The 126,091-nt window shown below is 42.4% G+C and overlaps 2 protein-coding genes and 1 non-coding gene across 8 annotated transcripts; 1 reads left to right on the top strand and 2 right to left on the bottom strand.

Moving 5' to 3' along the window:
* Window positions 1–24,106: 24,106 nt before the first annotated feature.
* Window positions 24,107–66,692, bottom strand: LOC116548369 (putative uncharacterized protein FLJ13197). Of its 2 annotated transcripts, none has more exons than XM_032273869.1 (2): window positions 65,299–66,692; window positions 24,107–24,487 (listed from the first exon to the last, which is right to left on the bottom strand). In XM_032273869.1, exons 1-2 carry the CDS (start codon window positions 65,648–65,650, stop codon window positions 24,402–24,404), a joined length of 438 nt encoding a protein of 145 aa, XP_032129760.1. In that variant the 5' UTR covers window positions 65,651–66,692; the 3' UTR covers window positions 24,107–24,401. The 2 variants fall into 2 exon arrangements, with proteins under 2 accessions (XP_032129760.1, XP_032129758.1); XM_032273867.1 differs by lacking the exon at window positions 24,107–24,487 and adding an exon at window positions 64,030–64,394.
* Window positions 65,319–102,580, top strand: KLF3 (Kruppel like factor 3). Of its 5 annotated transcripts, none has more exons than XM_032273851.1 (6): window positions 65,319–65,575; window positions 81,660–81,755; window positions 89,975–90,464; window positions 91,128–91,278; window positions 96,140–96,300; window positions 98,732–100,405. In XM_032273851.1, exons 2-6 carry the CDS (start codon window positions 81,699–81,701, stop codon window positions 98,911–98,913), a joined length of 1,041 nt encoding a protein of 346 aa, XP_032129742.1. In that variant the 5' UTR covers window positions 65,319–65,575; window positions 81,660–81,698; the 3' UTR covers window positions 98,914–100,405. The 5 variants fall into 5 exon arrangements, with proteins under 5 accessions (XP_032129742.1, XP_032129748.1, XP_032129755.1 ...); XM_032273857.1 differs by lacking the exon at window positions 65,319–65,575 and adding an exon at window positions 67,366–73,137 and having other exon boundaries at window positions 98,732–99,226; XM_032273864.1 differs by lacking the exon at window positions 65,319–65,575 and adding an exon at window positions 67,366–69,771 and having other exon boundaries at window positions 98,732–99,226.
* A 16,972-nt stretch (window positions 102,581–119,552) lies between these two features.
* On the bottom strand, window positions 119,553–119,691 carry LOC116548863. The gene has a single exon (XR_004267577.1). It is a non-coding gene; the product is annotated as a U4 spliceosomal RNA (small nuclear RNA).
* Between the last annotated feature and the right edge of the window lie 6,400 nt (window positions 119,692–126,091).

Genomic DNA, 126,091 nt, shown 5'->3' on the forward strand with positions numbered 1-126,091 from the left:
TAATAATTAGGTAAATGCAATTAGTATCTCAATGATATTTTATTACAAACTCACCAGAATGGCTAAAATTCAAAAGACTGGCAATACCAAATGTTGACAAAGATAATTACTGCCTATGCTGCTGGTGGAAATGTAAGTTGATACAATTACTTTAGAAGATTGTTTGGTGATATCTACTAAGCAGAAATGTGTGCGTGTGTGTGTGTCTGTATGTGTGTGCATGCGCACATGCGCACTTTTTCTGTCAAAGGTCCTGTGCCCCGTGCACCTCCAGGCTCACAAGGCAGAGATGTAAGTGACTTGTGAGCCTCTAGGTGCATGGGGCAGACAGGACCTTTGATAGAAAAAGTGAAGGAATTCTATTACAAGGCAATCTTTGTAGTGCTTTCCCTTTTCCACTGGAGACTTTGAATAGAAAAACGTTGGAACTGAGTGTTTTCGAGGTGATCATCTGGGAGCCTTCAAGGTTTCGGTAAATGTCTTCGTCCATTCCTGTGGCTATTAAAATATTTTAGACTTTGTCACTTGTAAACAACAGAAATTTATTTCTGACAGTTCTGGAGGCTGAGAATTCCAAGGTCAAGGTGCCAGAAGGTGTTTGGTGAGGGCTACTTCCTTATAGACAGGGCTATCTCACTGTGCCCTCACATGGTAAAAAGGAGCTGGCTAGCTCTCTGCAGTCTCTCCTGTTTGACGGGGCACTAATCCCAGTCATGATGGCTGCACTCTCACCATCAGTCACATCTGAAAAGGTCCCGCCTCCTAATATATCAACGTGGGGGTTCAGATTTCAACACATGAATTTGGAGGGAACACATTCAGACCATAGCAGTTGGTCCTTTGAATACTGGACCTAAAATCAGGTATTCTGGCCGGGCATGTGGTGGCTGATGCCTGTAATCCCAGCACTTTGAGAGGCTGAGGCAGGTGGATCCTGAGGTCAGGAGATTGAGATCATCCTGGCCAACATGGTGAAACCCCATCTTTACTAAAATACACACAAAAAAATACCGAGGTGTGGTGGTGCGTGCCTGTAGTTCCAGCTACCCAGGAGGCTGAGGCAGGGGAATTGCTTGAACCCAGGAGGCAGAGGTTGCAGTGAGCCAAGATCGTGCCGCTGCCCTCTAGCCTTGATGACAGAGCAAGACTCTGTCTCAAAAAAACAAAAAAATCAGGTACTCTGAATATTGGCTCTACATTCAATGTCCTGCTTTTTTCTTTTTTCTTTTCTAGTTGTGTGAATTTTGACAAATTACTTAACTTCCCCCGGGGCTCATTTACGAAAGGAAACAATGTAAGCCTGACATTAGATCATGAAGGGGCCTAATTAGTGCATATATTAAGACACTTTCCCCTTCTCCCAAAGCAGGTATAGAGAAAAGAAGGTAGCATTTACCTCAAAGAGGGTTAGGCAAGAGAGATTCAAGGGATCTTTGAAGTTGCAACAGATATGAAAGTAGAAAAGATGTCTAGGGTACAAGAGGAGATGGGTCCCAAAAGCAGGAGACGGACGGAAGGGAAGGTTGACTGGGCAGTCCTCTGAGCTGCCAAATGAAGATTCTTTACATTATCCCTGACCAGCCATTGTGGTCAAGTGGCTCTAGAAATGAGGAATGGGAATGTGCCAGGACAGAAAACCAGACAAGGCATTACATACCTCCTCCTGTGTGCACACACACCAGTAAGAGTGGGTTCTTCACTTCATCTGGACTCCCATGGCATCCTGTATATTCCTCTATTTTAGCGTGTGTCAGTGCCAGGCAGTCAATACTCAATGGCACTTCTGTCCAGCTCCCACTACACTATGAATTTCTGAAAAAAAAGGAAACAGTGTTTTATTCATCGTTGAGCCCTAGCACCTAGCAGAGTGAGTAGCATAAGAGTCTCTCAACAAATGTTGACCTAATAAATCGATGAATAAAACAATGAATGACATCATTCTGCTTACAGAAATCAGAGCCCTGGACTGCACAGGCACCATGAAAATCCTGCCAAATGGAGCGCCCTGAACCTCCCTTCCACAGTTCTCACCCACTCGACCCATAACGTCTCTTCCAACTGACTTGCTCTTACTTTGCCTCCCCCAGATTTCTTCCCAGCCTTTCAGGGAGAAGCCCAGAGCCCGAGCGTACCCTCCTTGGCTTCTCTTACTTCATCCAAAATATTCAACCATCGGTTGACTGGTGTTAATTTGAATGTTGCTTCTGTTTTCTTCTCCAAATCTAGGTGAAACTAGATTTTTTTTTTTTTTTGAGACAGCATCTTGCTCTGTCACCCAGGCTAGAGTGCAGTGGCATGATCACAGCTCACTGCAGCCTTGACCTCCCAGGCCCAAACAATCCTCCCATCTCAGCCTCCAGAGTAGTTGAGACCACAGGCATGTACCAACATACTCTGCTAATTTTTGTAGAAACAGGGTTTCACCATGTTGCCCAGGCTGGTCTTGCGCTCCTGGGCTCCGGTAGATCCATCCCCCTTAGCTCCCAAAGTGCAGGGATTACAGATGTGAGCCACAGCACCCCACCTACAACTAGATTCTTGATAGTGACTGACAAAATGATGCCCTGCTCAGGCTCTGCCCCAGCCTTCATTCATTGCTTCCAGACCAATAACTGGGGTTAGCTCTGAGGGTAGTCCAGGTAGAGAAATACAGACCTGGATACAGAAGAAAACATCTTATGTTCAGAAAGAGCTGCAGGGCTTGGCTTGGTATCAGCATGAACTAGGGGGATGCAGAGGGGACGGTTTGGAAGGATGATAAATAGGAGAGGGAGGGACCACTGACTCAGGAACTGTCTTGGAGGTACTATTAATTTGTTTCTGAATTGTTCCTTGAGGCTTGGACATGACAATGCCTTACATTAAATTACAGGAAGAGGCTGCAGTGCCTTGGCAGAGGAAGGGGTCAGAATGCTCAGGGAGATAGGGCTGTTGGAACAAACTTATTAGGTGATACCTAGACTCCCTGGGAGGGTTCAGGGACATTCCCTTCAAATATGTCAGTGAGTGCCAACCACATTTATCGGTGTGGGGATGACAACATCTTTGGGAAGCTTAGTAATGATTGTCCACTCTAGGCCAGGGTAAAAATAGGTGATTCTGCCATGTACCTGGGCTACCTAGTGTCAACGAAGATGCTAGGATTTCGAAAAAACAAAGACCCGGTGTCTGCTCTTAACCATCAGAGTCAAGATGAATATAAACCATAACAGCCAGTAAGGCCAGAGTGCTTGAGTCCATAGAGTATTTGATGATGGCTAATAGACCATGATGTTCCTACGAGTGAGCTAGTTGAGCAGCTAATGAGGGTACTGCATGATTTGTAGAACAATTTAAAATATCAAGAGCTGTCAAGAAAGTTGATGTACCCACAGTTTCCAGACCTGAGCCAGTTCTCAGACCCCACAGGCTGCATCCTCTTGTGAAAGGATCCTGCAATGCCTCCCACGCTAGTGAAGTGTTTAGGGGTTCAGTGGTCTAAGGCATGTTGGGACATGCCCTGTAAGATAAAGAACAAGTCATTACACCCTGTACTTACTAGGACTCAGAAGGAGATACAGTGCTTAGTGAGCCTCTTTGGATTTTGGAGAATGGTAAGTTGTATTGAGGAATACTTCTCCCACCAATGTGTTGAGTGACTTAAGAGGCTGTCAGTTTTGCGTGGGGCCCAGAACAAGGAGAGCTCTGGAGCAGATCCAAGCTGCCATGCCAGGTGCCCTTAGCTCATATGATCTGCCGATCCAATGATGCTAGAGGATCTGTGACAGATAGGGATGCTGTGTATAGTGTTTAGCAAGCCCCATCATAGAGTCATAGGCAAGGCTCCTAGGGTTCTTCTGGAGCTACCTGCTTCAAAATAGAACAACCCACTGTTTGAAAACCAGCTCCCAGTATTGCTATTGAGCCATTTAAGAGACTGGGCATTTCTCCCTCCTGCAAACACCTCCATTTATTTCTTCCCTTTATACAAAATTCCTTAAAAGAATTTCCATATTCACTATCTCCACCTGTTCTTTTTCCATTCTGTTTTGAAACGACTTCGTCTTTTATCCTCACAATTCCACTAGTACCACTGTTAGAAATTCACCAGTGACTTCCATGTTGTACATGCAGTGACCAATTTAAAGTCTTCTTCCTACTTGATCTGTCAGCAGCATCTGAGCTAATTGGACACTCCCTCATTGAAACAGCTTCTCCCCATGTTCCCCAAGACATCACTCTCTCCCAGTCCTCTTCCTGTCTCACTGGTTATCCTCATCCCTGTGGCTGGTTTCCTCTCATACCCCAAACCACCCAAGGCCAGTCACTGATTTTTTTTTCTTTTTTTTTTTTTTTTTTTTTGCCTTTTCTCTCTATCTATACTCTCTCTTCTGAGGTGATTCTGTCCCATCCATAGCTTTAATTTTTCATGGACTGCCCACTTCCAAGTTTATATCTACGGCCCCCCATCTTCTCTCCTGAACTGCAGATTCCTGTATCCAACAGCCCATTAGACATCTCCCCTCTGTGAGGCATCTCAGAGTTAACAATTCCAAAACCAAATCCTGAATCTCCTACCTCCCAACCTGTTCCTCCACCAGCCTTCCCCATCTTAGTAAACGACAGCTTCATCCCTCTGGCTGTTCAGACTGAAGAAGTTGACTTCTTTCCTTCCAATCCCATCCATCAGAAAATCTTGCCAGCTCTTCCTTCAAAATATTTAGAATCTGGTAAATCCTTAGTCTAAGGCACCATCATCTCTTGCTTAGATTATTGTATCCTGTTTCCATGCTTCCAGCCCTGCCCTCTTCAATTTGTTTAAAACAGCAGCCAGCATAATCCTGTCTTGCTTCTGAAAACCCTCCACAGGCTCCCCATCTCATCAAGAGAAATATCCAAGTCCTCAGAGTGACCCCTGAGGCCCACAGAGCCTGCACGGCCTCTGCCTCTGATTCCCCTCTGATCTCACCTCCTGCCATGTTTCCTCCACCCTTTCCAGAACACTTCCTCTGCTTCAGACCTGGCTCCCTCACTTCGGCTCCAGTTTCCCTTCCCCAGAGATACTACACTCTTCTATCTCTTGTATCCTCTTCTTCTTCTTCTTTTTTTTTTTTTTGTAGCATGTCTTGCCACCTAACATATTACATGCCAGTTTCATTGTTTGCCTCCCCCTAGCCCGGTAGATTAAGCTCTGGAGACAGAAAGAGCTGATTTGTTCTGTATTTGTCTATGGCCCCAGGACTTAACACAGTGGCTGGAAGAAGAGATATGCCAAATTGGTAATGGAGAGTGCACGCGTGAATGTCAGATCCTTTGCTAAGCTGAAGGCAGAGGAGGGGAAATGCAGATCAAAAATGATCAAGACCCAGCCCCAACATTTAGGACCTCCCATCTTGGTACCCTTCCCCAGAGCACAGGGTTTGGTCTTTCATAAGGCCACAACACACAGTTACAACCAGAAAAGTGTGGTCAAGCCTACCGAGTAAGTGATTGTTTTGCTTTTGCCCCCTTTCAACTTAGGATGTTACTTCATGTCAGAGACTTGCCAGAGACCCGTTTGCTACAGCAAATTCAGATGTTAACACCCCAAACCACATATATTTTCTGCTCTCCTGTGAATGTAAGGATTTCATGTGGCTAGCCTGGTCTTTAAAGATAGACCAGGTCAAGAGTTTCCCAGATGTCTGAGTGACACCACCCACGCCTCTCCAGCCAACCCCCTCAAAAGTCTCCTGACCCTGCAAAGGCAGATCCTGAAATCACACAATTTACAATTCACTGACCTCTGAAAGAGCAAGTCACCTCCAAGAAGGGCTCTGGACCAAAGCATTCCTGAGCCAGATTCCTTGTTGACACTGGTCTCTGGTTACATCCCAGGCATAAAAAGGCAGGAAATTCTTCAAAGCTAGTGAGTGTTTCCCCACCTTTGTCCCCAGCAGAACTCCTTCCCCTACTCCACCCTCCACAGAGGGACTCACTGTAAGTTCAACAGCATAAATGCTGCGAGGGGAGGCATTTTGAGGTTACACACTAGATATACTATATATAGCTAAAGTAACTTATAGGTCTTGTCTCGTGTTATTCACCTTGGCAAGGGTTGAAAGCCTTAAACAATTCCTCCCAAGCATGCCCTGTTGTGAGTCCCTTTTCCTGTCCAAAACCCTTCCCTGACCCAGACCCTGGGAGTCACCTTTCTTCCTCCGGCCACTCCCCACTCATCCTCTTTCAGCCTCCTGACAAAGCAGGGACTTTCCCACATGAGCTAGGTCTGCCCTGGAGTAGCAGAACCACGCCACGGCCCTGGAGTTGTGGGACCACGCTACGGCCAAATGAGGCATCTGCTCTGACCCTTGGCAGTTTCCTGAACTGTGAGTGTCCTGTTCTCCCAGGCCGGGGTCAGAGGGAACAAATGCAAGACCCAGATGAAGCACCTCCCTGACTACATGCCAACAGCCAATTCCACTCTTCCATCCTGACACCTGCTCTGTTAGCCTTGCCACCCTCTCAACACAACCTTCTGAAAGGGGAAAAGTTCTCTCATCCCCCTCAAAGGGCGTGCGATGGGAGTATGGCCCACTTCTTTGCTGCCTGCTGCTCAAACCCCTAGTGGAAGTGGGCAGATGGACAGGTCATGGGAAATGTGAGCTCCAACCCCATGGCAGCATCTGGGGCTGAGCGTGTACAGCTCCTGAGGCCCCAGTGGGTGTGTGTTACAGTGCACTCTTTCAGCTTTACCTCTCCAGGCAGCTTGTGCTAATCAGCTCAGTTAGACCCTCTGCCTTATCACAAGGACAGAGGGCTTTCTGTATCCCAGGTTCTCGCCCTGCTGCACCGGAAAAATCAGATCCTGTGTGGGCTTAGAGAATGAGTGCAAGGTTTTATTAAATGGTGGAGGTAGCTCTCAGCAGATAGATGGGGAGTGACAAGGGGGATGGAGTGGGAAGGTGGTCTTCCCCGGGAGTCGGGCCGCTCAGCAGCTGGGCTCTCCTCCAACCACCCTCTGGGTCGTTCTGCTGTTGATGGCCTGTTGGCGTCTGCGTGTTCTTCTGCCTGTGTGTTCCTGTCGATGTCCAGCCACGGGTGTGTGTTTCTGCCGATGTGTTCCTTTTGACATCCAGCTGTTTGTGTATGTGCCTGCTAAGGTCTTGGGGTGTTTATAGGCACAGGATCGGGGAGTGACAGGCCAGGGTGGTCTTGGAAAATGCAACATTTGGGAGAGAAAACAGGAGTGCCTGTCCTCACCTAGGTCCGTGGGCATAGGCCCAAGGGTGGAGCCCTTGCCAGGAACCCTACCTTTCTCTACCCAGCACTTCCCTGCACCCCTCCCATATCACTTCCACACAGCCCTGGACCTGGGCTAAGACGTAGCAGTATTTGCCATTCCCAGTTGGCACTGTGGGGTTCATCTACGCCAACTTTATCATTTTCTCAGAGGAGAAGACCGAGGCGCAGAAAGTGGAAGCCATGTGTTCAAGGTCAAAGAACCTGTTAGGGTCAGAGCTGGGGCAGGAATCCCTGACTTACAGACCCCTACCAGGCTCCTCTGTGGCACCAAACTCTTCACTTATGTTATTTGGAGTTTTTCCATTCCTGGTTCTTGCTCTTCTTGTACCACATTTTGAATCTTCCTTAGGGAGTTATTGCTTCCAGAGTTTCCATCTGGGCCCAACCAGGAGCAGCTCAACAGCTTCCCCCTGTTAGAATTCAGCCCCCATCCCTGTTCCCCTGGCATCCTCAGCCCATGTGCTGGGTTCAGCCTCCTCCATTGCTCCCTGCTTGCCTTCCTACACATCCTAATGTGAAGAACTTTCAGTCCTTACAGCACATCTATGTACAGTACCTCACTGATGAGTGCAAAAAAGCTCATGAAGTCATCCAGGGGGTGGATTATTTTCTTCATTTTTACAGATACAGAGATTGAGATGCCAGGTGAGAGTGAATAAGTGGTGGGGCCCAGGCTGGGGTCTTCATGCCCCTCAGGACACTTTCAAAGATCTTTTATTCTCAGTGTCCTCCCTTCCGTGGAGAGGCCCCCAGGACACCAGCATCACCCAACTTCTTCCTCTACACATTCATTTCCTAGAGACCATTATTGAATGTCAGTTTCCAAGTTTCCAAATGTATACATTTATAATAATTTTTCCCAGACATCTCTATGCTCTCCCGGCACCTCAGGCACCGTAAGACCTCTCTGGGTATGCCTGCCTCCCTCACTGGGGTATGCTGTCAGAGTTTAAGGGTTAAGATTCTGAAATCAGGCCAGGCCACATGACTCACGCTTGTAATCCAAGCACTTTGGGAGGCCAAGGCGGGTGGATCACTTGAGGTCAGGAATTCGAGACCAGCCTGGCCATCATGGTGAAACTCTGTCTCTACTAAAAATACAAAAATTAACCAGGTGTGGTGGCTCATAGCTATAATCCCAGCTACTTAGGAGGCTGAGGCAGGAGAATTGTTTGAACCCAGGAGGTGGAGGTGGCAGTGAGCCAAAACTGTGCCACTGCGCCCCAGCCTGGGCGACAGAGGCTGGGATGACTCCATCTCAAAAAAAAAAAAAAAAAAAGATTCTCAAATCAGACAGACCCATATGCTATCTCTGCCTCTTACCAGCAGTGTGACCTTGTACAAGTTATTCCACCTCTGAGAACCTCAGTCTCTTCATTTGAAAATTGAATATTACTATCTATCTCTTCAGGCCATTGAGAGGATTAAATAAGAAGAGAGTAGCACATAAGTTCCACTGTACATAAGTGCTCACTTAAATATTCGCTGTCATCATCAACATCATCAATATCTCTTGCCTTCTAACTGTGCCCCCGTCCCCAAGCATGCCATCCCACACACACAACTAATTTCCCAGGCCACCTACAAGTTACTTTTCACACATATGCCTAGAAGAAAAATTAAGGACATTTTAGGAAAAATGTTACTCCCATATATAAATAAGCAAAAGAATTTTTTATATCACTAAAGTCTCACTTACACCCTCCCATCCCTCACTGACCCCAACTCCAAAAATCCCAGTTGCAAATTCTGATCAGGTTTGTACTTCCCAAGTAAAAATTCAACAATCTCCCACCTAGAAAGCAGGCAAAGCTCTAGGTTTATCAAGCTCCTTAATAGAGTCCAAACAGAGCAGATCCTTTCTGGAAACAGGTTAAGATACCGGACTCTGAGATTCAAATCCTGATTCTACCACTTACTAGCTGTGAAACTGAAGATAAGTAGCACAGCCTTGCTCTGCCTCGATTTTCTCTGAATTAAAATGGGGACGAAATCGGCCCCAAAGGTTTTTTGTGTGTGTGAGAACTAAATGAGATCATCCATGTAAAATAGTTAGCAGGGCAGCTGCCTGTAATAAACTCTCAACAAGGGCTAGGCACTCGTATTATTATTAGTTTTCATATGCTTTTTGCCTTTGCCCAAGCTAGTTCCACAGGATCCCACCACCAGCACTTCCTCCTCGCTTCCTGTTTATCTAGTTATTTGCAAGACACCACCTCAATGGAGCCCTTCTGGATTGGCTGCTCTGAATGTGGCAGGTACACACCCCTTCTACAGCCCTTTCCACTCTGGGCTATCTGCATTTGTTTGTTTGGAGTCCTCCTTTACTCATTTACAAGCAACTCAAAGACCTGTCTCAAACCACCGTAAAGGAGAAGAGGGAACAAGAGGAGGGTGAAAAGAAATTCGGATGCCAGTGCTGAAAACTCCCTAGACCTTAACTCGAGCCTCAGCGTGACCAAGAAGCATCATATTGACCCATCCATCCTCAGTACTATCTTTCCAAGAATTATTTTAGAATATTTAAGAACCCCTACTGACATATGATGTCTGCCTCCAGCTCCACCCCTCAATCAAGAATCCGTTTCAGGGAGGGTGTGGTTTGGCCACATCTTTTTCGGACATTCTCTTTTGAAGCATTTTTAAAATAAATTAAATTGTGGCTGGGTGCAGCAGCTCATGCCTGTAATCCACACACTCTGGGAAGCTGAGGCCAGAGGATTGCTTGAGCTCAGGAGTTTGAGACCAGCCTGGGCAACATAGGGAGATGCTGTTTCTACAAAAAGTTTTAAAACTTAGCCAGGTATGGTGGTGTGCACCTGTAGTCCCAACTACTATGGGGGCTGGGTATGGGGTCCTGAGGTGTAAGGATCACTTGAGCCCAGAGGTCAAGGCTGCAATGAGCCATGCTCATGCCGCTGTACTCCTGCCTCGGCAACAGAACAAAGCCCCACCTCAAAAAAAAAATAAAAATCAAACTGTTAACTCCTATGAATTTGTTAATCTGCTCTATTCTGCTTTAGCCTGGTCTCTCAATGAGCCACAGTCGCCTTTGAAGAACTTACTGTCCAGGCAGAAGAACCACAAAAGCTAAGTCTAAGGACAGCCATATAAACACAAACCTGCATCTAACAGCAACAGGCTTATAAAGCACACTCACACAACACAAAGTCTTGGCCCCAAAGACCAGGAAATTTTATTTGCCATTAACCGTGCTCTTTCCAGGAATCAAATGCCTCATGGCAAAGGAGAGAGAAGTTGTCTTCCCACACCACCTCCTCCTCCCCCTGTCATTCCCACCAAATTTGTACTTTCTCCCTGTCTATTACCAACGGGGCCATAGTTCACATAAACAACTCAAGGCAAAGATGAGGGAAATGCAGCTTCTCCTGGAATTGATACTTCTGCATTTTACCAAACAATAAATATATGTCATTTCCTCTTTTGTTTGTCATGGCACTAAAAAGGGAAGAAAAATCTCAATTCTGTTAGTTTCTATCTGGAATACAAACAACAGGCACCAGGCTTCCCATCTCACAATGAGTGCCTTGGAGAGATGGTGGTGTGCCAGGGGTGGGGGAAGAGCTGTTTTTAAAGAACCCAAACAAAAATGGCAGGAACTGCAAAACACAAATGTTTGCAGCATCTAAACTGGCGGAGCAACTGTGGGGTAGAAACCTACAGTCTGCACTTACAAGTACCTGAGTGGCCCAGAAGTACAGAGCTCTCTGAGCTGAATCTGTGAACTGCAGGTGCAGCTTACAGATGGAGGGTTCGGGTGTGGGAACGTGCCAAGGACGTAACAACACTCAGTTGAAGGGAACCAAGTTTACCGTCACAGCCGGAACCTGAATACAGGAGGTGACAAATTCCATAGGATTTAGGCATAAAAGAAGCATTGTCATGTTTTTCCATATGAGTCCATTCAAATACCCTGTAGGGAAAGGGCATCATGTTTACTTTTCACTGAGTGCATTTTCATTACAGAGTTAACTCTTCAGGGACAAAATTCTGCGTAAATTTTAGTTCTCCAAACATTATATCAGAATCAGTCCGATCTTCATCAAAATAAAAACAGATTTGTTTTAAGAACATTTGCAAAAAACTTGTATATTTAAAATACAAGTATAAAAAGCAGCCAGAAATCACCAGCCACTCAAACAACCCCATCGTAATGCAGATCACCGTTTCGCCTGTTTTAATCTCTAGATTGGCGTGTGGTGGTGGAACGAATTGAGGAAGATGAGAAAGGTACTAATATATGCATAAGCCTTCACAATACGTAGGCACTACTGAGATACTTTACAAACACCTCTAATCCTCACAGCAGCCCTATGAGCTAGGTATTATTATTCCTGTTTTACAGATGACAATGAAGCTCAGAGAAGCCAGGTAACGTACCCAAGATCACACACCTAGTGAATGGCGAAGGGAAGATTCAAATCCTTATATTTGGAATTTTTCCTCCCCATGTTTAGAGAGAACCCTTGTACATACATCACGGGGTATGCCACAGAATAGGATGAGAATCTTGGTACTAACTGAACCCTTGTTAAAGTGACATGATTTGTAGTCATGCAGCTTTTACTATTCATTACATAATAATTTCTGGGGAGGTATTCATATACTGTATTTTTGATGCATCCAATTTTAACCTTAGAATTTATAATTGAATTTGCAATACTTTAAAAATATCTACTCTAATATAAAGACATTTTTACATTTTCCTTTTTTATTTTTTATGGCATAGTTCTGGAATTGAAAGTGAAAAATTATATTTCAGCATGTTCTCTGCACCTCCAAATTTTCTTGGCTATTACCAGTAGTTTCTTATACACAAATATATGAGAAATCCCTGAAGAACAAATTCAGTTTGGAAAACAGCTAATGATACCAAAAAAAAAAAAGTAGGTACTGAAGTTTACTTTCTGTAAGACAGTATTAATATAGTAATACTTTAGGGAAAACGATGAATCTGTTTAAAGGCAAAAGATCACTAACCTACTCAGATCACTTAGAGAAATAAGTGCTTTTCTTTGCCTTATCCTAAGATCAGATTGCCATTTAACCTATTTTTAAACAAACAAAAATTTTTAAACATTTTCTATCCTTTAAGCAAATGTTCCTTGCTTGGCTACATGACAACGTTCAAGAAATGCCTACCACAGAAGCATAAAAAATCCTTGGCAACATTCCAGAAGAAATCCACCCTGCATAATGTGTTCCAGCAAGCATTCAATAGCTTTCTGGTGAACCTGCTGGCTCAGTGTATACTTGAACAAGATCTGGAAAGGACAAAAGAAAAACTGATGGACATTTTCCTTTTTGCCAGTCTGGCGAAGTAGCCCTCAGCTCATTTTAGCAAACTACCCCAGCTTGGAAAAATGAGCATGTGTATGGCTAACTTACAAACTCTGCCCTGAAGTCTGGTGCACATGCTGTTTCATTACCTTTGATTCCCTGAAATTCAAGTATAATTGTGTTGTTTGTCTTTTCATCCAATAAACTGTGCATTCGAATTTGGTTCACTTTGGAGATATTTGGGGAGATGAATCTATTCTTTCAAATGACAAGTCAGTGCTTTCATAATGAGAACACTTTAGATGATATAAAACTCAATATGATATTAAAAAGAGGTAGACTGAAAGGACAGGCTCCTTTAAAACATCTCAAAAGTGTGTTCATAATTGGCTGAAGCTATTAATTCTCTAGGTATTTATGCAAAAAATTTACCAAGTGCAGACTTAAAGTCTTTAGACTTTAAAACGAGATCCATTTCCCTTTTATAAAGGGAAATAGATGCATATTTTTAATATTTATATCTCTTTGCAACTTTTTCTCAGGATGAACATATCCTACTTCAAAAATAAAATGGTTGGACATTGTACAGGTCTATTAAACTGTAGTGACACATTTCGCCCAAATTCTCTCCTTGGGCACGGGGGGAGGGAGAGTTGGGCTGGGCGGGCACAGCGTGTGTATTAAACGCCTGTTTGACCTTAAATGCCCTGAATGGAGGAAGGGGAAGGTGGTTAGGAAGGTAAAATTTTTTCCATTCTTTGTTGTAGAACAGCACATAGTTCTGAAATAAACCCATTTTGCAGGAGAGAAGCTCTAGATTCAACGGTCAGGCCTAGGAGAGAACTTATACCCTGGGGAAAAGGCTGAAGGCACTAGAACTTCCTCCACCACCCTCCCATCACCAGTCAGCCAGCCTGTTTTATACAAGGCCTTTTTCTGACTCCTTGGGGCCAGCAGCAGGGCCACTTGGAGGAGTGAGGGGGCGGGCCACTGGCTCAAGGCTTAAAATGTAGCCTTTGGATGGTCTCATAGAGACATACCAACAAGAGTCAAGGGGAAGGATTCATCACACAACTTTAACAGCTAAATATAAACATTAAAAACATACTGTGCCTGTGCTGGCTATAACATTCTTTTGGCTTTCTTCATTTTTTACTATGCTGGAAACCTCAAAAAAGGAAAGACCCAGCTCTCTGGACCTCTGAGAGGTTCTGACTACCAGGAAGTCATGTGGTCTATTAAAAGAAGGCAGGATATTTACAAAATCCTCAACTGCTTTCTGCAGAAGAAAGCTGGGCCTCCAGACTCCCAGTCACCAGAGTAAAACACCAAATACAAGATGAGCACAAAACACATCAAACCAAAGATATCTTTGAATGGCTCCTTTATCCTGGTCTCTCCCTCTCCAAAGGTTAACCATGATCATGAATTCAATGTGTTTTCTTCCAGAACTTGAAAAAGAAACACACGCACACACATATTAAAAATAATGAACTAAATCTATTACTTCCAGATGCTGAATATTCCATAGTTTGAAACTACCACCTTCATCTAGCCATTCCTCTTGTGGATGGACATCGGGGTTTTTCTGTTGATGATCTGATATATTCTTCCGACTCCCCATTCTCTGATTGTACCAGATTACTCCTTAGTTGTTTCATGTATGTGAGGTCTGTCTCCCAGTCCAGAAGATAAACTTCCAGACCTCCACGTCCAGCATGCATTACAGAATGATTTTTTGAATGAATGAACTTTACACTTTTGACTCCCTCAAAGATTAATAGTAGCTTTGGACTCAACAGAGGCTCAGAAACTTCTATTTATTTATTTATCTGTTTCCCTTTTTAAAAGAGAAGTTTTGTATTTTCAGATCAGGTTCATCTAAAATCCACTTCCTTTCCCAATCTAGATTTATGGCAGTCAACATCTCCTTAAGTTGTTCCACATCCTGACGCTAGGGATCTAATAAAGGTTGTGCCTTTTATTATTATTTATTATTTATTTATTTGAGACAGTGTCTCGTTCTATCACCCAGGCTGGAGTGCAGTGGCACAATCTCAGCTCACCACAATCTCCGCCTCCAGGTTCAGTGATTCTCCTACCTCAGGCTCCCAAGTAGCTGGGACTTCAGGCACGTGCCACCACACCCAGCTAATTTTTATATTTTTACTAGAGACAAGGTTTCACCATGTTGACCAGGCTGGTCTTGAACTCCTGACCTCAAGTGATCCACCTGCCTTGACCTCCCAAAGTGCTGGGATTACAGGCATGAGCTACCATGGCCAGCCCTTGTTGTGCCTTTTAAAGGTGTGTGTGTGTGTGTGTGTGTGTGTGTGTCTGTGTGTGTGTGTGTCTGTGTGTGTGTCTGTGTGTGTGTGTGAGACAGAGAGAGAGAGAAGAGGAGAAGGGAGCAGGAAGAGAGTGGAGCCAAAACCACCTTAGGGTGTGGCCCTGGGGCCCCTGCTGGCCTTCGGGCAAAGCCAGACACAAAGGACTTATTCTCTTTTCAAACAAAACCTGGAAAACAAGCACTTTTCCTTCTTTTTTTTTTTTTTTTAATCTCATCCTGCTACTTTTACTTTACACTTTTAGGTTGCTGTTGTCAAAATCAATTTTCATTTATTTCCCTGGAAACTATTCTGACACTTTAGGTTTCCTGTAAAACAGCAAAAGTACCCTTTCTAGGGACAAAGGGAAATGCGCAAAGTCTCCACATCCACTCACCAGTGATCCTCCGGACCATTCAACCAGTCCTTGGATTATGTCATAAAGAGCTGATCTGAAACCGTGAAAACCTTGCCAAAGAGACTCAACCATTACATTGCGTGTTAGAGGGAGCAGAATATGTGGAAGTTGTATGAAAGCTGCAGAAGCAGATGAGTACTTGGGGACCTCTCTGTGCCTGTGTTATGCCATCTTTCCATCTTGTGACATTATTTTAATTCTTCCCTAGTCTGAGACACTCCTAGCAGCAGTTCTTTGCTTTTTTGTGTTTTGTTGTTGTTGTTATTTTGAGTCTGATCCCTTTTCTCTGGCCAGCACTCCCTCAAAATACAAATATGCTCATATACATGCAATTCTGCAAAGAACTTCAAGGATATGAAAAATCTCCTAAGAGAGAGCTCAGGTAAAGAAGATCTAAACGAAGGTAAGAGTCCAGATGTTTGCAGAAACAATAAACCTGACGGGTGTAATAAACATTGACAGTAGCTGCAAAATAAAGCCCCTCTTTGTATTTGAGTATTGGAGAAAGAACTGCTTATCCTGGGTTGGACTTTTCAGATATATTTATCGCTATTACGGATAAACAAAAGTAACCATATGTGATATAGTTTGGACATTTGTTCCCTTTGAATCTCATGTTGAAATCTGATCCTAAGTGTTTGGAGGTGGAGACCGGTGGGAGGTGTTTGGGTCATGGGGGCCAAACAGGAAGCTTGGCTTGGTGCCTTTCTCATGGTAATGAGTGACTTCTTTCTTTGTTAGTTCCCACCAGATCCGATCATTAAAAAAAGAGTTTGGGCCTGGCTCGGTGGCTCATGCCTGTAATCCCAGCACTCTGGGAGGCCAAGGTGGGCAGATCATGAGGTCAGGAGATGGAGACCAACCTGGCTAACACAGTGAAACCCCATCTCCACTAACAATACAAAAAATTAGCTGGGCGTGGTGGCACACGCCTGTACTTCCAACTGCTCGGGAGGCTGAGGCAGGAGAATCGCTTCAACCCAGGAGGGGGAGGTTGCAGTGAGCCAAGATTGAGCCACTGCACTCCAGCCTGGGCGACAGAGCAAGATTCTGTCTCAAAAAAAAAGAATCTGGCAACTCCCTTCCCTCTCACTTGCTCCTCCTCTTGCCATGTGATCTGCACACTCCAGCTCCTCTTCACCTTCTGCCATGAGTGGAAGCTTCCTGAAGCCCTCATCAGAGCAGATACTGGGGCCATGCTTCTGGTATAGCCTACAGAACCATCAGCCAAATAACCCTCTTTTTTTTTTTAATACATTATACAGCCTCAGATATTGAGTAGCAACACAAAATAGACTGAGACAATATGTCATCCATATACCATCTTTCAAAAAAAACAGAGTCTCACTCTGTCACCCAAGCTGGAGTGTAGTGGCACAATCATAGCTCACTGCAGCCTCTAACTTCTGGGCTCAAGTGATCCTCTTGCCTCTCTGCCTCCCAAGTAGTTGAGGGGATACAGGGGCAGGCACATCCAGCTAATTTTTTTTTTTTTTTTGAGACAAGGTCTCAATATGTTGCCCAAATTGGTCTCCAACTCCTGGGCACTAGTGGTCCCCCCATTTCAGCCTCTTAAAGTACTGGAATTACAGGCATGATCCACCATGCCTGGCCTATCAACATCTTTGAATGCAAAGAAGGACTGTGTCCATTAGATAAATCCTGGACAAGGCACAATAATTAGATTTTCTCATCAAAATATTGACACTGTTAACAAGTATATACACAGGTAATAAATGAATAAATTATCTTGCCTATCAGAGCCCCTCATCTGAAATTTTTTTTTTGAGACAGAGTCTCACTCTGCCACCCAGCTGGAATGCAATGGCACAACCTTGGTTCACTGCAACCTCTGCCTCCCAGGTTCAAGTGATTCTCCCGCCTCAACCTCCCAATTATCTGGGATTACAGGCACCCACCCTCATGCCCAGCTAATTTTTGTATTTTTGTAGAGATGGGGTTTCACCATGTTGGCCAAGCTGTTCTTGAAGTTCTGACCTCAGGTGATCCGCCACCTCGGCCTCCCAAAGTGCTGATATTACAGGCGTGAGCCACCATGCCCAACCCCTCATCTGAACTTTTAAAATCACAACCTTTGCATCATTTATTTCAGTAGCTGCTATATCCTCAAAGTGATTCTTAGCCCCTCTTTAACTTAAAAGACTTCTGCATATGTCGTCTTCCTTAGATCAACTCTATTTCAAACCCTTAGCTAGTCCAAAAACCACGGAGTCACAAGATTACTATTATCCTAGTAACTTACCATTTACAGAATGACTGCTATGTGCCAGCTATGTTTGTAACACCTCAAATGTACCATCAACATGTACTAAATATTTACAACCATGCTGCTATGTAGATAGCAGTATTTTCATTTTAAAGAGAGAATCCCAGCCAGGCGCTGTGTCTCATACCCCCAGCTCTCTGGGAGGCCGAGGAGGACGGATCGCTTCAGGTCAGGAGTTCAAGACCAGCCTAGCCAACATGGCAAAAACCCATCTCTACTAAAAATACAAAAGAGTAGCCAGACATGGTGGTGCATACCTGTAATCCCAGCTACTAGGGAGGCTGAAGCATGAGAATCACTTCAACCCAGGAGGCAGAAGTTGCAGTAAGACCAGATCGCGTCTCAAAAAATAAATCAATAAATAAGAGAGGGAGAATCCCAAGGCTCAGAAAGATGTAATTTTCCAGGGGTTACGGAGCAAGGAACTGGCAAAACTGGATTCAACCTTAATTTCATTTGACTGCAAACTCTCCATCTTAGTCCTGATGGCTGGTGCCAAGGCACCATTTTTCCAGATGAATCTCAAAATTACAGAATTCTCAATTTATATGTGTTCTTAACCTTCTTTGGCTCATTGAATATTTGAGCAGGAAAGGATCTTGGGGGTAATTCTGCCTGACTCTCACACTTTACAGATGAGGAAACTGAGGCTTGGCTGCAGCAGGTTACTGCTCCAGTTACGGCCTCCCCTTTCCTGGTTCTGAGGAGGCAGGACCCACATCCTTTGGGAGGCGATTTCATGCTTCCACTAGCATAGCTTTAAGTGCACCAAAAGTCTTTATGCAGACATTTAATGACCTTCTAGAAGGAGCATAGAAAGTCCAGAACACCTGAATGACCCAAGCAAAGAAGACCTACACTCAGGTGGCATCTACTTCAAAGGGGATAGAGCAAGTTTGTTCAACCCATAGCCCTCGGGCCACATGTGGCCCAGGACAGCTTTTAATGTGGCCCAAGAGAACTTCATCAACTTTCTTAAAACATTATGAGATCTTTTTGCAATTTTTCTTTTTTAGCTCATCAGCTATTTTAGTGATAGTGTATTTTATGTGTACCCCAAGACAATTCCTCTTCTTGGTCCAGGGAAGCCAAAAGATGGGACACCCCGGGAACAGAGCAATCCACGATGTGTCCTGCCCCACTTCCCCCAGGGCAAGCAAAGATGTTGCCTGCTCCACAGAGCTGGTACAACAACAAAACGAGACATGTAAAAATTCCAGCAAAGGAGATCCAAGAAACCAACACCTGCATCCCGGAGCCACTTCTAAGGCAGCAATGACATGCAGCCCAATTAAGTAGATAATTTTAAAGCCCTCCACTTTAGGTCCACAGTAGCTGGAATGAGAAAAGGACAAATCAGTGCTCAATAGCTTGCCCTTAGATTTGTTATCAAGCTAGAATAACAAGCAATTATCATATTTCAAGTGTGTTTGAAAAGTCCTGAATCAGATAACTATCATGCCTTGCATTGTTCTTGAATATACAAAAATAGAAAAGGAAGAAATTATCTAAGAGCAATAAACCAAGGAAACAGAGAACAGGCAGGGGTGGGGCTCCAGATCATGACTACTGATGCTTATGAACATTTACTACATGACAATATCTCACAAACGCTATTAAAAACACTGGGTTAGACACAGTTCCGATCTCTCTGTCCAAGAGAAAGAAATAATAATGGAATAAGAGAATAAAAATGTAGCTATTTAAAAGAATGTAACGAATTAATTATAATAGAATAAGAGAATAATATAACTAATAAAAGAATGTCAGATTTGTATTTTTTAAAGAAGGGAGTTTAGGGTGACCCTAATGCTTTTCAACATTAATTTCTTTCACTTTATTATGTTGTTAGGGAACATCAACACAAAGTACTGGCCGGGTGTAGTGGCTCAGGCCTGTAATCCCAGCACTTTGGGAGGCTCAGGTGGGTGGATCATGAGGTCAAGAGATCAAGACCATCCTGGCCAACATGGTGAAACCCCGTCTCTACTAAAATACAAAAATTGGCTGGGCATGGTGGTGCACACCTGTAGTCCCAGCCACTTGGGAGGCTAAGGCAGGAGAATTGCTTGAGCCCGGGAGGCAGAGGTTGTGGTGAGTCGAGATCACACCACTGCACTCTAGCCTGGCGCCTGGTGACACAGTGAGACTCTGTCTCAAAAAAAAAAAAAAAAAAAAAAAAAGAAAGAAAAAAAGAAAAAATACTATATTAAATATATCACATATCACAAAGACAGTACACATTGGGTGGGCCAATGACTGAGTCTTGCCTGAATTAGCTTTGATTGATTCACTTAACATCTCCAAGCTTTCCAGGGCTGTTCTGTAAGTAAGTATAATTATATACAAGGTGATACATAAATATTTAACATAAGCATATGTATATATCTCTACTTACACTTGCATATGTATATATCTATACATACACACACATATACATATATATGTATGTAGATAGATATGTATGTGTGTGTATTATATGTAATATATTGAGACCATTTCACACAGTCAGGTATGAGCCTACCATCCCACTGCATAAGTTAATTTACTGGGCTCTCAAAGTATAGGTCCTTAGCCTTCTCAGAGCACATGCACTGTTTGCTCAGTCTGAAAACACGTAATTATTTAACTTGCCTTCTAAAGTAACACCACACCCTGGATATGATGCAACACCCAGCATTACAAGATAAGCTCTGTCTCAAGTTTCTGCTCGTTATAGTGCCTGAAGTATTTGCTCATATGCTCAGGGACTGAAGCAGAAGTAAACAGTCAGGCCAGTATTATAGGGACACCTGTGTTACAAAATCGACTTTCTTATGTTGTGAAAGCAATGAATGAAGTTCAACAGGCCTCCTGTAAGAATGCCGATTCAGCTCCCATCACCTTGGTCAAACAGGACTTCAGCCTTATTGCCGCCCTCCCTAACGCACCCAGGCCAGTCTACTTACCTCAGGTATCTGATCTGAGCTACAAGTCGTGGGTCTTCGCTGCAGCAGCTCCCCTCCTGCTTATCTTCTGTCTGCACCCGTCTTCAGTGAAGTTAACCTTGCTTTCTCTGTTTGTGCTACTCCCAGATCCCCAAAGAGGCCTTTGCATGGTGCGTTTAACAGGCCTAGACTTTTTATCTTTAAAATTCTACAAAATTGGCCAGGCACAGTGGCTCATGCCTGTAATCCCAACACTTTGGGAGGCCGAGGCGGGTGGATCACCTGAGCTCAAGAGTTCAAGACCAGCCTGGCCAACACGGTGAAACGCTACCTCTACTTTAAAATATAAAAATTAACCATGCGTGGTGGCAGGCGCCTGTGGTTCCAGCTACTCGGGAGGCTGAGGCAGGAGAATCACTTGAGCCAGGAGGTGGAGGTTGCAGTGAGCCAAGATCGTGCCATTGGACTCCAGCCTGGGTGACAGAGCAAGACTCCATCTCAAAAAAATAAAAATAAGTTCTACAAAATCACTACTTTTATGAGTCCTTCTCTAATTCAACAGAACACGGTGTCCTGGAAAAGAGTCTTAGGTACAAGTTTACACTTCTATTAGGCTTGATGCCTGATATCTTTCCCACAACAGGAGTACTGAGATTCGAATAGCTGAGTGGTTAAGAGGAAGAACTTGGAGGACCAGATAGCCAGGGTGTGAATCCTGGACCACCACACACTAACTGTGCCTCACTTTCTTTACCTTTATTTATTATTTATTTATTTAGACAGAGTCTTACTCTATCACCCAGGCTGGAGTGCAGTGGTACAATCCTGGCTCACTGCAACCTCCACCTCCCAAGTTCAAGTAATTCTCGTGCCTCAGCCTCCCGAGTAGCTGGAATCACAGATGTGCGCCACCATGCCCAGCTAATTTTTGTATTTTTAGTAGAGATGGGGTTTCACCATGTTGGCCAGGCTGCTCTCAAACTCCCGACCTCAGGTGATCCACCCAGTTTGGCCTCCTACAGTGCTGAGATTACAGGCATGAGCCACCCACTCGGCCTTTTTTTTTTTAAATGAGGTCTTGCTCTGTTGGTCAGGCTGGTGTGCACTGGCCTGATTATGGCTCACTGAAGCCTTGACCTCCTAGACACAAGTAATAGTCCCACTTCAGCCTCCCAAGTAGCTGGGATTACAAGCACGTGCCACCACACCTGGTTAATTTTTTGTGTTTTTTGTAGAGACGTGGTTTTGCCATGTTGGCCAGGCTGCTCGAACTCCTGGACTCAAGTAATCCATCCACCTGGCCTTCCAAAGTGCTGAGATTACAGGCATGAGCCACCACACCCAGCCTTCCTTACCTTTAAGATAGACAGGTAGGTAGGTAGGTAGGTAGGCAGGCGGGCGGGCAGGCGGGTGGGCGGGTGGATGGATAGATAGACAGATAGACAGAGACGGATGGACAATAGTTAACCAAAGTGCTCAGACTACTGCCTGGTATGCAATAAATGATACCTAAGTGCAAGCACAAGTGCGATGGTAATGGCGGTTCCTGTGTGCCTTGGTGTTCGACAGATGATGAGGAGTGATGGGGCCACCTCCATGGTAAGCAAGTGAGGGCATGCCTGAAGAGGCTGCAGCCGTGCTACACTATTCCATTGTCTCCATGGAGGGCCTGACTTGGTGTGAGCAGCTCTTCATATTTTCAAGAGAAAGCAAAATCCAAACTTTCAGATTTTAAATTGTTGGTTTACATTTTTAAAAATTAGTGTTTGAACCAAAGAGAGCATATCTAGAAGCAGATTTTTCCCTTAAGTCACCATTTTCTCACTTCAGACACATATGAATCTATAATGTGTGTGTTTCCATTTTTCTGTGTTCATCATCCATACTTCTTCCTCAGCTGAACACCCTAGGGGCAAGAGAACGCACACAGAGGCACTCAACTGACCAATAATCTGGTTTGTTAATAAAACCCAGCTGACCAATGATCTGGTTTGTTAATAAACACCAGTAGGCTTTTCTGCAAGAAAACAAAGAATCACATAGTGTCAGCTACATTTAGGACCTTCCCTAATTTTTTTTTTTTTTTTTTTTTTTTTGAGATGGAGTCTCACTTTGTTGCCCAAGCTGGTGTGCAGTGGCATGATCTTAGCTCAATGCAACCTCTCGGCTCACTGCAACCTCCGCCTCCTCTCCTGCCTCAGTCTCCTGAGTAACTGGGATTACAGGCATGTGCCACCATGCCCAGCTAATTTTTATCTTTTTAGTAGAGACAGGGTTTCAACCGTGTTGGCCAGGCTGGTCTCAAATTCTTGACCTCGTGATCCACTTGTCTTAGCCTCCCAAAGTGCTGAGATTACAGGCATAAGCCACCGCGCCCGGCCAGGACCTTCTCTAAAAGTGCATCTTTAAGTCAACCAAAACTAGGCCCTGGGAGCACGCATCTGAACAAGATGCAGTCTCTGATGCTGAGAAACTTACAGACTTGTGGGGGACACAAAAGTGCAGACAACTGCAAAGTTTACAAAACACACTGGCATGCATTATGTCATTTCACATCATGAGAACCCACTGCAGTAGGTACCACACGTGATTTATACCCAATAGAAGAGAACTGAGGCATAGAGAGGTTAATAACTTGTCCAAAGAGGCTAAGTAACTTCCTCCGCTAGGAAGAGGAGTTGTAACAAGAACCAGTTCCGCACACTCCAAGCCCAGGGCTCTTTCTGTTGCATTCTAATGCTCCAGCATAATGTGCATATTTTCCAGTTCCTGTGATACTAACAACATCAGGCTCATTAAGAGGGCTGATATCCTATGAGCTGAAAGAAGGCATTGATAGCATCATGAAATGCAGCCCTTAAATGCACCTGAGAATAGTTAGGAAAATGTTCTTCTCTCAAATTACAATTTCCCTTCTACCAAAAAGAATTTGAGGCCACTTTCAACAAAATGTAATGCTGTTGTTAAATGGTTAAAAGAAAAAGGTGATGAGGGGAAATGGAGACGAAATCGCTGCTTCAGGAAATCAAAGTTAAGAACAGGCAGCACAAGTGGGCACAGATCGTAGCTCTGAGCCTTCTGAATGACAAGACAAACTGGGAAGTGACAAAGTTCTTGTTGTCTATAAAAGGAGGCATACTAATTTTAAGTTTAGCATATATTATCACGATTTGTTCTCTAATTTCTAAAGCACATAGCAAAAATCCATATTATAGAAAACACTGATTAAAAAGTAGAGCATTGGGCTGGGTGTGGCGGCTCACGCCTGTAATCCCAGCAACTTGGGAAGCCAAGGAGGTAGATCACTTGAGGTCAGGAGTTTGAGACCAGCCTGGCCAACATGGTGAAACTCTATCTCTACTAAAAATACAAAATTAGCCAGGCATGGTGGCATATGCCTGTAATCCCAGTTACTTGGGAGGCTGAGGCCAGAGAATCGCTTGAACCCAGGAGGTGGAAGTTACAGTGAGCCAAGTTCGCACCATTGCACTCCAGCCTGCGCGACAGAGCAAGACCAAACCACACACATATATATAGCATTTTATAAAAAAAAAATTGATTTGTTATATTTGTAAAGTCTATGGTTGATCAGAAGATTTGTAAATTTATTAAGATCATACTCCCTAGCCCGTGGTCACCAATGTTAATATTTTGGTACATTTCGAAAAGGAAAATGGGCAAGTTGCCATCCAATTTAGAAGGAGTGTATAGAAAATTTTGGAACTGTAATTTTGGGGGAAGGATGAGCAAAGTGTCACCTTTGTCATAAATAGCACTCATTTCCAATTCTTAACTGGACGAATGATAGCTGAAACAGCACCTCAAACACAGGGTGACAGACAGCAGCGCTGAGGACATTGCAGCCTTCACTCATTCATTCAGCCAGTAGATTCTGAGGGCCCACAGAGCTGGCATTCATGCACGGTCCTCCAGGGTAGAAACCCTCTGCTTTCACCATGCTCTCCTATGATAAAACACAGTACATTGCACAAATTAAAGATGGTTGTTCTCATCCTAATCAGTTTTCCTAATAAGGCAACTGTGTTTAGGACAGCCCTATGTTACTGCAGACCTTGAGACAGATTCTTGGCTTTTGCCACAGAACTACCTAGAGCATAGGAACAGCTAAAAGCAAACCTCAATCCATAAACAAGGCAGAGGCCTAGATCCCCGATTCTGAGATAGCTACAGATGGAGGGTGGGCCTACGTTCTGCTGCAGAAGCAGCCCAGTACCTTCTCCAGGCTAATGGTGTAGTTCTCTTCTAGAAACGGCTTGAAGAAGAAGAAGAAAAACTACAAAGGCCATAGAAGCTGTTAGCCAAGGTTAAAAAAAAAAAGGAAAGGGAGAAAGATAGGTTTTTAAGACCCATACTGGCATTTACTCAACAAATATTTATGAAATCTTCACTGCATATACAAAAAGGCCCTGAGAAATAGTGGGGAAGGCAAAAAGACATGGTTCTGCCCTTGCATCTTTTCCAATCTAGAGAATCAGATGTACAACAAGTAATTTTTTTTTTTTTTGAGACATAGTCTCACTCTGCCACCCAGGCTGGAGTGCAGTGGTGTGATCTCAACTCACTGCAACCTCCACCTCCTGAGTTCAAGTGATTCTCCTGCCTCAGTCTCTCAAGTAGCTGGGATTATAGGCGTCCACCACATGCCTGGCTAATTTTTGGGGGGTTTTGGTTTGTTTTGTTTGTTTGTTTTTTGAGATGGAGTCTCACTCTTGCCCAGGTTGGAGTACAGTGGCGAGATCTTGGCCCACTGCAACCTCTGCCTCCCAGGTTCAAGCGAGTCTCCTGCCTCAGCCTCTTACGTAGCTGAGATTACAGGTATGTGCCACTACACCTAGCTAATTTTTTTTTTCATAGAGACGGGGTATCACCATGTTGGCCAGGCTGGTCTTGAACTCCTGACCTCAGGTGATCTGCCCACCTTGGCCTCCCAAAATGCTGGAATTACAGGCATGAGCCACCACATCCGGCCTAATTTTTGTATTTTTAGTAGAGATGAGGTTTTGCCATGTTGTCCAGGCTGGTCTCGAACTTTTGACCTCAGGTGATCTGTCCACCTCAGCCTCCCAAAGTGCTGGGATTACAGGCATAATTCTTTATTTAAAAGTAGGATAGCTATTAGGAAGACTGGAGATTGTGAGCTATAAAAGGGCAAACTAACCTAGTGCCAAAGGCACCAGAAACCCCTCCACCCATTCCAACTCACCTTCCCTCCCTCTCTGGCACACACACAAGTGGGCACATACACAGGCATACATAGCCATGATATGCTCAGGCTCCTACTATCTTCCCTTTTCAAGGAAACTACTCTGGGGCTAGAAACACTAAGGATGCTATTCTTTCTCATTTTTAGGCCAAGGGGCTGCAAGCCTAGAAAATGCCATGGCCAATACTCCTACACTGAGCTAAGATGCTATTGGGTCTAGAGAAAAAAAAGAACTATTTAGACAATTACTTCTCTGAATGTCTTCTAGATCTTTGAGTTTATGCTGCTTGTCCCTATTGATACTTAATTAGAACCTCCAATAAGAACCTGCATGAGAGCATAGGGCTGGAAGTGAAAATGACAGCTTCCCATTGGACTATGTGCTGATTTACAGTAGTTCAGTCTCAGGTGTTAAAAAGAAAAACTGCATAAAAATGGAAGATGTAAAAGGTGAAACTGAAAAATTAAAACTGAAGAGTCTGCATATACTGAACTTTGGCTGTCAAATTATATTAATCAACAATGTCAAGTTGAAAAAAAGCAAATGAAAAACAAGGAACATTATTCTGTACAAAGCATTGAGCTAGTCAAATTTTATCACTTTTTGGTTGTATAAGTACAACATAATTGCGGTAGATAAAATCAGAAAATTCAGACAAGAACATAAAAGATGAAAATGCAGTTGACCCTTGAACAGCACAGGGGTTAAGGGTGCCTATTTCCCACAAATCCCACAGTTAAAATTCTGCAGATAACTTTCAATTTCCCAAAAACTTAAGTAATGCCAGCCTACTGCTGACCAGAAGCCTTACAGATAACATAAACCATCAATTAATACATATTTAGTATGTTAAAAGTATTACATGCTGTATTCTTACAATAAAGTAAGCTAGGGAAAAGAAAATGTAACTAAGAAAATCATAAGGAACAGAATATATATTTACCATTCGTTATGTAGCAATGAATCAACATAAAAGTCTTCATCTTCAGCCAGGTGCAGTGGCTCATGCCTGTAATACCAGCACTTTGGGAGTTACACTTTGGGAGGCTGAGGCAGATGGATCACAAGGTCAGGAGTTCAAGACCAGCCTGGCCAACATGGCAAAATCCCATCTCTACTAAAAATACAAAAATTAGTCAGGCGTGGTGGCACGCATCTGTAATCTCAGCTACTTGAGAATCTGAGGCAGGAGAATCACTTGAACCTAGGAGGCAGAGGTCGCAGTGAGCCAAGACCATGCCATTGCACTCCAGCCTGGGTGACAGAGTGAGACTTTGTCTCAAGAAAAAAAAAAAGTCTTCATCTTCATAGTCTTAACATTGAACAGGCGGAGGAAAAGGAAGAGGTGGCGTTGGCCTTGCTGCCTCAAGGGTAACAGAGGTGGAAGGGCCTGCAGAGTTCAAACCCATGTTGTTCAAGGGGCCACTACAGTAACCAAAGTACTTTTATTAGTAACCAAAGTACTTTTCATTGAATGACTACAACAAAATGTGTTTAATCAATTTCCTATTATTGGGCATTTATGATATTTCTGATCTTTAACAGAAATGCTTTAAGGAACATCTTTATGCATACATCTCTGCACAATGTATCTCTCATTATTTTCGTATGATAAGCTCTTAGAAGCGGAATTTCTCAGATGAACAGTATTCAGATGTTAAAAAGCAGAATTGCCTGTAATCCCAGCACTTTGGGAGGCCGAGGCGGGTGGATCACGAGGTCAAGAGATCGAGACCATCCTGGTCAACATGGTGAAACCCCGTCTCTACTAAAAATACAAAAAAATCAGCTGGGCATGGTGGCGCGTGCCTGTAATCCCAGCTACTCAGGAGGCTGAGGCAGGAGAATTGCCTGAACCCAGGAGGCGGAGGTTGCGGTGAGCCGATATCGTGCCATTGCACTCCAGCCTGGGTAACAAGAGCGAAACTCCGTCTCAAAAAAAAAAAAAGCAGAATTACAGCAATAGCCAAATTCAATCATTTAAATTCTTTTTTTTTAAGGTGCTTACAGCATATTCAAACTTAGCATTCAAAAATTAAAAGAGAACAGTCTTTATTTTCATATCAAAGTCAATAATAACATTACATATATTTAATATATAACTTCAGGACTCTCACGTCTTAAAACCTCACCAAATACTGACAGACAGTAATACCATATGGTTATAGACGCTTCTGAGAGAGAAAGCCTGTTTCCAATTGCAGTACAACAAATATGTTAACTGACTGGTTCATTTCTGAATTTAAAATGCTGAACAGAAAACCAATCACACTAAATATAGACAATATTGTTTAAAGTACACAACTGCACTACATACCATAGCAGAAGGACCCAGGACTGAAACATGTATTTCTTTGTTTGGTTTATGGGCAAAGTCATCATCTCTCTCGATCTCAGTTCTGAGGGGAAAGACACAAGAGCTAGGGTTTCCAGACTTTTAGATTTAATAGACCAATTAAACTAAAAAGAAAAATCAAGAAGGAAATAACAACTAATGCAAGGTTACCAAGGAAATAAAAACAAAGCAGCACCACCTACTAGCATACCATTCATAAATAACCTTTCAATGGGAGGAGGGCAACATAACCTCTGAATAAGAAAGCATCACTAAACCTAATGCATTTAACCTGATTTTTTGGTCTGCTCCATTGCTCATGTTTTTCTCATTTTGCCCTAGGGTGTGAAAACTGTCTCGGACTTGTACTAGTCCACCAACCGTTGATTGAAAAGAACTTCCCTCCTAGATAACTCCTAAATCCTTTCCAGGTCCTAAAATGCGGTGTTTTGTGATTCTAAATTTTAATTTAGGCTCTATGTAAATAAGTCATTTGCAAGGACTGTTTTTTGTTTTTTTGTTTTTTTGTTTCTTTTGAAAAGGAGTCTTGCTCTCACCCAGGCTGGAGTGCAGTAACACGATCTCAGTTCACTGCAACCTCTGCTCCTGCGTTCGAGTGATTCTCCTGCCTCAGCCTCCCGAGTAGCTGAGACTACAGGTGCATGCCACCACGCCCGGCTAATTTTTTGTATTTTTAGTAGAGACAGGGTTTCACAGTGTTAGCCAGGATGGTCTTGATCTCCTGACCTCGTGATCCACCCACCTAAGCCTCCCAAAGTGCTGAGATTACAGGCGTGAGCCACCGTGCTCGGCCTTTGCAAGGACTTTTAAAATTCAGTCTCTCTTACTTATTTGAGGCTGCCAATCAGTGGATCCCATGAAGGATATTTCGAGAGTGGATGCTTTCTGAGGGAGGGCCTCCTGGGGCCAGAAAGTGAGCCATGCATGCAATAAAGACACAGCTACACAAAGCACAGCCTCTGCCTTCAGGGTGCTGTCACCTAAGGAGCAACAGGAGACGAAAACCCAGGAGGGCACAAGTGATATAACACAGGAGGTATACCTGGGGTACCTGGGAGCATTTAGGAGCAGCTCGGTACCCAGACGGGTAGAAAAGGCGACTGGGCCAGATCTTCTGGATAAGGTGACACTTACACTGAACCTTGGCAGCTGAGGATGCTACCACAGGCCATGAGCAGCCTGTGTAAAGCTAAACCATGTCAGAAGTCAGGGAGAATCCTGGCCGGGTGCGGCGGCTCACACCTGTAATCCCAGCATTTTGGGAGGCTGAGGTGGGTGGATAACTTAAGGCTAGGAGATTGAGACTAGCCTGGCCAACACGGCAAAACCCTGTCTCACTAAAAAATTAGCTCGGTCTAGTAGCACACACCTGTAGTCCCAGCTACTCAGGAGCCCGAGGCACGAGAATCACTTGAACCCAGGAGGAGGAGGTGGCAGTGAGGCAATATCGTGCTACTGTACTCCAGCCTGGGCGACAGAGCACCTGGGGAAGCCCACATCCTAGTGAGTTCCAGTGAGAACACAGTCTATGGGTTGGAGAGTTGCTGAAGATACTGGAGAGGTAGACACATTGCCAGATCAAGAAAACCTGCAGGGCCACATTCAGGAGTTTGGACTTGATCCCCAAGACGCTGGGATGTCACTGAACTATTTTAATCAGGGGAGGAGACTGAGGCATATCACACAGTTTGCCTCTTCCCCCAGCTCAAATTTTAAAACAGTGTTATTTCAGAAAAGAATCTCAAAGTCAGAAACTCCTATGTTATCTTTATTTTTTAAGAAAAAAGGTTATGCAGTAAAGCCTGTTAAAATCAGTTCAAACTGTATAGAAGTACATAAAATTAAAAGGAAAATATTTCAATCCCCTCAACCAAATCTTACTCCCCAGAGTTAATCCCTATTATGAGTTTCAGGGAAATCTATGTATATCTTAACTAAGCATATACAAATATTTGTAAAAGCATTTATGTCCAACACAAATAATGTTTTGTGAGTTCCCTAATAGAAGATGAATTGTGTCGGCCAGACGCGGTGGCTCACACCTGTAATCCCAGCACTTTGGGAGGCTGAGGTGGGTGGATCACCTGAGGTCAGGAGTTCGAGACCAAACTGACCAACATAGAGAAACCCCATCTCTACCAAAAATACAAAAATTAGCCGGGCATGGTGGCATATGCCTGTAATCCCAGCTACTCAGGAAGCTGAGGCAGGACTGCTTGAACCTGGGAGGCGGAGGTTGCCGTGAGCTGAGATCTCACCACTGCCCTCCAGCTTGGGCAACAAGAGCAAAATTCCCTCTCAAAAAAAAAAAAAGAAAATACATTGTGCCACATATATTGGTCTGCAACTTGCCTTTTTCATTTAATTATCAGTACAGACAGATCTCATTATTTTTGACTACACAGCATTCCACTGTATGAGATGGGTACGTTTAAAAATTAATTGAACCATTTCTTTGTTGGTGGTCATTCAATCAGTTCCTAATTTTCCAGTTGTTACTGCAATGAACATCCTTGACTATTTCATATGTATGTTTGTGTTCCTAAAGGGCAGTCTCTTAGACTTTGAATTAGTAGGTTAAAGAACCTATGCATTTAAAACTTTGAAAGCTACTGCCTAACTGCTCTCTAAAAAGTTGTTCCATTTTATGTTCACCCAGGGTTACACAAGACTGCACAATCCACCCACAATGGCCAAAGGTGGGTAGTATCAAGCCTTTGAGACTTTGCCCATCTGAGAGATGAAAAATGTTATCTCATGATTGGTTCTGTTGGCTTTTTTGTTGTTGTTAATGCACTTGACCAGCTTTTCACACATTTATTGACCAAATGCATTTTTGTCTATGAATTGCTTTTTTATAAACTCTGCTCTCCCGAGATTCTCAATCTGTGTTCCCAAGGCCCCTGATACATGATGTAAAATGTTCTATGCTTATTGGCTGTGCGTTATTCTCAGGATATGGACCAAGGAACATTATGAATCACTGATTTTTGACTTCCTGCTGGCAAGGATAAATAAAAATGAAAATAAACCAAACAAATAAATTAAAAAAACACAAAAATAAAGAAACACTGATTTTACATGCATAGACTGAAATGTATATGTGGAAAGAAAGAAGCAGGTCTAGAAGAAAGGGTGTAAAAGAGGTGAGGCAGCGTTCTGTTTCCATACAAGAGTGTGCACGCACACACACCCCTTTTATTACCTCTCTCCTCCCTCAATTATACCAGGTCTTCCCAATAGTATTTTCTCATTTTCCTTCCCAGAAGGCCCACCAGCCAGAAGCAGGCTACTAGATCTACTGCAGATTGGGCTTATTTCTTTACTAATATGTTTGTACATATCACAGAGAATAAGGACAAACAATTCAAGATGCTGCTTTATTTACATTCTGGTTTATAGACACATTCAAAACCTTGTACAGACAAGCCGTCACCCTTTTTTTTTGGAAATCAGGACAGCCATTAACTTCAATTCCATCTCCTAAATATTTCTCTAATCTGCTCATTTCTCTTCATTTCCACTCCAACTATCACACTAAATACTTTGACCATGGCTTCCCTATATCCTACCCTGCTTCCCTATATTCTCTGCCGTCCTGTCCAATTCACTGTCCGTGCTTTAACCAAAACTATCTCTTCACTCACCAGCTCACAACCTGCCCATGGCTCCTCTTTGCTCTCTGGCTAAAGGGCCAACCCCTTGATGCATATGCCCCCGCTGTGCTGTCTGCCTGACCTACCTCCTTTACGATGCTGGGCCCCTCCTCCCTCACCCTGGCTCACACCACACCTGGGACACTCAGCCATTCTCTCTCCCACGCCATGACCTTTGTCATTCTATTTCTTCTGCCTGAATGCTCTCTCTCCCACTCCTTTCTTTCATTGAGCTGACTTCCACTCAGCTTAAGAATAACTTCCCTGACTTCCCGGGCCAAGTCATGTGCTGCTATTTCATGCTTTCATAACAAAGGCATAAAGTACTCCACTTGTTTTTCTTAGCAGTTATCCCAAATTTTCAATAATATAGTTCATTAACATCTGCTTCCACTCTGGCAGGAGACTTCCATGAAAATAGGATGGGATCTGTTTTGCTCTTCTCGAAATCCCAGAGCAAGGCTAACCCAGAGCAGATGATCAGTAAGTACTGTTGAAGCAGGGAGAGGAAAAGGATGCTTTCATAAATGATCCTTTGTAGGCCTTTATTTTTCTGCACACTTTCCTTCCAACATAAAAGGATAGTAACTATGTCCTGGATACAGAAATTTGCTAACCCTTTCAAAGCATTCCCAGTATTTATCAGGAACCTACTATATATGTACTAGGCACCCTTCCAGGAGCCAGGAGACACCACAGTAGAAAAAGAAAAAACAAAAACAAACAAAAAATAGACCAGTCATCTCCTTGAGCTTACATTCTAGGAAGAAACACATAGCCGACATCATAGATAAGTAAATTATATAGTATACTTAGAAAATGAAAAGCGCTGTGAAGAAAAAGAAAGCTGGGTAAGTTGGATGAAAGAAGAAAGTAGAAGAGGGAACTTGCACCCATTTGTTGTAGGTTAAAAAACTACGTTGCGGAGACAGACATAGCAGGGGTGTCATGAGGTGACAAAAGTGTGTGCTCATGAAGTTTAAACTAAGTTTGAGAAAAACAACAGAAACAGATACACATACATACTAACTCTGATAGTAAAACATCATGCACACCCGCATGTAAGCTGCCTTGAGCAGCGTGGTGGCCGGTTTGAGTCGCTCCTCTGACTCCCTGAGCGCATCCACATCTTGCTCAAGAACTTCGTCAATTTCAGTGTTAACTCTATTTCTCAGAACCCACTCCCTCTCCCTGCCACAGCTGGTGGATCTTTCCTCCATGTCCCTAGGGCCTTTTGTTCACCTCTAAGATGTCACTCATCTCCCTATCGTGATTATTTTTGTGTCAGCTCCACTAGAACACAGGAACTCCTCCAGGACAGAAACCATGTCCCAGCACCCAGTGTCTGACAACTCCCAGCACTCAGTAATACAGAATGTGCTCAAAGCATTTGACAAATGAGTGAATGAAAGAATGGCTACAGAATGAATGAAAGGAGTTAGAACGAGTGTCCTTCTGGCAATTGGAATATGCACCTTGTTCTGAGAAGCTGAATTCTCCAGAAATTCTCCACATGTGTGTGTGTTCATCTCCAGCATGTCTGAATATTCCAAGAATATTGGAGTAGTCCGACAAGTTATTCTCTAGAGGTAATCAGAAATGCTTGGTTTAAACTCATTAGTGGGTTACAAAATTAATGTAATAGGCCCTGAAAAGCATCTTTTAGATTAGCTAGAATACAAGATAAGAGAGTGCATCCAAATACATAAGGTCAAGTGATTTGGGGACATGTGGCCCAATCGACCAGAATAGCCTGCTTTATTCTTATTAGCCCAGCATAGTTACACTTTCAAAATAATAATTTTTCCAATGTGTACCGTAAATTGGTTGATTATATTCATTACACAAACATTTGTGTATTATGTATGTACTGGTTTATGATGTAAAGCATATTTCTTACAGTGGACAATGGTCATAAAAAGTTTGCAATTATGTAAGATAAGGTGAATATAGAAAAAGAAAATTAAAATTTGATAAACACTTCTCTTGAGAGATTCAAACTTCTGAGACTTTGGCGAAACAGCATTGAAGAGGAAAAGCCAGGCAAATGCAGAAGGAAGAAAAGAATACTGGAGGTATGCCCAGGTAGCTTTCTAATCCTCACACTATCCTATGTGGAAGGCAGAACCATTCCATCTTACAAATGGGGAATGAGGCTCACAGGACTGAAAGAACTTGCCCAGGTCTATGTGCCATCAAGCCACAGTGCCAGCATTGAAATCTAGGTCTACACATAGTGGAAAGGAAAAGTATTTTGTTCTATACATAGCAGGGGAAAGGATCTTTTTCCCTCTTCTTGGACACTACAATGTTTGTAACCACATCAAAATTGAGGAGCGGATAACAGAACACATCTCCCACTGTGGTATTACGACTTTTGCAATTTAAGAAACATACTTTTATTTTGGAAATATTCTACATTTGAAAGTAGCTAGTATTTTAACTCAGAGGTCAGTTCTTAATTATGGACCCAAAAAGTGGATAAGTGTTTCAGATTGATGAAATAAGCCTTGTTAAGGCAGGCCAATATTCAAGTCCAGGAAATACAGAGAACACCACAAAGATATTCCTCAAGAAAAGCAACCCCAAGGCACACAATCGTCAGATTTACCAGGGTTGAAATTAAGGAAAAAATGCTAAGCACATCCAGAGAGAAAGGTCAGGTTACCCACAAAGGGAAGCCCATCAGACTCACAGCGGATCTCTCAGCAGGAACCCTACAAGCTAGAAGAGAGTGGGGGCCATTACTCAACATCCTTAAAGAAAAGAACTTTCAACCCAGAATTTCATATCCAGCCAAACTAAGCTTCACAAGTGAAGGAAAAATAAAATCCTTTATGAATAAGCGAGTACTTAGAGATTTCATCACCACCAGGCCTGCTTTACAAGAACTCCTGAAAGAGGCACTAAACATAGAAAGGAACAATCAATACCAGCCACTCCAAAAACATACCAAATGTAAAAAGCATCAACACAATGAAGAAACTGCATCAACTAATGGGCAAAACAGCCAGCTAGCATCAAAATGGCAGGATCAAATTCACACATAACAATATTAACCCTAAATGTAAATGGGCTAAATGCCCCAATCAAAAGACACAGACTGGCAAACTGGGTAAAAAGCCAAAACCTATTGGTGTGCTGTATCCAGGAAACCCATCTCACATGCAAGGATACACAAAGGCTCAAAATATGGAGGAAGATTTATCAAGCAAATGGAGAGCAAAAAAAAGCAGGAGTTGCAATTTTCATCTCTGATAAAATAGACTTTAAAGCAACAAAGATCAAAAGAGACAAAGAAGGACATTACATAATGGTAAAAGGATCAATGCAACAAGAAGAGCTAATGATCCTAAATATATATGCACCCAATATAGAAGCACCCAGATACATAAGGCAAGTTCTTAATGACTTACAAAGAGACTTAGACTCCCACACAATAATAGTGGGAGACTGTAACACCCCATTGTCAATCTTAGACAGATCAACGAGACAGAAAATTAACAAGGATATCCAGGACTTGAACTCAGACCTGGACTAAGCAAACCTAATAGACATTTACAGAACTCTCCACCCCAAATCCACAGAATATACATTCTTCTCAGCACCACATCACACCTACTCTAACACTGACCACATAATTGGAAGTAAATCACTCCTCAGCAAATGCAAAAGAAAAAAATCATAACAAACAGTCTCTCAGACCACAGTGCAATCAAATTAGAACTCAGAATTCAGAAACTCACTCAGAACTGCACAGCTTCATGGAAACTGAACAACTGGCTCTTGTATATTGACTGGATAAACCATGAAATGAAGGCAGAAATAAAGATGTTCTTCGAAACCAACGAGAATGAAGACACAACATACCAGCATCTCTGGGATACATTTAAAGCAGTCTTTGGAAGAAAATGTATAGCAATAAATGCCCACATGAGAAGCAAGGAGAGATCTAAAATCGACACCCTATTGTCAGAATTGAAAGAGCTAAAGGAGCAAGATCAAAAAAACTCAAAACCTAGCAGAAGACAAGAAATAACTAAGATCAGAGCAGAACTGAAGGAGACAGAGACACAAAGAACCCTTCAAAAAAATCAATAAATCCAGGAGCTGGTTTTTTGAAAAGATCAACAAAATAGACCACTAGCCAGATTAATAAAAAAGAAAAGAGAGAATAATCAAATAGATGCAATAAAAAATGATAAAGGGGATATCACCACAGATTCCACAGAAACACAAAACATCATCAGAGATTATTACAAACAACTCCATGCACATAAAGTAGTAAACCTGTAAGAAATGGATAAATTCCTGGACACTTGCATCCTCCCAAGCCTAAACCAGGAAGAAGTTGAAACCCTGAACAGACCAAAAACAAGGTCTGAAGTTGAGGCAGCAATTAAGAGCCTACCACCCAAAAAAAGCCCACGTCCAGATGGGTTCACAGCCTAATTCTACCAGACATACAAAGAGGAGCTGGTACTATTCCTTCTGAAACTATTCCAAACAATCCAAAAAGATGGAATCCTTCCCAAATCATTTTATGAGACCAACATCATCCTGATACCAAAACCTGGCAGAGACTCAGCAAGGAAAGAAAACTTCAGGCCAATATCCATGTTGAACATTGATGCAAAAATCTTCAATAAAATACTGGCAAACAAATTGTAACAGCACATCAAAAAGCTTATTCGCCATGATCAAGTAGGCTTCATCCCAAGGATGCAAGGCTGGTTCAACATACTCAAGTCTATAAACATAATTCACCACATAAACCGAACCAAAGACAAAAACCACGATTATCTCAATTGATGCAGAGAATGCTTTGACAAAACTCAACAGCTTTTTTTGCTAAAAACCCTCAGTAAACTAGGTATTGATGGAATATATCTCAAAATAATAAAAGCTATTTATGACAAACCAACAGCCAATATCATACTGAATGGACAAAAACTGGAAGCATTCCCTTTGAAATCTGGCACTAAACAAGGATGCCATCTCTCACCACTCCTATTCAATATAGTACTGGAAGTTCTAGCCAGAGCAATCAGGCAAGAAAAAGAAATAAAGGGTATTCAAATAGGAAGGGAGGAAGTCAAATTGTCTCTATTTGCAGACAACATGATTGTATACCTAGAAGACCCCATCGTTTCAGCCCAAAATCTCCTGAAGCAACTTCAGCAAAGTCTCAGGATAAAAAATCAATCTGCAAAAATTACAAGCATTCCTATACACCAATAACAGACTTAAAGAGAGCCAAATCAAGAATGAACTGCCATTCACAATTACTACAAAGAGAATAAAATACCTAGGAATACAACTAACAAGGAACTTAAAGGACCTCTTCAAGGAGAACTACAAACCACTGCTCAATGAAATAAGAGAGGACACAAACAGGTGGGGAAATATTCCATGTTCATGGTTAGGAAGAATTAATATCGTGAAAATGGCCATGCTGCCCAAAGTAATTTATAGATTTAACGCTATCCCCATCAAGTTACCAATGACCTTCTTCACTGAACTGGAAAAAAACACCTTAAACTTCATATGGAACCAAAAGAGAGCCCACATAGCCAAGTCAATTCTAAGCAAAAAGAACAAAGTGGGCGGCATCACACTACCGGACTTCAGACTATACTGCAAGGCTACAGTAATCAAAACAGCATGGTACTCGTACCAAAACAGAGATAGAGACCAATGGAACAGAACAGAGGCCTCGAAGGCAACACAACACATCTACAACTATCTGATCTTTGACAAACCTGACAAAAACAAGCAATGGGGGAAGGAGTCCCTGCTTAATAAAGGGTGTTGGGAAAACTGGCTAGCCATGTGCAGAAAGCAGAAACAGAACCCCTTCCTGACACCTTACACTAAAATTAACTCCAGATGGATTAAAGACTTAAACATAAGACCTAACACCATAAAAACTCTAGAAGAAAATCTAGGCAAAACCATTCAGGACATAGGTGTAGGCAAGGACTTCATGACCAAAACACTAAAAGCATTGGCAACAAAAGCCAAAATAGACAAATGGGACCTAATCAAACTCCACAGCTTCTGCACAGCAAAAGAAACAGTCATTAAAGTGAATCGGCAACCAACAGAACGGGAAAAAATTTTTGCAGTCTACCCATCTGACAAAGGGCTGATATCCAAAATCTACAAAGAACTAAAACAGACTTACAAGAAAAAAACAAGCCCATTCAAAAGTGGGCGAAGGATATGAACAGACACTTTACAAAAGAAGACATACATGAGGCCAACAAACATATGAAAAAATGCTCATTATCACTGGTCATTAGAGAAATGCCAATCAAAACTACATTGAGATACTATCTCACGCCAGTTAGAATGGCGATCATTAAAAAATCTGGAGACAACAGATGCTGGAGAGGATGTGGAGAAATAGGAACACTTTTACACTGTTGATGGGAGTGTAAATTAGTTCAACCATTGTGGAAGACAGTGTGGCGATTCCTCAAGGACCTAGAAATAGAAATTCCATTTGACCCAGCAATCCTGTTACTGGGTATATATCCAAAGGATTTATAAATCGTTCTACTATAAGGACACATGCACACGAATGTTCACTGCAGCACTGTTTACAATAGCAAAGACCTGGAACCAATCCAAATGTCCATCAATGACAGACTGGACAGGGAAAATGTGGCACATATACACCATGGAATATTATGCAGCCATCAAAAACGATGAGTTTGGGTCCTTTGTAGGGACATGGATGAACCTGGAAACCATCATTCTCAGCAAACTGACAGAAGAACAGAAAATCAAACACCACATGTTTTCACTCATAGGTGGGTGTTGAACAATGAGATCACATGGACACAGGGAGGGGAGCATCACACACTGGGGTCTGTCAGGGGAAATAGGGGAGGGACAGCAGGGGATAGGGAGTTGGGGAGAGATAGCATGGGGAGAAATGCCAGATATAGGAGATGGGGAAGAAGGCAGGAAATCACACTGCCATGCATGTACCTATGCAACAATCTGCATGTTCTTCACATGTACCCCAAAACCTAAAATGCAATAAAAAAACAAAATAAAAATAAGCCTTGCTAGGCCAAAGCAAAGAAAATGAGCAGTTCTGTACAAAGAGGTGCATTAATAAAGAGTTACAGGGTCTGAAGTCAGACTAGCATTGGTCCAAATCTTAACAGCCAGGGGACTCCAGACAGGTTTGCAAATTTATCTGTGCCTTCGTTTATTCATCTATAAAATGCCCACAACAACAGTACCTACCTTAGGGGATTCTAATAAAGACTAAACAGAAGAATCCACATAAAGCTCTGAACATGCTTCCTGGAATGTGGTAAATGCTCGGTAATGTTGGTCACAGTCAAAATAGAAATCAAGACTATTGGAGCCAAAGATACTTCTTTTTATTTTTATTTGTACTTCCCATTGTCATATACCCCCACCTTTGATGGTCTTCCTCTAGCTGCTCATACATTCCTACAGTAACCCCCTTTGGCCATGACGTATTATTTCTTTAAGAAATTGTTGCACTCAATTTGCTAGTATTTTGCTAAGACTTTTTTTTTTTTCAAATTATTTTTGTATGTGTGTGGCTAGAGTCTTGCTCTGTCGCCCAGGCTCGAGTGCAGTGGTGTGATCTCAGCTCACTGCAACCTCCTCCTCCCAGGTTGGAGCGATTCTTCTGCCTCAGCCTCCCGAGTAGCTAGGACTACAGTTGCGCACCACCACGCCCAGCTAATTTTTGTGTTTTTAGTAGAGATGGGGTTTCACCATATTGGCCAGGCTGGTCTTGAACTGCTGACCTTGTGATCTACACGCCTCGACCTCCCAAAGTGCTGGAAGGATTTTTGTATCTATGTTTATGAAGGACATGAGTTTCTAGTTGCTGTTTTTCTCTTTTTTCTCCTTGTAATATCTGACAGATTTTGTACCAAGATGATGCTGGTCTCATAAGATGAATTGGGAAGTATTTCATCCTCCTAGTTTCTAAGAGTTTGTAAAACATTGGTATATTTCTTTCTTAAATGCTTGATAGAATTCACAACTGAAGCCATCTGGGCCTCAAGATTTTTCTGTGGGAGGTTTTTAAACTACACACTTAATTTCTTCACTAAATATAGGGCTATTCTACTTCTTCAGTCACACACGGTATGTTGTATTTTCTAAAGAACTGCCCATTCATCTAAGCTGCTGAATTTATTGACATAAAGTTATTCATAACATTCATGTATTTTCCCCATGATGTCTGTAGCATCTGTCCTACTCTCATTTCTAGTATGATATTATGTGTCTTCCCCCTTTTTTCTTAACAAATCTAGCCAGAAGTTTATAAACTTTGTTGAAATTTTCCAAGAATCAGCTTTAGGTTTCATTGATTTTCTCTATTATTTTTGTTTTATATTTCATTGATTTCTGCTTTTGTCTTTGTTATTTTGTCCCTTCCATTTTCTTTGGGTTTAATTTGTCCTCCTCTGTGTTTTTATTCTTTAAAGTAGTATGTTAGATTGCTAATTTATACATTTTTTTTTTTTTTTTTAGACAGAGTCTTACCCTGTCCCCCAGTCTGGAGTGCAGTGGCGCGATCTCCGTTCAGTGCAACCTCCGCCTTCCAGGTTCAAGGTTGTCCTGCCTCAGCCTCTTGAGTAGCTGGGATTACAGGCACACGCCACCACGCCTGGCTAATTTTTGTATTTTTAGTAGAGACGGGTTTTACCATGTTGGTCATGATGGTCTCGAACTCCTAACCTCATGATCTGCCCGCCTCAGCCTCCCAAAGTGCTGGGCTTACAGGCATGAGCCACTGCATCCGGCTCTTCTTTTCTAATATAAACATCTAATATTATACATTTCTCTGGAGACACTGCTGTAGCTACATCCTACAATTTTGATATGCGTGTTTTCATTTTTATTCAGTTCAAAATATTTTCTCAGTTTTCTTGTGATTTCTTTTCTGACCCACATATTGTTTAGTCATCTATTATTTACTTCCTAAATATTTGGAGATCTCCCAAATAGCTGTTGATTTCTAATTTAATTTCATTATGCGCGGAGGACACAATCTATGATTTCAATACTTTTAAACTTGTTGGAACTTGTTTATGATTAACCTATAGTCTCTTTTGGTTAATGTTCCATGTGAACTTGAAAAGAATGTATATTCTGCTGTCATTGAGCAGAGCTCAATTAGGTCCAGTTGACTGGTGCTGTCTTCTATATCCTTGCTGATTTTCTGTCTTCTTTATTGATTACGAAGAGTGTTGAAACCTCTAACTATAATTGTGGGTTTTCTTAAAATTTCCTTTCAGTTCTGTCAGGTTTTGCTACATGTATTTTGAAGCTCTAGTACATTTAGGATTGTCATATCATCCTGATGAATTGATGCCTTTATCATTATGAAAAGTCCTTCCTTATTCCTAGTAATATTCCTTTTTATATTTTCTGCTTTGTCTGATATTAACATAGCCAGTGTAGCTTTCTTGTAATTAGCGTATGCATAGTATATTTTTCCATCCTTTTAGTTCTAACTTTCCATTCCATAAATTTAAAGTGATTTTCTTGTACAAGGCACATAATAGGACCTCACTTTTCTTAACCAGTCTGACAATCTCTGACTTTTAATTGGAGTGTTTAGACCACTTACATTTCACATAATTATCGATATGGCTGAATTTAAATCTACTATTTGCTATTGGTTTTCTATTACACTCATCCATCCTTGTTACTGTTTGTTGCTTTTCTTCTGCTTCTTTTGATTAATTCGTGCTTTTTAATATTCATTTTATCTGTATTGTTGGAGACATACACATGTATATATACACACATATTTTAATATATATGTATAAAACCTCTTTATTTTTCATAATTTTCCTACATTTTATAATCCACATTTCTAACTCATAATACATGTTCAACTAATATTATACTACTTCATATATAATGTAAAACTCTTAGAGCTATCGACTTATGATGGTTTGACTTTGTGATGGTGGGAGAGCAATACACATTCAGTAGAAATCATACTTTAGATTTTAAATTTTGATCTTTTCCTTGGCTAGCGATATGCTGTGTGATACTCTTGCAATGCTGGGCAGTGGCAGTAAGCCACAGCTCCCAGCCAGCCGTGCAGTCACGAAGGTAAACAACAGACACTCTACAGTGTACTGTGCTGCCAGTGTTTTTTGGATACTGTGTTTTGTGGTTTTGCATCCCATGATCATGTCCATAAAACACCAGTTTTGCCTTATGATATTTTCTACTTCTGATGGGTTTATCAGGATGCAACTCCATTATAAATTAAGAAGCATCTATACAGACTTCCATTTCTCCCTATCCTGTCCTTCAAGTTGTTGTCAAATATTTTACTTCTATTAATACATATTTGATATATCTCAAAAATACATTATTACTTTTGTTTCATACAGTCAATTCACTTTTCAAGAAATTTCAAAACAAAAACACAAAGTCTTTATATTTACCACTTCTGGCATAGTGTATTTCAAGTTTCCATCTGGTATCATTTTGCTTTGGCCTCAATCATTTCCTTTAAACATTTTTGGTTGTATATAACTGCCGACAACAAATTCCCTCAAGTTTTGTCTGATAAACTTTACTTCATCTTTGTTTTTGAAGATGTTTTCATTAAATACAGAATTCTAGGCTGCCTTTTTTCTTTGAGCACTCTAAAGATGTTATTTCATTGTCTTCAGGCTTGCAAAGTTGGAGGCGAAGTCTGTGATCCTTCTGATGTCTGTTCTCTACATAATGTGTATTCTTCTCTGAGTGCCTTTAAGATTTTCTGTGCAGCAGTGGTCTTCAACAACTTGATTATGTGTCTTTGTTTCTTTATTTCATTTTAGTTTTGGAGATGGGGTTTTGTTATGTTGCCCCAGCTGGTCTCAAACTTTAGGCTCAAACAATCTTCCCACCTCAGCCTCTCTAGTACCTGCGACGACAAAAGTGCATGCCACTGTGCCTAGACCTTAACTTTTTTAAATGAATGTTTTTCAGCTCCTGATTCATTATGCTTCTTAGATTTATCAAATACAGTTTTCATCCAATTTCTAAATATTTCAACCATTATTTCTTCCAATCCTTTTTGTGTCCCTTCTCCTTTTCTCTATGTATGATAGATTGCTTGACATTATCCCACAAATCACTGGGTCTCTGTTCACTAATTTTGTTTTTAGTTTTTTGTTTCTCTCTGTGATTCATCTTGCATAGATAACGTTGCTATATTTGTAGATTCACTAGTCTTTTCTTCTGCATTGCCTAATCTGCTATTAATCCCATCTAGTGAAATTTTCATTTCAGACGCTGTATTTTTTCATCACTAGAAGTTCCTCTTGGTTCTTCTTTACATCTTTCTTTTTTTTCTGATCATGAGTATAAGGTGACGTCCCCTCTACTTATCATTCGATAGATAGAACTTACTATGTAGTATACTCTGGGTCTTCAGACTTTACAAAGATGTAGATTTGACTGACTTGTATGGAGCTAGAGAAGAAAGCATAGAACTTTTCCTGAGGTTTGCCTAAATAGTTGATGATATGCTATATTACCATTGACCAGAATGTCTCATGTCCAGGTTACAATAGAGAAGACAAAGAGGACTTTATAGAAACAGGTGAAAGAAGGTTAGCTTGGAGCTGCGCATTTCTGAATCTATTTGTACATTTATATCATAGGTACAACAAGCATACTAGCAGGCCTAGAAAAGATCTACCTCTTTTTAAAGCATGTGAAAAGTTTAGGAAGCAATTATCATTACCACGAGATGCTATATTATGGGAAACAAACAGAGCTGTCTACCTCCAGGCATTTATAATGTAAAGAAAGAACTGATCCAAAATACAGATAAATGATAGAGATAAATAGATAGATATCCCCTGAAAAGTTTGTTTCACATTAGTGTCATTTATTTATTAAGAGATAGAAACTACAATCAGCCGATAAAATGGAAAAGGAAATTAAAAGTAAAAAAAATAAGTATCTATTTTCTTGAACCTGATTAGAAAAATATTTGTTTCATAAAAATGTGAAGAACCCATTTGTTGAAAATAGAATAAGTAGCTGGAGTCTTAGTCAAGATGGAGGAGATGGAAGAGAACTGGGAAGAGAATAATATCAAAGATGGGTGTCAAAAGTAGGAGATTCAAGAATCATATAAAGGGGCAGATCAAAAAGAAAAAGAAAAAAAGGAGCCAAAAAGAAAAAGGAGAAGAGAGCAGCTAAAAAGAAAAAATAAGAAGAGAAAAAAAAAATAAAGAACTTGAGGCACAACAGTGCCAGGCTCATATTAGGTGTTCAAGGAAAGTTTATTAGATAGATAATGGATAGATGGATGGATTGATGGATGGACACTAGGAACAGTATAATAGAAAAGAATAAGCGTGATACCTGAGAGTGAGCATTTGATCTTGTAAACTAGAGAAGAAGTCTAATGGAGATAGTCGTGAAGGGATTTGTAGGATGATAATTTGTATCTATTTTAAGTGCAAATAAGTTTCCCCCAGTTAATTCATGATTGAAACTTCGTATCAAAGGTCAACTTTCTCAGACAGGCCTGGAGCATCAGTCTAGAGGAATGTACCCATTTTATTCCTCTTCTGGCACCTTGTATTTTTCCTTTACAACACTTATTACAGTCTTTAAAAATGTTTTGATAACTATTTGATGAATATATGTTCTCCTACTAGAAGGTAGGCTCCATGAGGGTATGCCTTCATCACTACCCTCTTGTCATCAGGATCTGGAATAAAGTCTGGTCCAAATTTACCTCCCAATAAATACTCGTTGAGTAAAGGTATAAGTATGTGCATGAATTCCTGAACGAAGGAGGGTGATACTTGCGGAAATGCAGAGCTGCAAGACCTACTACTCAGCCCCACGAGGACTGAGCCTTTTCATCACAGGAGTGGCTGTAGTACAAGAGAAAATACCCTGGAATTAGAGCCAGAAAACTTCACATCTGCCTCTGCTATTTCCTGACTTTATTGACTAAGACAAGATAATTTATCTCAGCTTCTGTTTTCTGATCTCTTAAATGAGGATCATATACCTCACATGGTTGTTATGAAACTTGGATGAAAAAGTGTTCAAGCCGGGCATGGTGGTGCATGCCTGTAGTCCCAGCTACTCGAGAGCCTGAGGCAGGGGCATCACTTGAGCTCAGGAGATCAAGGCTGCAGTGAGCTATGATTGCACTACTGCACTACAGCCTGAACAACAGAGTTAGAATCCATCTCATAAAAAAAAAAAGAAAATGCTTAGAACTTCTCAAATGTTTTCTCCCAAGAATGCTTCTGGAAGAAGGGGATATTCACATCTGTGCTGAACTCAAGGTACACTAAAAAAAAAAAAGCAACTTCTTTGAAACAGGTTTTATCTTAAAAGTTCACGCAAAAAGTTCTTGCATATATACCTGCATTGTTTCAATATTTAAATTATGTTTTAAATTATTCACCAGTTAACTTAGCCTTCCTTTCATAAAATAATGAAATCAAATGTATGTTCATAGAACACATATCATGTTATCCTTTGCTTTTCCATATTTTTGAGAAACATGGGGATTGATGTAAAAAGGACCTGCTACATGGTGGGCAGGACCTCCGTGTTTGCTGAATCTGAATCTGTCCACCAGAAGGGCAGCAGGGTTGAATCAAAAGCAAAGCCAATGATGCAAAGAGGGTTTCTCCCATAGGAGGAGTTTCCAGGCAGGCTGCTAGTCTGGAGATAAATCAAAAGGGACAGGTCAAAAATGACCTATAAACTTATCTGAATCTAGACAATCAAAAGGAAATGATCAGTACTATATAAAATGTAGGATATATGTAAAATGATCATATATTTATTATAAATTATTTAGAATTATCATAAATTTGCATAATAATATATTATTATATATATAAATGTTATTATATAATATACTGGACTGCCTACAGAGAGAAAAAGATACTTAATTGTAAAGATTACTCCTGGCCGAGTGTGTGGCTCATGCCTGTAATCTCAGCACTTTGGGAGGCCAGGGTGGGCAGATGACTTGAGGTCAGGAGTTGAAGACCAGCCTGGTCCACATGGCAAAACCCCATCTCTACTAAAAATACAAAAAAAAATCACCCAGGCGTGGTGGTGCACACCTGTAGTCCCAGCTACTTGGGAGGCTGAGGCAGGAGAATTGCTTGAATCTGGGAGGCAGAGATTACAGTGAGCTGAGATTGTACCACTGCACTCCAGCCTGGATGACAGAGTAAGACTCTGTCTCGAAAAACAAACAAATAAAAAACAACACTCCTATCTTTGGTTTTATTCTTAGAACCTAATGTAAAACCAACCAACACACCTTCCCCACCCCCAGCTCTATTTTACCATCCAGACTTTGGTCTGTTCTGAATCAGAATTTGCTACAAATGTATACCCTACACATTTAGCTGTAGCTTAATTTCTATTTCCAAGGCTTTGACCCAATGAAGGCATTAAACATACTATCACAAAAGCAAACTTCCCTATGAATGAATGTGGGCTGCCCTCAGTTTCCTCAGTGTAAAGAGGAGATAACAACACCTACCTCATAGTTTGGTTACAAGCGTTCAATGAAATGATGCATGCAGGCATGCTGGTTACAATGCCTGCACATTGCAAACAAGACCACCCAAATTCTAGGGTTTATTCACTGCTCTATCACCAATTTCCACTTGTTACAGGTGGAATTGTGTCCCTAGCCACAATTCATGTTGAAGTCCTAACCCTTCATATCCAAGAATGTGACTGCATTTGGGTTGTGTTTGTTTGCTTGTTTCTTGAGACAAGGTCTCACTCCATCACCCAGGCTGGAGTGTAGTGGTGTGATCACAGCTCACTGCAGCCTCGACCTTCCAGTCTTAGGTGATCCTCCCACCTCAGCCTCTTGGATACCTGGCACTACAGGCACATGCCACCACACCTGGCTAATTTTTTGTAGAGACAGAGTTTCGCCACATTGCTCGAGTTGGTCTCAACCTCCAGGGCTCAAGAAATCTTCCCACCTCAGCCTCCCAAGTAGCTGGGACTACAAGCACACACTACCACGCTTGGCTAACTTTTGTATTTTTTGTAGAGACAAGGTCTTGCCATGTTGCCCAGTCTGGTCTCGAACTCCTAGACTCGAGTGATCTGCCCATCTAAGCCTCCCAAATTGCTGGGATTATAGGTATGAGCCACCACGCTGAGCCCAATGTGACTGTATTTGGAGACAGTATTTACAGAAGTAATTAAGTTCAAATGATGGCATTAGAGTAGGTCCTAATGTAATGTGACTGATTTTTTTTAACAGAAAATCTGCTCACCCCTGTAATCCCAGCACTTTGGGAGGCCGAGGCGGGCGGATCACGAGGTCAAGAGATCGAGATCATCCTGGCCAACATGGTGAAACCCCGTCTCTACTAAAAATACAAAAAAATTAGCTGGGCGTGGTGGCGCGCGCCTGTAGTACCAGCTACTCGGGAGGCTGAGACAGGAGAATTGCTTGAACCTGGGAGGCAGAGGTTGCAGTGAGCCGAGGTCACGCCACTGCACTCCAGCCTGGCGCTTGGTGACAGAGTGAGACTCTGTCTCCAAAAAAAAAACAAAAAAGAAAATCTGGATGCAGACAGAGGGAAGACAAGTGAAGACAAAGGGAGAAGAGGGCCATCAATAAGTCAACAAGAGGAAGTCTGGAACACATCCTTTCTGCAGAGCCCCCCAGAAAAAACCAACCCCGCCAACGCCATTTTGATCATAGACTTCCAACCTCCAGAGCTGTAGGAAAATAAGTATCTGTTGTTTAAGCCACCCAGCTATGGCAGCCCTAGCAAACTAATACCCCACTAAAATAAAAGCTCCATGGTGGCATGTATTTTTCTTTTTGTTCTACACTGTATACCCTAAGTGCCTAGAACAGAGCCTGGCCCCTAGTAAGCACCTAATAAACAGCTGTTGAACTATTCCATAAATGTCCAATCCTGAGCCTGGCACAGATAATTAGCAAATATTTGAGACTGGCTAAATGATTCTGTTTCCAAATACCAAATTAGAACACAGTCTGAAAATATATTTATTACCTGATTTTTAAATGTATGTATGTAAGCTTTGTTAAACTTTAAATATTGTGACACTTAAATCACTTTAATTGAAAAGGAGAAAGTGTCATGAAATCCAAGCTGGTCTTGGAAACTCCAATTTTGATAGAATAGGTCCTTAATTGTTTAACATCCAAACCCCTTGGCCTAAACTTAAAGCACTCCATAGCTTGATCTCTCTCTCTTTCTCTGTCTCTCTCTCCCCAATTCAACCTCATTTCCCCAAGTCCCCCACAGGATCCATCTGCTGAAACCACACTGGTCTCTGCATCACTTCCAGAAATACCATCCTGCTAGGCTCAGCTCAAACCCCTCTTCTCACACAAAAGCCTTTGAAACCAAAGTGATACTTACTTTAGGGACTTCTATTTTTTTAATGTATCACTTACTTCCTCATACTATTAGTTATCTTTGCGTGAGTCTTTCTGGTTTCCATTCCAGATTAAAAACTCCTTGAGGACAGGAACTTTTGAAAACACTTAATTCTACCCTATCTAGGTTGGAATCCAGCAAATATTATAAACAGATTTTAATTAAATCACTGGAAAACATACAGTCGGCATTTACACCCAACCCCAGCCTTGACAGCACAGAGAGTCAGAGAAGGCACTGGCAAATCCAAGTCTCTTAACATTAACAACTTGAGCACAAGCGTACTCAAAGTGGGAAATAGAGAAGAACTGCAATAACATGGTCCACAGTGATGCTGTGACCTCCAAAACGTATCGCTTTACCATTAACATCAGTATGATAAATATCCATCATGCCCTATTTTTGAATATTTGATTAATGCTGGGCATTTCCTTCCCAATGTTTCTTTTTTTTTTCTTTTTTCCTTCCCAGTATTTCATATTATTCCTCTTGCTGCTTGCTCTGTCTCTTGTTTTTGAGACTAGGTTTTGCTCTGTTGCCCAGGCTGGAATGCGGTAGCACAATCAGTTCACCGCAGCCTCAACCTCACCTCAGCCTCTCAGGCTCAAAGGATCCTCCCACTTCAGCCTCTCGAGTAGCTGGGACTACAAGCACACACCACCACGCCTGGCTAATTTTTCTATTTTTTGTAGAGACAGGGTTTCACTATGTTGGTCTCAACATAGTGAGCAGGCTGGTCTCAAACACCTGGGCTCAAGTCATCCTCCCACCTCAGCCTCCCAAAGTGCTGCGATTACAGGTGTGAGCCACCTTTCCTGGTCCCCCTCTTCCTGTTTTTTTTTTTATTGCCTCAGATAACCAGATCAGCAGCAGGACTGAGAAACACATTTCAGCTCTGTTTTGTGGGCTTTGGCAAACAGTTAGTGTGTGTTTGTACAATCATAAGTAGAAGAAATACCATAAAGTAATACTTTTTTTAATCCACTATCTGATTCTTCTGATTCATTTGATATAAAACATGAGCCAAGGTCAAAAAAATTATTTTCTCTTGGCCGGGCACAGTGGCTCATGCCTGTAATCTTAGCACTTTGGGAGGCTGAGGCATCTCAGGAGTTCCAAGACCAGCCTAGGCAACATGCCAAAAATACAAAAAATCGGCCAGTCATGGTGTCGTGTGCCTGTGGTCCCAGCTACTTGGAAGGCTGAGGTGGGAGGATCACTTGACTGGGTGGTCAAGCCTGCAGGGAGCTGAGATTGTGCCACTGCACTCCAGCCTGGGTGACAGAGGGAGACCCTGTCTCAAAAAAAAAAAAAATCTTTTCTCTAATTTAATGCAAACCCTTTAGGAAAAAGGAGTGTAATATTCCTCAAGTGGCTTTCTAGCCACTTGATCCCATCTTCATGTGACCTTTAAAAATCTTGTTGCTATGTTTCTTTCCATATAACTGCATCTAAGCAATATGATAAGTAAAGGTAGTTAGGGTGAGGCAGGAGAGTGGTTCCTCACACATAAGCATGAATGTCAGTCCTTGGCTATTTCAATAAGCATTCCTCCTTTAATCCCCAGTCTAATATTTTTATGTGATATAACAGTGATACAGGAGTGGGGCAGGGAAGTGCAGGGAAGGGAAGGGTGTGGTCCCTGGCGAGAGCTTCACCCCTGAGCCTGTGCCCAGGGACCTACCTGAAGACAGGCATTTCTGTTCTCCTGCCTAAATGTTGCATTTCCCGAGACCACCCTGGCCTGCCATGCCCCCATCCTGTGCCTATAAAAACCCTGAGGCCCGAACAGGCAGAGAAACAAGCAGCTGGATGTTGATAGGAATGCACTGGTGTAAGAGTACCCCGACAGACGCTGGCAGGCCATCAGCTGGGGAACAACGCAGTTTGGCCAGAGTGGTTGGAGGTGGGCCCAGGCTGCTGAGGGGCTGGACTCAAAGGGAAAACCACCTTCCCACTCTATCTCCCTTCTGACTCGCCCATCTGCCAAGAGCTACTTTCACTCAATAAAACCTTGTACTCAGGCTGGGTGTGGTGGCTCACACCTGTAATCCCCGCAATTTGGGAGGCAGGTAGCGCACTTGAGATGAGGAGTTCGAGACCAGCCTGGCCAACCTGGTAAAACCCATCTCTACCAAATTACAAAAGTTAGCTGGGTGTGGTGGCACATGCCTGTAGTCCCAACAATTTGGGAGGCTGAGGCAGGAGAATCGCTTAAACTCAGGAGGCAGAGGTTGCAGTGAGCCGAGATGGTGCCACCATACTCCAGAGCAAGACTCTGTCTCAAAACAAAAAACTGTGCACTCATTCTCCAAGCCCACGTGTGATCCAATTCTTCCAGTACACTAAGGCAAGAAACCCCAACTTACAGAAAGCCCTCTGTCCTGGCAATAAGGCAGGGGGTCTCACTGAGCTGACTGACACAAGCCGCCTACCGACTGCTAAACTAAAAGAGCACACAGTAACACACGCCCACTGGGGCTTCAAGAGCTGTAAAAGTTCACCCCTAGACGCTGCGATGGGGTTGGAGCCCACATTCCCCACAACCTACCCATCTGCCTGCTCCTACTAGGGTTTTTTTGTTTTTTTTTCTTGAGACAGTCTTGCTTTGTTGCCCAGGCTGGAGTGTAGTGGTGTGATCTCGGCTCACTGCAACCTCTACGTCCCAGGTTCAAGCAATTCTCCTTCCTCAGCCACCTGAATAGCTGGGATTACCACATCCAGCTAATTTTTGTATTTTTATTAGAGACAGGGTTTTAATGTGCCACCACACCCAGCTAATTTTTTTATTTGTAGTAGACACAGGGTTTCACCATATTGGCCAGGCTGGTCTCAAACTCCTGATCTCAATCAATCTGCCCACCTCAGCCTCCCAAAGTGCTGGGATTACAGGCGTGAACCACCGCCCAGCCACCCCTAGAGGTTTTGAGCAGCTGGGCACTGAAGAAGCGAGCCAAAGCCACACTCCGTTGCATGTCCTAAGAAGGGGACAAGGGAATTCTTTTCATTTCAATAGGACATCCATTTTTATGTTATATAATAGGACATTTTACATAAAACTCTTTATAATCCTTTAAATATAATATTCAATTATTAACATTATAATTAAATTTCCTTGGGAAATAGGCTTTAAATTTACTATTTAAATTATACTATTTTGAGTAAAGTTTATATTTTTAGGAATATAACAGAGGTACTAAAGCAAGTGATATATCATAAGGTATAAGATATAAAAATACAAATCAATACATAAATAGGCATCCTATTTATGGATAAATAAATTCATATTTAAAAAGGCATTTACATGGCCTGGTGTGGTGGCTCACCCCTGTAATCCCAGCACCTTAGGAGGCCAAGGCAGGTGGATAACAAGGTCAGGAGTTCAAGACCAGCCTGGCCAAGATGCTGAAATCCCGTCTCTACTAAAAATACAAAAATTAGCTGGGCGTGACGGCATGTGCCTGTAATCCCAGCTTCTCAAGAGGCTGAGTCAGGAGAATCGCTTGAATCTGGGTGGCAGAGGTTTCAGTCAATAGAGATTGAGCCACTGCACTCCAACCTGGGTGACAAAGCAAGACTCCACCTCAGAAAAAAAAAAAAGAGAGAGAAAGAAAGAAATTAAGACTATTATCTCAAATTAAAGTAATAACATAATCAATAGTGTTGGCCGGGCACAGTGGCTCACACCTGTAATCCCAACACTTTAGGAGGCCAAGGCAGGTGGATCACGAGGTTAGGAATTCAAGACCACCCCGTCTCTACTAAAAATACAAAAATTAGCCAGGTGTGGTGGTGAGCGCCTGTAATCCCAGCTATTCGAGAAACTGAGGCAGGAGAACTGCTTGAACTCAGGAGGCGGAGGTTGCAGTAAGCCGAGACATGCCACTGCACTCCAGCCTGGGTGACAGAGCAAGACTCCGTCTCAGAGGGGGTAGGGTGGGGGGGGGAACAGTGTAATTAGGGAGGGCCTCTTATACAATGCATCTTTGTCAGTCATCTGTACCAAATGGTCTAGATTAAATTAACTGGTTTGTTGTTGGTTTTTATTGTTTGTTTGTTTGGATCTAAGGGTACTTCTTCAGCTACAGAAAAAAGTTAAGGGAAATACAGTAAGAAATGTGACTAATTTTGTCATTACCCAGCCCATCCTACTCATGTGATAACTACCACCTAACGAAAATTTTAAAGTCCTGAGGACTGAACTTTAGACAGGTGCTGTGAAAAGCACCACAACTGGGAATACCTTGAGATACATGGTTTGAGAAAGTAAGCTAATATCCTACCAAGAATCTCTCTCCTGAGACGTGATGATACATGCTCAAGACTTCTGTTTCCTCCTGAATCCTGAGAACTCCTTTAAGATGCCCTCATCTTCATAGTACCAAATGAAAGAAAATGAATTGCATTTGAAACAATTTGCCACATAAGAAAATAAACAAACATGGAAAAGGAGACACATTGGTGTGAATCTGGGAAGGAAACTTATGTTTCAGATATTGAGGAAATGGCAAAAGAAACATAAGATATTGATATGAATTTAAAATGCCATCATCATCAATTTCTGCTTCTTTTGAATCCATTTTCATTACCTTTAGTGCAGAAAAGGAAACTGATGAGATACATTACTGTGTAGCAAAAGTGGTACTCAAATTGTGAAAGTGTTTCCCTCCTTGCTTAAAAACTAAATGTTTCTCTTTTTTAGGAAATGAATTTTCTCTTTATATACATATATTTTTTGTTTGTTTGTTTGGGTTTTTTTTTTTTTTTTTTTTTTTTAAAGATGGGGTTTCACCATGATGGCCAGGCTGGTCTTGAACTCCTGACCTCAGGTGATCCACCTACCTCAGCCTCCCAAAGTGCTAGGATTACAGGCGTGAGCCACCACGCCCAGCCTGTTTTTTGTTTTTTTGAGACGGAGTCTTGCTCTGTCACCAGACTGGAGCACAGTAGTGCAATCTCAGCTCACTGCAACCTCTGCCTCCTCGGTTCAAGCAATTCTTCCACCTCAGCCTCCCGAGTAGCTGGGACCACAGGCGCGTGCCACCATGCCCGGCTAATTTTTGTACTTTTAGTAGAGACGGGGTTTCACCATGTTGGCCAGGATGGTCGCCATCTCTTGACCTCGTGATCCGCCCGCCTCGGCCTCCAAAGTGCTGGGATTATAGGCATGAGCCACCGTGCCCGGCCCAAAATGAATTTTCTCTGTTGTGAAGATATCATGACTACTAGGCAGAATTACATATTTACTTGCACTGGGGCACTGATGACTTCTTTTATGATGGCTTTTTTTTTTAAGGTTTAAATATTTCTCATAAACCTGCAAAACTTAGTGCTAGACTCTATAATGCTTCACAGTCTATAGATCCATTTGCAACAACGAGAAAAATTAAAATGTAAGTCCAGATACTTCATATAAAATTATTGACTGGTTAAAATATTCTTGAAAATCTAATAAACTAAACATCATCTTGATGTGAGCGTGAACACACTATATGTTGTAGATTTCTTGTTCCTATCATAACCAAGTAACTTTAAGTAGGCAAAGCGCCCCCAAAAATCCTTTTACGTAATTTAAAATTGTCCATGCTTCCTTTTGTCCCCTTCCATTCTTTTAGAATTTCTGTAAATACAGTATTTTCGAGACAAGGGGAGGAAGGGAAGACACACTACAATATATATTTAGACATATTTTAAAGATATTCATGATAGAAGAAAGCACAAATCAATGAATAAAAAAGTGGATAGATGGTGTGCCTTGTTCGATGTGAGAACACTTTTTAAAAAGTTAAAATTAATAAGCTACGGGAAGAAAAGCATGGCTAAAAGTGCTGGTAGCTCTGTAAGGGTGGGGACAGGGTGGGGAACAGAGTCAGGGAGACAAACAGGATGCTGGGAGGTGAGAAATAAGGGTGGGGAGTAGTGGGCAATCTCAAGAGGAACTAACTAGGCCGTTGCTTATAGTTACCCAGAAAACCTTATGAACAATAACAGACAAACAGAAGCAGCTCAGAAAGAAACAGGGGAGCAGCTAGAAGCCCCTCCTGCTGACACAACGCACCAGAGCGTTAACGGTGCTTGGGGGCTGCGGGTCATCTCTCACATACTCACATCCACAACTGCTGACACCTCTGTTTCCCGTCGAACCAACAGATCCTGGCAAAAGACTCCCAGAGAGGATGAATGGACCTTGCTCCAGGAAGTATTAATATATTCCTGTACCTTGAGAAATAGGAACTTCAGCTCTATTCATTCTAGTTTGCTGGCTTTTCTATTTTTGTTTTTGTTTTGTTTTTTATTTGTTTTTAGCTTTTTTCTCTTGGGAAAGATTTATCAAGCAAATACTGTACCTATTATCTTGAAGAAGAAATTCCAGTTCCAAGAACCAGCACAGGTCCAACTATCCAAGCAGTCTTTAAAAACCCAGAGTCGGTTGGGCATGGTGGCTCATGCCTATAATCCCAACGCTTCGGGAGGCTGAGGCAGGTGGATCACGAGGTCAAGAATTTGAGACCAGCCTGGCTAACAAAGTGAAGCCCTGTCTCTAGTAAAATCACAAAAATTACCTGGGTGTGGTGGGAAACACCCATAATCCTAGCTACTCGGGAGGCCGATGCAGGAGAATTGCTTGAATCTGGGAGGTAGAGGTTGCAGTTAGCCGAGATTGTGCCACTGCACTCCAGCCTGGGTGACATAGCTAGACTCTGTCTCAAAAAAAAGGAAAAGAGTCGATAAAAGGAGATGTTCACCTTGTCTCACTGCCCTCAATTCCTAGAGCCTCCCTCTTCAACACCTCCTGCCCCGCTAGACTCAGCCCCCTTCAAAATCCCAAGCAAAGGACTGCACCTCTGACTCTGAGGTGTTTTCAAAGGGCCAACTTGCAAAACTGTGCTTCAGATCTGACACTTAATTATACACATCTTGCTCATTTCTTTCTTTCTTAGCTTTTTTTGGTTGTTGTTGTTGTTGTTGTTGAGACAGAGTCACTCTGTTGCCCAGGCTGGAGTGTAGTGGCACAATCTTGGCTCACTGTAAACTCAACTTCCAAGTTGAAGCAATTCTCCTGCCTCAGCACCCTAAGTAGCTGGGATTACAGGCGTGCACCACCACACCTGGCTAATTTTTGTATTTTTAGTAGAGACGGGGGTTTCACCATCTTAGCCAGGCTGGTCTCAAACCCCTGACCTCAAGTGATACACCTTCCTTGGCCTCCCCAAATGCTGGGATTACAGGCATGAGCCACTGTGCCCAGCATCTTAGCTAGTTTTTTTAAACACACTTGTTTCTTATTACAAAAGGATTACATGCTCATTAAAAAAAAACACTGAATATTGAAAGGCAAAGAAAATCCCCTCTACTCCTATCACTTAAATATAAGCATTATTATCTTTTCATATTTTTGTCCATTAGCAAATCTTTTTTAATTACCAGAGTGATGAAGAACTCTCCACTGTTCATGTGGTACAACCATGTGCATTTTTTTCTAGGACAGATCAGCGAAACTTCCAAAGCATTCGTGAGTGCAGAATGGCTTGCCAGGTTGGGAAACCAAGGAATAAAAGGCTGTTTCCCAGCCAAGAACCAGGGAAACCTGTGCAACTGAGCTTTTACACAGAGGGAAATGCTTCAAACTTCAGGGTTTTGGAAATGTGGGCATGCAATGATCTTGGAATGAGAAGAAAAGAAAAGGTGGCAAGACTACTTCCCTAGAGCACAGTGTACATACTGTCTCTTTGCTGGCTTAGTCACTAAGACAGAAAAATGCTCACATGTGCATATGTATGTGTGCATGTGTGTACAGAGTGGGAGAGAGATGGTATATGTATATAAATATGAATAGATGTATGCACCCTTTGGCTGCTGCCTCCTGCTCTGCCCTGTTGGAGCTTTATATTAACATATAACTTCATGTCATTTTGACATGCTATTATGCAACTCACCTGCTTCAAAACCTTCCGTGGCTTCCCAATGTCAATTCCAATTTTCACAACATAACTTCAGCTGACTTCTCCTGCCTTGTCTCACTCCATTCCTAAGTGACCCAGGTTCCTGTTGGGCCCTTTGCCTCCATGCCCTTTCCAGACCCTAAAATGTGATTTGTAGCCCCTTCTGCAGCCATGAAGTTCTAACACAGATGTTACATCCTCCATGAAGATTTTGAGGATTTCCTGACCAGATATAGTTTCTTTTGTGAGACTGTAAGCTCCTTGAAGACAAAAACCAAACCACACGTTACTACTCATTTTTTGAATAAATAAATTTACCTTTTTATCCATTTAGCTCTCATATCACTGTCCTTTTCTAAATTTTATTCATTATATCCTTGGCCAGGCAGAGTGGCCCACACCTATAATCCCAGCACTTTGAGAGGCCAAGGCAGGAGCATCACTTGAGGTCAGGAGTTCAAGACCAGCCTGTCCAACATGATGAAACCCTGTCTCTACTAAAAATACAGAAATTAGCTGGGTGTGGTGGCATGTGCCTGTAATCCCAGCTATTTGGGAGGCTGAGGCAGGAGAAATGCTGGAACCCAGGAGGCGGAAGTTGCAGTGAGTCGAGATCATGCCACTGCACTCCAGCCTGGGTAACAGAGTGAGACTTTGTCTCAAAAATAAAATAAAATAAATAAATTTTATTCATTATATTCTTATATTCTGCATTGTGTAATAATTCAGCAGAATAATACATATATTCTCTCTAATTCCTTGAATGCAGAGATTATATCATACATACTTCTTGCACTATCACCCCAACCCAGGCCTATGGTAAACGTTCAAGCAATACTAACTGAAGTAGATTAAATTCAAAATATAAAGGCCAACAATTCTTCCTTAACATAGAGGACAGGGCTAGAAACATAAAGAGTCCACCTTACTCCAAAATAGCTAAAAAAAAAAAAAAAAAAAAAAAAAAAACCTCATTCCAAAACAAGGGAGGTAGTTTTTCCTACTTTGTGGGTCTTCCATTCTTTCCTTACTCTGACTAGCAGCACAGGAAAAATCCAGGTGGTCTCCAACTCAGCAAGAAGTTGCAGTCTCTTTGTATGTGTAAGACATTGATTTGGAAATCATTAATTATTTCCCTTTGAAGTCATAGTATAAATAATATTCTAAGGTCTCTGACATGTCTCCAAAAGCTGACTGAAACTCTCAATGAAGCAGAAATAATATATTTTTAATAAAAAGGAGAAAATAAAACTACCGACATATTTTATTGGCAAAATAACCAATAAAATAAATGATGAAATACAAGTGATTTTTTTTGGGAGCCAGGAGATGGCTCCCACTCTGTCTCCCAGGCTGGGGTGCAGTGGCGCAATCTTGGCTTGCTGCAACCTCCACCTTCCAGGTTCAAGCTATTCTCCTGCCTCAGCCTCCCAAGTAGCTGGGATTAAGGCACATGCCACCGCGCCAGCTAATTTTTGTATTTTTAGTAGAGACGGGGTTTTACCATGTTGGCCGGGCTGTTCTCAAACTCCTGACCTCAGGTGATACACCTGCCTCAGTCTCCCAAAGTGCTGGGATTACAGGTGTGAGCCACTGCACCTGGCCCAAGTGATTATTTTTAATATGAATAGTCATGATTCAAGGAAAGCAGGTTTATCTATAGAAAAAGGAGGATCTTTTCTAACCATTCTCTCCTGGTGGCCATCATCCACATTTCTCAGAGGCTTTTTTTTTTTTTTTCATGGAATGAAGACATGACTTGAGGGCCTAAGTCTTACCCTGGCCATAGTTCTGTGTAATTTCAGGATCCACATGGAACCATGTTCAACACCCCAGTCGCTCCTTTCCCTCATCTCTTCATCTCCAGGGACCTTCTCCACTCCCTTCTAGTTCTCCCACTTCCACAGGCACTCCCTGGACCACACCAGTCCCTAGGACTACTACACTTCTAAATACTAAACTTGCAGGTAAGTCCCCATTCTCTGACAACTCACCTCCTAATCTTCCGGGTCACTCACTCCATTATTCCCAAGACATCCACTCTTCAGCCTATTTGGAATGTCCAGTTCACCAATCCCTTGGCTATTTCTCTACAGCCAGCCTTCTTCTTCTTCTTTTTTTTTTTTTTTTTTTTTTCTGAGATGGAGTCTTGTTCTGTTGCCCAGGCTGGAGTACAGTGGGATGATCTTGGCTCACTGCAACCTCCACCTCCCAGGTTCAAGCAATTCTCCTGCCTCAGTCTCCTGAGTAGGTGGGATTACAGGCATACGCCACCACGCCCGGCTAATTTTTGTATTTTTAGTAGAGACGGGGTTTCACCATGTTGGTCAGGCTGGTCTTGAATTCATAACCCTGTGATCTGCCTGCTTTGGACTCCCAAAGTGCTGGGATTACAGGCGTGAGCCACAGGACCCCAACTTCTCTACAGCCTTCTCCTGTTTTACTTCTCTGACTTCGATTCCAAGAACCAACATTTCCGCCGTGCCACAGTCCTTGGATTGCACTGGCTTGCCAAACACAATCCAAGACAAGTGTCCACCTGCTGTAGAAATGCTAAGAGCTTCTGGAGGTGGGGGTGGATCATACATCCAGTCTGATCTTTACCAGGACTCATGGTCACCTAACTCCACGTCAGTATTTCCTGGCAATAATACACTGGATGGATGGATAGATAATACGAGTGGAAACTTGTAGAGATGATGCAGAGAATCTACAGACCTTTTATAATGCTTTAGAGAAGGATAATCCTTAGCCTACCATTTCTGATTTTACTTCAAAACATACAGCTTTGTTTTCCTTTAAGGTAAATGCATCTGTGCTGCTCATAAATTCACAAGCTCATGACACTTTTCTGCCTTGGTAGCTTTGTCTGTCATCAAATGAGGAGGAGAAATTCCCTGGGAAGGAATAGAAAAGCTCTAAAGTCTTCTTTTGTAAAGTGTCTGTTCATATCCTTTGCCCACTTTTGAATGGGCTTGTTAGTTTTTTTCTTGTAAATCTGTTTTAGTTCTTTGTAAATTCTGGATATCAGCCCTTTGTCAGATGGGTAAACTGCAAATATTTTTTCCCATTCTGTTGGTTGCCGATTCACTCTAATGACTGTTTCTTTTGCTGTGCAGAAGCTGTGGAGTTTGATTAGGTCCCATTTGTCTATTTTGGCTTTTGTTGTCAATGCTTTTGGTGTTTTGGTCATAAAGTCCTTGCCTACACCTATGTCCTGAATGGTTTTGCCTAGATTTTCTTCTAGGGTTTTTATGGTGTTAGGTCTTATGCTTAAGTCTTTAATCCATCTGAAGTTAATTTTAGTGTAAGGTGTCAGGAAGGGGTCCAGAACCCAAATGCCCATCGACGATAGACTAGATAGGGAAAATGTGGCACATATACACCATGGAATATTATGCAGCCATCAAAAACGATGAGTTTGGGTCCTTTGTAGGCACATGGATGAACCTGGAAACCATCATTCTCAGCAAACTGACAGAACAGCAGAAGATCAAACACTGCATGTTCTCACTCATAGGCTGGTGTTGAACAATGAGAACACATGGACACAGGGAGGGGAGCACTACACACTGGGGTCAGTTGGGGGGAAATAGGGGAGGGACGGTGGAGGTGGGGAGCTGGGGATAGCAAGGGGAGAAATGCCAGATGTAGGTGATGGGGAGGAAGGCAGCAAATCACACTGCCACGTGTGTACCTATGCAACAATTTTGCATGTTCTTCACATGTACCCCAAAACCTAAAATGCAATAAAATAAATAAATGGGGGAAAAAAAAAGAAAAGCTCTAAAGTAGAGTGGAGAAGAAAGAAGGAATCTCAAGAAAATGTATTTGTGTAGCAAGAAGAGACTGCCTGAGATGGAACGGACTGTGATATAAGTCGCAAAAGAGAAAGTGCAGTGCCTTGTGTCCACTGGCCCCTGAATCCATTTCAACATGGTGTTATTGTCCTGGGGTAGCTTAGTTGTTATACGTTAATCAACAAATTCTTATGGACATCTACTTCTATTTGTCAGACACTATTCTAGAAGCTTGAGGAAAAAGTGAATAAAACAATGTCCCTGCTTTCACAGAGCTCATATCCTAATAAGAAAAAAATGTAGCAAATAAACAACAACAAAAAAATAGAAAACAGTAATTTTAGTTAATTATGTGAAAAAAAAAAGAAAGTAAAATGGGACAAAGACTAGACAATGAATGGGCATCTTAGCCCATTTCACGTTGCTGTAAAGGAAACGCCTGAGGCTGGGTAACCTACAAAGAAAAAGCATTTATTTGGCTCACAGTTCTGCTAGTTGGAAGATCGGGCATCCAGTGAAGGAAGGCCTCAGGCTCCTTCCACACATGGTGGAAGGTGAAGGGGAGCCAGCATGTGCAGAGATCACAGGGCAAGAGAGGAAACAAGAGAGCCGGGAGGGAGGCTCTTTATTTTATTATTATTATTATTTTTGAAATGGAGTTCTGTTCTTGTTGCCCAGACTGGAGTGAAATGGCATGGTCTTGGCTCACTACAACCTCCACCTCCCAGGTTCAAGCAATACTCCTGTAATCCCAAGTAGTTGGGATTACCTGGCTAATTAGATGGGGGTTTCACCATTTGGCCAGGTTGGTCTTGAACTCCTGACCTCAGGTGATCTGCCCGCTGCCAAAGTGCTGGGATTACAGCTCTGAGTCACTGCGCTGGACCCAGGCTCTTTTTAACAATCAGCTTTCTTGGAAACTAACAAAGGAAGTACTCATTTATTCCCCATTCTCAGGGAGATTATTCATCTGTCCATGAAGGACACACTCCCATGACCTGAACACCTCCCATCAGGCCCCACCTCCAACAATAAGGATCATATTTCAACATGAGATTTGGAGAGGACAAATATCAGAATCACAGCAAAGAGGAAGGGGGGTATATTTTAAATTGTGTGGTCAAATAAGTCATTACTGAGGGGCTAACATTTGAGCTGAAAACTAAATGGTTTAAAAAAAAAAAAGAACTATCCACATGAAAATCGAAACTTTGGCTTTCTTTCAAGAATACAAGATGGCTGCCATAGCTTCAAGCATCACATCTTCACATAACAACTTCCAAAGCAGGTCTGGGGATTTCCCTGTATCAGGAAGAAAAAGATTTCCCACAAACCCCCAGCACACTTCCCTGCATGTCCCACTTGCTAGAACTAGGTCGCACACCTACCCTCCAACCAGTCACTGGCAAAAGAGACTGGGATTGGCTGGGAGTAACCAGGGCTCCTCTGCTGGGATGAGGCAGGGGTATCCTTCCTCCTGCACCTCAACCAGACTGGCCTGCCATGAGCGAGGAAAAAGGGCAAAGCAGCTACTACAAAGATCATACTTGAGATTGTCATGCAGGATTTACTGAACACCTGACCATGTTCCAGGTACTGTGCTAGGAATTTTAAAAAGACCTAGGCACCACTTTCACTATCTCACTCTGCTGCTGAAAAGCACTCAGTGGGGAGGCCAGGTGCGGTGGTTCGCGCTGGTAATCCCAGCACTTTGGGAGGCTGAGGCAGGTGAATCACGAGGTCAGGAGTTCGAGACTAGCCTCACCAAGATGGTGAAACCCTGTCTCTACTAAAAATACAAAAATTAGCCAGACATGGTGGCAGGTGCCTGTAATCCCAGCTACTCGGGAAGCTGAGGCAGGAGAATCACCTGAACCTGGGAGGTGGAGGTTGCAGTGAGCCGAGATCACGCCACTGCACTCTAGCCTGGGCGATAGAGCAACACTCCATCTCAAAAAAAAAAAAAGAAAAAAAAGAGCACTCAGTGGGGGTAACGCCCTTTTCCCTCCTCTTCACCATTTCAAAGTCCCTGGACTGATGGAGATATAGTTCACAGCCACTTGCCTCCCTGTAGCCTCTGCTCATCTCTTCAGCTCAGAATGACTCCTCCTTCCTCTCAACTCATAAACCACATTGCTTCCTTTGACAAATACTCATTAGACATCTGGGCCCTGGGAATACAATTCTGCTGAAAAGACAAGGTGCCTGCCCTAATAGAGTTTCCAGTCTAGTGCTACAGAGAGATCATTCAATGCCCAATCACAAAAATGAAAAGTGTTACACGAGGGGAAATAGGAGGACCCACTCCAATGACCCAAACAGCAGCCCCCACCAGATGTTACCAGAGCACCTCAACTTATCCAAAGGTGTGGTGAGAGAATACATATTTGGAGAAAATGTCATTTAAGTCAAGGCTGAAAGGGTGGATAGAATTTAGGGAAATGGGAGTAGAGGTCACGAGTTCAGGGAGAAGGCAAGGCTTTCTTACCTAGAAAAATGAGCATGTGCAAAGGGCCAGAGGTGGGAACAGAGAGTTGGAAGCAAGGAGCAGAAAGAAGTTCAGCATTGCTGGAAAAGAGTAGGAAGAGAGAGAGGGAGAAGTGTCTGTAATGACAGTCGGAGGCCAGGCCAATAGCAGTGGAAAGCTTAGGACTTCATCCCAAGGGAAGCCATTGAGAGACTGACATGATTAGGCTTGCATTTTGGAAAGGGCACTCTTACTCCCATACTCTATTGCCTTTCCCACGCTTTGGCCATACTGCAAACAGGATAACCAACGAGATGCCATGGCAACAGGCTGGACCAGTGTAGTGTCCGGACAGTGGGTAGTAACCAAAGAGATCCAGGACTCAGTGAACGACGCGCTATGCCTCGAGAAGGAGGACTTAAGGAAAATTTCAGGTACTTCTGTTGGGCTTTTTTTTTTTTTTTTTTTAAGAAGGGTCCCCTTTCCCCCGGGGGAGGTTAGTGGCATGATCTCGGCTCACTACAACCTCCACCTCCTGGGTTCAGGCAATTCCCTTGCCTCAGCCTCCCTCCTAGCTGCGATCACATGCGTGCGCTGCCATGCCTGGCTAATTTTTGTAATTTCCATAGAGATGGGGTTTCGCCAGGTTGGTCTCAAATTTCTGGCCTCAAGCGATCTACCCAACTCGGCCTCCCAAAGTGCTGGGATTACAGGCGTGAGCGACCGCGCCCCGCCCTGTTGGGCATTTTGAAGAATGATGGTGTCCTTCGCTTAGCTACCCAGCACTGGATGGTATCATTTTTGTACAAGTTGCGTTTGAGCAGCTTCCCACAGGGCACCGAACACGCTGTGTTTACTAATTAACTTTTTAAAATAGCCTTTCTTCTCCTTTGCCGCCTGCCCCTTTCATATCAAAACCACTCCCTTATCTTGGGTCACACTTTTCTCCGACAGGCCTATTTCGCTCTTCCCCTTTGCGTCCACAAGCACATGAACAATGTAAAAAAACGCGGTTTATGTGCTTCTAGTTTTCATCACTGTGTCCCTAGAGAAAAATCCATACTTTTTTGCGAACCTACTAGGAGTCAGTTCCACCAGCCATCCCTAACACTGTGTTCCGCTAACGCAAACCTTAAGGCAGCGGATCAGACATTTAATGATGTCAGTGATCAATAAATTGCAATTAGTAATTGACACCAATCCAACATTTTTTTCTTGAAGGTCTTTTATTCACTATGAAAAAAAAAAAAAAAACAAAAACCACACCCTTTAAAGACGAAGCTCACGGGACCAACACGACGGGCCCAGGAGCGGTGTCAGTTCTGGGTATCCTCCCCCTGGCCTTTCCTGGACTCGCGTTATTTACAATATGCAATTTCACTACTTGAGGTTATCAGGTACTAATTTTACAATACTGTGTAGCTACATGAAGCGGCTCAGAATATACTATACCACTCCGTTTTAAGCAGTACCATGTCTGGATGAAGCATCAAAGTGAGAAGGGTGAACTTAAAGGGCCTTTAAAACATCTTGAAGCAATAACAAGCCATACACTGAAGCAGCGGCGGTTTTAAACATTACACAGGACTGAAACAATTGAACCAATTTGTCCTTTGTTCCTTTTATTGCATTCGTGATTACATTAATACTGTTTAAAAAGAAACTCAAAAGGCATTAAACTTCAGTACGAATCTACACAAAGTCCCCGAAGGGGCCTGGCTTGGACGAAACGCCCTACTCTGCCGCCCGCGCGCAGCGCCCAGAAAGCCACTGAGCTTGAGGCGCTCCGTCCCTAGGAAGCGACCTGAAATGAGGAATTGCTGGGCCGGGCCCTCGCTCTGCAGGGGAGGATCCGACCAAAGTTTGCCAAGTTTCTAGGCAAGCCCGGCTGCGCAAATGCCGCTTTTTCGCTCCAGCTGCAGGCCTGGCCCGAGGAAGCTTTGCCCCGGGGGTCTCCGGGCCTTCAGAGAAAAGTCCCGTGAGGCGGGGGGCGCCGCGTGGGCCGTCGGCCAGAGGGACCTGGCGCCCCGGGGCACAAAGAAACAGCGCGCCCACAGGGTGTCCCCTGACCCCGCTGACTCGGGGCCAGGGAGGCTCGGCGCGCCCCAGCGGCCGCTCTTCCCCTCCCGAACCCGCCCGGCCCACCCGCTCCTGCAACGCGGCCGCCTCGGCTCCGCTTTTCTCTTGCAGGGAGCTGAGTGCGCTCGACCGAGGAGGGGCCGCGCCGGCCGCGGGGCCCAGCCCTTCCCGCCGCGCCCGGGACCGCCCTTCTCTCCCGAGCCGGCTGATTGATGGCCCCGGCCACTCGCGCCCCCCGCCCCGGCTCGCCAGAGAGCTCGGCTGTGTGTTTTGGAAGCGGCGCAGCGGGCCGCGGCCGTGTGACGCCCGGAGCGGGCAGCGCCGCCCTTCCTTCCCCCCGGGCTCGGGCGGCGGCGCGGCGGCGGGGCCGAGCGGGCGGGGCGCGGGCTCCGGGGCGGAGGGCGCAGGGAGGGGACGCGGGCGGGGACGCGGGGCCGGGCGGGCTGGAGGGGGGGCGGAGGCCGCGCCGCGCACGCCCAGCCCCACGGCCCCGCCGCGCCTCGCGGGACAGGTTGGGCCGGCGGGGCGGCGCCCGGCTCCGGGGAATAATGAGTGTCTGTCAGGCCGTCCCCGGGTGACTGGGCGGGGCGGGGCGGAGGCGGCGCGGGAGGCGGGGGTGGCGGGGGAAGGGCGCAGGGCGGGGTGCGTGTTTGCGCGAGTGACTCGGCCGACCCCTCCGGCGGCTGCCTCCACCCAAGTGGGTGGGGACCCGCCCAGCCCGGGCGGCCGCGGCGGCTCCCTCTCCCCTCCCTGACCCTCCCACCCCGGGTCCCAGCCTCTACTTACCCCGCCAGCCCCGGGAGGCTCGCAGAGCGAGCGGCGCCGGCGTCATGTGACTGCCCGGAGTTGGTGCCAGGAGCCAGAGGGGAGCCAGGAGCGGAGCCGCGCGGAGCCGGGGCCCGAGCCGGAGCGCAGCGAGAGCGCCCGCCGCACGCGCGCCCGTCCCCGTCCCCTGCGGCCGCCGCCGCCAACGCCGCCCTGACTGGAGCCCTGACATTACTGCGCTCGAGGGGCTCCGGGCCTTTATTTCTCGTCGGCGGCGCCCCGCACCGCGCCTCGCAAAGTAAGTCCTCTCTCCCTCACCTCTGCTCCGCGTCCCGGCCCCTGCCGCCCGCCTCCTCGGCCGCTCTGGTTTCATTTTTTTCCCCCGGAGGGGGCCGCAGGGAATGAGTTGGGGGGTGCAGCGCTGCGCGGGGTGGGGGTGCGCCTGCGGGCTTGGGAAAGTGTGGCAGCCCCTCGCAGCCGGGGTGGGGGCGGAGGGCGAGCACGGGGGAGGGGGCCACAGGTTGGCGGTGGAAAGTGAGGGGTTGAGGCGATGCACCGTGTGGACGCTGGGTGCGGAGGAGCGGGGGCCGGCAGCGCCCGCCGCGGTCCAGGGCAGGGCGCGGGCGGGGGCTCACCTGTGTGGTCCCCGGCCTCCGCCCGCCCGCTCACGATTCCCTCCGAAGCCCCAGAAATCTCCGTGCTCTCCGCGTGTGGCAACGTTGTTTGGAGAAAGGTAGCGCCGAGGCCTCGCGCTCCTGCTCCTCCCCCTCCCGGTGCCCCCCCCAACCCCGACTCCCGCGTCCTTCCCCTCCCCGCCCTCCGCCCGCGCCCCCCGCCGCCCCCCTCCCGGGACCCGACGCTCGGTCGCTTGCCCGGCAGAGCAAACTTGGAGCAGCCTCCTGGGCCCTCTGGAAAGAAACTTGGGGCAATTAGGACTGGAGGCAGCATCCTATTCTCCGTCCTGGAGCCCAGGAGCTGCCAGGGCGTCTGGATCCTCCGGGGCAGGAGAAATGAGCCAGCCGGGTTTGGAGAGTCCTCCTGGGGGCATGGAGAGAACCTGCCGCAGTGCCTGGAGCAAGGATTGCAGCGTGGCTGAAGGCGGAGGACGCCTTAGGCAACTGCCTGCAGCCGAGCCTGGTGGGGACCCAGGGACAGATCCCTGGACCAGGACCCATGGGACCTACCTAACATTTTCAAGTGGCTTTCTTAGAGATGGCAGATAAGACTTGGAATTGTCATATTCATTTTTTGGGCAGATTACTACTAACAAGGAGAAACACTTTTCTGGTTTAAATTTTATAGCGGTATACAATAATACTAGAAGAATGTGCATGGGATTTAATAAGTCACGTTAAACGGAAATTGGAAATTGCTCACCTTCTTGTATTTCACTAAAATAAACATTTTACACTGAACCACTGAATTTCTTACTCAGAATTTATGTTTCCATTAATATCACTCAAGACACTTTAAATATATTGATTATTTTCTCATAAGAGTCTGGTATACGGGGAAAAGTATGAAGTGGTATTCTGACAAGTATGTGAAACATGCCAGCAAAATCAAGTGGGGAATAGGCCAGTTGTTCATTATAGGTTTTTCTACACAGCAGTTTTGTGCTATCCTATCCTGTATGAATTTGAGGGGCATTTGTACAAGAGAAATTCATCGGGATGATCTGCCTTACCCTAGGGAAGACTTGCTTTTAGGGGGAAAAACAGTCCGCTAGCATTAATATCTCCATTTTTTTTTTTTTTTTTTTTTTTGGAGTTTGTAATAGTGTTTAAAGAAAGTGTCCACGAATGATTTCTTCTGGTTCGAAAAGAGGTTTGTTAGTTGACTTTAGGCTATTAATAGAAACCTGAAATTAGATGTTTGATTAAATTAAACTCCCTAGAGAAACTGATTTCTTCATTTCTGCAGTCAGTGAGCTTTGCTGCGAACTATTTATTAGAAGGAAAAAACCTAATGTACTATCTATCTGTAAGTTCAATGATGATACATTGTAAAGAACATTTAGCTTGCATGAAAGAGAATGCAAGTATGAAAATCTCAACATGAAAATAACAAAGAAAAGTAACTGCTTAGACCACAAAACCTTGTCAGATACAAAACAACAGAGCTTTGCAGAAAGCTATTGTTTTATTCACTGCAAAGTTTCTAAATTAAAACCCAATTTTCTTGCTATGGGCACAGTCATGCTTCTTTTTTTCCTTTATTTATTTTTCTTTTTTTCTTACCTGTTCTTACATCTGCACACACCAGATTCTTAAATCTCTGATAATATGAGCTTGAGTTAAACAGTCCTGGCTAACAAAGTAAAGAGAAATAATGGGAAAGGAACTGCGAATGGATTTTACTATCTTAAAAATAACCCAAAGGGAAAATAGACATTTTAGAATGTCTTGTAGAAATTAGTACTCTGGCGTACAGATTGTGTAACAATTTTTAGATTAAATGTCAGAAACAGAATCACATTCTTAAAAGGTAAATTTCTGTAAATGTGTGTATATGCTGAACAGATGAGCAGCTCTGCAAAAATGTGTATAACTGCATTTGAAAAAGACAGAAAATTTTGGGTTGCTCTAGATGTCCCACAGTCTGTCTTGGAATTCTGTGACTAAAGGAGGCTTACCATTGCTCCAGTTTTAGTTCTGTGGGGTACCCAAATGTAATCTGAATTCCTAACAGTGCTCTGTCTTCATTTTCCTCTTGATGCACTGAGGCTGAACCATAATCATTACCCTAACCAGGAATTTGACCAGAGCTAGGGACTAGCCATTGGGATGGGGCAGAAAGGGACAAAAGAAATCGGGAGGGAGGCTAGTGTTCATTAGGGAGGTCTCTGCTGCTTGAATATGATAAAATCACATTTCACTTATGATGTTTACTGTATGTGGCAGCTCTTATTTGTAAATAGGGCAGGTCCCCTGTATAAAGCTGGTGTTATTATTCACACCCATAGAACAAACACCTCCACCCCCCTGTTGTTGTCTTAAAAAACTCCAGCTGCTCATGAATATAGGGTCAGGGAGGGCCGGCTAAATGTTTCTCTGTGCTTTCTCTCCAGCACAGCCAGCAGAGCTGTTTCCTGTTCTTTGTTTCAAGGCTGGGGTTTGCGTCATACATTCCAAGTGGCATATGTGTGCTCTTTCCTGTTTCAGGCTGTTTTCTGGTAGATCAGTAGCCCAGAGCAGGCTGAGGTCCCTGCCCCTAAACTCCGTATCCCCACCCATGGAGTTATCATGTCTCTACACACTTGATATTGCTTAAGATGCCTGTGTTATGTCATAATGAGAAGTCAGTTAACCTTTTTACGTCCACCCTTTGCTTCACTGCATTTGTCTGGGTGAATACATGGTTTTACCTTGTTAAATTTTTCATTGCCACATTGTGATTTGGGGGAAATTTCGGTCTATCTTGGCAAAGAAACCTAAAGGAGTTTTGTTTTTGTGATTCTTGTGTTGAGGTGGTTAGGATGTTTGTTCTAAGATAGGCATTTTGCCCTGAAGCTGTCAATTTTGGATCAGGATTAACACCTTACAGTTTAGAAGACCTAGCATTATATGAAAGATGTGGCCCACCCTTGTTCACATTAACCCAGGATGCTCCAGGCGGCTTCGGTGGATGGAGAATTGAAGCAGTGTTGGCAGCCTGGGCTTAGTTGAAAGTCCTGCTTGTGTTTGGAAGAAGAAATCTTTGGAAAAATCATTGAAGCAAAGCATAAGACATTGAGAAAATCCCAGGATTATTTCTTTTTAAGGACAAAGATTTAAATATCAGGATAATGTTTTAAGGACAGAAATTTCACTGTACAATATTCTACATCTCATTTTCAACCCGTTCTTAAGAATTAAGCTCAAAGAAAAGGAGAACTGGCAATAACAAATTCATTCAGTGATAGATCGTTTGAAAAATTTTAATCTTCTATTTTGAAAACAGAAGAAAAATGCTCTTCTCATTTTCTTTTTACAATAACATTTTTCATTATTTTTTAAATATTCTGTCAGTTGTGGGTTAATGAATTTCTGAGTTAACTATTTAAGACCTATCTTAATATTATTTTTCTTTTGGTTCTTGATAAACTAAGATTTAAGGAAATATTTGGTTGAAAAAGAAAAGTTTTGGAAAGTTCTTTTATAAACTTATTTGGGGATTTTCTTTTTTAATCGAAAGGAATAATTTACAACGTTGCCATGGAATTAATTCAGTGTTGCTGAAGCAGCAAATCAGGCCCTCTGATCCCCAAAATTGATGATAACGATGCTTTGGCTTTAAATGTCACATTCCACCACATTCTTTATGTATAAATGGAAAGTATAAAATATGGTATTAAGAGAGTTACTTGGATCAATTACTTGGCTACTGATAACCTTCTATGACAAAGGCCAGGAGTTTTGGAAGTCCTCACAAGTTCTTTCTCCTTTGGGAAAAGCATCTTAAAATACTAAGCTGACCTGCAAGACAAGAGGTTTTTAAGCTTAAAATTCATAAGTAAGTCAAATGGAAGCAGGGTTTTTTTGTTTGCTTTGATTCCAAAGTTGTTAACAATCTAACTAGGTTTGGTAAACAGAGTGTGCATTTGGCTTTCGGAAAACTCTTTCCTCTCCCTTTTGCAGGGAGATGAAGTGGTTGATAGAGGTGATCAGGGCCTAATATAGTCTATCAGAAAAACATTCTGCAAGCTTTTAAATGCTAAGCTGAAAAGTTGAAGAAAATTATACTATCTTATAGTTGCTATAATTACAAAAAAATGGGAATGAGTTTTATTTGACCATATAAATAAATCCTGATTCTTAATTCCATTGTGTCTCCATCTCCCCTTGAGAACTTGCCTTCTTAATATTTTCAAATCAACATTTTTGCTATAAAATGACAGCTTTCTTGGGTAGTATTTCTTGTTCTCTGTTTTCACACCCAGTTGTGTTTAAAAAAAATAAATATAGGCAACCTCATGTTTTAAGGTACTGAGAATTAAATTATTCTGGAACGTGGACTCTCCGAAGTGCTTCATTTATCATTGGTTCTAGCTTTTTTAAAAAATAAATCTGTAGAATCTTAAAACAATTGATGTCTGGTTTGCTAGTATGTGATATTCTAGTCAGAATTCCTCTTGGAGGTGAGTTGGATTATGATGGTCGCTAGCATTCTCGTTTTGAAGACCACTCTGTTCCTTTCTTAGACCCTGTTTCTCATCTTAAGCAGTCATGCCAGAGCTGGAGACAGGAAACCAGACAGCAGTCTGCCCTGATAAGGGACAGCATTGTCTGAAGGGGTTAGCCCTACTTTTTCCCCCAACTCAACTCTCCTTCCTTGAAATTTAGTAGTCATAGAAGAGGCACAATGCTGTTGACAGTTTCTGAATTAGAACTAGGATTAATTTCCTCCAAAGCAAAAAAAAAAGTCTCCTCAGCCAGGTGTGGTGGCTCACCCCTGTAATCCCAGCACTTTGGGAGGCCAAGGTGGGTGGATCACCTGAGGTCAGGAGTTCTAGACCAGCCTGGCCAACATGGCGAAATCCCATCTCTACTAAAAATACAAAAATTAGCTGGGCATGAGTTGGGCACGGTGGCATGTGCCTGTAATCCCAGCTACTTGGGAGGCTGAGGCAGGAGAATCACTTGAACCCAGGAGGCAGAGGTTGCAGTGAGCCGAGATCGTGCCACTACTCTCCAGCCTGGGCAACAAGAGCAAGACTCCGTCTCAAAAAAAAAAAAAAGTGTCCTCTTAACTGGCCCTGTCCTGATTCTGTTATGTGGCCATATCCAATGGAATATTTGAAAAAAAAAGAAAATGATCTGTATGTTTTGTATCTGTTGGCCAAAGTTTGTAGTAAAATTCTTTCTTTAGCAAAACAGGTTCCTGGAGGTTTTTGAAATTCACTCCATTGTGTCGGCAGGCTGAATTCATTATCATTTCTCCATCTAATTATTTGGAAGGGCTGGAGACAGAAGAGAGCAAGTTCAGTGGCCCTCTAGCCTATGCATTTCATGTGACTCCTGGGTCTGGCTCTTATCCTGTTTTCAGTAAGGGGTTGCTCCTTGAGGCAGGCCCTTTGCAGGAAGACCCAGAATTGCCCTGCTTAGTCCAGGACATCCTCAAGATGGTTGCCAATCTCTGGAAGGCTTGGGGATCCCGCCAGGGATGGCCCAGAGCTAGTCTTAACCCAAATGAGTGGAGTTTGGCCAAATCTTGACATAAGAGATCCAATGGATATTGAGGTCAGCGGGTTCTACCCTGGAGAGCGACCTGTGAATCAAGCGTGGGTTTTTTTTTCTCCTTTGGCCTATATGTTCTTTCTACTACTACTGTTGTTTAAGTGTAATCACTGAGATCCACTCCTTTATCTTTTCCTGTACTTTACACCCCTGGTACCTTCCAAAACTTCACACTCCAAAGCCACTTTCATTTATAAGATCAAGTTCCTGTTCCACTGAGTTTCCAAACAAGGGAGTTTTTCTCCTGGGCTCCCAAAGTTTCCACGTTTACTTTGCATTTTAGAATATGAGATGTCAGGCCAGCTTCACTAGCTGCTGGACAGCGTTTCCATGTGGGACACCTGGTGTGCCATCATTCCAGGGCCCTTGCCCTTAATTTGTCGTAGCATGTGAGAAGTGTAGTTTGACATCCATTCATTTATTCATCTCACAAGTATTTATTGAGTACCTACTTATTAGAGCTAATCTCAAATTATGTGCAATCATTACTCTGAGTTGTACCATAGGATGGAGTAGACCTGCAGTGATCTAACCTGAAAAGGCATTTTGAAATCTTAATTGCCTGCTGGAACCTCCCCGGCCCCTGCTTCCCATGGGCCAGCGTGGCCGTGCACACCCACACCCTCCCTACTGGGGAGTGACCCCAGCATGAGGAGATGTTACCTAAAAGTCGGTCCCACAGCACAGGCTCTGAAGCAGAACAGAAAGTGCCCGGGTCTGCAGGCAGGAACACTTCTGTTCCTGGCTGCAGCTCCAACCAGCTTTGTGAAATTGGGCAAGTCGTTTCACCTCTGTTCCTCCATTTCCTCATTTCTAAAATGGGGATGAGGACCTGACCCTTCCACCTTTGTACAGTTATTATAAGGATTTCCGTATTTACTTGGGTCAAGCTGCCAATTTTTCTCAGCAGTTATATGGACAATTGCAGGTGCACTGGCTAGGAAGAATAATTGCCTAATTTGGGGCCTTCAGAATATGTCTTTTGATCTTGCATCCAAGTGTGCATACTGAGACAGGGTGGGCAGCAAGGGCCAGTTGGGAGAAGTGGAAATGGTCACTACCATAAATAGACTGTCCCCACGTTGTGTCTTCTCCAGGGACCAACCTGTTCACAGAAATCACTATCCTGCACTTACTGTGTGGTGTAATGTCCTCTGTTTGGGGAGGTGGTAGAGTGATGTGCCAAGGCTACCAGTCTTGAAGTCAGACTACCTTGGGTTCAAGTCCTGGCTCTGCAGGTTAGCAGCTGTGTGATGTTGGGCAGATTACTTGACCTCTCTGTTTCAGTGTTTTGTTTTGTTTTGTTTTCAGTAAACTGGGAAGGTAGTAACCACCTCATAAGCATTAAATGACAGAGCTCATGTAAAGAACAGTACCTGGTGGTTACCAATCCTGAAGGTGGTAGTGATTGGCAGGAAACCTGGGACATCACTTAGCCCCTTGCTTTCCTTGACCCTTTTTCAAAAACCTGTGTTTGTGTACACACCCGTTCCCCCAGCAGTTCCCCCCCCCTTTCTCGCTCTCTTTTTTCTATTTTAGATTTTAAAACACAGTTGAGAGCTCGACACTAGACTTGTTTAGAAGACCTCACTGAGTAGATAAATTCTTTGAAGATGGTACTGATAAGGTCTCTGGAGTACAGGTTGAGGGGCCAGGCTAAGGTTAGGGGCAGTAACTTGTTCTTAGGAAGTTTGGTTTACTAGGTCTCCCTTAGAGTTAGGCCCTTCACTCCTATTACTTGTTTAAGGGAGAGATTTCAAGTGCATTCAGAGGGAGAGGGAAATGATTGTGGAACTCCTGCTATGAGCTAAGTGCTCTTACCTTAGCTCCTTCAGCTTGACATAAAAACTTCATTCAGGGAACAAGCCCGATCTCCTGTGGGGAGTGGGGAGGGGGCCCTCTCAGGAAGGCTGAGGCCTGCCTGCCTGTCCTTACCAGTACTGCTGGCTGTGTGGCACGCACCACTGGGAAAGCAAAAAGGCCCAGGATATCTAGGTAAGAAGAGGCGGCCTTGGATTCCCCCAGGGAGCAATCAGCTGGCTGCGAGAAGTGGGGAGGGCCTTGAGCTGCTCTTTGAAGAATTAGGAGGATTTAGATAAGCCGGAAGGGGAGGGGGCATTCCACGCTGGTTGCCCAGCATCAGGGCCAAAAATGAACAAAGGCCTGGGGGGTGGGCAGGGCAGCCAGCATGAAGGGCACTTGTTGGAGCAGGGGGCAGCTGGTGGGGAACGGGGTGCCAAGCATGGGTGCCTGAGCCCACTGTCAGACCCGGGGAGTGCATGGGAGGGAGGTTTGTGAGCTGGGAAAGGACAGGAGGAGAAGAGGACTGTGAAAATCATCGGTGATCAGGGGCTAGGGCTGGACTGGAGAGGCCGAGAGACCAGTGGCAGAGAAGCTGCAGCTAGCTACACAGGCCCCCGGGGCAGGAGTGGAAATGGGGAGAGCTAAGGAGGTGAGGACGGCTTTGGAGGTGGCCTCTGGGTTTCCATGGTGAAGAACCAGAAAATAAGGCCGGTGGGAGGTGGGGAGGGGCAGCCTTAGAGGCAGGAACGAAGAGGAGTAGGGTGGGCTTGGGCCACATTGAAAGCGGTGGTTCAAAATGCTCCTCTCTTTTCTGCTTATTTTTAAAGGGAGAGGGCAGGCTTCGCTCATAGTTTTGTATCCAGAGGTTCAGTGGCTTTCTGGGAGGAACTTCAATGGAGAATCCTCAGGAGTGGAGGGAATGATCACCACCCCACGGTTCCTTCTGGTTATTTTTAAGGTTCCAACCATCCTTGTTCAGGCCGGAATTTCCAGGAACTGGCTGCTGCCCAGCGCCAACTGGTCCCTCCCAGCCTCCTACTCCCTGCAGGGTGGGGCCCCATGGGTGGAGGCTCCTGAGGGTGGAGTTGGGTGGGTCTCCAGTGATAGGGAGGGCACTGAGCAGAGGCAGATGAGAGGCAGCGTGGCCTCACGCAGCCCTTCTGGATTTGATTATATAACGCTTCACAGAAGAGAATTGTGAGGGCTTAGGCGAGGCCTTGTGAGATATATACACAGCAGGATTAGACATTATGGGTATTTTTCAATTTAGCTTGGGTTGCTTGCCCTTAAAACTAAAACACAAAATTGTCAGAGAGCATAAACAAGTGTGTAACCCTAGTAGGGAAAATGATTTGAGTTTGCTGTAATTTCTCTGAGAAGGGTGTGGAATGCCACTAGCCAGATGGCCTTGAACTTGCCAGGGTAGCATGGGTGTGGGCGTCCCCGCCCCCAGCCCTGCTTTGCTGGGCCTTCCGTTTGGAAAGGCATCAGGCTTTTGCTTGGTTGTTACCTTTGCACCTGTCCTTATTGACATGCAAAATCAATTGCTTCACTTGGTCTTTCCGAAGTACAGGGTGTGGGCAAAATCTTATCTGAAGCCATGTCCTGTTTGGACAAGTTGGACTTGCCTTGGCAGCCCTCCATAGGGTGGAGCAGATGGGTGGAGCAGGAAAGTAAAATTGGGTGGCTTGTTAGCTGAGAGAGGAGAGAGGGCGGGCTGTTTGCTCACTGGATCATTATATTTCATCTGAAACAAAATAATTAACTTCTTTCCCATTTACAATGCACATTAATGCAAAATAACTAATTCACAAGGGGCAAAGATTTAGAAACATCCCATGGAAGTTTTCTACTTCTCAAACCAGTGATAGAAGAGTAAGGCAGGTGAAAATCTCGGAGTGGCATGAAAATTTCCAAGAATTTCCAGGTAGGAATTTCCAGGTAGGTGCCATCGCGCTTAGCTTTTCTTAAGGGAGCCTCCAGCTTAAAAATGCCTGCTGACATCTGTTGCCTGTCCCCTGTATTTCTGGCCAGGGCAACTGCCCGTAAATACTCGAGCCTTTGGGAGATTTTGAAGGATTTGGGTAAAGCAATGAGGGAAAAGTTTCTCTGGACAGGAAGTTTGTTTAGCTACAAGGATGTTGCTTGCCTGCCTGGTCCTCCTGGCCAATAATTACACACACATGCACACACAGCCTTTTTTTTTTTTTCTCTAAAGTTCCTTTGGGGAGTAAGGGTGGGGGAAGATAACATGTTTCCCCTTTTAAAAATTCAAACACTTGGAAGAATAGAAAGGGCCGCCTAGTGAAGGTGTGTTGCCGTATTGCTCCGTACACCTAGCTGAGGTCAGCTAGGAGACTGAGGTTTGCTTGGAGGAAGGCAGGTGAGTTGGAGGTTCACGGCCAGTCCTGGGTTGGGGAAGATAATGCAGGGACCCTTTGAGGGTCTGCGGGAAGAAATGAGGGCATGGAAAAGGGAATAAATAGGGAGATAAGAAGGGAGAATGTCAGCGGCAGGTCTTGCTCTAACCCCAAGAAGCAGGGAGGAAACTGCTTCTGATAGGTACACATTGTCTCTCCACCTTCCTCTTCCCTCCTCCCTCAGGAAGGGGCAGGCAGTCATCTCTAAGGTCGTTTCTGTAATAAATCATGCTGTAGCCTCCAGGCAAGCTGCTTTCAGAGGAGGTTTAGTAACCTCCTAGCGTCGTCTTCCATGAAGGACTGCGTGTGTGTTTCTAAGCCCTGCAGCTCACCTGCAGCACTGCCCCCACCCCACAGAGCAGCAGTGCACAGGCCTAGGACACCACTGGATGGGGCTCCAAAGCGGGACTGCATTACTTCTGAAATTTCATGTCAATGATTCACCAAGCATTTTAGTCTTCAAGTCCTTTAAGCTATGTCTTGCATTTTGACGGAAATTTGACCCTTATTTTAACATGGGAAAAGTCAGAAATATAGGTGGAAAGAGTGTGAAGGGAAATCTGTTTCTCCTTTTTGAGGATCATTCAGTGTTATTGGCCTTTCTCTGCAAAATAACACAGCTGGGGAAGATGGCATTAGCTCCAGTTATGGAAAAGTATTTTGGCGATGGTGATCTTCCTATATATTTTTGCTTTTAAGCACCTCGATAACGTAGAAAGTTTAATAAAAAGTTTTTCCCTTTTCCCCCCCTTTTAGATGCAGTTTTGTTTTCCTGATATTGCTTAGTTTATTTAGCCTTAGAGTGTATTTCTAAGACTAGCTAATGTGTTTCTAAGGCTAGCTAAGCTAGTTAAATGTAATGAAGATATGTGTTTAGGATTGGAAAATTGTCATCAGAAAAAAAAAAAAATAGAACCACATTTAGGGCCTCCTCCTCTCTGTGATACTCACATAAAATGATTAATAGAATTCCTGAGCCTGGTTAAAACCCAGTAGGCTTTAAGACCCCGACATTGGCAAACTGGATTTTTACTGGGGTGTCCTGGTCTCTAATGCCTGTTTTAGTGCGCCACCTACTGGTTCTACTTAAGATTGTCGTCAGTGCTGTATAATAGATTTTCTAGGCATTTGTGGTTTATTTAGCATTCTTACAGAGTGATAATAACCCCATTGCACTGAGCCGCCCATGGGTACCAAAGACCACCAAGTTTAGGGACCCGAATTCTTCCAGTGCTTAAGTTACTTCTCAGTTATGTGGAAAGCACGTTGAAAACTTTACACTCTTTTACGATTGTAGACCAGAACCTGTAAGCAAATCCATACCAATGACAGAAGTGGTCCCTCTACTCAGAGCTATGGGTGCAAAGTATAGAATCTTTTTGCAAATACATAAACAAAAGCCCAATTTCTGTTCATTTGTTTGATTTTCTTTCTAAAATTTCATTCCTTCCTAGCTTAGCTTCCCTATCTTGTCTTTATTACAAGTTTTGATTATTGAAATAATAAACTTGGCCAGGTGCGGTGGCTCATGCCTAAAATCACATCATTTTGTGAGGCTGAGGCAGCCAGATCACTTGAAGTCAGGAGTTCAAGACCAGCCTGGCCAACATGGTGAAACCCCGTCTCTACTAAAAGTACAAAAATTAGCCAGGCATCATGGCAGGCGCCTGTAATCCCAGCTACTTGGGAATCTGAGGCAGGAGAATCACTTGAACCCAGGAGGCAGAGATTGCAGTGAGCCGAGATCGTGCCACTGCACTCCAACCTGGGTGACAGAGTAGAACTCTATCTCAAAAAGAAAAAAAATAGAAATAACAAACTTTAAAAATAGACCACAAATGTATAGAAAGCTGTCCCACCCACCACCACTACCCAAGAAGTTCCTGTTAACAGTTTTGGGTGTGTGGTTCCAGGCGTTTTCTTTGCATGTCCTTTATCTTCTTGTTTTATATCCTGTGACTATCACTAAAAGCATCGTCATTTAAAAGCTATTTTAGAAGCTACCCAATTAGGAACAAAGTGCTTTTAGACCTGTGAAATAGCGAGTGCATTTGATTCTATTCATTGTGATATTTGAATTCTGCACAGACTTTTTTTTTAATATCCAGGGATGCATTATTTAGTTAGGAGTTTCAAAATTAGGTATTCTAATCCTATCATTCCTTTGTTTATTAACTGAAATACTTCTGTAATGAGAATATCCATTCATCAACATTTGGATTACTTAGAGGTACAGTCCTGAGCAAATAAACATAGCTTTGTAATTATTTTTTAATAAAAGCAAATCAGGTTTTGTTAGTACCAGTGTTTTTTACTAGGCTTAATGTTTTTCTTGGGATGACAAGTCTTGCATTTCCTTAAACTTAGATAAAACAAAAAAATTAAAGAACAATAGTGATTTAAATAATGCCTTAATGATAAAAAGATACAGCAGGTTAATGTGTAATTCATTTCTAAAAGAAATCAGTAGTCATTGCTGTGGCCATTAGACAAAGTCATTGAAAGCTTTGTGAGCTAAATAGTGGACTTAGAATTTGAACCAAAAGGAACTCCAGAGCCCATCATCTTAATTTATTCTACTGTGCTGCAGTTAGTGGTAGTAAAGAGTGCAGGGTAACATGAAGTGTGGAGATGGCAGCCTCGCGCAGAAGCTGTGGCAGTAGTACAGTTGTGAAATGACAAGGCCTTAGAGGAGACCTCATACAGGAGGGAGGCAGCTGTTAACTTTGAAACTGAATCTAGTCTGAGTTTTATTTAAGGATGGGGGATAGACCTCTGAGGCGAGGGTATGTTAGCAAAGAGGCAAACACCAGACATTTTTGCTCCAGAAGTGGAACCAACACATTTAGTGTTGTGTGTACAGAATATATAGCCAAAATGTATGTACATGTGGATATAAATGAGGGCAAAAGGGGTGTGTGTGTGTGTGTGTGTGTGTGTGTGTGTGTGTGTGTGTGTTTTACTCTCATTGGATAGACCTAAATCCTTGAGAAGTAGGTAAGGGAGGCATGGTCTGCATTTTGCAAATGATCACACTTACTCCGTGGCTGGGCTAGTTAGCAGTCTCTGCTTGAGTCTCAAGACCGTAGCTCCTTACTTATACAACTGAGAATGTGAATGATTTTATTTAGAAGGATTTGCGGCAGGCTGTGGTGGCTCACGCCTATAAACCCAGCACTTTGGGAGGCCAAGGCAGGTAGATCACCTGAGGTTGGGCATTTGAGACCAGCCTGATTAAGAAACCCCATCTCTGCTAGAAATTCAAAAAATTAGCTGGGCATGGTGGTGCATGCCTATAATCCCAGCTACTTGGGAGGTTGAGGCAGGAGAATCGCTTGAACCTGAGAGGCGGAGGTTGTGGTGAGCCGAGATCATACCATTGCACTCCAGCCTGGGCAACAAGAGCAAACGCCATCTCAAAAAAAAGGGGGATTTGTATCAACATACTGTCTAGTGCAATAGATGAGCCTGGAAGAGTGAATTCAGTATAAAAAGCTGGGGGTGCAGAGGTGGGAGGCTGCCACAGGGCGGCCAGCCGTGAGTCAGGGCTGCTAAATGATCTGACCTCATTGATGTAAGCAGGAGATCTCACATCTTTTGTTTATAGTCCACTGTGGGGCACTGGACAACAGTTCTTAGACCCAGGTTCATCCATACAGCTGCTAGGCTGAGAACTGGTTAATAATAGATCCCAAGACACAAAAGCGTTTTCATCCCTCATTATGAAATCATCTCTTTTTCACTGGCTGTCGGGGTTTGTTCTTGCTGGAATACATACAAGGGTAGTAGCACCATTGATTTGAGCAGCTTGGTATCAAATTGCGTTTGCAGATTATAATACACCCTGTGATATAGGAAAATACAGTTTTGAAGTCAGGGCCTTATGTCGAATTATTGATGAAATTCACGTGTTGTCATGAGATTCAAAACAGACTTTCTTCAGGGAATCAATGAAGCACAAGAACTACATAGTATTACTTCCATAACTGTGTGTGAAGATATCTTAGTATAACCCGTGGAGCACCAACACAACAAACTACAGGGCTGCCCTCATGGAGATGGGGATGGGGGTTGTTAACACTGAAATGCAAGAAGTCATCCTGAACCTGGGACTCCTGCAGCTTCTTCAGCTGGAACTCACTAGAACTTGTTCACTTTGCCACCCAAAGCAGGGTGATCTGTAAAGGCCTTACCTCTAACCAAAGCACTGAGCACCTAAACCAGATTTGGCTAGTGAGTGCCTGAAGTCGATTTCTGAAAATGTGTCTAGTAGCAGGACAGTGTTTCTGTAACTGAGGAGACACACTGAACGTTGAGCAGACTGAATATTTCGTCTTGTGAAGAAGCAGTTGGCTTGATGTAGATTAGTGTTAGGAGTGGGCTATACAGAACACAGAAGACAATAGAAGGAATGTCAGCAGAGAACAACAGAAGAAAAGGACATTTCCTTTACAGTAGGCTCATTTTCTAATGAGAAATCTGAGTGAAAGCAAGCTAATATTCTTCATATGTGAAAAGTGCTTAGAAAACAATAAGAAGTTGTGCAGGGGTGTCAAGACCTGAGTAGACATTTCTCAAAAGAAGAAATCCAAATGGTCAATAAAGCTGAAAAAATTAACTTCAGTAACCAAATCAATTTAGAATAAAAATCATTTGCCATTTTGAGACTAACAAGTTGGCAAGGTGTTTATCTTTTATAACACAAGTGATAACACATGTTGCTGGCAGAGGTTTGGGGAAACAGGTTGTATTTTATTAATGAAAATAATAGTTCATCTTTGCCAGATGATGCATCAGATGCTTTGGGAAATGTACATACTTCTCACCCAGGAATTCCCGTACAGAAAACTTATTTTAAAAATTAATGGAGTGCAGAAGGATATATTTAAAAGGCTCATTGCTGTTTGTAATGGTGAAAATTTTGGAGCAACCTAAGTGCCCACTAAAAAGGAGTAAGTTAAGTAAACTGATGTGTTCACACAGTGGCACAGGGGATTTGATGGTGCAGAATCAGACTTACTGAAAAAGAAATGTTTTCACAATAAATTTTTCAGTGAAATGACAGGCACTAAATAGCATGTACACTGTGAGCCCACTTTTAAAGAGGGTTGGTTAAATGAAAACGAGATTTTAATGATGGTTGGTTCTAGGTTTTCTTTTTGCTTGTCTTTTATGCCCGCTAATTTTCCTGTAACCAACATAAGGGGAAAGGGGAAGGTGCTTAACAATCATACGCAGTGTGAACCTCTATAAAGAGTTGCACAGCAATCCAAGCAAGCTTTGCCGCTCAGAAGGGGCTGTATGTATTGTTCCAGAAATGTCAGGGTTTATGTATTGAGTTAGAAATGGTGGTTGCTTCTCAAATGGTTATGACCAGGGAGTCTGATTTTAATTATGTAAATGGCATCTTTCATAGGTAAGGGAAACAAATTCCAGCCCTTCTAGGGGTAGGGGAGAAAAAGGAGTGGAAAGGTGGGATGAGGAGTATTGTATTTTATTTTACTTTTTATTTATTTACAGTATTTATGGTTGGTTTTTTTTTTTTTTTTGAGATGGAGTCTTGCCACATCACCCAGGCTGGAGTTACAGTGGCACCATCTCGGCTCACTGCAACCTTTGCCTTCTGGGTTCAAGCAATTTTCTTGCCTCAGCCTCCCAAGTACCTGGGATTATAGGCGTGTACTACCACACCCAGGTAATTTTTGTATTTTTAGTAGAAACGGGGTTTCACCTTTTTGGCCAGGCTGGTCTTGAACTCCTGACCTTAGGTGATCTGCCTGCCTTGACCTCCCCAAGTGCTGATGAGCCACCAGCATTACAGGGGTGTAATGCTGTAATGAATAAATCACTCATTACAGGGGTGAGCCACCGCACCCAGCCTATATTTTATTTTTACTAGTTTGTATTGGGATTTAGATGGATACCTTGTTTTGTTTTCTAGGCCATACACCAGAGCACCCTAGAAGGTTTAACTAAAATAATGCTCATGTTTGACCCAGTTCCTGTCAAGCAAGAGGCCATGGACCCTGTCTCAGTGGTAAGTTTTCCAAAATGGAACACCTCACCTTATTTTTTCCAAGTGATGATAACATTGTTGTGTGTTGAATTACTCCTTAAAATCACTCATTACTTGACAGGCATTTCATAGGCAAACTTTTTCTCAACATCCCTAAGTATGAGTGAGGGAAATACTGTCCTAGCTGCTATGGGTCCTTTAATAAATGTGGTCTGTGCTTCCTAAGACCTGTGCCTGGCGTCCCCGTAAATATGTTCAGCGTAGGACTTAGGCCATAGGCAAATCCTCTCGGGACAGAAGTAAGTTTACAAAAATTCCTCAGCCCTTTTGTGTGTAAAAATATATTAAGAATAGAATGATTTGCTTGAAACGAATGACAACAGCCATATGGAGCTGTGACTATATGAGAGATGACTGAGGGAAGCCAGCGAGAGAAAGAACTTGGCAGTGAGGACAGAATCTCATTTACTTGGAAGAGTCTGGCTGTGTGGGAATCAAGTTCATTGTCCTTTTCAGCACCTTAGCGCTAAGCCAGCCCCTCCTGTGAGCCGGGCCACTAGCTGCTTTTAGGTCACCAGGGACTAGCAAGGTTTCTGTAGCTCCAACATCAGTGCCGTGGAGGGGAGACATGGTGACAGAAAAAGGTGTCTTGACTTCAGAGACGGGAGTGGTTTCAACTTGAGAGATCTGCTTGAGTGAATATTGAATAACAAGGCAACGCCCCCACTCTGTCTTGCTCTTTTCTTCCACGGGCTTGGAAAATATTCACAAGGGGGAAAGCTTGGCCCGAGTTGTGTATCTGAAGGTTGGTAATAACACGCTTACAAAATTAGATCATCCTTATGCATTGGCTCTGGAGGTTCCTGCCAAAAATGTTTATACAAGACACGGGGGTCACTCCGAGGCCCTTGGAGCTGAGTTGCCATGGATATTACTAAGCCAGTGAAGTGTTTACCAGTATCTATAATGGGAGTTAAGTCAGAGGGGCTTTAAGGAAATAACATTTACATTCCAGCCTGATAACTGAATAGCCGAGTGTCTGAATATGGTAGCAACTGAGCAGTAAGGATTTTATTAATCAAAAAACTAAATTATTCTTTTTTTTTTTTGAGATGGAGTCTTGATCTGCTGCCCAGGCTGAAGTGCAGTGGTGTGATCTCACTGCAACCTCCATCTCCAGGGTTCAGGTGATTCTCCTGCCTCAGCCTCCCCAGTAGCTGAGGTGCCCACCACCATGCCCAGCTAATTTTTGTATTTTCATTAGAGACAGGGTTTCATCATGTTGGCCAGGCTGGTCTTGAACTCCTGACCTCAGGTGATCCACCTGCCTCAGCCTCCCAAAGTGCTGGGATTATAGGCATGAGCCACCGAGCCTGGCCAGAACTAAATTACTTCGAATGTTACACAGTACTGTCATTATATTCATCAAATCCTGCTCCCCGCCATTACTGCATGATCACATTAGAGGAAAATGAAGGTATAAAATTTCCCCATTAATTATATTCTTGAAATAGGAATAGGTTTTTAGCACTGGAGAATATGATTCATTTTACAAATGGTGCAGAGCCATCAGTGATGCATTTTACTGTTCAGTGTACTTCCAGTGCTTTTAATCAAGCATGAAAATCAGGCTCAAGAGTCCAATAGAGAGCTAAAAGGAAGATCCACATTGATAAATTGGTGTGATATGTGTAATTAAGTGCAAGGAAATGCACTTAACCAAAAAAAATGTAGAGTAAAATGAATTTGAAGTAACTGTTAAACTTGTATTGTTGTAACATGTTAACACACGAAGTTAAAATATGTAGAAGTGTTTTTGCAATTAATGATCTTTTTCTCCTTCATGTGCTAGATTTCAATTGCAACTGACATTTTGAGAATTGAGTTTCACCAAAAGTTACTGTCAGTCCTTAAAATGAAGGTGTTTTTTTGTTTTTCTTTTTTTGGCTTTAACTTTTTTTAGCAGGAAGTATTTTTTTCTTAATTCAGTGCAACCTCAGTTAACAGAAACATTTGAAGAGTGGGGTGTTAAAATGATTTTACTTCTAAAAAATTAAAAAGCTTTTGTTCCTACTCTTAAATCTTCAAATTTCATCTTTTCTGCCTTCATAGGTGAAGTATATTGAACCTAATTTATTATTCCTTTTTTTTTTCTAAATTCAGTCTTTGACCTGAAGATCAAAGTCTTTGGTTATTCAAGTCAATGTTGTAAACATTAAGGCACAATAGGACATTGTAAAAATATTTTTAATTTCTACATATGAATAAAAATATTTTATGATAACTTATTTCTCCCCCTTTCCCCGCCCCTAGAAGGACAGTAAGCACAGCAGAAGCAATCTGCTCATTTGGTCTTTTGCTACGTGTCATTTCCCTCATAACCAAATATAAGTCCTCATACTGTTCGCCACTAAGCCTTGTGCTGTGAGGCTTGGGGTCACCCTATTAAAATTTGCAAGAATGAGGAACAGAGTAGACTTTGCCTCCCCAAGTCTGTGCCCTAAATCTCTGCTACTCACTGTCCACCCAGTGTTGGCAAATCACCAGCAGCAACCTGAACTTCCAGTTTTGTGGGGTTTTTTTGAAAAATTACAAAATATGAAACTGGTGTAAAAAAATGCACATGTACATAAATTGTTTTTTCTTTTACCGTTTCCCAAAAGATTGAAAATTAAAGGATTTAATTCAGGAAGTTAGCAAGAAAACAAATTCTAAAAATAAAACAAAAAGTACTCTTCTATTCCTTTAGAAAGATTACTTTTGGAGACGGGATTAATAATATTCTGTCATCTAACAGACTCCTTATAGATAGGGAAGTTTGTCAAATGAGTAGTTTCCTCTGTGGTGTTCTAACAGAAACTCTTCATGGCGCTTTCAAGCCTGGTAGACAGAGAGCTTTCTACCTCTGTTTCCACGGGGGTGCATGCCGTTTGCTCTTTCCAGAGTGTGTTTATACATGCACCACGCCTTCCTGTGCCTGGAACCCTCTCTTGGATGAAGATTCCTTTGACTTGCCCTGTCATGGACATTCACTTTTTTTCATGTTGATGAATAGTGAAATAGAGATTTCATCCACGTTTCAGTCACTTCATCCACTGAAACTCTTACAGTGGAAAACTCACCAAAACTATACCTAATAAAACAAGAAACATATGCAATTATCACCTCAGCATAAAGTGATAGAGCTTTGGGAAATTATCTAAACCTTGTACCTCTTTCCCTGTCGCAATTAAAATCATTTTCTCAAAGTTCAAAATAATTGGTATATTTTTCTTTACCTTGTCAGTAGTAAAAACCCTGCCAAGAGAGAGTGTTAATTTACTCCACATTCATGAAGTATTAATTGAGCACCTATGCCCGGCCCTCATCACCTCACACTGCAATGAGAAGCAGCAGTCAGTCAGTAAATGCACACTGGGCGTATGAACATCTGAGTGCGTGTTACAGACAGAAAGAACTTTTCCTTATAGCAGATTGGTGGTTTTGTTTGGTTTTGTTTTGGTTTGAGACAAGGTATTGCTCTGTTGCCCAGGCTAGAGTACAGTGGTGAGATCACTGGGCTCAACAATCCTCCTGCCTCAGCCTCCAAAGTAGCTGGGGACTACAAGCAAGCACACCATACCCCGCTACATTTTGTTTTTTCTGTAGAGATGGAGTCTCACTATGTTGCCCAGACTGGTCTCAAACTCCTGGCCTTAAGCAATCCTCCTGCCTTTTCTGTAGAGATGGGGTCTCGCTCTATTGTCTAGGCTGGTCTCAGACTCCTGGCCTTAAGTTCTCCTACCTCAGCCTCTCCAAGTGCTGGAGTTGTAAGTGTGAGCCACTGTGCCTGACCCAGCCCTTGTGTTTTAAGCCCTTGCGATCCCCAGTGGGGGCCAGAGTTGGGAAGGGCAAAGCCCATGTCTGTGTCTTGTCTTTGGACTGCTCTGTTCCAGGACATAGGGCCTCTGGGGCTAAGCAGCGTGCACAGAGGGCGCTGGAGGTCCGTCCATGGCCAGAGGCGCATTTTCTGCTTCATCAACACTTGTCTCTGATTTGGATTTGGGGCCAGTACAGCCATGCTTGTGTGCATTGCTTTGATAGAACATGGGAACGGTCTGGAGCAGAGGGGAAGACTGTTACCAGGTTGTACCTGCCCAGGGCACACACCCTGATCACACCCAGTGTCAGTCCCTACACCGCACCGGATTGTTGGAAGCTGATTCCGAAAGCTTGTGTGCTCTACCCACCAGATAAGATAAACTGTTTGAGGGGCCACATTTCGTCACCCTTTTGTGAGGCCTTGGGCTGGAAACAGTTAATTATCTACCCAGAGTTGGGTGTCTGTGTGCAAATCTGTCTCCCCACAGTTAGTCTTATGACTTACAATAATCGCACATCTAATAGAGGGAGTGAGGGCATTCATATGAGAACAGACATATCAGCAAACTGGTAAAACTTAGCTTTACGTGTGGCTTTTTCTGTCTTAATGGCTTGAGAAACCTGAGAATATTACTAAATTTGCAAATCTGGAGGTTCTAAATTCCTTCTCTTCCAAAACTCGCCCCATGCATAGAAAAATCCAGCAATGACAGCCATAAAACTGTGTCCTCATTTTGCTTCCCATTTAGCTGCCAATAACTATTGGCATTAAAATCTAGGTCATAGGGAGGTCTTGGAAGAATTGGATTGAACATAAGGGAGAAGCTACATTTTGGTCAATAGAAGAAATGCTGCCTCCCACTTCCTAAAGGTTTTTTTTTTTTCTAATACCAGAACCATTGCCCTTTGGAGAATTATATGAAGCACATTAGACTTTAGGACTAGGTGAAATCCTTCTCCCTCCTATATTTACTCCCTGAAACTCTCCAATGTACATGATTTATAGTGTATTTTTGTTGTTGTTAATGAACCTTGTGCCTCTTTTAATAATACCTATCTTAATATTTAAATTTAAATCTGTTTAATACTTAATGTTGCTATGTTTTGGACCTCTTGTGTTGGTACTGTGCGTGCCTGGCTTTAAAGAAAGGTGGAGAAGCTTTTCTTCATTTGATCCTTGATATATAACTCAAAGCTATTTTTATTCATTTTGTGTTTTGTGATTTTTATATCCTTCATTTTCCTGTTTTTAAGCAGCATTAGTGTGAAAACTGGCTGGGCGTGGCGGCTTATGCCTGTAATCCTAGAACTTTGGGAGGCCCAGGTGGGCAGATCACTTGAGCCCAGGAGTTCCAGACCCGCCTGGACAAAACCTAGGCTCTACAAAACTACAAAAATTAGCCAGGCATGGTGTCATATGCCTGTAGTCCCACTTACTCCAGAGGCTGAGGTGGGAGAATCATGTGACCCCAGGAGGTCGAGGCTGCAGAGAGCTATGATCATACCACTGCACTCCAACCTGAGAAACAGTGAGACCCTATCTCAAAAAAAAAAAAAGAGAAAAGAAAATTGTTTTTCCCTCCTTTAAAAAGACCTTTAGTGTTTTTGTTTTATATCTCTGTCATTTAGATTGTTGCTATTCAAAAGGTAGTCTATGGCCCCTTGGTCCACTCCCCAGGAATTCAAAATTTGCATTTTAACAGGTGCCCCAGGTAAATGGATGTGCACAGTAAAGTTTGAGAAGCTCTGGTTGTGAGCGGCAGAGCCCGTGACAGTGAGCATTTCTTGTATAAGCAGGGACAAGAAGGGACTTCTAGGACAGCGTGTGTTAAGCTCGTTGCGTAGGCTATCCCATAACCTCACAGCCTCCTGGAAGGTGGGGATTCAGAACAACCTTAACAAGTCTGCCATATCCTCATAGTGCCTGCACTCCTAATAGTTCGTTAATAATTTTTCCTGCCTTCTTTTACAGAACTGCTTTTTCACATAATCAATTTAAAGGCAAACTTGGTGCTGCTACTACAAAATATACATGTAACAGTTTTTGCTGGCACATACAGATAAACACATAACAATTTAACTTAGGGTATGCCCGTCGTGTTCCCCACCCAAAAGCATGTTAGGTACACCCCAAGTGATATGCAGCACGCTGCAGGAATCCCTGTTCTGGGAAGTTACACAGATTATAACAGTCTGGATAAAGAAAGAACAGAAGATAACAAAGCATGATGTTAACCATGAGGACCTGATAAAGATAAATAAACACAGTGATGTGATAGGAAGCTTCACTGCCTGGCCCCTCCTCGATAGTGTGCCGCTCTGCAGGCCTGGAGCAGGGACTGGGCATCTGGAATTTTCAAAACACAGATGATTCTGATGTATGACCAGCCGGGGATTCACCCAGACCGAGCCCAGAGAGGAAAGTGGGTGATCTCAGTAGGAATCCCCGTCAGAACCATTGCTGCCCCACAATCATAAAGCACAATAGTGGCCCCTACAGGGGCTTAGGGGGCCCAGAAATGAATAGCGCATTTAGGGTGTTTAATTATAAGGTGCCATTGGGGGGTTTCTTTGTTGCATCCCGAGTTAGTATTGCCTGTAAATCATGAACACGTAGGATCTTAGAGCTGGAAGAGAAGCGCCATGTGTTGGTTTATCACTGTCAGTGTCAGCCATTCAAGTTCAAAGAACTTTCTGCAGGTAAGCAGGCTTGACACGCAGAATTTCAGTTTCCCTAAAATGCCGAGTGAAGAAGTTGGTTTATCTTGTTTAATTTTTAAAAAAATTAAAAATTATGTTGCATTCTACAAAGAAAATTTACAACAAAATGTTAGTTAAGGAATAGAAGTAATTTAGGTGAACTCCATGGTCAAGGATAGTGCCCATAGTGTGAAATTATTATGATTGGTTTGTATGTAAAGCTGGCAGATGAAAGTTAGGGTATCGTGATATTTAAAGAGACAAAGGTATTTGAAGATACATGAGGTCAGCTGTATATCAGATCTTGGGAAGGAGACACTCTCTTGTCTCCTCTGATCTCCCTTGTTTGTCCCCCAGCCTCATTTGATGAATGGGTAGCAGTGTGTAGAGGAGAGAACACGGGGCCTCAGCTTGTGTGAATGACCCTGAGCACCACATTTCCTTATTCAAGTCATAGCACGTTAGCTGTTTCTTATAGTTCTGTGTCACCCACAGACTTGGCATTCAAGTCTACAGCTTCATTCAGATTCTGAATAAGAACATTGAGCAAGTTAGGGCCAAGGACATAATTGCCCCAGTGAGGGTGGCCTTCAGGACAAAGGTGTGTATGGTGACTGACCCCCTCCTGGTTTGCCTGAGACTGTAGAGTTTCATGGGATGTGGGACTTTCAGAGCTGAAACCAGAACAGTTACGGCTGACTGGGATTGTTGGCCAATCCTAGGCATGGATTGTTCAGCTGCTGAAGCCCTTCAAAAGAAAGATACTGTCTGTCATGCAGCCCCATTCTTCCTTATTATATTCAAGTATGATGAGCAATCAATATCCTGCTGAAGTTTAAAGACATTACTTATCCTGAGAAATCAATGTCCTGCTGAAGTTAGACACTAAAGCTAGAGAGCATTTCCTGCTCATCAAGAAACCCCACCAGAAAAGCAACAGGTTGGTTTGGCTTGGCTGGTTCTTGGTGAACCCCAGCTCTGACTCCCAATGATAATGGCCCCCATGCCTATGCTAGCGCCTGTCTTAAAATTTTGCCAGGCATCAATCAGCCTTAATGTTTGACACAGGAATCCTCTTGGGATTAAATTTCAGATTTTTCATGTGCGGTAGTGACCACATTGATCTTAGTTTTAATGTTTATGAGACCGCCTCTCATAGCATTTTCTTTGTTCTTTGTTTTTTGGGTTTTTGTTTGTTTGTTGTTTTGTTTTGTTTGTCATCCAGGCTGGAATGCAATGGCATGATCTTGGCTCACCGCAACGTCTGCCTCCCAGGTTCAAGTGATTCTCCTGCCTGAGCCTCCCAAGTAGCTGGGGTTATAGGCACCCTCCACTACACCCAGCTAATTTTTGTGTTTTTAGTAGAGACGGGGTTTCACCATGTTGGTCAGGCTGGTCTCGAACTCCCAACCTCAGGTGATCTGCCCACCTCAGCCTCCCAAAGTGCTGGGATTACAGGCGTGAGCCACCACACCCAGCTCTCGTAGCATTTGTAATGTTGTTGAGGCCACTTCTCTAAGAGCATTTTTTTAAGGTCAAGTATATATTGAAATCTAAACCACTTTGTAAAGCCCTGGGGATTGTTAAGTGCCTTGTTGACACGTTTTTGTCTTAATTCATGTTTCAAGTAAATGCACTTGTTTGGCTGTTGACACGTTGTTTCCCTTTGTATCCTATAGTCATACCCATCTAATTACATGGAATCCATGAAGCCCAACAAGTACGGGGTCATCTACTCCACACCTTTGCCTGATAAGTTCTTTCAGACCCCAGAAGGCCTGTCACATGGAATACAGATGGAGCCAGTGGACCTCACGGTGAACAAGCGGAGTTCACCCCCTTCGTCGGCTGGGAATTCGCCCTCCTCTCTGAAGTTCCCGTCCTCACACCGGAGAGCCTCGCCTGGGTTGAGCATGCCTTCTTCTAGCCCCCCGATAAAAAAATACTCACCCCCTTCTCCAGGCGTGCAGCCCTTTGGCGTGCCACTGTCCATGCCGCCGGTGATGGCAGCTGCCCTCTCGCGCCATGGAATACGGAGCCCGGGGATCCTGCCTGTCATCCAGCCAGTGGTGGTGCAGCCCGTCCCCTTTATGTACACGAGTCACCTCCAGCAGCCTCTCATGGTCTCCTTGTCAGAAGAGATGGAAAATTCTAGCAGTAGCATGCAAGGTAAATTCCGCCTCTGCTCCATGCCGCTGCACTTGCCTAGCTTACTGGTGCTTCACCAGACAGGCTGGGTGAGGAAGCACAGGGCAAGGGCTGCTGAACTCTTCAAAGGAAATACTCATCTGCCTAAGGCATTCATTTTTTCTTTTTTTTCCCTGAAGTGTTGATACTGGAAGAGATCCCAACAATCAGGCTTGTCTGTTTGATACCATGACATGATTACTTTAACTGTATAAGAGTCAACCTGGGGATAGAAAGAACCTTGACTTTATGTTGCTTTATTGAATGCCAACATGGTTCTAGGTACAAAAGGCATTTAATAAATACTTTTTGATCATGGTGAAAACTAATGCCAATCAAAAGCCTCTTTGTTTACTGACTGGTCATAGACAGGACTATGGGATTAAAAGGAAATAATCCAGAATTGTAAGAATGAATCATTTCAGGGCTGGTGTCTTAGAATCCAGGTCCCTGTATTTGCTGCTTACTGGCAAAATGATGATCAAGAGAAGCAAGAATCTCCCACAGATTTGTTCCTGCTATAATTCTGCCAAAGGCAAATAAATTTCTCATATCTGTATAGGAGATAGGAGCTATGCAGTAAGCCTTTATAAACTGAAATTGGTAAATGGTAAGTGGAGTGACTTTTCTATTTTTATTTTTTAGTACCTGTAATTGAATCATATGAGAAGCCTATATCACAGAAAAAAATTAAAATAGAACCTGGGATCGAACCACAGAGGACAGATTATTATCCTGAAGAAATGTCACCCCCCTTAATGAACTCAGTGTCCCCCCCGCAAGCATTGTTGCAAGAGTAAGTATATTTAGGTCTACCCAGCATTTGCATAGTAGCATGCATCTTGGAACCTGGAATGGAAGCACAAGATTTCACATACCTGATGTGGTGTGAATGACCAGGAATGGCTTATTGTCTGTGGCCGCCACTGGCCGGGTATCACTGGCCAAGATGGGAAAATCTCTCCAGAAATAGTATGCTCTCTGTTAACACTGACAACATTATGACAAAAGTTACGTCAAGTTTTCATTGAATCAGTCATCTGTGATTTTGCACCTTACCACACGAATTGTTTTTGTTTTCTTTCCATTCTTCCAGGCTATGTATGCATAGTTCTTCCATGATGACAATCCTTGTGTAGATGGAATTTGGTGTTCTCTGGGTCATATAAAGTTTTCATGTGGACACACATAGTCCTCCCAGCTGTCACTTCTAACCTAGTATATTGTTTCTATTATGGGGAATGTCTGTAATCACCATCTGCAGGCCAACCACAAGCCCAAAAGAGATGCTCCAGAACAAGTCCTGGAAATAGTGGTGGCAACTGAAAGTCGTCTGTGTAGCTCAGGGAAGTCCAGCATTGAAAGAACTATTCTCTGGTCTTTTTAATCATGTCTGCCTACAGAGTGTATAGTATCCTGTAGAACTGCCATCCAGTAGCAAGACTGTGCAGTACTGGTCAGCATCCAACCACCTGAATGGTGGTTTCTTATAGGTCTAATGTGGTATAAGGTGGTAGTGCCACACACAGGTTCAGTAACCTCATTTGTAAGATCCTGCTGTAGATAACCTTGGCCTCTACCAGTGATTACACTAAGAGCGGGGTTTATAGTTGCTAAAAAGATGGTGTTCGGGTCCAACAAGGATCCCACCTCCGCTCTTTACCATATATATGATCTTGGATTACTCACTTAATCTTGCTGCCCTCATTTCTATTTTCATTATTGATTGTAGTTGTTGTAATTGTCTTGTGTTACGGGTGGTTCAACATTGGATTCAGCAGCCAGCTTCCTAGTACAAAGGCAACAGTTAACTCCACCAGGTCCCCTTCCATCGTCTTCCTGCATCATTTTCCTCCAACTTGAATAAATGTTCTACCCACCTTTCTCTTTTATCTTCTCCAGCCCCTCTGCCCTGGTCCCTCTCACAATTAACTCTGCAGCGGAATGCAAATTCTTAAATATATCCTAGTTTTGTATCCATATTCAGCTTGGGTAGGTACCTTCATAGTAGCTTATGGATTAATTGTCCACTGCACCCAATGATAGTCCTTTCTGGTTTGGATTGTCGTATGCTCCCTGATAGATGAAGAAGAGAATGACTCTCAGCCAGCTGCCTGAGCAGGTAGGGAGAGAGAGTCTCTGATAGAATTGTATGCTGTTATTTCTCTCAATCACATAGTGCCCTCTTCCCTCAAAAAACCTTCCCAGGTGTTTTCACAGCAATTATGTCATTCCTCCACAACAAGCCTGTGGGAGTCAGAGCAAAAAGCAAACTGATTGCCTAAGACATTAGATAACTTGCCTGTAATCACACTGCTAACAACTGAGGGAACCTGGGCTTGATCTCCTGCTTCCAAATCAGGGCTTTTCCTGGCATCTTATCATATCCAACCCATGGCATCTGCCCATGCACACAAGTGAAAGGAAAACATGACTAAGCAAAATGGACACATCTTATAGGTGGAATTACCTCTTTATGTTGAGGGATGTCTCTAGCAAGATAACTAGAAAGAGGGCATGCACTTATAGTTGTTCGTGCATGGGTGATGAAAAAGATGCTGTAAAACTAAATAAAGCCAAGTGCCTCCATAGGGAGGGATCTGTTGACTGGAAAAGTGTTATTCCAAAGTCTGGCATGTTGCAAATTGCAATGTAAAACATTACAGAAGATTTGAAGGCAATATTTCGTGCTTTGAATGCTGCTCAAAAGAAAATACTTTTTTCTTATTTTAAGTAATATTCTTTTGATGATCTCAAGCCCAGTGGCTTTTAGTGATTAATGAGTAATATGCTTATTTTAACGCTGTCCTAAGAATGCATTTTGCATCTCAGAAGAATTCAACAGATTAGCCACAGCTGGGACATGTACTCTTTATAAGTAATGTTCCCACAGATGTGATTAAGTAATGTCTTGGAGTGTGCCCAGTAGCAGCCCACGTAGGAAACCAGCTAGCCAGGAAAGAATCACTTGAAACTAGGCACTTAGTACCACTGCAGCCCCAGTAATATTTGCCTTAGGAAACCCTTTCCAGAGGCAGGCTTCAAAGTACAGCTTTGAAATCCGTTTGCTTGATTGTGGTGTTACAGCTTTAGGTTTCTTTATAAAGGCACTCAAAGGTACATCAAATTCCTTTTGTTACAGATTTACAAAAAGATTTATTTGTTCCAAATATACAAAACTGTATTTAGAACAAAAAGCATAAGAATCAGATTTCCCTATTGAGTTGCGTATGTGAATTGTAGCAACCTTAAAGATGGGCTGTGTCAGCTCAAAACAGTGGACAGATAGATGTATTAGCTCTCTAACTTCTTGGTTGTAATAATCCCAAACCATTACTCTTTGAAAATGGGAATGGAGACCAAAAAGTGCGAGATCCCAACACTCTTAATCTAGCCTTGGCCTGAACCAACACGAGTCTCTTAAGAGATGCAGCAGCTAACTGTGCTCAGACTGTTTGAGGGACACAGCTTAAGCAGAGGTGTCCTGGTTTGGGGACATCCTCAAAAAACTAATGAAAATAAATAACCATGGGGTACAAAGTTACAAATAGAATATTTTGAACCTCAATATTCATGGCCACCATTTAGTAGCTTTATCTTGGGAACAGACATTGTTCTGAGATAGAATCTTCTGAGATAACATCATCATCATCCCCAGTTTACAGAAAGGAAACCATGACACAGAGAGGGTGAGATCTTGGCCCAGGATCACAGAGACTTGTCAGTGACAGGGCTGGGATTTGTAAATTGGAGCTCACAGCCTTTGGATGCACCTTTACATATAAAATAAACAGCTGGAAAGGGCAGTCAGAATTACTGCACAGAAACGATTAGATTCCCAACCCATAAAATCTAATAATTGGGAGAGATTTCTAAAGTTATCTGAGAAAGATAGTCTCCCAGTATCCCAAAGACATGCAAGTTAATCATGAAATTTCTGCCCTGGCATTTTGTTTCCTGAAGTTCTTTTAATGGAGAAGAAACATTTTCATTAGATGGCATTAAAGCCGAAAGTTAAAAATAAACTGAACTATTTTCTTTTTATTGAAGGATTTTAAAGAATAATTCAGCCTTATAAAAACTGTGTCTGTAAACCTCTCACTTTGCTGTGCTCTGCTGTTTGTTTGCACATACACATATAATTGAAGTCCTTGTTCTTTTCCCCCTCTTCACTATTTTATGTTCACTTTTCCTTGTATGTAAACTTGGCCTATTTTATCCATCACTACCCCGCTTCCAGATATTAGAGTAGGAAGGTGAGAGTCAAAATTGACAGTTTCCTTTGCTCATAATAAAGTGTGAGAAGTAAGATCACATAAGAAACACACCTTTTATTCTTTTGTAGTCACTTCTTAGCATACTTGAAAAAGTTATTGACAAGGGATGTGTATTCAAATATTTACCAAGACTAGTTTTATATCAAGAGACTCCCTTTTGATTTTTATGGATAAATTTTTTTATCCTTTTTTTTTAAGCTCACGAGTTAGAGTGTTTACTCTCATATTATTTTTTCCTTTTTACCCATGTTTTTTCTCCCCAAACACACTAATGCCAAATATTCCTGCATTATCTGGAACATTTTAGGAGCTTTAGATTCAACATGAAAGAGAAAGAAGTCTTTCATGACAGTTAGAGGCCAATGACATACACTTGTGATGTATCAAGTAATTAGTCACTAGGAAAGTGAATGAGCAGATTAGAACATTTTAATTACTTACATTAATCAGCGGGGGAAGCCTGAGAAAACTTGACAGACTTCTCTCAGTTCCTCCAGCTCCCTTTTTTCTCCACTATCTTGTGGAAAAAGAGAAAGCTTAGATTATAAGATTTTTAACAGGGTTTGGTTTGGAATCCACCCAGGGAAGGTGCAAACTCAGGAGTGAGAGAAATCAGGCAGGCAGAATGGCAGTCCCATGAGGGAGCTGGCACCACGTGAGCCAGCGTCATGGGTGACCACGCCGCATTGAAGTTCACCCTCATACAGGAATCACAGTGACAGTGGAGGTTTGAGTTTGTGAAGACAGCAATGCCAACTTTTTTTTTCCTTTGGAAGAGCCAGCATTTGAAAATTGCATGTGAATTGGCAGTCTCTAAGGGACTCCAATTAAATGCCAATTACATAAAGGATAAAAACGTAGATATACTCTACCATGTGGTTTCCTGAGACTTAGGAGTTTGATCTTTTCCATTTTTCCCTAGTGAACAATAATGAAAATCAGAGCAGCCTGTGGAAAAATACAGTGTTCAGCATTGCCTGGAACCACAAGATTCTATAAATAGGCAAATGTTGACTGAGGGAAGGAGCCTCCCAGCACTCGGCGCCTGCCTCTAGAGTAGCACCTAACCCTTCTGACTGTCATTACTTATCTCCATGTCTGTCTCCCCCTAGAGTGTGAGCTCCTCGAGGGCAGGAACCCTGTTTTTATTCATCTTTGTGCCCCGGTGCCAAGCACAGTGCCTGGCTCATGGTAGGTGCCCACTCAATGTTTGTTGAATGAATATAGCAGTGCTTCTTGGGTTGATCAGCTAATTTCTTTTTGTTTATTTTGTTGGGATTTTTTGTTTGTTTCTGCCCAGTGTTGTTAATGCTTTTAGTAGACTGATGAAAAAGAAAGAGCCTGCTCTCAACATTTTGCCTTTAACCTTGGCTTTCACAGAAATCACCCTTCGGTCATTGTGCAGCCTGGGAAGAGACCTTTACCTGTGGAATCCCCGGATACTCAAAGGAAGCGGAGGATACACAGATGTGATTATGATGGATGCAACAAAGTGTACACTAAAAGCTCCCACTTGAAAGCACACAGAAGAACACACACAGGTATTAGAAACACCAGAGTCACTTTATCTTTCTTCTTAAGATGTATTAGAATAGAATACAAAGGTTGTTCTGATGAAAGTTTTTTCAGGCATCTTGAAAGTTATCATAGTTGTCTCCAGATGTGTTGTCTCCAGACGAGTTGTGCAGAATGAAGAAGTTGCTAATGATTTCCCTTTGTAATAAGTTAGAATAGATTGAAAGTAATCCCCGTAAGAAGGCTGCTCACAATCACTTGCAGTTCTGTGCTCTCTAGCAAAGGAGGGAGAAAGAGTTGGAGCCTTCGCTGCTGGAACAGAGGAAGTGCTTTAACAGACGACCATGTGGCCTTCATATGAGCTATTTCACATGTATACGTTGTAAATTTTTGAGAGTGAAGAACAGTCTTTGTGCAGCACAAATTAATGCAACTGGGCCAGGTACAGTGGCTCACACCTATAATCCCAGCACTTGAGGAGACTGAGGCGGGCAGATCATGAAGTCAAGAGATCGAGACCATCCTGGCCAACATGATGAAAACCTGTCTCGACTAAAAATATAAAAATTAGCTGGGTGTGGTGGTGGGTGCCATTAGTCCCAGCTACTTGGGAGGCTGAGGCAGAATTGCTTGAACCCGGGATGTGAAGCTTGCAGTGACCTGAGATTGTGCCACTGCACTCCAGCCTGGCGACAGAGTGAAACTAATAATAAGAATGCAACCGTTGAACACAATTCAGATAGAAGACTGCCTTTGAAGGAAAGAAAAGTGAAGAAATTTGGATAATATGTATCATCTAAAATTGAGGAATTCTTCCGCCATTGCCTATCATGTTGGTTCTAGGATTTCTTCCATCTTGCCTAATACTGAATATAAGCATGAGCAGCCAGAGCATAATAAAGTTATTATATAGCCGAGAAAAATACGAAATTGGTCTCCGTGCTGAACATTTTGGTTGTCAAACATCTTAAGGAAGTAATACAAAAATGTTTTAACAGCCAGGTGCAGCAGCGTGCACCTGTGGTCCCGGCTACTTGGGAGGTTGAGGCAAGAGGATTGTTTGAGCCCAGGAGTTCAAGTCCAGCCTGGGCAACATAGAGAGGCCTTGTCTCTTAAAAAATTTAAAATGAACTGTTTGAACAGCCTGATTGACTATTCATAGTGGTGATGTATATACAGTAAGACTCATCTCACCTCAGACTCTTTGAGGTGAAATTCTAATTTGACAGCAGTTTACATCTGTGTGCATTTTCCTTAACAGTGTAGGTTGCTCTTCTGAGTCTTGCAAATCACTTCTACTAAGAAAATTTAACAAGGAAGAATCTGGGGTTTGGAAGAGAAAAGGGAAGGAAAGTGTCTGGCAAAACAGAAGTGAAGTTTTTAAGTGAATCCTGGGAGGAGGCAGAGAAGGCTAACAGCCACAGAGAGAGCTGAGGGTGATAGCCTTGTGTCTAGAGGAACGCCCAAACAGAGAGGCCAGTCGATGATTACTGAGGGCATCATTGGGGCATGAGTGGGGCCGGAGAGGTAGATGTTACCAGATTCCAGCCTAAAATTAAAAAGACATTGAATATTTGGGTGACAGTTTCGATGTAGGAAACAATGCTTCTTTGTGTGTATATTCTGTACCAGGAAGCAGATAACAGAAATCCTAAATATCTCATTGAAATGCCCAAGGAGTGGTAATCACTCAAGGCTTCTAGAGAACAAGGGGCGTTAAGTGGAAGTTAATTTGTCATACTCATGACCCTTATTACTAATTTAAAGTGTAAGATTGCCAGAACAGCCTTTTTATTTGTGAAGGTCTCCCCGCATCCTGGTTCTCCCTATTATTTTCTCACAGGGAGCTTCTGTTCCTCATCTGTAAATTATCCGTACCCTACAGGAGGGGGTTGTAAAAACCTGGCTCAGGACAGATGGGGAGGAATTCGTATATTTTAGTACCCCTGAATTAAAGCATTATACTTATGCATAATTGCTATTGACTAAACAAGATCATAAGATGTTAATCCCTAACAGATACTTCAATTGTTAGAGACTTCATATTTTTAGAAAACTATTGAGAAGTATAAGAAAATCCCACAAACTTTCAATTTGGAGATCTCATTAAATGAATAACACTGCATATAACTAAGCTCCCGAGCAGGTTTAAGATTTGAAGATGTGCAAATACAGATCACCATGTGTTGATTCACTATGTGGCGGTCCCTTCGAATGGATTTCAGTGACTCTGTTTTAAGAACTCTTAAAATTCTCCTCCCGTTTTTTCAGCAGTGAGCCAATGAAACATATTAGTTCCTTTTTTTTTCTTGCTTCACCTGCAGTAGTTTATAATGCACTGTGTTATTGAAGAACAAATGTATGAACATATCTTGGAAATATATTCATCAAGCATGAGCTCAAAGATCTTTACTGCCTTTACCAAAAAATTTAGCTCTTTTATTTTGCCTTTTGCAGGAGAAAAACCATACAAATGTACATGGGAAGGATGCACATGGAAGTTTGCTCGGTCTGATGAACTAACAAGACATTTCCGAAAACACACTGGAATCAAACCTTTCCAGTGCCCGGACTGTGACCGCAGCTTCTCCCGTTCTGACCATCTTGCCCTTCACAGGAAACGCCACATGCTAGTCTGAATGCCCCTGTCCTGCCTCAGCGTGACTCCCCACTCACCTGGCTCTCTCTCTCTCCTGCCTCCCATTAGCTAACACATTTTTTACATGTACATTTTAATTTGATTCAGCTGGTCTGAATCTCTGGATTTATATCATCCAAAACTTCCATATGGTCAGTAGTAGATGTTCTCTAATCCTCCCTCTCCTTACCACGGGTCAGACCTAAAGAATGTGAACACTTTTTTTTTTTTTTCTGGGGATGCTAAGCAAACCCTTCTTATAGATACGTTTAATGTAATAAGAACAAGGGAACATGTAAACTAACATAACCAATTGTCAGTTCTCCATGTATTCCTCAAAAGAATGTCAGAGTAAATGTATTAGAAATACAGTATCCAGACTGCTAGTCCTTGCCAGAGACATTCTTACCTCTTCCCTGTGCTAATATTTTATGCTTGACAGTGAAAAGAAGGGTGGCCCCTTGCACCGGTTAGCTAGAAGAAGTACAGCAAGATTTCAGGCTAGCGCAGTCGCCTCTTCCGTCATCCTTCACAAATCTTGTCAACCTGCATCTTAGACTTCAGCTGAATCGAGTTCTTTGCCCTCTTTTGTGACTGCGGCTCATATGGAGATCTTTGCCACCAATGGGAGATGAGCCCAGGCTTTTGATGTGGGCGGATGATGTGTAGAGTTCAAGGGAAGGGTGCTGTGCTTTCATAGCATGGAGTCGGAGGAGAGGGCCACTGAGCAGGGGGAGCAGAAGAGGCAATTCCTCCTGGGCTGGGGGTTGTCAGTGTGTTTTCAACATTTGGTTAGCTGTGTGCAGCATTCCCAGAGCTTCAGGCTCTGCATACTCAGCTTTGCAGAACCCTGCTGCAAAGCCATACACCAATGGGGTTATCCATGCAACTGTCTCCATTCCTACAATGCCCTTAACATGAGATCATCAAACATCGATAGTAGGGACTCCGTGGAATATTTGCCCAGTAATGGTAAGACATCTTTTGGGTAAGAGTATGGATGGTTCTTCTTTTACCCAATCTGCTTAGAGCCTTTTTATGTAAACAGGGAAATGTTGAGTGGTACTTGTATTCCCTTATCAAATTAATCACATAGCTTTTATACAGAAACTCTTCTGTGGTGCCAAATTGACTGTCATTTGTATTCATGACGCATACCATAAAGCATCTGCTAATGCTTTAATATTGATTTAATTAAGACCTGAGTGACACTATTTGTAAATATAACTAGTTGTGAAGCACACATACCTTTATTTTGGGAATTTATGAAAAAATATAGAAAACCACAGATCAGGGATTCATATATGTAGCTCAAAAATTCCCAGAAGTTTACTGTTAGAGCTGGCGATTTTCTATCACTATTTCAGTGTCAGAAGAAACTGAAAATAATGGCTCGTGTTTATGTTGAAGATAAATAGCACCATGTATTGGGGGAAGTTATTCAAAAGCAGGCTTTTGAACATATAGTCTAAAATAAAAATAATTCATACATAGAAATGTCATTGGTCATGAATTTGAAGAAAGTGAGCAACAGTCATTAAATGTGGGTGCATATAACCAAATTCCCCTTCATCAAGAATGGAGGAGAAGAGAGAAGAATGAAATCCTGAAGATTCATCCCAGCCACAACTCAGGATCCAACACAACTTTAACTGGGAGGAATACATTGTTTCGCCATTTTTAAAACATCTGTGAATGAGTGATTCCAGAGGCCTGTGAATTGTGTGGGGAGCTTACTTTGATGGCACTATGTTAATAAAAGTTGTAGGGACTGTGCAGAGGTCCCACTCATCTGCCCTGTGAACCAGCTATAAAGACACGTAGTTGAGAAATGCAAAGAAATGTGTTATCTTGGCACTTGGGTTTGATTTTCTTTTTTTTAAAGCACTGCAAATTGGGGTCTTTTTTTAAGCTAAAGTTTTTCTCTTTTGCAACTATGACATGAATTGAGTGATAAAATGGCTCTTTGAAAAGTAGATGTTGTCTGTATTGTAAATGCTTGGTCATAATTCATGGCAGAGTGTTCATTTCTTGAGATAGTTCTTCCACAACACGCAAGAGTCAAGATGGAATGCAAGGAAAACCTTGTTTTGATGGAGGTAACCAGTTTATGTGTGTTCCAATCCATAGAGAAGCGGGGAAGGGGCGAGAAAGGATAAAACTGATCTAAGATCGGCTCTGGGCCCGAGTTCAGTGAATAGCCTCATGGGCATCTCATGGAATTGATGCGTTTGCTGCGGCATATTTAAATTTTGTTCAAAAGATTTTAAGCAAGACTTGGCAAAGACTCCTATGTTACTGTCCAGCTTACTTAGATTGTGTTAACAGTTCATTTAACAAAGATCCATTTTAACTGTGGAGCAGAAGCAACCCAGAGCAGCCATTCTCTATTCCCATGCTGGTCAATATGCTTTCATTACCAATTGGCCCTTACCAAACTTTTCTTATATATATATATTTGTATTTTACTATGATAGTTGAGAAATTTAGCCTTTTAGTCATTTTTAGCTGTTACTGTGGAAGACCTCAAATACAAGATTAGATGCCCTTGAACATGTTTTAATGATGTGTCATGTTAGTATCAATGGTGATTTCAATCGCAGTATTTTAAATTAATGAAAATGATTTGTAAACATGAAGTTGGTATTATGTAAATTCTGTTTGTTAGAGAGTTTCTTCAGTTGTTACCCAAGTGTCATCCTAGAGAAGTCAGAAGAATCAGAATCCATCATATTTTAGAGTTTTGTGAATCTCCATCAATGGGCATTAACATTCTAAATTGCTTGGTTTGGAGAATGTGTTAGCAGCATAGCTACATTCAAGTAAGGAGATGCTAAATACACAGAAGTTTCAAGAGCCTTGGAACAGAATTACAGGGGAACTGTATATGTATATCCTATTAAACACCCATCTGCACTATCAGTATTGCACTAATATGGATTTTTGAAAGACTATTTTGCTGATACTGTATATCTGCTCATCATTCCTGATTAGATTGTTTTAAAGACAATCTGAAAGATCCAAGGTTTTAAAATAATTTGGCTTGAAAATATACAGTTGTCTTGAAGGAATTGCTGTCATACATGAAGTTGCACCGAGCTGTCTTTATTCTCTTCTTGGTCAAGGTTAACAATTGCTAAATGATCGCAAATTCACCTGAACAATAAATACATTTACAAAGCCATCTTTACATGCATTAAACGAGGGCTACAACGATATTGTTTTACAAATACTAGCACTTTTTTTCTGTTATGTACTTAGTGTTAGAGGGTCAAAATAATCTTTCTGCTTAGCATCTCTTAAACCATACCTGCAAATATAGCAGGATTATTACATTTACAGTACTTTAATACTTGTATAAACTATGCAGAAATTTTTAATAAAGTGTAATATATTTTATAAGCTAATAAGACTGAATGGGTAAAGGTTTTTAGCATGCATTAGTATACTTGCAGATACTGAAACATTTTGGTAATCTTTCTTACTAAAGATGTGAATGTTTAATGTACCTTCTCCGTTTCTACTCTGTAGTCCAATGGGAATTCAGTAATGACATTTTGTCATGTCAAACTGTGAACATAAATTTGTACTGTACAGTCCTCATATATATACAGTATGCAATATATATTATATACTTGTTAATAAAACCATCAGAATATTAAATGTGATCATGTGATGACTTCATATGCAGTGGTCACTACAACAAAACTCAGAGCAATTTAAGAACCCCCGCTTAGAACTTTACTTACTGTGATGGGCAGTTACTGTTGATGAAGGTACAGAAAAATAGATCTAACTGGAAAAGGCACTGAAGGAATGAACTCAGCCCTCAAGCTATGTCCCTGGTTTTCTGAAAATAGCCAACATGAAGTCTTCCAGGTTCAAATTATAAAACAGCAGACAATCCAGCAAAAATCTAGAAACTCACCTAGTTCATTCTTGAAATACTTTGTTTATGACTCCCCCTGCCTACTTCCAAAAAGAACTTGCAGTGTATTGTATTAAAAGATGCATATGTATAATACTTTAAACTTTTAGAGTAAAATACCAAGAAATGCTGGGGAGTGGGGAACTAGGAACAGGACAATAATGCAATAAAGTAAATAATTCTGGATAAAAATATTTTTCAAGCCTTTAGTAACCATGTCCATGGATGCCGCAGTCTCCAGCATCACATGAAGAAGTCATTTCTGATAGGGATTTAGAATTGGCATGTTTTTGTTTTTACATAGTCTTGCTGTGTTGCCCAGGCTGGCATGCAGTGTTGTGATCTCACTGCAACCTCTGCCTCTTGGGTTCAAGTGATTCTCCTGCCACAGCCTCCCGAGTAGCTGGGACTACAGGCATGTGCCACTGCGCCCATCTAATTTTTCTATTTTTAGTAGAGATGGCCAAGTTGGTCTTCAACTCCTGTCCTCAAGTGGTTCACTTGCCTTGGCCTCCCAAAGTGCTGCAATTACAGGCATGAGCCACCGTGCCCAGCCAAGGATTTGGAGTTCTTTTAAGGCAAAATGTAATCACCTCTCCTCTTCCCTCTGCATCCCTGCAATGTAATTGAAACAGGCTAAATTGTTAGTCTCAGCAGTTTCCTCCAGCCTGGACTTCATCTTAGCAAAACAAAAGATAATGTCTGGCCTGCACTTCCCACATGACTTACCTTCACAGATTGGAGAGTGGAAGGAGGTTGGGAGAAGGTAAAGTTTAGACTTTGGGGCACTCTCCAGCCTTCTCTAGGGAACTTGACTGCTTATATATTGAGGTAGTTGACTGCAAGCTCAAAAGCAAGTGTATGTGGCTGTTAACCTAGTGGAATACCGGCTTGAGTTAGTCCAGATGACTGGCTGTAATCCTTCCACTGTTTCTTTATCTTTTTTTTTTTTTTTTTTTTGAGATGGAGTCTCTCTCTGTTCCCCAGGCTGGAGTGCAGTGACATGATCTCAGCTCACTGCAACCTCCACCTCCCAGGTTTAAGAGATCCTCCTGCCTCAGCCCCCTTAGTAGCTGGGATTATAGGCACACGCCACCATGCCCAGCTAATCTTTGTGTTATTGGTAGAGATGGTTTCGCCATGTTAGCCAGGCTGGTCTCAAACTTCTGACCTCAGATTATCCACCTGCTTTGGCCTCCCAAAGTGCTGAGATTACAGGCATGAGCCACTGCGCCCGGCCAATTCTTCCACTATATTTCTCAAGCATGACTTGACACTTGCTGAGTTCAGAATAAGATCCATCCTTCTTATTCTGAAGAATTATTACAAGCTGGATTATGCCCAGGTGAATGATCAGGATGGTGACAAATGTAGATTCTATGAGAAACTGAATTCTTTGGGGAAATGATTGAATAAAGTTAAGATGTTCCAAACAAAAAAAGACAATATATAACTATTGCCCATCAGTCAGCCCTCTGTAGATTCCACATCCATGGGCTCCACATTCACAGATTCAACCCAGAGCAAATGGAAAATATTCAGGAAAAATAAAAATAAAAATAAACTGTAATAATAATACAAATAAAAAGAACTCAGTATAACAGCTATTTACATAATATTTACATTGTATTAGATATAAGCAATCCAACAGAATTTAAAGTATACAGGAAGATGTGCATAAATTGTGCAAATACTATGCCATGTTATGTGAGGGATTTTAGCATTTGAGGATTTTGGTATCCCTGGGGGTCCTGGAATCAATCCCCCATGGACACCGAGGGATAACTATATTTTAAATGCTATTAGGTTAAGAAAGCAGGATTAGGAGTCTTGCTGAGGGCCAAGTTATCAATTCTAATCTGAAAGAGAAGAAATAGCTGTGTTCAGGAAAGAATGGTGCTAAAAGATAAACTCAGGCACATTAAAATCTTAAAAAGAGTTTATTTGAGCAGACAGCAATTCATGAATCTGGCAGGACCAGTTGTAAACAGTTGGGCTGATTCAAGGAGACTGAATAAGCTGTTCTCAGAAGCAAAACAAATTATTTGATGGTTGAAGTCGAAAGTTTGCAGTTAGAGGTTGGTTGGCAGTTTCTGATTGGTTAAGATTGCTTTCCCAGGCTACAGTCATTCACTCTGATTTAGGCTTTGATTTGCTTACACAGGAACCCAAGGCATGGGAGCCATCTCAGCCTAATGGCCTCCCAATTCATTTATGAAAACAATGGATTGAGATGGTAGAAATACATGTACATAGAGATGTAAAAGTTAAACTACTAGACCTGAGTTACCAGTGTGTATGCACAAAACTCAACAAGGAATTGTTCAAGTGTCCATTCATTTTAAGAATGTAAATGGAGCCTGTTACCATTTCCTATTGCCTGAGCTGATCACAGTCACAGTAGTTAGTAATAGTGCAGTACATAGAGAAAGTGACTCCCAAATTAGAATGACACATGCTGTAAATTAGAATTATTTTTAAACTTGTGGAAAAGTGGGAGGTTTATTCTCACCAAGTCCAGATATGTTTATTGGTTTGAGAGCTTCTGCTCATTATTTCCCTGGTTTTGCATTCCCTACAGGCACCCTGAATGGTGGGGTTAAGAATAGAAAACAGAAGCTGGAGCTTCAGGCTCCTGGATCATGGCTATTTCACACTGCATACCCTTCATGCATTCAGTGTTTCTTCCTTTTCTCATGATTCAAGAACTCCAACATTCTAAGGATTTGGTGTCTAAAGAACTAAAAGACGTGGCTTTTGGGGACTTTCAAGCCTTGCTGATCTTCTCCAGAAGGGATAATCACCTCCTGTTGCCATGTCCAACAGCTTGCCTGTCAGTTACACACCTCCAAAGCTATGTTCATGTGATCCCTCAACGAAACTATCTCACTCACACATTCACCACCAGAATGAGATCGTCATGGCTGAGCTGGGACTTGCTCACCTTTGTGAAGACACTGTTAGATGGTAGTTTGCTTCTGAACCAACCCAGAATCGCTAGCCCAGAGCAGTAAGGCCAAACATCCACACCAAGGTTTTGCAGCAGGAGAAAGGAGGGCATTTATTTGCAGGGCGCCAAGCAAGGAGAATTGGGCAGCTCATGCTTAAAACCCAACCTCCCCAGTGACTTTTAAGCAAGGGTTTTTAAAGGCAAAGGTAAATTTCAGGAAAGCAGAAGTTATATGCAAAATCATAAATGTATACATGGAGTTTATACATTGGTTTGGCCTAAAAAGATGGCATATCTTGAAGTGGGGCTGTACAGGTCATAGGGAGATTCAAAGATTTTCTGATTTGCAATTGGTTAAGGAAGGGAAGATTTATCTGAAGACCTGGGGTCAGCAGAAGCCTTGGGCATGGCTTCCTCCAGGCCCCTCAGGAAGAACTTTAGAACAAAAAGCTGTGGTCAGAACTCAGTCCTCAGTTCCTCCTTATCTGAGGTCTACATGACAGCAGATGACATTCTCCATTTGCTGGAGTTCTGGGTTTCTGAAAAGCAACTGAGGGACATGAGTTAAGATGTTATCTTTAGTGTATACAGGGAACCAAACATCTTGTAACTCTAACTTCCTTGACTATTATTTTAAGCCACTATTACCTTCTTGCTTATTAAATTGCTCATTTACTTCTCAGGGCTAGCTAGGTGCCTGGAATTCCCCTTAAAGGAACTCAGGAATTTCTTTTCCTTTTTTTCTTGTTTTTAAGATGGAGTCTCGCTCTGTCACCCAGGCTGGAGTGTGGTGGCACAATCTTGGCTCACTGCAACCTCCGCCTCCTGTGTTCAAGCAATTCTCCTGCCTCAGTCTCCCGTGTAAGCGGGTTTACAGGTGTGAGCCACCATGCCTGGCTAATTTTTGTACTTTTAGTAGAGATGGGGTTTCACCATGTTGGCCAGGCTGGTCTTGAACTCCTAACCTCAGGTGATCGACCCGCCTCAGCCTCCCAAAGTGCTGCGATTACAGGAGTGAGCCACCATGCCCGGCCAAGAATTTCTTTTATTTCCATTCTTGGGGACCCAACAAGCTAATGAGAGAAGTTGGTGCTCTGTCTCAGTTTAAGGAATAGGTGATTCTGAGTTCTGCTCCTACCTCTGGCCCTAACTTCTCTCTCACCCCTTCTCAGTCAGCTAATCGCTTCTGAGGCCACATTGGGTCTTTTCTCTCGTGCTCATTGCCAGTGAGCCCCGGTGTTTCTCACTGGGGCTAGCACAGAAGTGTCTTCACTCTCTCACTTCAATCATTCTCCCCCACCAGCCACCAAAGCCATCCTTCCCAAACTAAGACTTGACCATGTCATACCCTTCTGCTTAGAATCCTTCCATGGTCCTCACTGCACTGAAGCTGGTTCTTCTTAATTCAGCCCTACCCCCTTTGAAGCCTCATCTTTTATCAATTAACTTTTGTTTTCCTTTTCCTTTTTTTTCTTTTAAGAACCTTCAAACACTTCCCATACTCAGTAAGTTTGATGGGTGCACAGGGCATTCAGGGAGATACCAAACTCTTACTCATTTGTCAACATCCCATTCAAAAGTCACCTCTTCTTCATGCTTTCCTGGAATGAACTCCACTCACCCTCTCTGCAGAGATACTGTCTTCCTATTACTTTCTGTAACCACATAATCCTTGAATTTTCCTCAATTTTCAGCCCTTATCACCCTGCATGATCAGTTTGTCCGTCTGCTTCCCTCTCTAGAACTCAGATCTCTCTCACATGATTCTCTCCTGGGTGTCCAGTGTCCAATGCCCAGGACCAGGCACAAAGCATGCCTGGGTGTATGGTGGAAAGTGTGCCAAGGAAGGCGTGTTGAATGAGCAAATGGGTAGTAATAGCTAACATGAAGTGAGCACTTTCTATATCCTTTGCACTATTCTAAGCAATTTGCAGGCATTAATTAGTTTAATTCTCAACACTGTAAAGTGTGTAACTGTTACCATTTTCTTTTTATAGCTGGAAATTGGGGCACAGACAGGTTAAGTAATTTACCCAAGGTCACAAAGATTAGAAGAAGAAAAACCAGGTTCAAATTCAGGCCACATACGTCCAGAGCCTGCTGTCTTAATTATTATGTGGGTCTCTGGCCTGGATGGCCCTCAGGCCATTTGGTGCTTCCTCTCAAAATTCAACCCACGTTTTACCATACTGAGCCATTTGCTGGGATACCCCCCGCTCCATCCCAGGCCCCACTCATCCATCCCTTCACTAGAAAAATACTACTAATTCTTCAGTACTTGCAAAGCCAGAAATCCCCGATGGGTAAAGAAAAGGGGAAATTTGCTGGTTTCTATAAATAAGAAGTTTGAGATATAGAAATACATATATACACACACACACATATAAGTATGTATATATACACATATATACATATATGTATATATATCTGCATATGTATATGTACGTGTGTGTGTGTGTGTGTGTGTGTGTGTGTGTGTGTGTGTGTGTTTGAGATACCATCTTACTCTGTTGCCCAAGCTGAAGGGCAGTGGTGTCATCTCAGCTCACTGCAACCTCTGCTTCCTGGGATCAAGCGACCCTCCCACCTTAGCCTCCTGAGTAGCAAGGACTACAGGCGTGCACCACCGTGCCCAGCTAATTTTCGTATACTTTGTAGAGATGGGGTTTCACCATGTTGCTCAGGCTGGTCTTGAACTCCTGGACTCAAGCAATCCACCCACCTTGACCTCTCAAAGTGATGGGATTACAAGTGTGAGCCACTGTGCCTGGCCTCAATTTGTTTCTTTAATGTCAGGTGAATTGTATCATTTAGATAAAAATCATTCTTTTTAGTGTACATTCAGTCATATCATCACAATGAAGACACAGAACAATTCCATCCCTTCTTAAAAATTCCCTCAGGCTCATTTGTATTCACCCCCTCCTCCAGGCCTATTTCATTTCCCTGTACTTTCACTCTTATGTATGTGTGTGTCACCATTTTGAGTGTGGTATGTATTATTTTACATTAGTATTTGAGATTCAACTATGTGGTTACATGTATCAGTAACTTGTTCGTTTTCATTGTTGAATCAGGATATATCACAATCTACTTATACATTTACCAGTGGAAGGATATCTGGATTATCTTCAGTTTGAGGCAATTATGAATAAAGCCACCATAAATATTCATGTACAGGTATTATTAACCTTTTTTTTTCAATTATTGGGTTGCATGTTCCTTATTCTTGTGTAAATACTTAAGGGCTAGATTATATGCTAAGTAAATATTTAGGCCTTTAACAAACTGCCCAACTCTTTTAGAGCGGCTATGCCATTTTGCATGTCCACTGGCAACATATGAGAGTTCCAAGTACCCCACAACCTCACGCACCCTTGGTATTGTCAAGTGTTTTGTTTTGTTTTGTTTTATCCAACCAAATAGGTGGGGCAGCATCTCACTGTGGTTTTAATTTGCATTTCCTTCATAACTTACAATGAGCATCTTTTCATGTGCCTGTTTGCCAGTCTTATATCTTCATTAGTGAAAAATCTCTTCAAATCTTTTGTACATTTTGTATTGAGTTATTTGTTTTCTTATTATTGCATTCTCAAAAGTCTCTATACATTCCAGATGTGCAAAATGTTTTGCTAATATATTCTCCCAGCCTGTGGTTTGTCTTTTCATTTTTTTTTTTTTTTTTTTTTTTTTGAGACAGAGTTTCGCTCTTGTTGCCCAGCCTGGAGTGCAATGATGCAATCTCGGCTCACCGCAACCTCCACCTCCCAAGTTCAAGCGATTCTCCTGCCTCAGCCTCCCGAGTAGTCAGGATTACAGGCATGCACCACCACAGCCGGCTAATTTTTTGTATTTTTAGTAGAATTGGGGTTTCTCCATGTTGCTCAGGTTGGTCTCGAACTCCTGGCCTCAGGTCATCTGCCCACCACAGCCTCCCTCAGTGCTGGGACTTCATTTTCTTAACAATGCTTTTTAAACAGAAGAGATTAATTTTGATGAAGTTTAATTTATCAATTTTTTCTTTTATGAATCATAATTTTTATGTTCCATCTAAGAAATCTTTGCCTAACCCAAGGCCTCAAACATTTTTTCCTATTTTCTCCTAAGATTCTTTATGGTTTTAGGCTTTGCATGTACAACTACAATCTATTTGGGCTTAATCTTTGCACATAGACATAACTTACAAGTTAAGGTTCATATGTATTTCCAGTTGTCCCAGCACCACTTATTGAAAAGACTATTCCTTCTCCATTAAATTGCTTGTACATGTTTATCAGCACGGTGGCTCACACCTATAATCCCAGCACTTTGGGAGCCCAAGATGGGTGGATCACGAGGTCAAGAGATCAAGACCATCCTGGTCAACATGGTGAAACCCCGTCTCTACTAAAAATACAAAAAAAATTAGCTGGGCATGGTGGCGCACACCTGTAGTCCCAGCTACTCGAGAAGCTGAGGCAGGAGAATTGCTTCAACCCAGGAGGCAGAGGTTGCGGTGAGCCGAGATCGCGCCATTGCACTCCAGCTTGGGTAACAAGAGCGAAACTCCGTCTCAAAAAAAAAAAAAAAAAATCAATTAACCATACATATACGGGCCAGTTACTGGGCTCTCTGTTGCATTCTATTAGTCTATGTGTCTATCTTTTCACACTGTTTTGATTACAGTAGCTTTACAAGTCTTCAAACTAGTTAGTTTGAATTTGCTAAGATTTTTATTCTTTTTAAAAATTATAGTTATTCTTTTTAAAAATTATTTGGTTGTTCTAGTTCCTTTGGGCTTCCACTTAAATTTTAGAACCAGTTTATCAGTCCCTCAAAACAAAACCCTGCTGGGAATTTGCTTGGGATTACATTGAATTTATAGAACAAATGAATTTTTCAATGTAAGAACATGATCTATTACTCCATTTATTACGTCTTCTTTGATTACTTTCATCAGTGTTTTATAGGTTTTTTGTAAAGGTTATGGACATATTTAATTAGATTTATACCTAAGGTTTCTGTACTTGCTCTGTGCAGGGGATTGAGTTTAGCAGTCATAGAGGGACAGATGACAAATCCTGGCTTTGAATGAGATGGAGAGTTGAAACTGAGACCTTCTACATAAATCTCTGAACATAAACAAACACAAAACACTTCTAGAAGAACACACTTAACCCATGACACAGTTTTCACAGAGAAAGCCCTACTTTGATTTAAGTTCACAAACCAAGCTAACAAAATTCATAAAGAAACATACATTATAAGCAAAAGCACAGATGCTGCAAAGAGCAGAACATAAGAAATGTATATGGTAGAATTGTCAGAACAGTATAGGTATGTTTAAAGCCATAATAGGATTAATTAAAGCCCTAAGAAAATGGGTATCTGGAAAAGAGTTCCAGTCACAATATTAATAAATGCATTCATTCCACACTAGTCCTTCTGCTAATTACCTCCCAAAGTGCTGGAATTCTGGGCATGAGCTGCCGCACTTGGCTGACTATAACAGTTATATTAAAGGACTCCAGCCTCCAGAAACATTCTCTTCCTGATATTTTGGGCAATGGTGAGGGGGGTGCTGCACCTCTTATGGTGTTTACCTGGAGTATAACACTGTTTTTAAAAAATGTTTTTAATTAGAGATGAAAGGTCTTGCTATGTTGCCCAGGCTGGTCTCGAACTCCTGGGCTCAAGCAATCCGCCTGCCTTGGTCTCCCAAAGTGCTGGGATTACTGCACATAAGCCACAGCATTGGCTTTCAATTATAGAGTCGGGGAGAGAATTATAGAGATCAAGGAGCAGAAGAAAGAGATATTTAAAACCCACGTCTGAAGTCCCTGGCTCATCTCTGAGTAGCCCAAGCATCGGACTAACTGGAATCACCACAGAAGAAGCTTTGAGAATTAACTACAGCATGGAATATCACCACCTTTCAAATTGGCCTCTGTGCACAGTGTGGCTGACCAGAATAGTACTACAAAGGTTCAAAAATTAAGTTAACATTCAAACCACAACCCACAAAAGTGGGCCAGGATGTGTGCTCTAAATCTAAATGGGTAGATGACCAGCTAAAATAGAAGATTTAAAAAGAAACCAGAGTCTCATAACAGCACACACAGAGATTACTCAGCATAGCAAGAACCAGGAAAATCTTACCTTGCATGAGAAATCGACAGACACCGTCACTCAAAGGACAGAAACATTGGAATTATCTGAAAAGAGTTTTAAAGTTACTATCATAAAAATTTTCCTAAAAGCAATTATGAACACTCCTGGAACAAGTGGAAAACTAGAAAATCTGAGCAAGAAATACAAGGCACAAAAAAGAATCAAAAGGAGATTTTAGAACCAAAAAATACAGTATTCAAAATTTAAAAACCCACTGGATAGGCTCAATAACAGAATGGAGGTTACAGAGAAAAGAGTTAGTAATATGAAGATAAATCAGTGCAAATTACCCAGTCTGAACAACAGAGAGAAAAATAGATTGAAAACCCGGGCCGGTGGCTCACACCTGTAATCCCAGCACTTTGGGAGGCCGAGGTGGGTGGATTACCTAAGGTTAGGAGTTCAAGACCAGCCTGGCCAACATGGTGAAACCCCATGTCTACTAAAAATACAAAAATTAGCTGGGCATGGTGGCACGCACCTGTAATCCCAGCTACTAGGGAAGCTGAGGCAGGAGAATCGCTTGAACCCAGGAGATGGAGGTTGCAATGAGTGGAGATCGCGCCACTGCGCTTCAGCCTGGATGACAGAGTGAGACTCCATTAAAAAAAAAAAAAAGAAAAGAAAGAAAATTAGATTAAAAAATAATGGACACAGGCTAGGGACCTGTAGCACAAGAACAAAAGATCTAACATTCAGAATTCCAAAGGGAGAGAAGAAAGTGCAGGGCTAAAAAAATATTTGAAGAAATAATGTCTGAAAATTCCCCACATTTGTTGAAAGATAAAAAAAAAAAAAAAAAAAAAAAAAAAAAAAAACAAATTCAAGAAGGTCAGCAAACCCCTGAAAGATTAAACCCAAAGAAATCTCTACTCAAATATATCATAATCAAATTGCTGAAAACTAGACCCAAAAAGTGAGTGGTCAGACGTAACATGCATGAAGCATGGTATTGAATTTTTACATTGACAACAACTAGATAGATACGAAATACTAGAATTGCAAATGGTTTTATTTGTATTAAAACATTTAATATTTTATTCAAAAATTAAATGAAACTTTTTAGCTTCTCCCTCTGCCCTATCCTGTTCCCCTCACTTTCATGTAAGACTTCCTTATTACAGGTGTTTTCCCGCTTTAAACCACCTGCATGCAAATCTCTGTCTCAGAATGTATTTCCAGGGAACCCGATCTAGACATGTGCCAACTGGTACAGAGGCAGAAAGAAACGACCCCCTATCTCCTCTTTCAGATGTTGGTATAGTGAGGCAAGCAAATGGCGAGCTTGCTTGTAGGTACTATTATTAAATGTACAAATGTATAAATAAAGTTATAATTTATTTTAAATATCTTTGACTTCAAATTTTACATATTTAAATACACAATGGTATTTTCCCTTGTATTCTTGCCCCAGGTCCCACAAATGTTTAGAGTAAGCCTGCCCTTCCTTCTTTATTCCTATCATATTTTCTAGTTTCTGGTATAGAGGAACATTATTGGTTTTACAATATTATCTTACATCTGGCAAACAAGCTGAACCATCTAATTATATTACTTTGCCTGATGATGCTATTGGTTTGCTGTTACTGTTTTAATACCTGTAATAACTACAGTAATAACTATTTAATTTCCCCCCAGCCCCACCGATCTTCACATCTTTATGCTTTTTTCATTTTTATGGTATTGGCTAAATTATGCAACACCATATTAAGCATTAGTAGCAACCATCTGGCATCCTTGTCTTATAGTGATTTTCATGGAAGTGTGTCTAAAATGTCTCCAATAAGCATGGTTTCTGTTATAGGATTTTCAACGTATAACCTTTACCTGGGTAAAAGTGGTTTCTTTCCTTTTCTAGTTTTCTGAGTGTTTTTAATGTAAATAGGTATTGAACTTTAAAAAACGCTCTTTCTTCATCTATTTAGATACCTTTAGGATTTTTCTCCTTTAGACCACTAATATGACAAATGACAGTAATAGATTTTTTTTTATGTAGAACCATCCTTGCATTTCTTGTATAAAGCTTGCTTGTCCATGGGATATACAAATATGTAGTTGTAATAAAATGTAAAATTTGGCTAGCTGATGTTTTATTTAGAATTTTATATCCATGGGAATAACTGAAATGAGCTTGTAATTACCCGATCAAGGTTTCATTAGCTTCATAAACCGTGTGCAAATGAATGAAGACCAACCAGATGAGAACAGACAAAGGCAATTAATTCAGACCTTGCTAGTAAGAGAGTTGGCCACCAGCACTTGCATTTTGACAGATATTCAAAGGCAGGGAGAAGAGAGAGCAAGCTTCAGAGAAGAAAAAGGAGAGACTACAGGTAAGCCCTGATTGGAGGCTGTTAGCCTGGGGAAGCAAGTTAACTGGGAGCAGGGTATCCTATGTGATTGGTTAGGTTGCATATTTAGCTTTCTCTGGTTGGTCCTAAGTTGGAAGCAGGAACAAAAATCAGGGATGTTGGTTGGGTCCAGTGGCTCACACCTGTAATCCCAGCACTTTGGGAGGCCAAGGCAGGCAGATCACCTGAGGTCAGGAGTTCGAGACCAGCCCAGCCAACATGGTGAAATCCCATCTCTACAAAAACACAAAAGTTAGCCAAGCATGATGTTGGGTGCCTGTAATCCTAGCTACTGGGGAGGCTGAGGCAGGAGAATTGCTTAAACCCAGGAGGCAGAGGTTGCAGTGAGCTGAGATTGTGCCATTTCACTCCAACCTGGGCAACAAAGCAAGACTCCACCTCAAAAAAAAAAAAAAAAAAAAAAAACAAATTAGGGATGCTGTCAATTATGAATTAAGTCCTAGCTATTTTGGACTGATTGTTACAGGGGTTATTGTTTGGCTTCCTGGACTGTTTGCTAGAGATAGTGGTCTGACTTCCTACAAGTCTAATTTGTAGATTGCAGGTTGATTTTCTAGGCTGGCTACTGTAGACAATGGGTTAGTTTCCTGGGCTAGTTGCTGCAGATTGTGGGGCAGAATTCTATTTTTATATATAGCCTGGCTATTGTCTATTTATATAGACTATTTCAACTGAGTTGGACAACTTTCATTCTTCAATTTTCTGGAACATCTTATAAAAGGCAGATATTCTTCCTTGAAAATTTGATAAGATTCCTCTGAAAAACTGGCCCAAATTCTGGGCAGAGGGGGTTCTTACTTACCCTTTGAGGTTTTACTCATTATTCTATTGAAATAGTCTACTTATTCTTCCACCAATTGTTGCCCTTTATATTTTTCCAGAAATGTATCTGGTTCATCTAAGTTAACATATTTATTAGAAAACAGTCATAATAGCATTTTATAATTCTTTTAATCTCTAGGTCTATAGGTCCTTTTAAATTATATATGTTGTATATTTGTGTCTTCTTTCTTTTCTTGACCAGTTTTGCCAGAAGTCTACCTTCTTAATATTTTTCAAACAGCCAAATATGTTTTGTTAATTAATATCCTGAAGTGCTTTGTGTTAGCTTGTTGGTTTCTATTCCACTAATTTCTATTTCCTTCCTTCTTGTTTGAGTTTGTATTGCTGCTATATTTTTTAATTTCTTGAGATAATTCCTAATTCATTTGTTTTCAGTTTTCCTTGGATTATTTATTTATTTTTCAGACAACAGTGGTTCATGAGGTTTTTTTTTAAGAAATGTATTTAAATTTGCTGTATTAGTCTGTTCTCCTGCTGCTAATAAAGACATATCTGAGACTGGGTAATTTATAAAGGAAAAGAGGTCTAATGGACTCACAGTTTCACATGACTAGAGGAGATCCACAATCATGGCAGAAGGTGAATGAAGAGCAAAGTCATCTATTAAATGGAAGCAGGCAAGAGAATTTGTGCAGGGGAACTCCCATGTCTAAAACCATCAGATCTCATGAGACTTATTCACTATTGTGAGAACAGTGTGGGGAAACCACCACCATGATCAAATTATCTCCACCTGGCCCTGCTCTTGATATATGGGGATTATGAAAATTCAAGATGAGATTTGGGTGGGGAAACATACCCAAACCATATCAAGTTATAAATGTCTTTCTAAATTCTGCTTTAATTCGGTGCCCTAAATTTTGTCACTCTCACAGGCAGAATAGCCACATAGAGAAAACCATTTTTCTCACTGCATAAGGTCTGGATGAGCTGGTGAGAAGAGCTCTCTGCAAAAGGAAGAAATGTTTCTTCTTTGCAGAAAAGGACCTCTAGCTCCCTCCTTATAGGCTCTCAGGGTTGTGACTGTCCAAAGCAGGTGCCTCTGTCTGATTCAAAGAGAGATCCCATATGGGGTAGTGAGAGTCCTAAGGTGGGGCTGTTGCTCAGCCCTAAGCATTTTATTTGTCTTATGATTTTGTTAACCTAGGAGTTACTTAGTAGTATTTTATTCAGTTTCCATGTGTCTGGGATTTTGTTTGAGTAATATACTAGAGTAGATAGGGGCAAATAGACCAATGGGACTGAGTACACACGTGAGAAATGCTGTGCACCCTTGCACCTCTGGGCTTTTGAGATGTAAGACAGGTGGTGCCAAACATTGATGGAGAAAAACACAAGCGCTTTAGGAAGTGATATGAAAAGAATTGGCTCACTATTTAAGGAAGAACAAAGCTGGATTTGCTCCCTTATCTCCTATGCGAAGATGAATGTCTGGTATAAAAGAAAGAAGCTGAAACCTAACTGAAGAAAATACAGGCATTTATCATTGTGAGTTTCAAGTGGGGAGAGATATTCACAAGGCTGAAAACATATAAACCACATAGCAAAATGTTGATGGGTCTGACTATATCAAAATTAATTTATTTCAGCAGAAAAAGTTAGCAGGAGCTAACAGAGTAGAAGATATATCCTCATCTATCTATACGAGGACTGTCCTAAGAACACAAGTAAATCAGCATCAATGATCTCAAAAACAGCGCTAAGAAAAGTAGAAAAAAATAGAATAGTTTTCCCTTATCCACAGTTTCATGCTTTCCACTATTCCAGTTACCACAGCCCAAAAATATTCCATGGAAAAGTCAAGAAATAAGCAATTCATAAGTTTTTCATTGAATATGTTGAGTAGCATGATGAAACCCTGTACCGCCCTGCTCTCTCCTGGGACATGAATCATCCCTTTGTTCAGCCTGCCCATGCTTTTCTACATTACCCACTCGTCATTCACCTCGTAGCCCTCTAGGCTATCAGATCAAGAAAACATAAGAGCGAACAAACAAAAAAACATAGTATATATAGGGTTTGGGACTATCTGAGATTTCGGGTATCCACAGGAGGTCTTGGAACATATCGCCCAGAGACAATGGGGGTCTATTGTATTAATATTAAAGGCAGAACCTCCCTTTGTTAGACAAGCTGAGTTTGGATAAATTTATGCGAGAAACAATATCACACATCATTCATATAAATTAGAAACACATATATGTACAAAGCTACATGTTTTACAAGAACACATGGATATTTAAGGTCACACTTAAACACACTAAAGCTGGTGTGCATGGGGATAGGAAAAAGGGAATAGAGACTAAGAAAGAAGGGAAAAAAGAAAATGAGACTTACACCTCAGCTCAGAGCATAGGGCCATCATTAGTCTAGCCATGAGTAACTCAGCTCTCAGCAGAAAAAACAATTTACATCAGAAAACATTTGTAAAATGTCTGTCTAGTACCAACTCATGCTAATCATATAGTTATGTTAGTTGCTTTTCTACACTACTGTGACAATCCATGTCGGATTGTGCAACCTAGCCTAGATCTGTTATTTTTTAAAAAAATAAGCAAAAGCTTTCAACCTTACCAATTAGAACTTCCTTGTTATTAAAAATAAAATGGTTGAGCAAAATGCTGAATTGAGTATTTGAAATGAGACAGGCGTCATCTGGCTAATTTCTTTTAAAGACTTCTCTCCCCTAATAAAGAATGGAGTGAACAATTGGTTGTATTTGAGCTTTTAATTAGGCCCAATATAATATGCTTACAAGTATTTTGCCTGCCAGGCATCGCAAAAATCACTCTGCTGATTTTACAAGAATTTAATACATGGGAACACAAGTTGGCTGGGATTAAATAAGTGATTATCTTGCTAAGTGAGAATAACCAAAAAATCAAGGAGAAACACAGCTTTACTGGAAAGGGTGGGAGGAAAGGAGGCGGGTAGGAAGCCACACTGGAGATGAGTTTCAGAAGTAAAGAGTAATTTGCTCAGGGGCAGGTCCTGGTTTTGTCGGGCCTGCCACCTGCCTTTTTGGTGGAGTGGGGGTGGGGGAGTGAAAGATTTAAGAAACAGAATATTAAAATATGAATATGAAACCAGTGATGATTATATTTATATCAAATGAGAAAAAAAGTCTCAATAAACTACAAATTTTAAAAGATGATAGATATGTTAAATATAACCAAATCTAGACAAATCTCGTAATATTTCTTAATGACTTGCCTGACCATCTCTACAAGATTGGTTTTCTACATATTTTTTGGCTGTATAACCTTTATAGCCTTTTTCCATGACATCAATTTTGTAAGAGACTACAAAGGCAAGCAATCTTTTCCCTAGCATGGATTATTAAAATGTATTTTTCATTACTTTTTTTTTTTTTGAGATAGAGTCTCGCTCTGTCACCCAGGCTGGAGTGCCGTGGCACAGTCTCAGCTCACTGCAGCCTCTGCCTCCCAGGTTCAAGCCATTCTCCTTCCTCAGCCTCCCAAGTAGCTGGGACTACAGGTACACACTACCATAACTGGCTAATTTTTGTATTTTTAGTAGAGATCAGAGTTTCACCATGTTGGCCAGGCTGGTCTCCAACTCCTGACCTCAGGTGATCCACCCACCTTGGCCTCCCAAAGTGCTGGGATTACAGGCATGAGCCACCATGCCCATCCTTATTACTCTTTCTTTTTAAATTTTATTTTTTTGTATTTTGTAAAAACAGGGTCTTGCTATATTGCCCATGTTGGTCTCAAACTCCTGGCCTCAAGCAATCCTCCCACTTTGTCCTCCCAAAGTTCATGCCAGTGGGATGAACACCAAAGTTTATGCCAGGCATGAACACCACATTTGGCATAAAATTTATTATGAATAATCAGATTCATAAAATATATGATTTCACACATAGATGTACTCACTTTTCTAGAACTGCTACAGGTTTGTGCCCTAAATATAAAAATTCTGATAAAATCCATTTCATATGATTCATTTCTAACTGTATTTGTTGCATTATTGAGTAGATTCTTGACAGGAAAGAACTTCTGCATGAATCAGATGCTGATGAGAACTGAGTGCCCTGCTTACCACTGTAAGCAATTTTTTAAAAATATATTTTATTGCACTTTAGGTTCTGGGGTACATGTGCAAAACATGCAGGATTGGTGCATAGGTACATACATGACAATGTGGTTTGCTGCCTCCATCCCCCCATCACCTATATCTGGCATTTCTCCCCATGTTATCCCTCCCCAGCCTCCTTACCCCCCGCTGTCCCTCCTCTATTCCCCCCCAACAGACCCCAGTATGTGATGCTCCCCTTCCTGTGTCCATGTGTTCTCATTGTTCAGCACCTGCCTATGAGTGAGAACATGCAGTGTTTGTTTTTCTTTCTTTTTTTTTTTTTTTAAATAATTCAGTCTCCATAGAGACTGTCAAAAATTGCCAATGCCGACTATATTTCAAATCGCCATGGCGGGGTATTGGGAAGTTTTCAATTAGTAATAATCGTGCCTCGGATAAACCTCATTGGCTACAATACTGCCACTATGCAAAGCTTTTTGTTTTTTGTTTTTTGGGTTTTTTTAATATGTGGTGTTTGTTTTTCTGTTTTTGTGCCAGTCTGCTGAGAATGATGGTTTCCAAATTCCTCCATGTCCCTAAAAAGAACACGAACTCATCGTTTTTTATGGCTGCATAGTATTCCATGGTGTATATGTGCCACATTTCCCTTGTCCAGTCTATCATCGATGGGCATGTGGGTTGGCTCCAGGTCTTTGCTATTCTAAACAGTGCTGCAATGGACATTAGTGTGCATGTGTCTTTACAATAGAATGATTTATAATCCTTTGGATATATACAGGTATTGATCGACTTACCACCTATGCAACTTACGACCATTGGACTTTACGACCACAATCGCCAGCCACGACTGCTCCGCGTCTGGCAGCGCAAACGTTGCCCAGCTGGGCGTACGACAGTGCAGACCAGCTTCTGACAGCACTACCATCTCCGCGTGCACCATTTCAACTGTACAGATAGCCTACTCAACTTACGACCAAATTGTGTTATGACTGGTCCGCGGTCCCAACTGTGGTCATAAGTTGAGCACTAGCTGTATCCAGTAACGGGATTGCTGGGTCAAATGGAATTTCTATTTCTAGGTCCTTGAGGAATCGCCACACTCTTCCACAATGGTTGAACTAATTTACACTCCCACCAACAGTGCAAAAGTGTTCCTATTTCTCCACATCCTCTCCAGCATCTGTTGTCTCCAGATTTTTTAATGATTGCCATTCTAATTGGTGTGAGGTGGTATCTCGATGTGGTTTTGATTTGCATTTCTCTAATGACCAGTGATGATGAGCATTTTTTCATGTTTGTTGGCCTCATATATGTCTTCTTTTGAAAAATGTCTGTTTATATCCTTTGCCCACTTTTGAATGGGTTTATTTCTTGTAAATCTGTTTCAGTTCTTTGTAGATTCTGGATATTAGCCCTTTGTCAGATGGGTAGACTACAAAAATTTTTTCCCATTCTGTTGGTTGCTGGTTCACTCTAATGATTGTTTATTTGCTGTACTGAAGCTCTGGAGTTTAATTAGGTCCCATTTGTCTTTTTTGGCTTTTGTTGCCAATGCTTTTGGTGTTTTAGTCATAAGTCCTTGCCTGTGCCTGTGTCCTGAATGGTTTTGCCTAGGTTTTCTTCTAGGGATTTTATGGTGTTAGGCCTTATGTTTAAGTCTTTAATCCATAAATGGTGTTGAGAAGGCAGTTTTAACCAACGCGCAGTTTCAATATCCAACAGCAGGTCCTCAAATAACACCATTTCATTCAACGTTGCTTCCATATAATGTTGAGAGAAAAAAAAAAAAAAACGGATTTCTGGCTGGGACCACTGCCTATGCAGAGTTGCACATCTCCCCACGTCTGTGTGGGTTTTCTTTGGACACACTACTTCCCGCCCCCACATCCCGAAGCTGTGCACACTGGGTTAACTGGCATCTACATCGTCCCAGGTCAAGTGAGTGTCAGGGGTAGTGAGTTGCCCTGCTGTGGGATGGCCTGTCCAGTGCTGGTTCCCTCCTTGTAACCTACCCTCCTGGGACCAGCTGCAGCCACCTGCAACCCAGAGCTGGAATAATTAGGTAAATAATTATTTCACTTGTTTTATTCATATTTTTAAATGCATATATAGCTCACATTTATTTCAGTGTTAAATATTAGAAGTGTTTTGGGATTTTTGTTGTTTTGGTTTTTTTTGTTTTGTTTTTAAATAAAGACGGGGTTTCACCATGTTGATCAGGCTGGTCTTGAACTCCTGACCTCAGGTGATCCGCCCACCTTGGCCTCCAAAGTGCTTGGATTACAGGTGTGAGCCACCACGCCCAGCTGTTGTTGTTTTTTGTTTTGAGACAGAGTCTCACTTTGTCACCCAGGCTGGAGTGCAGTGTCGCAATCTCGCCTCCCGGGTTCAAGGGATTCTCCTGCCTCAGCCTCCCGAGTAACTGGGATCACAGGTGTGTACAGGTGATCCCCCTTTTAGTACAGGTGGGGTTTCACCATGTTGGTCAGGCTGGTCTCAAACTCCTGCCCCCATGATCTGCCTGCCTCTGTCTCCCAAAGTGCTGGGATTACAGGCGTGAGCCACCACGCCAGGCCCTTCCCCTGCCCCTAGACGGAGTCTCACTCTGTCACCAGATTAGAGTACAGTGGTGCAATCTTGGCTCACTGCAACCTCCGCCTTCTGTGTTCAAGCCATTCTCCTGCCTCAGCCTCTTCAGTAGCTGGGACTATAGGCGCATGCCACCATGCCCAGCTAATTTTTATATTTTTAGTAGAGATGGGATTTCACCATGTTGGCCAGGATGGTCTCAATCCCGCCTCAGGCTTCCAAAGTGCTGTGATTACAGGCGTAAACCACCAGCAGCCGGCCGTGTTTTGGTCTTTATTTAGAAGTTTGATGATGTTCTTCTGACCAGAAATAGAACTTAATTCGTATTTTTATCTATTAACCTATGGGAAAATTGGTTTAATTATAGATCATTTCACTGAAGTTCACAGTTTCCAAGAACCTATTGATGACATTAGGTGAGGACTTGCTGTACTTCCATAGATCTCACAAACCCGAGTGGCAAGGGAACACAGCACGGGGGCTCGTCCCAGGACGTGGAAAGCCCCAAAGCTGCAGGTGCATTAGCTTCACAGTAAATCCACCTCTAACCCTAGTGGCCGGCGAACCTGACTGATAATAAAACTCATCTGCAGGCCCTATTAGAAAATACGACCTCAAGGTAACACCTCTGCAGATTTTGCTTCGATAGGGAAAAGGGAAGCTTTTAGAAGCTCTTATAAGAGGGATGGGTAAGGTGTGCGTGGAAGTGGGAGGGAGGAGAGGACAGGTGGAACTTACTGAGCCTTCTAAAATCATTCCTTCAGAGCTGGTCCTGGCAACCTGTGAACTGACCATATTTTTTTTTTTTTTTTTGAGTTGGAGTCTCGCTCTGTCTCAGGTTGGAGTGCAATGGCACAATTTCGGCTCAATGCAACCTCCACTTCTTGGGTTCCAGCAATTATCCTGCCTCAGCCTCCCCAATAGCTGGGACTACAGGTACATGTGCCACCATGCCTGGCTAATTTTTTATATTTTTAGCAGAGATGGGGTTTCGTCATGTTGGCCAGGCTGGTCTCGAATTCCTGACCCCAAGTTATCTGCCTGCCTTGGCTTCCCAAAATGCTGGGATTACAGGCATGAGTCACAGCTTGTGGCCCGTCCATCATCTTTTAAAGCAAGCTTGTCCAACCTGTGGCCCGCAGGCCTAATGCAGCCCAGGACGGCTTTGAATGTGGCTTAACACAAATTTGTAAATTTTCTTAAAACATGAGATGTTTTTGCTTTTTTTTTTTTTTTTTTTTAGCTGATCAGCTTTTGTTAGTGTCAGTGTATCATGTGTGGCATAAGATAATTCTTCTTCCAATGTGGCCCAGGGAAGCCAAAAAATTGAGCACCACTGTTTTAAAGTCTCCTGGTATTTCAAGAAAGAATGGCCAGGGCCAACTTCTCCAGATTGCTATTGCTGCCCTCCATTACAAACACACATATCGCGCCTCTCCCTTTGCACCTCTATTCTGTTTTAAAATAAGGGACACACAACATATACACACATACCTGTGTCTTCCTCTAAATTACTATCATCAGGGAAAAAATTAAATCCGTAGCTGGACCTGTCGATTGGAATCTGGAACTGGTCACTTGGAAACTGGTTGGTCTTCTCCTTGGGTTCTAGAATGGAGGCAATTATGCATACTTTCACTCACCCCCCATGCAGACAGTTTAGGTGAGAAATTAAATCAACGCACTCCACCTGGAGTTCAAAGGCGGCTCCTTAAATCTTAAGGAGAACTTTCCATTTAAAAAATAAGTATTTCTGCACAGCCAGAGAGTAAAAGACTAGAGATTCCATTTGAATAATCAAATGCTAACTAAATAATATTTTTAAAGCAATAGCAACCCTTGTCATTAAATCTTTTTTTTTTTTTTTTTTTTGAGATGGAGTCTTGCTTTGTTGCCCAGGCTGGAGTGCAGGGGCGTGGTCTCAGCTCACCGCAACCTCCACCTCCCGAGTTCAAGCGATTCTCCTGTTTCAGCCTCTCAAGTAGCTTAGAGGCTAATTTTTTGTATTTTTAGTTGAGATGGGTTTTCGCCACATTGGCCAAGCTGTTCTCGAACTCCTGACCTTAGGTGATCCACCTACCTCAGCCTCCCAAAGTGCTGGGATTACAGGCGCGAGCCAGCACGCCCAGCCCCTTGTCATTTAAACTGTCTCTCTTTTTGACATCTTTGTGCCTAAGTGTACAGGCCTCAGAACAGATCGCCTTTGTCCACGTTCCTGTTTCACTCCTTGCCATTATCTTCCCTGGCCAGCTATTTAAGCTCTCTGAGCTTCAGTTACCTGGTCTGTGAAACAGGAGCACTTCATAACTAGCTGATAGGGCTTTTAGGATTCGATGAAATCACATTGGTAAATGCCTAGTGCAACATTTGGAATTTGCTCAACAAATCACGGTTGATATTTTCACTATGTTACTACTATTTGTACTTTCAGAATGAATGAGGACATGCAAATGAGAAGACAGCCCAGGATGGTGGAGGCTACAGGACATTCTCAAACACTGCAAACAGGAAGACTGACAAAGATCGTTTAGGAAGTAATTTGATAGTGTTTCTCAAAACTTAATCCATACATATCTAATTTCTAGGAACCTTTTGCAGACGGATCCAAACTAATTTGACCTGGCAACAACTGTCAGGTTCTCTTGGTAAAATTCAACCGACTCCAGTGACTAGAGGTAGATGATACAACCTTAACACTAAGAGCCACACATCTCAACTGTGGGCTTCTGATTAGGCTACTCAAGTACTAACTGCCCCAAGGGCATAGAGATGAAAGATAAACTATCAGACACACTACTAATGCTCATGGTGGATATCATGAATTGGATACCTCTTCCTTCCTTCCTTGTTTCCTTCCTTCCTTCCTTCCTTCCTTCCTTCCTTCCTTCCTTTCTTCCTTCCTTCCTTCCTTCCTTCCTTCCTTCTTTCCTTTCTCTTTCTTTCTTTCTTTCTTTTTTCAGTCTCGCTCTGCTGCCCAGGCTGGAGTACTATGGTGTGATCTTGGCTCACTGCAAACTCTGCCTCCCGGGTTCAACCGAGTCTCCTGCCTCAGCCTCCTGAGTAGCTGGGATTACAGGTGCACACCACTGTGCCTGGCTAATTTTTGTATTTTTAGTAGAGATGGGGTTTCACCACGTTGGCCAGGCTGGTCTCGAACTCCTGACCTCAAGTGATCCACCTGCCTCAGCCTCCCAAAATATTGGGATTACAGGTGTGAGCCATTGCGCCTGGCCAGGCTACTCTTTCTAAATACGCCTTTGTATGTGAGGAAAAAATAATTTTCCCTCCACCTTTTAGGTTCTCAGCTGAGGCTCTGATAGATGACAGGAGAGAAACAACAGAGGTTTATTAACACGTTTATCTCCTGTATACATGAAAGAAATTCAGGGATGAGTAACCCAAACAGCTGGCTAGAACTTAGACTTAAATACCATGTTTTCTTAAAAAAAAAAAAAATTTCAAAGCCATAACAAGACAAAGTAGAAAGACTTTGAGTTTCTAGGACAGCAACTTGTGGACAGGAAAATATATGGAAGGTCAGCACCAGTCAGGAAAATGTGTTATATGAATGTTCTGGTGCCATCTTTGTACTGATAAGGGTCTAGCATTGTCAGTGATTAATTGTTGTACAAATTTATGTCCTGATTTTAGGCAAACAGGGAGAAGGATGCCAGTGTTTTGTGTATCTTCTTCTCAGTTGTCTTTAGCCCAAAATAATCCTTATGCCCAAGTGGCATATTTTGGGGTGGCAACCTCTGCTATCCTTTACCTTCCTGTGCTGCAAAGTCTAGAAAACTGAAAATTACATTCCCTAGCCTCTCTTGCAGCTGAGATTTGGAGGGAGAATTTGGTCCCACCAAAGTCATGTCAAATAATTTGCAAAATATTCCCTTTTTTCAACTGATAAAGGCTAAGATGAAGGATGTGCTTAGTGTGAGGCCCAAATGGCCTACTATTAACAATCGAGGCCCAGGATCTGGCCAGCCTACCTGCCCGTATTCCCAGTCAGGGCAGCTTAGGACTGGCAGTGGCCTTCCCTACTGGGGGTTGGGGAGTTGGGGCTGAGCTGGTAACATTTAGGGAGGGCCTGTAGAGACTGAGGGACAGTTGTGTTTTGTGCAGACAGCTCACTCCCAGGAGGAGGAAAGGGAAACCTTGGGCTGACACACCTAGCATTTTCCCCAAATTTGCCAACCAGGTTAAACCACCTCCTTCCTCTCCCAGCCACCGCAGAAAGTGAGAGAGAGAGAGAGAGAGAGAGAGAGAGAGAGAGAGAGAGAGAGAG

The sequence above is a fragment of the Sapajus apella genome, unplaced genomic scaffold (assembly GCF_009761245.1).
Source record: "Sapajus apella isolate SASKATOON/1434 unplaced genomic scaffold, GSC_monkey_1.0 scaffold5, whole genome shotgun sequence".
In the NCBI taxonomy this organism is placed as follows: Eukaryota; Metazoa; Chordata; class Mammalia; order Primates; family Cebidae; genus Sapajus; species Sapajus apella.

Bases quoted from the DNA above. Each gene is read 5' to 3' on its own strand.
- LOC116548369 (XM_032273867.1), bottom strand. From the start codon at position 65,650: ATGAAACCAGAGCGGCCGAGGAGGCGGGCGGCAGGGGCCGGGACGCGG. The intron at 64,395-65,298 runs GTAAGTAGAGGC...TTTTCTCTGAAG, and splicing joins AGCCTCCCGGGGCTGGCGGG to GCCCGGAGACCCCCGGGGCA.
- KLF3 (XM_032273845.1), top strand. From the start codon at position 75,202: ATGAAAATTTCCAAGAATTTCCAG. The intron at 75,226-81,659 runs GTAGGAATTTCC...TTTGTTTTCTAG, and splicing joins AAATTTCCAAGAATTTCCAG to GCCATACACCAGAGCACCCT. The intron at 81,756-89,974 runs GTAAGTTTTCCA...TGTATCCTATAG, and splicing joins CCATGGACCCTGTCTCAGTG to TCATACCCATCTAATTACAT.